The sequence below is a fragment of the Daucus carota genome, chromosome 6 (assembly GCF_001625215.2).
Source record: "Daucus carota subsp. sativus chromosome 6, DH1 v3.0, whole genome shotgun sequence".
NCBI lineage: Eukaryota > Viridiplantae > Streptophyta > Magnoliopsida > Apiales > Apiaceae > Daucus > Daucus carota.
In genome coordinates, this window is record NC_030386.2 from 17360618 (window position 1) to 17504796 (window position 144179).

A 144179-nucleotide genomic window follows, 5' to 3' on the forward strand; every position below is an offset into this window, starting at 1 on the left:
ACATACATATTGCCCTCAATCATGAGTATCGGTGTGTTTTCTTGCTTAGCAATACGGCCATGAGTATACTCTTCTAAACTAAGCAAAATGGATCTCTTCAATATCATGCTAATTGTTCTTCTCATTGGACGATTCTGAAATGACAAGGCTTTCGCTTTTACAGAATGGGAAAGATATTTCTTAATATATTTCATAAAATGTAAGTTCAAATAATCTTAAATATATTTCTGCAACTGATCTTATTGTTTAACGATAATCCGTTTTACAAGTAATTTCCGCATCCTAACCTTTCCAATAAATCAAAGATAAATTGTACACCGATAAATGACTATACTTGATGTTCCTGTCCATTTTTTTTGTTATCCAGTTTTAACTTTTAATGATCAAATTTATCATAAGTGATGGAAAGATATTATTTTTTGGTATGCCGATAATTAAATATAGTATAAAAAGTGTAGTGAAAGTAGAATTAAGGAATGGGAAAGCGTGCTTACTTTGCTATGATTTCATGGCAATGTAAAAGAAAGTCTAATTCGGTGTAAAGCAGAAAAAGCACCAGCAATTGGTCTGCTAATTAAGTTCACTCGATCAATGCCCAAACAAAACACCTCCTAATCTTTAGGCCTTGAAACTATTTCTGTCAGAGAGTTGCCCTGGCCTGTGTGCCCAGGCACACATTATGCTAATAATTTTCAAAAATTGTCAGGAATAATTTTGAATTTTAAATACTGTAGAAATAATTGATTTTCATCATGTAAAGTTATCAAAATTCTTGTTTCATGATTTTCCGATGCACCTTGCAACTAAAAAATATGCACATATACCTGACAAGAAAAACAAAAAGTCTAAACATATGTATATTGATTGATACATGCATAAGGTCGAATTCATGTTTCGACAAATTTTGATTGAAATTTATATATATTAGATGACCGACAAATATTATAAAAAGGTACATTTTCAGTTTTCTAACGACACCATATAAAAATAATTATTAATTTTCTAATTTCACCGATTTGCCCGCAAAAGGTCTTATGACGGAGTAGTGTATTATATTTGTGTCATACGCACTGTACATATAATCTAACGTCTATTTTCTGTCATTATAAATCTCTTCCATCACAAAGCCCTCATATGTACATTCTCTTTGCTCCAAAACAAACAAACTGATGATCCATGGCGAATCACAAGACCACTGAGTCGGAAGAAGAGTCACTATTCCGATCCTACCCTTACGCCGTCTACTTCGTGCAAAGCCCTTCCACACTCTCTAACGCCAACAGCTCCCATGACCTCCCCAACCCTAATCTCGAAACCGCGAGAGCCACTCTCTCCCACTACTCTTCATCCAGAGGCTCCAACAACTCCTTTCTGCACGACAAAAAAAGTGTCCTAGTTCCTTATGATGATAAAATTCATGTCAAAAATCTTCGGGTTTGCGATGTCCTTGGAAACGACAAGGAGGTTGTGGATGAAGAGGAGGACGAGGAGTATTATGGGAGTAGTCATGGAAGGGAAATGGGGTGGTGGAGATATTTTACCTTTCGGCATTCTTCTTCGTGTGCGTGGATATGTTTGCAGATTGTTTTGCGGCTTTTGGTCAGCTTGGGATTGGCTTTGCTTGTTTTTTACTTTGCAACCAAGCCTCCTACTCCTAAGCTGTCAATTAAGGTACGTGTATTTTATTAAGTAACCAATTCATCTAAAACAAATGTCGGAGAAGTGTCCAACAGGATCTTATATGATATTATTCGACGGATTTTAATCTAGCCCGATATTACTCACGATTAATATTTATATGTTTAATTTTGTTGTAGATCGCAGGAATTCGAGAATTCGGACTCGGGGAGGGAGTGGATGCGTCGGGTGTGACAACTAAATTACTGACCAGTAACTTTTCGATTCAACTTGTGATCGATAACAAGTCGAAGCTGTTCGGTCTTCACATTCGACCTCCCATCCTGTCAATCTCCTATACCAATCTCCCCCCATTCGCAATCTCAGTGGTAAGGCCAATGCGTTTGATTATTTAACATAAATTTCATTCAAATATAAGGATGAAACAACAAATAAGATAAAAATCTCACTAATTTTTCCGACTCAGCCAGAACTCGTAGCGGGTCGTCGTTACGACCTTTTTAACGGTTTTCGATTCTGTTTCAGGGACAAGAACTATATGCATATAGTGATGGAAAAACACGATTCCAACTGAGCATCGGAACGAAGAACAAGCCGATGTACGGGGCAGGAAGAAGCATGCAGGATATGCTCGAATCTGGAAAAGGGTTGCCTCTAGATATTCGCATGAGCATAACGTCTAGTTTTCATGTGATTTCCAGCTTCGTGAAGCCTACATTTCATCAACAAGCCCGGTGTTTATTAGTGCTCAACAGTTCGTACGACAAGAAACGTCGAACAACCAAGTATAAAAGCAGCTGTGTTGTTCATTAGTAGTATTGTGAATCATCATAATTCTTTCGTAAAATGTTCTTTGTGACTTGGCTCGGCTGAAGTCGCCTGAGTTTTCTCGTATATATTTTATATACGTTATGTAGAGTTGTGTTTCATGAAAATAATCTATATATTGTATTATAAGAATCTGAAGAGGAGAAAATGGAAGAAAATATAACAGATTCTGATAATAGAATTTTAATTTCTTTTTCAAATATACTCGGAAGTATGCGAGAGATTATCTTTTAAATTTATTCTTATCTTCTTTCCCTTCTCACGGAAATATGGGAAAATATGTATCAACACTTTCAAGGTAATATATTCGATATCATTCAGCACATTGATGATATTTTATCGTACATATAACAAAAAGATATTATGAAAATGAATTAAAGATGAGCATAAATAGCTGGGTGAACATTATTCAACAAGAAAAAATGATATAAATCATTATTAAAAATATTTTATGCTCACAAGTAGGGGTGAGCAAATTGAACTAAATGTAAAACCGAACCGAACTGTATAATTTCGGTTTGGTTTGGTTTCATCTTTTTCAAAATTTTGATTAATTCGATTTTTTGGTTTGAACCGGAAATTTTTTTGATTTGGTTCGGTTTTTAATACTCTCTTCATCCCATAATTTTTGGTTTGTTTGACTTTTTATGGTCAAATTGACCGAACTTTGACTACAAATTACATGTAATTCTCTTATAATTTTAAAAATATAAAATATGCATAATAAAGTACGTAAAGTATATTTTTTAATGATATAATTTTTATGATTGTTCTTAATCATATTATATATGTAATTTGTGGTCAAAATTTGATCAATTTGATCATCAAAAGTTAAACAAGCCAAACATTATGGGACAAAGGGAGTATAATATTTCGGTTTAAACCAAAATAACCGAACATTTTATTATATATAAAATAAATATATTATATATACATTCTTTGTTGATAAGCCTAGAATCAAATGTCCAAAATCCTAACCTTACCTGACTAACAAAGCGACAAGTGCGGCTCACCTCTGAGCTCTCCGATTCGGTTTCCAGCAACTTCAATTTGTATTCAAATTCATCACTTCATCAAGCTGAAGTCTCTAATTCTAACACAAATCTGTTCATACTCTAGTCTCTAGGTTTTTATTCCTCGATCTTTTAATCTGAGGCTATACTCAGCTTCTATTATAATTTAAAAACAATACAAGGTATTTCGATTTTTTTAAACCGGAACCGACCGAAATAATTCGGTTGGTTCGGTTCGGTTCAGAATAATAATTCGGTCCGGTTCAATTTCGGGGAAAAAATCTAATTCGATTTTTTATTTTTTCAGTTCAATCGGTTCGGTTTTAAATTGAAACGGCCGAATGCTCAGTCCTATTCACAAGATATATAAGAAAATGAGTATATAAGTTAGATATATACTTTTGTAACATTATATGAGCTAAATATGTACTACAACAGAATCTCATGTTTTATAATATTGAATATATTACAGCAGAATCTCGTGTTTTGTAATATTACATTATCAAAATTGATTGAGAATCACATAATGTTGTAAGTTTGGTTTGCATAACAAAGTATATATATATAGCCATATAGGGCATTGCTCAAAACAGAACACCCTTAGAAGAAGAACAAAGAACAACACTTTAGAATCGAATATAGAATCTCATCTAAAACTTGAATTAAATTCTAATTTTAGGCTAATAAACCTTTTATTATGAATAACAATAGTATCTAACATGTTTGACAATAAATATAGATTAAAAATAACATGATTCTATGTAATATTAATCGTCTAAAAAATATATATATGATTCTATTCTGGATTCTTTTATGGATTCTATAATATTTCATATTAATAATTTAGATGATTTTGGATGTTTGATTTCATATATCAAGTTTAATTGGTGTTTAACTATGTGATTATGATCTTGACAAATTATTTTTTATGAAAAATAAAGTGTTATGATAGTGTTCTGTGTTGTTCTTTTTTTAAAGTGTTCTGTGTGGAGTGCAACTCATATATATATATATATATATATATATATATATATATATATATATATATATATATATATATATATATATATAGGAAAGTTATATGGAGTCCCTTAATTGTTGAAGTCCTTGGAGTCCCAATCTGGTCCCTCCATTCCATTTAGATCCAACGGCTATTGTTTTCATTAATTTATTTTATAATAAATGTATTTTCTTTTTTCCAAAGATGTCATGTGGTGTTTGAACATATCTTTACGTGAATAACTCACATCGTGCGGCAGTTACAAGCATATAAGTGTTCTCAGGAGTTTAATTTCCACTTTTGTTCTGCACCATTTGCTTAATTTTCTTCTTTGGATTTCTTTCATAGATAAACACCATATCTTCTTGATGATGTACGTGTCTCTTTATTCTTGTCCTGCACTATTCTTGTCTTGCACTATTCGACAAATGTATCTTTTTTTTTAGTTTATTCTTGTCCTGCACTATTCACAAACAATTCTCTTTATTCTTTCGATTTTTTTCCATAGATTAACACCATCGGTAGTATCTCTTGATGATGAAAGTGTCTCACTATTCTTGTCCTGCACTATTCGACAGTTCTCTTCTTTTTTAGTTTATTCTTGTCCTGCACAATTCTCAAACAATTCTTTTTATTTTTCGATTTCTTCCATTGATCAACACCATCGGTAGTATCTTCTTGATGATGTACGTAGATGGAATCATGCAGGACAAAACAATCCCCTTTTCTGCAAAACAATATTGTCTAAATTTCCATCTACGAAACAAAAAGCAAGATATCAGGAATTCTGTTTTTTGAAATTGTAATTAATGTTTTCTTGGGTGCGAGATAATAGAGTTGTAGTAGGAAACAGAACATATGTCTTTGACTTTTTATTAATTTAACAATTTAATATATTTTTTTGACAACTGCAGGATTAGATTGATCCAACGGTAGATAGATAGGACTCCAAAAAAAATGGGGTTTCCAAGGAGCCCAACTCTCTCTCTCTCTCTCTCTCTCTCTCTCTCTCTCTATATATATATATATATATATATATATATATATATATATATATATATATAGAGAGAGAGAGAGAGAGAGAGAGAGAGAGAGTTGGGTTCAATGGAGACCAAAAGCTTTACAGTCCTTAGAAACTACAATATCTACCGTTAAAATAATTTGGCAATTAATGGACATGATTAAATATTTTTTGTCCTGCATTTCTAGTAATGTAATATTAATAATTTACACTATTATTGTCCTGCATTTCTAGTATTGTATTATTAATATTCTTGTTCTACATTTCTTGTTTTAGTTTTAATTCAAAACTATCTTTATAATTTACACTATTCTTGTCCTGCATGTCTAGTACTGTAATATTAATAATTTGTCCCGTATATTTGTGATATATCTAAGTGTTATTTTGTCTTGCAACAAATACAATTCGTTGCAGGACAATGACAATGAGTTCAGTGTCAATCATTGCAATGTCCAACTACATCTTTGTTTTATATGTAATTATTATTTTTATTGTTAGGATTTCGGTGATTGAACACCAATATTATAGAATTATTATTTTATGTTATGCAGGATTTAAAAGTTCTGCTTGTTGTTCACCGATTTAAAAGTGCAGGACGGGATAGAGAGAGAAAACGAATGCGCAGGACAAATATCTGCAGCCCTTAGATGGGTAAGAAATGAATGGCTGTGATTAAGTCTCTAAAGTCTCCACAAAAATCAGTCTCCATAGAACTTCTCTCTCTCTCTCTCTATGTATATATATATATATATATATATATATATATATATATATATATATATATATATATGTGAGTAAGGTTCGAGGGAGAACTTTATTATCAAGAGAACTGAGAGATCTAATAGTAACCGTAGATATATTGTAATTGTATTCAGAATTAAAACTGATATATTTAATGGCATTGATGTAATAATCTTCAGTACATTGGGCATGTTGCTTAGTAATTTAAATGTGATCATCAAAGAATCTACTAAACATGGAAGTTTTTGATTACATCTGATTTCATACAAATCAATCAGAATAAACTTTAAAATGGAAAGATTAATCAAATTTCTGATTATCAATATATATACAAACACATACAAGAGATACTCTTCTTTTTCATAATCACATAAGTAGGGCTGTAAATGAGTTGATACGCTCGATAACCGCTCGGTGTTTGGTTCGAAAAAAGCTCGGTTCGAGCTCCGTTCGATTCATATATGAGTCGATCTTGAGCACAATTTTAAGGCTCGTTTTATAAACGAGCTGAACTTGAGCACAGTAAAGTTCGACTCGATAGTTCGCGAACAAGTTCGAATTATGAGTTCGTGAACATGGTTCGTGAACTTGGCTCGTGAGCGTAGTTCGTGAACTCGGCCCGTGAACATGTCTCGTGGATGTGGGAGTTTTATTAATGGATGATTAATTTTGAATTTATGATTCCTTAGAGCATAACTTATAATATTGTTAGAATTTTAATTTATTTTTTTAATTAAATTAAATAACAAACAAGCTCGTAAATAAATTTATGAGCATAAACTAGCTCGTTAGCAAAGTTTATTAAACATGCTCGTGAACAAAATTAATGAGCGGTTGGTGAGCAAAAATTCGTGAGACATGTTTGTGAGCGTAAGTTAATGAGCAGTTCGTGAGCAAAAGCTCGTGAGACATGTTCATGAGCGGTTCGCGAGCCGTTTGTGAACAGGGTTATTCCTTAATGAGTCGATCCTCAAACAATATTTTTGGCTCGATCCAAGCTCGAGTTCGAGTTCGCTAATTTTTTAATAAACGATACACGAGCACTCTAGAGTTCGGCTCGGCTCGGCTCATTTACACCCCTACACATAAGCAAAATAAAAGAGATACAGAAGTTGACAATGGAGAACAGGGAGAAAATTACAAGGTTTGAGGTCTTTCCTATCATTGTTCAAGGATGTTTTAAACGATTCTTGTAACTAATCCTTTAGCTAACAACACCTATAATACTAAATCCGATTTTTTGTTTTATTCTGCAGAGTAGTTGTTAACCTTTTTTAAGGAGTTCTTCAGAGTATTCTTGAACAAGTCTTACACAGAGTTATGGAATCCAAGAGAGGAAGGAATATGTTGCACTTTTAGTTGGTTTTTAGTATTTGCGTCTTTGATTGTAAGAATTTTTATCGTAGTAGTTAAATTAAATTGATATTGTTGCTTTTAGAACGGTGCTTCTTGATGTTGATTATTATGATCAGTAAAGAAAAAGAATTCTTATTATATTTTTAGTGACGACAGAGTTCTAACTCAAGAGGCATCCAAGATGCTTGAGAGTATCTTGTGGAATATTTCTATCTCTCTGGTAATACAATATTCAATGTGGAAGAACACAACTTTCCAGGTGTCTACGCTAATAACGTTCTTGGTGAAGCAGCAGGAATCCAATTACTAACAAATTATTCATTACTAAAATGAAATATAATAAATTAAGATTTTCATTTGTTTAAAACACTTAAGAGAATCTTCTGACAAATAATATTTCCTAAATCAATATTTGTGTATTAGATTTCTTTTAAAAACACTCTTGAAATAATATAATAATAATGTATGTAAAAGATTCTACTAAGCATTTGTCATTGAAATATACTGATTACTTAATAATTCTTTTATAATAATAGAAATTGAGATTCTAAATAGAATAATGTATAATAAGATACATCCCAATATTTGGTAGAATTATTACATATTATAATATGTTGAGATTCTAATATATGTACATTTAAAGATTCTTGTAAGAGTTCCGTAGAAGAGATACTCATTTGCAAGGCTATAAGGCATATTTGTCAAAAAAGATTCTTGTAAAAATTTTATATTTTATTATTTATATTTTTCTTTTAATCATAGAAATAAATTTAAAAATAGATTCTAGTATATATTATAAAATATAATCGGGTTATCAGTTTGCTAAGGATATATTTTGATGTGGATTTTATCGATATGACATTGAGATTCTTTAAAATGTTCGCTCAAATATCGTAGAATGATATATAGCAAATTTTTTAAATCTTTTTTATAAAATTGACATAAAATATCTATTATAAGTAATATAAAAAAATATTAATATAATGAACTATATTTAAGTAATTATTTTTAAGATTCTCACAATTCTATTATTGAAGTAGAATACTAACTTAATTTATATTCAAAGAGCACTTTATAAAACTCCTAATAAGAAAAACATATGATTGAATATATTAAACAATCTCCATTTTGATAGAGTGCTACAATAGATTTTGCAAGTTAGTCTTGTAACTAAATATCTATACAACATTTTAAAAAATCTTTATTAGAAAACTAAATATTTATACAATTTTTAAAATAATCTTTAATAAAAAATAAAGTATAGATTTAGCAAACATGACATTGTTGTATTTTTTTAAATTTAAATCATGTTATAATCTTATCTTAAATTAAATTTTTTTATTTAAAAATGTATTGTAATAGTTTTTAAAGAATCTCAATTTCAATTATTATAATAAAATTCTCAAATAATTTGATATTTCAAAAATATTATGTAGAATCGTAAAATAGAAATTTATTTAAATGAATATTTAAAAAAAATTCAATTTTCATTTCAAATTTTATAGTAAATTTCTCATGCTAATTATGTGAATAAAAATTTTCATAATATTTTAAAGAATATCTGATAATTAAATATTTTCATCATGGTGAATCTTTTGAAAATTTGAAATTTGAAATTCAAAGTTTAATATACATTAAATGCTCTAGTTGATTGATTCAGATATGGAGAATATAAAAAAGGAAAATTCCCCAAATCATGTGTATATATGATCATAAATGAATATTCCCCAAAAGATTTTTTATCATCCGTGTCCGATTATGCCCTTTGTTGAATTACTAATAAATATTTACTAAATCTCTTAATTATAGTAGCCATTGGATTAGAATGGCTGATCTACGGTAGATAAGCTAGTTCTCTCGATAAAAAAATTCTCTTAGGATCTTACTCCTATATATATATATATATATATATATATATATATATATATATATATATATATATATATATATATATATATATATATATATATATTAATTGTTTATTATTGTAAGTAAGTAGTAGTTAATGAATATTATGAATTTTAATAATAATTTAGGTTTGAGGTAAGGTATCTTAAATGGCATTTAGTTTAATTTATATTTAAATAGCTAGTCAGGTTTCATTAAATTCATATTTATTTAATGGATGTGTGTGATCCTAAATTTTAATTTTAATGTCGTTTCTAATTTATAACTCATCCGTCCAAAATGCCATTTAAAATGAAAAGTAAAAGGTTTCCAACTGATGACAGTTAATAAGTTGGGAAATAAAGAGTTGTTCAATTTTAACCACAAGCAAAAATTTGTAATACATGAAAAGGCTAAAAGATTAGAGAAATTAGATGAAGAGCCTAGATAGATGTCACGTTAGAGAAACTTCAACCATCAAATTTCTTTAATTAAAAATTGAATTGACATATCAAAAATAAAAAATATAGATAATTTGTTAAAAATATCACACTCCAATCATACTTTCCTTTTGTCTATAATTATAATCAAGCTCTTATGAATAACTATATATGTCGAACCTCTACATGCTTGTAAGAAATTTGTAGGAAGATTACACATCATTTATTATCATATTAAAGTGATATATATTCTATTTACAACACTCTAAAATATTAATAACATACTCTTTTTAATTTATAATCAAAATCATCGGAGTACAATGTCTTATTAGTTCAGCAAATTTTATATAATATTTTATAAATCCAATTCAGCTAACTATTATAACCAAACCTATTAGAGATACTCTTGCACTCCTAATATCCCATATATATAGATTAGTTTAATCAAGAAATGAAGCTTCCAAAAAAAATTTAAACTAAGCGCCTGTTGTTTAGAGGAAGCTGAAGATGCTTCTGGTTTATGCTTTTCTTGACCTGTTTGTGTAAATAAGTGGAAGCATCTTAAAAAAAAGTAGAAAATGTTAGTTTCTCTCTCAGAACTTCTACTTCTTTTTCAAACACTTTATTAACTTATTTATTTCTCATTTCTAATCCATCTCATTATTTTAAACAAGAAGACACTTTTTTTTAAAACTTGCCCACACGGCCTCTTAACAATATATTCATTTTGTGGGTCCCATAATCACAAAGATATCATAAAATAGCATATAAGGCTAATTAATATTAATAATAATAACATACAACTGTTAGCCTCCCTTTTAAAATCTGTAACTCTCTTATCTCCAGGAGTGCACATCTCTATCTCATTTGTCTAGGAGACTATTAGTGTACACAACATATTTTGCTGCCACCCCGGTAATATCAGCGGCTGCATTACATGGCAAAATTACCAGCTCTCTGTCTCTGCCTTCTCATTTTCTCCTCTGTCACAGGTACATGTTCATTCGGTTCGCTTCTATTGACACCTACTATAAACAAACTAAAAATCTGGTTTCAGCTCAAGATTATTCCATTAAAATATAATATATGATCCCGGAAATGATATAAAATTCTTTTTTTTAGTTTTTTCCATAAGAATATAATATATGATCTTAAAATAATAAAATGGGTCCCGAAAAGAATATTAGTCTCATGACGTTATTTTATGGATTATTACTTAATTGAGTTTCAATGGGAGTTGGTGGTGACGAAACGTATTACTTGATTTTATTTTTTTTTACTTTGTGGCTTACTTTGATTTTCTTGCTACGCAGTTGCAACTTCTGTATTGGCTGATGAAGAGTTAAACTCTGTGGTAATTTCGAAAAAATAATGAAAATTTACAGCATGTATTTAATTGAAGTGATGTTCATTTTATTTAATTGATTATACTAAGGTGATCTGCATTTTTGTGTACAGAAAACATGGTGCATTGCAAAACCATCGACAGATGAAACAGCTCTACAAAATAACATTGAATACGCATGTCCTCTTGTAGACTGCAGCAAATTTCTGCAGCCGGGGTGCCCTTGTTTCGAGCCCGATAATCGCATGAATCATGCTTCAGTCGCAATGAATGTTTTTTACCAGCGCAATGGAAGAAACAAATGGAACTGCGATTTTAATAACTCTGGTCTCATTACCTTAACTGATCCCAGTAAGTCTATTTCTCCTTTGTTTATTTCAATATATGTTCAGTGAATTAATACGAGCAGGATATACGGGGTATGTTTGCTTTGGTTATGTACATTGAGGTAATAATCGAAGTTTAATTTTGTGTGAAAATTGCAGGTTATGGTGGCTGTGTTTTCGAGTAAATGAAGCAGATGGCATGACATTTCTGCTCAACTGATTTCTGATTTAAATGCAGTTTTAGTTAGATCGGTGTTAAGCTCGTAATACTTTACCATATGTCACATTTTGTGGACTTGATCCGTCAATGTATTGCAGCTTATCTATAATCTAGTACAGTTGATGCCATAATGTCAAGAATTACTTTGCAATCAAAATTGATCAGTTCTTTGCATCACATTTTATGAATTTGGCCGAAAGAAAAAAAATTGACAGTCCGGTTTGCTAGTAAGTGAGCTGTAATAATAAAACGACGATTATTACTCTGTCCAAAGGCGTCGATAGAATTCAACTCTACATTTTCAAATGTTATGACTACATCTCTCAGATTTTATGATCAAAGCTTCTCATTAGCTATTCTCAGTTTTTCTTTAACTTTAACTCTTCTACATGAATTCAATCCTAATTTTCAATGGATTTGAATACTGAAGTTGATTGTGAATGTAACTATCATTTCTCTAGTTTGAAGCTTCACGTTATGCCAAATATCAATCCTAAAATTTTAAATTCACTAGAACTTAAACAATTAACCGGTTCTTAAAACATGTGCTCGAGATTAATTAGTTTCGATTCATTAAGGTTTGCTTTATTCTATAATGGTCAAATTCTATGGACTTCTGTTTAATTACTAGTTAAGTCACATTTGTTTTAGTATATCCTGCAATTGCTTAGATTACTGGTAAATGTGGGTTTAAGGTTTGCTTTATTGTATAAAGGTTAAATTCTATGGACTTGTTTTTAGCTACAAGTTGAGGAAAACAACTTGACTTCACATCCATAAGTTACAAGTCTAGTCAAGTCTTTTGCCAACATGAGCTGTGATACCATATTAAATTACTGGTTCTCCTAAAACCTCAAAATATTAAGAATACAATCGTATCATATTCTACCCCGGAAGGTGTCTTCTTCCCCTCGTATATTTCAATTATTTTAATATAATATCGAGGTCCACACTCCACAGTATTAGGCTTTAACTGGGGAACAGATATGCAAATGATAAAAATATAAACAAGAAGGTGTATATCATATGGTACAGAAGTTTATATTATTATATGGAAAGTAGTATGATTTTTAAACTTTCTTTCTTCACCTGTTATGGTCTGATGTTATCAGGTTTTTGTTTAACTGAGGAAGGTCCTTGTAAAGACTTAATCCTTAAGTAATGTAGCTTTCTAGAGATTGTATACAGTAGTTTCATTAATGTTAATGTTTGGTTTATTCACGGATTGTTTAACACTCTTAAATATCCAAGGTATAAGAAGACGGATCCTGATCGCAGCAAGGAGGGCCAACTGAGCTCCTAAATATTTTTAATTATACATATTCGTGGATTATATATATTAATATTGACCCGTCTTAAGTTCGGATCAGGATCCACCACTGTATTAAACAAGAGTATTGGCTTATTTGAAAAAAAGCCTTGCTCTTTGGAATGATGAAGTTAAGTTATGCTCTCATCATCATATGCTTTCTGTGCCTAGTCATTTGAAGTCCCACTAAAACATCCTCATCTCAAATATCAACAGAAGGTCAGCTTCTTATTTTTGGTATAGTACTTCATTTGATTTTAATCTTTTCCTTGTCTAATGCACTTAATGAGATTTCATGTCTGTGAACATCGCATAAACTGCGCAAACTTTCTTGATCATATGACAAGGGAAAGTTCATACTCCAACTACATGTACCGGTATATGGGCCTTGATATTATGGATTTTTACTATATGTTGTCGATCAAAAGTATAGTTGCACAAGTATTAAGCCTTGATGATCTAGCATTTGTACATATATTGCAGAAGAATTTTGGCCGAGGATGATGTCATGCATTACCCTGCAACAAACTGGAACATGCCTCTTTTTATCTTCTTTAAAGATGTGAGGTATATTCTGAAAATGCAGTGGTTATAATTGTGTTCAAAGAGAACAAAATTAGAGGGAAAGAAGTCCTGTTCGGTGTTCAGCTAGTTTTATTGATGATTATGATATTATTTTTTTTATAGTCTTTTATTTAAGATGGATGCACTTGGCTCAGAGATACTAAGCATTGCAGTCCCAGCAGCCTTGGCATTAGCTGCTGATCCTGTTGCTTCCCTAATCGACACTGCCTTTATTGGCCGTTTAGGTATGTGAATGATTTCCTCGCTTATCAGTTTGTCTATTGGCCTGTTTAGTCATTTAGTAGCATTAGATGCACAATCTTAAAAATTGATGATCTTCTTAGTACACGGAATATGTGAATTCTTTTAATTTGTAGAGTACTTTTTTGTTTAGGCGCGGTGGAGATTGCTGCTGTTGGAGTATCTATTGCAATTTTCAATCAAGCATCAAAAGTTACTATATTTCCTCTTGTTAGTATAACAACTTCTTATGTAGCAGAGGAAGATACTGCTGGAAGATTAGGGAAGGAAGTGCAGAAGGACGAAGAAATGTTGGAAGTGAAGTCAGAAAATGTCATCCTTGACAGCTTGGAAAAGGGTGCTGTAGCTTTGAAGGGTGAAATTAAAGAGGATGAGGCAGACAATGAAACTCATTCAGTTTCAACATCATCAGCATTTGAAACAATTGCAACTAAGTCCACGAGTGTGGACTGTAGTCATTCAGACAAAGCTCAAACTAAAACTAGACAGGAAACCATAAATTTAACAACCAATGCAGTGGTAACGCGAGCTATTACAAGAGAAAAGAGACATATTCCTTCAGCATCCACAGCATTGATTATGGGAGCTGTACTTGGCATCCTCCAAAGCATATTTCTTATATTTCTAGCTAAACCATTACTGCGAATAATGGGGGTCAGATCAGTAAGCACCTTTCTTCTTTTCTGTGCACTTGAGATTTCTTTACCTGTTTGAAGACAACTAGTGATTTCAATATTTCATTGATATTTCTTTTAAATAGGATTCACCTATGATAGAGCTGGCTGAAAGTTATTTGAAACTTAGATCGCTGGGGGCTCCAGCAGTTCTTCTCTCTTTAGCCATGCAAGGAATCTTTCGAGGCTTTAAAGATACTACAACTCCCCTTTATGCAACAGGTATGATTTATTTCTTCAATCTAGTTTAGCAAATAAGCGGAAAAAATGTTATATGCAAAAGCTTTAGGCAGACTTCACAACAATGCAGTTGCAGGAGATCTAGCAAATGTGGTTTTGGACCCCATACTTATCTTTGGTTGCCATATGGGAGTTCGTGGTGCAGCAATTGCTCATGTGCTGTCCCAGTAAGTTTTAAAACAAGGCGCCTGATTCCAATATATCGCGTTGCATATTCAGTCCCTTAATTCAGTTGTTTTTTAAAGTCCTAATGTCGTCCAAATTTGGCACATCAGGCACATTTGTTGTTTTCTTACACGGGGTACCATTTCATAGGTACTTAATCTTAGTTATTCTTTTCTGTAAATTGGTGAAACAAGTTCACCTCTTACCCTCAAGCATTAAGAGTTTGCAGTTCAGTCGGTTTCTTAAAAATGGTAGGATGCTGCTCATCTTATAGTAACATCAAACGTTACTAGGTTGGCTACATTGTTAAATCAACTTCTAGTTCTCCCTATTAAGTTTACCTGTGTATGATTTCACATGCAAAATGCAGGATTTTATTTATTGGGAAGGGTGATTGCTGCAACATCTTGTGTCACTTTAGCAGCATCATTAGCTTCAAGATTAGGTTCAACTCCTATGGCAGCTTTCCAAATCTGCTTACAGGTTTGGATGACATCCTCCCTTCTTGCTGATGGCTTGGCTGTTGCAGGACAGGTACTTTACCTCACTCCTTTTCGCAAAATCAGTTCATGAATTTATGAAGTTAAAGGAATAATGAGTAACACAGAAGAATTACGTTATTCATTACTACAGGCTATCATTGCTTGTGCATTTACTGAGAAGGACTATAAGAAGGCAGCCTCTGCTGCATCTCGAGTACTACAGGTTTTCTTTTTTAAAACGAGGAGGTACTATCAGTTCATTGTATTGGCGGGGTTTAATTTCTAGAAAGAATTATACTGCAGATGGCATTTGTACTCGGTCTGGGTCTGTCTCTCGTCGTAGGAATTGGGTTGCAATATGGAGCACTAGTCTTTACTGGTGACAAACATGTTCTTCATCTCATAACTATAGGCATCCCAGTACGTATTTTTCTTAATAAAATCTACAGAAACACATTTACTTATTTATTTACTTCCCATGATACATTTTATTGAAAAGAAATGTTGTCTTTTATTACATAATCAGTTTGTTGCAGCAACACAGCCAATTAATTCTTTAGCATTTGTTTTTGATGGTGTTAACTATGGAGTATCTGATTTTGCTTATTCTGCATACTCTATGGTAATATATCAGATCTCTAGCGCAACTGTTTAATCTTTAGACGCGCATATATAAATTTGATCACTGACCACAATTTCTTTATTGTTTCAGGTTCTAGTAGCTATAGTAAGTATTGCTTCTCTGTTCCTCCTGTCTAAAAGCAATGGCTTTGCTGGAATTTGGCTTGCCTTGACTATTTTCATGAGTCTACGGGCTTTAGCCGGTGTCTGGAGGTAAATACTGTCAAATATGATAATGAAATTTTAGAATCTTTGGCGATTGTTTTATATGTATTTTAAAAAAGAACTATAGAAGTTAATAATGATGATACTTGTATTATATGCAGAATGGGGTCTGGAACTGGACCCTGGCGCTTTCTCAGGGACCTCTGCTAATTTTAAGATTGTAAAAGTCTCAATTTCTGATAAATTTCCAGGAAATTCTCTTTGCTTTCTCCACTACTGATTTTGTTTTGGAAGTCTGAGATGTAATACTGAATTTATTTCATCTATAGACCTCCTGCATTAGTAGAGTCTGCAGTAGATCGCGATATTTGCATATTGCTCTAATCTTTGTACATCTGAACAGACAGTATATTACAGTGATCTGCCAGTTTGATCTTTTACTTGTTCTCGCCTGAGCTATACCAACCATACTCTGATAATTTACGACCAACAAAAAGGACTCGTATAAAAATTACTATACTGTAAAATACATTACTGACCACTCAAATGACAACATATGCAGATATGGCAAAAACTTTTTCGGTCACCAACATTCCTTTTAAATTACGTCAAACCAGCTCTGGATACAAAGTGGTGTCTCCGCCACTGAAGGCGTTGGAAATCCTACATGTCCCACTGATGTATTTGCAAAAGAATACAGATATTGATACCAACACTAACCTAAAGCATGCACTACTGATTAATTGTGCTAAGAACCTAACAATATAGCTGACGTGCAGATTCAAAGTTCACCTTAAAAGGATTCTTCCATGCAGGCCTATGTAATTGTCCTAAATTCTTCAAGTTATTTAGGTCCTCTCGTCCCTGGAAGCAGGAGGGTATTCGAACTTGGTACCAAAAGTCGAATCGTGCTTGAGCTGTGTTCCAGTTTTTCTGTGTGAGCATAATTTAATCTCTCCCTCTCCCTCTCCCTCTCTCTCTCTCTCCATAATATAATCTCTCCCTCCCTCCCTCTCTCTCTGTCCATAATATAATCCCTCCCTCCCTCCCTCTCTCTCTCTCTCTCTCTCTCCCTCCCACTCCCTCCTTGATTTGTGACTGTGTATAAAAACAAAGACTGCAAAAACAACTACACAAACTAATAAATCAATACCTTCCTAAAAAAGTACCAACCACCATAAATAACTTCCATTATTATTCTCCAGCAGACATCATTTTCCATATACTAGAAGAGATATTTTCTCTGATCAAATCCCAGTTACCAAATTATAAAGCATTTCTAACCGTCCGATCAAACATCATCTATCAGTCGATATAGGCCTACTAGCTAGTAGTTTCTCTATCTTCATAAACCTCCTTATAAATCTCTCTCCCTCACTGCAATCACAGCCTTGTTGTCTGCTATGCCTCCTGTGTTCTATCTGTTAATACATCTTTAGATGACTTATCAGAATATATTTTAGTTAAGTTTGGTTTGCATGAGTAGTTAGGCCTTAATAATCAAGCATTAGAACCTGGATCAGTAGCATTATTATGGCAGAGGATGGTGTCATCCATGTCCCAGAAACAAAAGAGAAGATGCATTTTCTGGTGTTCTTTCGAGATCTGAGGTATACATCGAAAATGCAGTGACCTGTTCATGCATGTCCTGCTCTGCTAACTTTATTCATGAATCTAATGGAATATTACGTATAGGCTTTTGTTCAAGATGGATGCACTTGGATCAGAGATACTACGCATTGCATTTCCAGCAACACTGGCATTAGTTGCTGATCCTGTTGCTTCTCTGATCGACACCACGTTTATTGGCCATTTAGGTATTTGATTATAATCTCCTCTCTTAAGTTTGTTAAATTTGCCTGACCTTAAGTCTTTCGTGTCAAATCCTAACTCGTCATGCTGATTTCCATTAATCTCAGTACACAAAGCTCTGCACATTCATTTTATTTTTGTTTAGGTACGGTGGAGATTGCTGCTGTAGGAGTTTCCATTGCAATTCTGAATCAAGCATTAAGAATCACCGTGTCACCTCTTGTTAGTATGACAACTTCTTTTGTCGCTGAGGAAGATGCTATAGCAAGATTAGCAAAAGAAGTGCAGAAGAAGAACAACGAAATTCCAAAAGTAAAGGCAGAAGATGTTATTGCTGCTGACACCATGGAAAAGGGCAGTCCAGCTACAGAGAGTGAATACAAAGAAGTTAAGGAAGACAATGCAATCCAAACTAATTCTAAGGTGCAAAACGTCGATTCAACAACTAAACCAATGGTAAACCAAGCTATTACAAGAGAAAAGAGACATATTCCCTCAGCATCTACTTCACTAGTTATGGGACTTGTAGTTGGCATCCTCCAAACCATATTTCTCATATCTCTAGCTAAACCATTACTCAAAATAATGGGGGTCAGATCTGTAAGTACTGCTTCAAATCCCATTCACCTGCGTTTATCTCTTCAATGCATCGACCTGTGTCCTCACAGATCACTATTTTTTTAGGAGTCGCCTATGCTAGAGCCAGCAATAAGTTATTTGAGAATAAGATCATTGGGGATTCCAGCTATGCTTCTCTATTTAGCTATGCAAGGAGTTTTTCGAGGCTTTAAAGATACTACCACTCCCCTATACGCCATAGGTATCATTTATACTTCAATGATAAATTTTCATGCACAACTCTTAACACCAAACTTTCTCCAAAACAGTTGCAGGAGACCTAGCCAATGTGATTTTAGATCCCATACTTATCTTTGTTTGCCGTATGGGAGTTAGTGGTGCAGCAGTTGCTCATGTGCTGTCTCAGTAAGTTCTAACAATGCGACTAAATCATCTAGTGAACTCCAGATTCCCCAGCACATTTTGCACTTTTGCTGTTATCTTACATGATACCATTCATTTTAGGTACTTAATCTTGGTGATCCTCCTCTGTAAATTGATGCAACAAGTTTACATCATACCCCCGAGCTATAAAAGTATGCAGTTCAGTCGGTTTCTTAAGAATGGTAGGACGTCCTCTGCCTCATCTGTATAAAATCACTAATAATATACTCTAGTAACATCAAATCATTATTACCTCAGCCACATTGTTCCCAACTATGGTTTCATTCTTTCGTATAAGCTTCCAACCCTGCATCAATGTTTGCAAAAGTGCAGGATTTTATCTACTGGGAAGGGTCATCGTAGCAACTTCTTGTGCCACTCTAGCTACGTCGTTAGCTGCAAGGTTGGGCTCAACGCCTATGGCAGCTTTTCAAATCTGCTTACAGGTGTGGATGACATCCTCCCTTCTTGCTTTTGGTTTGGCCGGTGGAGGGCAGGTACTTTCTCCTTCAGGCCTTCACCTATTTCATGTTATAATCGCTGTTCTTGAAATCGACCCACTTATTTAAATAGTTACTCATTGCTGCAGGCTATCATTGCTTGTGCACTTGCTGAGAAGGATTATCAGAAGGCAGCCTCTGCTGCATCTCGAGTACTTCAGGTAATCTGAAAACTCTATACATGCTCCGATAGGTGATCACTACAGTTTTATGTCTCAACGACTAAATTGCAGATGGCATTTGTACTGAGTCTGGGGCTGGCTCTAGTCGTCGGACTAGGGTTGCAGTATGGATCTGTAGTCTTCACCCGTGACAAACATGTTCTTCGAATAATAACTATAGCTATCCCGGTATGAACTTCTCCTAACAAAATCACTGCAAATCCTTCAAAATCCGATCACTTGTTATGATCAATCTCTACTGAAAACAAGTGCTATCTTCCATTTTATCATCAGTTTGTTGCAGCCACTCAACCGATAAACAATTTAGCCTTCGCTTTTGATGGTCTATACTACGGAGCATCAGACTTCCTTTATTCGACATACTCCATGGTAAGTTATCATATCCCTTCTCTACTGTCAAAATCGCGAAAATGTCCATAATTTTGGTTATTAATCCGCATCTCTTCAGGTTATAGCAGTTATATTAAGCATAGCTTCTCTGCTGCTCCTGGCGAAAAGTAATGGTTTTGCCGGAATTTGGCTTGCTTTAAGCATTTTTATGAGTCTCAGAGTTTTTGCCGGTGTCTTGAGGTAAATATGTTCTCTGCACATATTTGCGTACATCTTACCCTTCTGTGCCTCGCAAAACGCAAGATATATGTTTATATTGTTGCATTTTGTTATTAACTGCAGAATAGGGACTGGAACTGGACCCTGGCGCTTTCTCAGGAGCCTCTAGATAACAAGACAGTAGAGTTCGATATTCCCGTTAAAACTTCTGGATCTTCTCTGTTCACTCTTGATTTTATTTCAGAGATCGAAACTCGTGCACAAAACTCCCGCACTAACAAGCGAATTACGCAATGCTTGCGTCTTGCTCTTATTTTTGCATCATTCAAAACATGTAATTGAGTGAAAGAATTAAAATGGATGCTTTTATTTATTTTGAATGTTTTCGACCAACAAAAATTAGTAAATTTCTAATAAAATATGAAGTTATACGATAAGACATGAATAATTGTTTCAAGTTCAAATGATTTGATATTGATTTTGATGTCTACTACCGAAAGTTCAGAGTCGACATCGACTATTTTTTTATCTGAGGTCGACATCGATGTCTAGCTGTTTCATGAAATTGATTTTGACGTCTACTACCGAAAGCTCGACTATTTTATCTGACGTCGACATTGATGTCTAGGTGAATTCTGACCTGACGATTTCAACCTTTTGCCTACCCTTGTCAATCATCAATCATGAAAACAAATACTTGATTCAACCACCACTCACTAATCGCCACTTAAAGCATGAGGCTCTTCACTCACAAATCTTGGCTACCAGCCACCCCGAAAATTACAATAAACATAGCCCTCAGCCACCAAATCAAATCTAACCGGCTACCACTGCCAAACTCCGAGTAGCAAACAACAATATTCAGATCATTTTCTGGTGCAAGTTTTGTGTGTGCACGGGGAAGAGGGCTCATACTGATAAATAAATGATATAATAACTGTTTTCTGTCTCCAACGAGCACTGTATGGAAAATAGTACATAGTTCAAGGCAAAGAAGTATTGCAGAAAATTAAGACAAAATATGATTCTCTGAAGAAAATATCATACTGAAATATTCTTTCATAGAAAATCCTAGAGTTAAGAAGACATCAGAAGAGATTACCTAACATGGGCTGTGTACCTTCCTTACAGCCCGAAAAAAAGTTCACTCTGCCTCCTTTGAAGAAACAATTAATGATATTTAACAAAACAAATATCTTGCATATGCTTATCAGACTTCCTCTTCTTTTTACTGATTCCTACCTTCACCATCTGTTACCTTTATCGCATCATATCAATCCTCACCAGCCCAAAAATAGCATATAATTGCCTACATTGTTCTTTACTAAATTAAAATAAAACTGATCATTTACTAGACTGGGAGCTGATCAAGTTGCATCTGATCCAGGCACCTAGAACTGAATGATCAACAAATTCAACTTGGGAATTAGATTTCAAATCGTCACCGGATGGAGCAGCACTAGCAATTAAAGCTGGCAGTTTTATCTTTCATCTCAGGTGGCGATTCTTTGACAAGTGACTGAATCCATGAAATGTCTGGCTCCTCTGTGTTATTATTGAGGTCATTTGAAGAGGACCTTGGCAACCAGGAATTTTCATCCCCATTAACCGACCAATCGACTTTTCCGCTCGGAGAGCTCCATTTGGACCAAGAATTCACCGGGGACCCAACAATGGAAACATTATTAGAGCCGAGATCGCGGGAGCTCAGACTACGCATTTGCTGCGGCTGCTGGAACTCTCGTTGAGAGAAAGCAGTGTGCCGAGAACCCATAGGAGAAATTGGATCCACACTCCTCGGTGACATTCTTCCCGGAGACGAGACACCATATGAAGCCTGCAACAAAGGATGATCAGCACTTTTTGGAGAGAATACATTAGTATTGATAGGTGAAAGCATGTTTTGCTGCTGCTGGAACTGATTGAAAACAGCTGATCTATGAGATGGAGAGAAACCACTAGCTGAAGCAGCCTGATCAGAATAACGAGGAGAAGAAGCGAGCTCAGCTGAAAATAACTCCTCAAGATTTGAAGGAGTCAACGTTTTGGGGCGACCAGAACGGTTCAGAGACACAGGGCTGGGGCGGGACTGCGAGAGGCAGGCCAAGTCATTCAATAAAAGTTGGTGGGCATCCATATCCTCCAATAAATGCAAATCCTCTGGAGGAACATCTCGGGCACTAAGGGAAGATCTCAAGCGACTTGATTGGATGTTGCTTCCAGGGAGATGAAGCGTGGGAACATTTGGTTGGGGCCAAGCCAAAGATGAGTGAGCACCATTACCAGATGGAGACATGGGCTGATTAAATCCAGAAGGAGACATCAAAGAAGCGGATGGAGAGCCAGGCAAAAGGTTCATGGCAACAGCCATGTCCATGACACTAGCAGCGGATGCGCTGGAACGAGGAGATGGTACAGCCGACCCAGTAGATACATACAAGGGACGAAGCTCATCCGGGGTGTGAGCAAAAAAACAAACCCTCCTATCACAACTAGTCCCATCCTTACAGAGCCGTGTTCGGTATTGAGCTGGGTGTAGCCAGCATTCAAACACTCCATGGGCATATTCACACATATCACCACGCCTACAAGCACCTTTACGAAAATCAGGGCATGGTACACAACTATAATGAAACTTCCTTGGATCCCTTCTTCGAGCATTCTCTCCTGGATGAACAAAAGGACACTCAGTCCAATCATGAGAGTAAGCCCTTGAACAAGGCCTGACCTTGAAAGAGAACATGCGGAATTCATCTGTAGAATATATGCTATTCTTGATATCTGGAAGAGAGGGGTCAATTGGGTATTCTTTCTTCTCGGAAATAGCACCACCAGGAACATCAGTGAACTTCGATGGCATTGGAGAGGTTACTATATCTGAAGGGGAACAAGGGGAACCGTTATCTGGTGAAGAAGACAGGCTTGGTGAGTTACTCTGAGAAGAAATGGATACTTGTAGCTTGCAGTCACCCATTAAGCCGTCCAAAACATTACTCAGCAACAACTCCTCAAGAGACGCTTTAACATAAAGGACTTTTGGAGGGGCCACTATCACATCAACAGCACGCTGACCATTTGCATCCTTAATATCTGGATCAGCACCCACAGCCAGAAGCAGTTTAACAATGTCAACAACATTAACAGCACCTCCAGAAGCAGCACAATGGAGAGCAGTACACTTGTCCAGGCCACAAGCAATATTTACATCAACAGAAGGCTGAGAGATGATAAACTTAACAACATCAAGACTGCCGTATGTAGCAGCAACCATCAAAGGAGTTCGGTGCTCAAGAACTATATGCTTTGACCCCTTCTTCCGAACATACCAAAGTCCAACTTCATCAACTGCCAAAGAGTTCTCCTCAAGTAATGCTTTAAAAGCTTCACAGTCATTGTTAGCAGCGAATTCAAGTAAACTAGAAAAATTATCTTCAGTCTCAACAGACAATAGACCCATATTTTGCTTGTCAGATTTACTTTCTTCGGCAGATTGGGTGGACGAAGTTGATGTCGACTTTAAAACAGCGCACATGCTATTCAATCAGCTGCAAAGCCACGACACAACATTCAATAAGAACAAAAAAATTCCATAAACACAACACTTTTTAATAAACATTCGTTAGAGTGAACAGGTCACGCACAGGTAATTAATTACACATAATTCTCTTATCAAACAAGATCAAAAATTATCCGCCGCAAAGCATGAACCAACAAAGCAACGACAGTCCAACCAAATACAAATCCGACATACTTTCGTAATCAAACACCAACCTCTCAGGAATCATGATGACGGAACCAAATTGCTAATATAAGCAAACATTTAGAACCCATGACATCCAGCAAATTAAGCTCCAACATAACAATCAAAAACATATCCAATTTAGACATCTACCAATCAACCAAGCACACCATCACGCCCCAACAACTTATCCCCTATTCTCAGTTCAAATAACCCAGCAAAAGTATTTACAAGTTCTATCACCAATACTTTAACATAACCCAAAAATGAAATAGTTCACATCTTTAATTTGAATCATTTAAAAAACATTAAAAATTGCAACTTTTTAACAAATCATAGACTAATATAGATACATCAAACATAATAAATAAGCAATCTCTCTATCTCTCCAATATAGATCAAACATAATAAATAAGCACTCTCCCTCCTCTCTCTCTGTCTCTCTCTCTCTCTCTCTCTCTCTCTCTCTCTCTCTCTCTCTCTCTATCTATCTATCTACTCCCCCCTCCCCTGCCCCCTCCCTCTCTCTTTCTCTCTCACTTACACACACACAATGAATCATAGCATTGAGTACACAAGTCATCATAAGCACAAACAAGATTCAAAACAAGAAAAAGAAACTGACCCTCGATTTGAACAAGAAAGTGCAGCACAAAAGCAAGCTTGTTTACAGATCCGATGAGAAGAGGGAGTGACTTAAGACAGCAACATAGTAAGACCCCACTTATGTTTACTTGAAGATCATTCGCACAAACATGAACATGTGTGTGTTTCTCTGTGTGTGTTGTGTAATAAGTTAAGTTTGATCGATAGAGTCAAGAGAGAAAAGGGGGTTGTGTTTGTCTGTGAATATAAAAAAGAAAATTAAATTGAATTTGAGTTGAATTTGGACATTTTATTGGAATTAACGTGAGAGATAATTCTAGTGGAGATTGTGACCGGTTAGAAGTGGACAGCGGTTTATTTAAAGTCAATAATAGGAATCGGGATATAAATTTTTCTATTTGATGGATTGATTAAAAATAGGTATGCCATCTCCTCAGGTCGGTTCGGTGATCCTGGACACGACTTTCTTTTGCTTTTGAATTTTTATTAAGTTGATTGTAATTTGTAATCCTTAAAATGAGTATCCGTAAATTAACATATGACGGTTAACACTTCAAAGTTCGTAATATTTGTAGTTTGTAATTTTTCTCTTAAAAGTTTCCGTTAAAATTAAATATGAGTTGTTGGTTCAGAGATATTCTTTTCGTACTTGCATAATATAACTTTTGATTTTTATCAAAACACATATATAATAATTCGATTTTATTTTTAAAAAAATATTATTTCTTTTTCTAATAAAATGTAATTTTATAATTAAATATGATTTAATTGTATTTTTTAAAATCATACTATGCAAACGAAATATGAAGTTAGATTTTTTACAATTTTAGAAATTTTTATTCGAGAAAAAAATATATTTTAGATAATTTTATTGAGATTAAAATTGCTATATTTAATTTCTTCTAAGTAATGATGGTTAAGAGTATTAGTAATAAAGTAAAAAAAATATTTTAGGCAATATATATTAGATAAAAAAATTTCAAAGTAATTTACATATTTATTTATTTATCAAATATAAAATTTCATTTCTCAAAACTAAATTAATACAAACATTATATATTAGTAGAGTGCGTTCGGATTAGATTTAACTATATTGATGTATAAATTAATTTAATTATATTATATTCAGATTGAAATCCAATCTGATCAAAATAAATTAATATTAATAATCACTAAAATCACGTGGCAAAAAAAAAACCACTAGAATCATATTTGGGGAGATCGAAACCGTCCACAAAACTTCGGCATCAACATTAGTCTTCTTTTATTTTCGCATCACTTAAAACATGTAATTCAATAAATTGAGATGGATGTTGATTATGCATCAAAATTAACATTATTAAATATTTGTAATTATGGTCGATAGCTTAAACATGATTAATTTCATCTGATAAATTGAGATGGATGTTGATTATGCACCAAAGTTGACATTATTAAATATTTGTAATTATGATCGATAGCCTAAACATGATTAATTTCAACCAGATGTGAAGAAGAAGGTACTTGTAACTATCTCATCTTCAACAAATCGTGTGATTCCATGAAGAATGAATTAGTCAAAGTTTCTGTTTTATGTTTGTTCGGCGTGATTTTTTTTAGATAATCGTATGACTTTTCATTATCGAATTGATTTTGTATTTAAAAAAAAAGAAGAAAAACTTGAATTTCTTCAACAAACTAAAGGGTGAATGTCCTTTATAACACAATTCCATTTCACAATACCCAAAATGACAACACACGCAAATAGTGCCTGATATACCGACTTGTAAATGCATTCGTAGAATGCGCAGGTTATACACGCAGATCTTGTATGAGTTACAATTTCATCATCTATTTTGTATCATTAGCTTGCAAAATGCGCCACACGCATACTTGAAATACGTAGTTCTTGATACACGCATACAGGAAATCCGTAGTGTAACGACCCAACTTTTTTAATCAAATTATCAATACTCAAATGCTAAATCTCAAATCTCAAATGTCATTTAACATAATAAAATCCAAATGCAGCGACATTACAATTAAAATCAAGGAAGTCATAGTCTGACATAATCTCGAATAAAATGACACAACTCTATACTAGAAATATGCAAATTCAAATCTTTGGAGCAAACTTAGCCAATTCCCTCTCGATTCCAAAAGCTAGGCACCTGAAAATTTGTAAGTAATGAGCTATACAAGCCCAGCAAGATAACCAATCACACAAGCTAATGGATCAAGTATTTTACATAATTTCATAAGTTTCATAAATCCAGAATCATTATATAAGATAATTCCACAGCTCGCTAAGGTCACAAATACCCGGTGACTCGGTATCATAAGTTCATAATTTTGTCAGTAATGCGCCCCTTACTAAGGTATCATAAAGTGTGCAACCCCGAAGGTATCATAAAAGGCACTCCATAGTAAGGTATCATAGGCTAGTTCCGGAACTATACGCAAACACTAACGGTTTCATAGGTCAGAGCTAACTGGGAATTCTTATATCTAAAATATTAAACTTGATCCAAATATTTAAAATAAAAACAAAGTTCCAAATAAACAAAATAGCAGGACTGATAAGTTAACTTACTTTAGCTGCACAAGTGGTGATCCAAAATATTGCCAAACAAATCCTACGTTAAATTAATCAAACCAATTAAAATTACTAAATGATCCATATATAATGCTACGGCGTAAACAGTATCACTTCGATGTTCATATAGCATGTACAGTACAGAGTCATACTAGTTAACAGGAAACACACACCATTTTGATATTTCTGAACAAGTCAAGGTAGACAAAAAAGAAAGTACATCATACATTTTAGTACAAAATCATATTTTAGTAACATAAAATTTACACAATCATATAATAGTTTGAGATAAAATATATCGATTCAACTAAAACGTAAAACCGCGCATCATTGTTCCAAAATAATTAAATAATGTATGGCATTTCATGTATAAATCATTTTAAAATGAATAACTAAATAAATAAATTATTTTCTTATGCATCAAAATCTTAAGACTTTTGATATATATAAAAAAAATTAATCCATTAAAATCATGCTATATTTACTATCTAATATACAAAAACATTAATGCTTAAGCATGCCCATTCAATATAAATATAACTTTGGGAGCGCATGATAATTTGTACGGACCAATGCCAAATATATAAAAGCAATAAATATGTAACACCCTTATACCATATGATCATTATCATGCACTTCTAGCAAAATCATGTAATTTAATAATATTATGAAATATCTTTTCCTGTATAAGTGGATAATATAACCATCAGCTATTGCTTGGCTATATCTTGATCTTCACCAGAACATAAAATCACAACTACTTCAACAACATTTACCAAGCAACATAAAATTTCAATACAGTTCCATCATCCATATTCACTACACATATTCAGAATTTAAACATAAATTTATCTTCGTGATTTCTGGCACACTTGATAAGTCTAGAGTACATAAACACAATCTCTCAAACTACATATATATGCATCGGCTGATGGAGGAGTCTGGAGCATCCTGCTGGACCACCGTCTCTTAGGCACTATCTACAATCTCCACTGAGCACTCATACAAAAACACTCTACTAACTATTCATATCCTGGAAAAATGAGCGATTTCCATGAGTCGCAACTCAATGAATATACATCAACTTTAGTTTGTAAAAGATACTGAGATTGTCTGAAAATAACTTGTAGCGTCTTTGGTAAAATCTTCCAGAAAATAAAAGAAAGTAAGGTTCTCGAAACAATTGTAAGAAAATATTCATTTTAATATATATTTCCTGTTCGTATTTATGAGAGCAATTAATATCTTTCATTCATAATATTATCATCATCCCAAATTACACCAAGATATAACATCATCACATATATGTTTTACTTAATCATAAATCACTGACATATGTTAATCATATATGCCATGAAAGTATGAACTTGTATCTATGCATGCATGCATCTCTGTTTCTCTTTCTTTTGCTATTGTGAACAGTTCACTGTATAATGCCCGTGTTTCCACATGTCCTCAAAGGATCCATGTGTGTCTGGCCAGCTCCGTCTATGTCCGACTATGGAAATCGGCTCCGTCTATGTCCGACAAAAGTCGGCTCCGTCTATGGCTGACATATAGTCTGCTCCGTAATTACCCGTAGGTTCCATATATAAAGGTGGCCATTACACAAGTGACTGTCACTTTGACTTTTTAAGTTATCACTGTCAAATGAATGTAGGATGTGCATATGATCTGTTCTATATGCAGACTCTATGCCAATGCACCATTTGTGAAATCACAGGTCAATACACATTCCATATATATACCTGTACTTCGATATATCATGACATTACATTGACATCAAGGAACTTCAGTCATGTATAGAATCACTTAGTCACATTAGTATTCTAATATATCACCTTCAGCATATAGGAGCACGTAATCACATATCACACAGATATAAGTAGTGTTGATGTATACTCACCTTACTTCAGCAACTCAGTTACAACTTCCTGGTCCTTAAAGTTCTTCTGCACCTTTCTGTGCACCTATAAGGGACATAATTAATCATTAAAATCATTTATAACTCTATATCATAGTGTGTGTACGTGTTACCTACCCTTAAAATCCCTTCTAATTACTCTTATTGTTAATCCTTTCATTTAAAAGAGATTTGGTACTAACTGTTTCTCGCCTCACGTATTGTTACTATTTATACCTTTGGGTTACAACATTTTTCACTTACAAATCATTCGAGTTTTTCTTACGAAACCAACTCATATACCTCCCAATTTGTCCCGGGTATTTACTCAAATTATTCCATGATTTATATCATCTTTGAACTCGTCAAATTGTAACCTCAAAGTTCATTTCTTACGGGAACTAGGATTCTGCGTGTCCTGTACTAAAATGGCCATAACTTCTAAACCGTAAATCCGTTTTGCATGATTCAAGCGCTCACGCGATCTACTAACCAAACTCTATCCAGCCATATAAAGAACCCTCTTAAATTCGAAACTAAACTGTTCCGATGAACAGTAACAGCGGCTGTTATATTAACCCGGGCATGGTAACAGCTATAATCTTAACATTTCCATGATTAAACTCATATTAATCATCAACCCAAACAATTATATAACCTTCAAATCATCATATCATACTCATATCAGATCATCCTTTCAAACCCAATCAAGAACAACAACTTTACAAGCTTAAACAATAATCCAAACATGTAAACATGCTTATTATAACACCATAACCTCCTAGTAATTATCTTAAGATTTATTGAAATTCTTCCACCAAGAACATCACTATTCATAGCTATAATCAACCCTCTTTTTGAACACGTTAATGATTACGAATTTAAGAAACATACCTCTTGAATTAAAGGTCTTGAAGAGATCTTTCCAACAAGCTATAGAACACGAAAAACCGAGCTAGAAATCTTTTTCTATGAATTTTTCTTGATTTTTTTCTTATTTTCTTTCTTCCTTCACTTCGGCAGCAGATGAAACTGAAGTCTGTATACTTTGCTTTCATTTTGATTTCCTATTAACTTGATCAACCAATCAGAGTGTGCCACCCTGCAAGAATATTCCTTTGAATATGCTTTTTGGATAATTATCTATTCCATGTCCTTAAATTCTTGAAATCTTAAATTAAATCTCACTATTCTTGATCTCGTTGACGAATTCCGACGATATAATAATTCCTAGTATATTATTTGGGAATTTTTGACTGTAAAATGAGCTCATTTGGAGTCCGAAAATATTTCACTTTTTCTTAGGGATGTATCGGTCTGATATTTTTCCACTGATCCCTGTCCACTCTTAATCTCGAGATTTTTCTTCAAACTCAATATAGGAATGTTCTAGAGACTCCAAATATCATAAACGTACTAACCTTCTCTTCAGTATCCCTTCTGAAATTCCGCTGGTTTAGTTTAAAGGTCATTTTGCAGTCCGGAAATCTTGGGTATCTGGCTCCTTTATTCCTTTTTATTTTAACTTCCTTGAGCTTCGTAAAATTTCCGAAAATTCATAAATGAGTTCCACAATTTATTTAGATACTCTAGGAAAATTCTTGGCTCATTTTGTGTCTATTCTATTTTCACTTATTTTCTAATAACTGGATTTTATAATCACAGTTCGGTGCAAAATCATACAATTCTGACCGTACTTTTGTTCACTATTTCTCCGCTCTGGTAATTTATAAAATATCTAAAAATTATTCTGAGACTTTTATTTTTACCCCTTCATGTCCTTTCTCCTTTATAGGGTCACTTTACTATTCGCAAATTCCTTATAAATCCTAAAACAAAATATTTTTGTTAAATCTAAAAATCCCGAAAACTATTTTAATACATTCAAAAGTATTATATAAGCATTTGTTTGGGACCAGGGTGTGACAACTCTTCCCCCCTTAAAGAATTTTGTCCTCAAAATTCAAAAATATACCTGGATTGTCGAATAGGTGAGGGTACTTGCTTCTCATATGCTCCTCTGTCTCCCATGTGGCTTCTTCCACCGCGTGGTTTCTCCATAGTACTTTGACTAGCGGTATTTCTCTATTCCTCAGTTGTTTGGTCTTGTGCCCTATTATCTTGACAGGTTCTTCAATGTAACTCAAATTGTCATTGATTTCTATCCCGGGGTCCTTCAAAACGTGTGTAGGATCTGACCTATATCTTCGTAACATGCTTACATGAAATACATCATGGATTTGAGAAAGTTCTGGGGGCAATGCTAATCTATAGGCAAGTGGTCCTATCTTCTCAATTATTTCATATGGTCCAATATACCTAGGACTCAACTTCCCTTTATTGCTGAATCTCATCACCCCTTTCCATGGCGATACTTTCAGAAATACTTTATCACCTACTTGATATTCCATCTCTCTTCTATTTTGATCCTCATAACTTTTCTGTCGATCTTGGGTAGCCTTCAGCTTTGCTTTTACAATGTTTACCTTATCTACTGCATTCTGGACAAGTTCTGGCCCTTCTAAAATGATAGTACCTTCTTTATCCCAATACAAGGGACTTCTGCACTTCCGTCCATACAAGGCTTCATAAGGTGCCATTCCAATACTGCTATGAAAATGATTGTTGTAGGCGAATTCCATCAAAGCAATATATTCATCCCATGAACCTTTAAACTCAATCACACACGCTCTTAACATTTCCTCTAACGTTTGAATGGTTCTTTCAGATTGCCCATCAGTCTGAGGATGAAAGGCTGTACTAAAATTCAATCTTGTACCCATTGCTTCTTGTAAACTTTTCCAAAATCTAGAAGTAAATCTTGGATCTCTATCTGAAACAATGGATATTGGTACTCCATGTAATCGTACAATCTCATTCACATACCTTTGAGCTAAATGATCTAGTGTGCAACCCCAACGTATTGGTAGAAAATGAGCTGATTTGGTAAGTCGATCAACAATGATCCATATTGCATCATTTCCCTTCCTTGTCTTGGGTAAATTTGTTACAAAATCCATAGTGATCTTTTCCCACTTCCACTCAGGAATCGACAACGGATGTAACTTCCCAGCTGGAGCTTGATGTTCCACTTTCACTTGTTGACACGTTAAACATTTGGCTGTAAACTCTGCCACATCTCTTTTCATTCCAGACCACCAATAATGAGATTTCATCGTATTATACATTTTTGTTGCTCCGGGATGCATGGCATATGGAGCATTATGAGCTTCATCTAGAATTTCTCGTCTTAAGTCTTCATCATTTGGAACACAAATTCTGTTTCCTAACATTAAAGTATCCTCATATAACGTGAACTGAGTTTCTTGACCTTGTCTTACTCTCTCGACTGCGTCTCTTAATTTAGGATCATTTATTTGTGCCTTCTGGATCCTTTCCTTCAACACCGGTCGGATATTTAGTGTAGCCAATAAAACTCCACAGGTGTCAACCTCTAGCCCAATATTCATCTTTCTTAATTCAACTAAAGATGGGAACGTCGATCCTTGAAGATTTGCTACGCTACTACATTTCCGACTTAAAGCGTCTGCCACTATATTGGCCTTTCCTGGGTGATATTCTAACGTACAATCATAATCCTTTAAAAGTTCCACCCATCTTCTCTGTCTCATATTCAACTCTTTCTGACTCATTAAATACTTTAGACTCTTATGGTCTGTAAAAATCTGAAATGTCTCCCCGTATAAGTAATGCCTCCAAATTTTCAATGCAAAAACAATTGCTGCCAATTCTAGATCATGTACAGGATATGACTTTTCATGCGGTCTGAGCTGTCTTGAAGCATAAGCTATAACTTTTCCATATTGCATAAGGACACATCCTAAGCCTTGTTGTGACGCATCACTATATACTACAAAACCACCTTGTCCTGAGGGTGTAGTCAACACTGGAGCTGATGTCAATCTTCGCTTTAATTCATCAAAACTTTGTTGAGCTTCTTCAGTCCATTGAAAAGGAACATTCTTTCTGAGTAATTTGGTCATTGGTCCGGCAATCTTGGAAAATCCTTCAACAAAACGTCTGTAATAACCAGCCATTCCTAGGAAACTCCTCACTTCTGTAACATTCTTGGGTACTTCCCAATTCCATATAGCCTCTATTTTCTTTGGGTCCACTTCAATTCCTTTACTAGAAATAACATGTCCTAGGAATACGACATGGTCCAACCAAAACTCACATTTACTCAACTTAGCATATAATTGGTTTTCTCTTAAGATTTGTAACGCTGTTCTTAAATGCTCTTCGTGCTCCGATTTACTCTTTGAATATACCAATATATCATCGATGAATACTATAACAAATTTATCCAGAAAAGGTTGAAACACTTTGTTCATAAGCGCCATAAACACAGCTGGAGCATTTGTTAACCCAAACGGCATAACTAGAAATTCAAAGTGACCATATCTAGTTCGGAAAGCAGTCTTTGGGATATCTTCCTTAGCAATCTTCAATTGATGATATCCTGATCTCAAATCAATCTTTGAAAACACTTGAGCCCCTTGTAATTGATCAAATAAGTCATCTATTCTTGGTAATGGATATTTGTTCTTAACCGTGACTTGATTTAATTTTCGATAATCGATACATAGCCTCATAGTTCCATCCTTCTTTTTGACAAATAATACTGGTGCTCCCCATGGTGAAACACTTGGGCGGATAAAACCTTTTTCCAATAATTCTATCAACTGCTTCTTTAACTCTTTTAACTCTACGGGTGCCATTCGGTAAGGAGGAATAGAAATAGGGGTACTACCAGGAACTGTCTCAATACTAAACTCTATGTCTCTATCCGGCGGCATTCCTGGCAAATCATCTGGAAACACATCTGGGAATTCTCGAACTATTGGAATATTCTCAAGTTTAGTTGAGGTAATGTTCGGGTCTACCACGTGCGCTAAATACGCTTCACAGCCCTTTCTAATCATCTTAAAAGCACTCATAGCCGAAATTAAACAACTAAGTATCATCCTACATTCTCCTTGAAATACGACTATCCCTTGTCCTGGTGACTCGATCGTAACTTCTTTAGCGTAACAATCAACTTTAGCATGATGTCTTGTCAACCAATCCATGCCTAGTATGATATCAAACTCTTGAAAAGGCAATACTATCAAGTCTGCTTTTAATTCCGTATTTCCTATTTCGATAGGACAGTCTCTATATATTTGATCTACTACTTCCACTTCTCCTAGTGGTGTATGAACATTTACTTTGAGATCTAGTATTTCATGACTTCTATGCAAGTGAGATGTCATTTTAGATGATATGAATGAATGTGTTGAACCAGGGTCGATAAGAACATACGCATCTAATTGATATAAAAGAACTTTACCCGTTATAACCTCGGGTGCAGCTTCAGCCTCTCCTCTCGTTAATGCAAAAACTCGTGCCTGGGTTGGTGGATTTGAACTTTGAGCCTGTGATCTTCCAATGCCTCCACCAGTGCTACCTGTACCCTTCTTGCCTCTACCTCTTCCAAAAGATGTACCAACTCCTTTCACTTCTACATTCTGAACACTTGGTTCAGATACAGCATGTACATTTTCCCTTTTGTTGGGACAGTCTCTAATGAAATGGCCTTGTTCCCCACACAAATAACATCCTCCCGTTTGAGCTCTACATTGCCCAAAATGTTGCCTTCCACAAGTTTGACATGTAGGCTTCACCTGTACATTTGAACCTCGGCTAAGAGTTGGATTTGATCGAGGGTTATTCAATCTCCCACCTTGAGCACCAGAAAAACCTCCTCTTGTAATAGATTTAATGGGTGCACTAACATTTGGACGCTTCTTAGGCCTTCCACCAGCCTCTCCAGCAAATCTTGTTTCTTCTCTCTTTGACTTTGAGAAGAAAGCAGGCTTCTCTTTAATCAAGCGTTCAGCTCGAATCGCTGCAGCCCTCAAATCTGTATAACTCCTAAGTTCTCCAATAGTAATTTTACTCCTGATCTCATACTTGAGACCTTCCTCAAAACGTCTACATTTGTCCCTCTCAGTTGCCACCATTGATGAGGCATATTGGGACAATTGGGTGAACTTGACTTCGTACTCAGCTACCGTCATATTTCCTTGCTTCAAATTCAAGAACTCTCTTTGTTTCTCATCCCTATAGATCTCTGGCATATACTTATCTTTAAACTCTCGCTGAAAATCATCCCAAGTAAGTTTTGGTGGTTGAGCATCTGAGTTAGGAACAGTCTCCCACCAGTCATAAGCATCATCTTGGAGTAAGGATACTGCATAATCAAACTTCTCTTCGTCTCCACAATGCATCATATTAAACACTCTCTTTGTCCTTTTTAACCATGACTCAGCTTCAGTTGGATCTATGGTACCATAGAAATCAGTCGCCCCTAGCTTCCTAAGTTCTTTATAATTCCGTTTAACTGGTGCATTCCTACGAACAACTTGGGGTTCTGACATAGCTTGCTGCTCAGGTACTTGTCTTTCTACTTCTACAGTGGCCTCATGCCTAGATTCTTGTGGAATAGGTATAGACTCCTCGTGTCTAGACTCATGTGGAGTATGTGATCCACTACCAGATGGTTGGTGGTCAGCTGGACTCCTTTGTGCAGCCTGTTCATTGGATGCTCCTTCCATCGCCTTCTGCACATATAAACATATCTTAGATACTATATCACTCAAACATCCTAACCGTACTTCTATGCCCTAGAGGTCATATCCCTGCTCTGATACCAACTAAATGTAACACCCTTATACCATATGATCATTATCATGCACTTCTAGCAAAATCATGTAATTTAATAATATTATGAAATATCTTTTCCTGTATAAGTGGATAATATAACCATCAGCTATTGCTTGGCTATATCTTGATCTTCACCAGAACATAAAATCACAACTACTTCAACAACATTTACCAAGCAACATAAAATTTCAATACAGTTCCATCATCCATATTCACTACACATATTCAGAATTTAAACATAAATTTATCTTCGTGATTTCTGGCACACTTGATAAGTCTAGAGTACATAAACACAATCTCTCAAACTACATATATATGCATCGGCTGATGGAGGAGTCTGGAGCATCCTGCTGGACCACCGTCTCTTAGGCACTATCTACAATCTCCACTGAGCACTCATACAAAAACACTCTACTAACTATTCATATCCTGGAAAAATGAGCGATTTCCATGAGTCGCAACTCAATGAATATACATCAACTTTAGTTTGTAAAAGATACTGAGATTGTCTGAAAATAACTTGTAGCGTCTTTGGTAAAATCTTCCAGAAAATAAAAGAAAGTAAGGTTCTCGAAACAATTGTAAGAAAATATTCATTTTAATATATATTTCCTGTTCGTATTTATGAGAGCAATTAATATCTTTCATTCATAATATTATCATCATCCCAAATTACACCAAGATATAACATCATCACATATATGTTTTACTTAATCATAAATCACTGACATATGTTAATCATATATGCCATGAAAGTATGAACTTGTATCTATGCATGCATGCATCTCTGTTTCTCTTTCTTTTGCTATTGTGAACAGTTCACTGTATAATGCCCGTGTTTCCACATGTCCTCAAAGGATCCATGTGTGTCTGGCCAGCTCCGTCTATGTCCGACTATGGAAATCGGCTCCGTCTATGTCCGACAAAAGTCGGCTCCGTCTATGGCTGACATATAGTCTGCTCCGTAATTACCCGTAGGTTCCATATATAAAGGTGGCCATTACACAAGTGACTGTCACTTTGACTTTTTAAGTTATCACTGTCAAATGAATGTAGGATGTGCATATGATCTGTTCTATATGCAGACTCTATGCCAATGCACCATTTGTGAAATCACAGGTCAATACACATTCCATATATATACCTGTACTTCGATATATCATGACATTACATTGACATCAAGGAACTTCAGTCATGTATAGAATCACTTAGTCACATTAGTATTCTAATATATCACCTTCAGCATATAGGAGCACGTAATCACATATCACACAGATATAAGTAGTGTTGATGTATACTCACCTTACTTCAGCAACTCAGTTACAACTTCCTGGTCCTTAAAGTTCTTCTGCACCTTTCTGTGCACCTATAAGGGACATAATTAATCATTAAAATCCTTTATAACTCTATATCATAGTGTGTGTACGTGTTACCTACCCTTAAAATCCCTTCTAATTACTCTTATTGTTAATCCTTTCATTTAAAAGAGATTTGGTACTAACTGTTTCTCGCCTCACGTATTGTTACTATTTATACCTTTGGGTTACAACATTTTTCACTTACAAATCATTCGAGTTTTTCTTACGAAACCAACTCATATACCTCCCAATTTGTCCCGGGTATTTACTCAAATTATTCCATGATTTATATCATCTTTGAACTCGTCAAATTGTAACCTCAAAGTTCATTTCTTACGGGAACTAGGATTCTGCGTGTCCTGTACTAAAATGGCCATAACTTCTAAACCGTAAATCCGTTTTGCATGATTCAAGCGCTCACGCGATCTACTAACCAAACTCTATCCAGCCATATAAAGAACCCTCTTAAATTCGAAACTAAACTGTTCCGATGAACAGTAACAGCGGCTGTTATATTAACCCGGGCATGGTAACAGCTATAATCTTAACATTTCCATGATTAAACTCATATTAATCATCAACCCAAACAATTATATAACCTTCAAATCATCATATCATACTCATATCAGATCATCCTTTCAAACCCAATCAAGAACAACAACTTTACAAGCTTAAACAATAATCCAAACATGTAAACATGCTTATTATAACACCATAACCTCCTAGTAATTATCTTAAGATTTATTGAAATTCTTCCACCAAGAACATCACTATTCATAGCTATAATCAACCCTCTTTTTGAACATGTTAATGATTACGAATTTAAGAAACATACCTCTTGAATTAAAGGTCTTGAAGAGATCTTTCCAACAAGCTATAGAACACGAAAAACCGAGCTAGAAATCTTTTTCTATGAATTTTTCTTGATTTTTTTCTTATTTTCTTTCTTCCTTCACTTCGGCAGCAGATGAAACTGAAGTCTGTATACTTTGCTTTCATTTTGATTTCCTATTAACTTGATCAACCAATCAGAGTGTGCCACCCTGCAAGAATATTCCTTTGAATATGCTTTTTGGATAATTATCTATTCCATGTCCTTAAATTCTTGAAATCTTAAATTAAATCTCACTATTCTTGATCTCGTTGACGAATTCCGACGATATAATAATTCCTAGTATATTATTTGGGAATTTTTGACTGTAAAATGAGCTCATTTGGAGTCCGAAAATATTTCACTTTTTCTTAGGGATGTATCGGTCTGATATTTTTCCACTGATCCCTGTCCACTCTTAATCTCGAGATTTTTCTTCAAACTCAATATAGGAATGTTCTAGAGACTCCAAATATCATAAACGTACTAACCTTCTCTTCAGTATCCCTTCTGAAATTCCGCTGGTTTAGTTTAAAGGTCATTTTGCAGTCCGGAAATCTTGGGTATCTGGCTCCTTTATTCCTTTTTATTTTAACTTCCTTGAGCTTCGTAAAATTTCCGAAAATTCATAAATGAGTTCCACAATTTATTTAGATACTCTAGGAAAATTCTTGGCTCATTTTGTGTCTATTCTATTTTCACTTATTTTCTAATAACTGGATTTTATAATCACAGTTCGGTGCAAAATCATACAATTCTGACCGTACTTTTGTTCACTATTTCTCCGCTCTGGTAATTTATAAAATATCTAAAAATTATTCTGAGACTTTTATTTTTACCCCTTCATGTCCTTTCTCCTTTATAGGGTCACTTTACTATTCGCAAATTCCTTATAAATCCTAAAACAAAATATTTTTGTTAAATCTAAAAATCCCGAAAACTATTTTAATACATTCAAAAGTATTATATAAGCATTTGTTTGGGACCAGGGTGTGACAAAATACCCTTTAGGGAAGAATATTTTTAATAATTATTTGAAAGTAATAGCATCGACATATTTGTAAAAATGCACACAATAACATGCTTTGCAAAACAAGGAGGATGATTTAACCAAGCTAAAAGTAAATATTACATGAGCAGTAGCGGTTCAAGTGCATAGTAAAACCATAGAATACTATATTAAACAAGTATGCCTACAAAAGAAGAAGTACAGTAAAATATACCTCGATAGAAGAGTACTGTGCAAATGAAAATGAACCGGGTACATGTATATTTATTTACAGATTAGATAAGGTCCACTCCTAGGTTTGTGGGTAGTTATCACTCCACTACCTTTCAAATCACGTACACATTATCTATTCATAGCAGTAGTCTTTTTGACTAAGTAAAACATCCAAAGAATAAAAAATAAAGTACACTTAATCATATAGATATTTATAACCAAATACATCATCTCGTAACGTATTAAATAAAATCTACATACACAACATGCGAAACATACTATTTTGCAACTATAATATTCGAAAATATCATTTACTTTTTTTTAAATCAAAATAATACTTATAAAGTTCCAAAGACATATATATATATATATATATATATATATATATATATATATATATATATATATATATATATATATTTATAACAAAATCTTGGGTATTACATTCTACCCTCCTTAAAAAAATTTGGTCCCCAAATTTAAACATACAAAAAAATGTTCACGTGTCAAAAATAATAGAAAAATAAAAAAAAATTAGTTAATTAATAATTCTGATAACTTTTACGCATAAAAAAAAAACACATAATCATAGAAGTAGTTGTGTACCTTAATCTGTGTTTGGCCCGGTAGGAAGTTTAAACACTCGTCCATAGTTTGGTCCAAGGGCGGCTAGAGTGCCCTTGTTCTTATTGTCCTTGTCCCTTGAAGTATCGCGTTTTGGACACTCTGCAACCTTATGCCCAGTCTCACCACAGCTAAAACAAGCTCCTGTGTTCCAGCGACAGTCCTTGTCTAAGTGATTTCTTCCGCATCTCGAACAAGAAAGCCTAGCTCCTGAATCGCGTCGATTAAAATTCCCTCGGTTATTGAACTTCTTTGCTGGTCCATTCTCATTAAATCCGCTGGTAGGCTCGGCCCTCTTCTTAGGCTCAGAATCTTTCTTTTCATCTTCTACCGTCAATCCTCTTTCCACTACTAAAGCCTTGTTTAACACCATCTTGTAACTGTTCAGCTCAAAAGCAGCCACATGCCTCTTAATCTCACTTCTCAGTCCCTCCTCAAACCTACGTGCCCTACTAACTTCGTCCACAACTAGAGCTGGCGCATACTTAGCTAGACGAGCAAATTCGGCTTCATACTCCGACACGGTTTGTTTCTCTCCTTGTTCTAACCTAATAAAGTCTCTCTCCAACTTAGCTCTAATTGTCCTAGGAAAATATTTATCCTTAAAAGATTCAGTGAAAGTTTCCCAAGTGTAAGGTTGGGCTGCCTCTTCCTCGTTGCCATCCACTCGTCTCTTTTCCATAAGCCACCAATCATAAGCACTCCCCTGAAGTTGGTAACTTGCCAAACTAACCTTCTGCTCATCATTACTTCCTAACAACTCAAAAATCTTCTCCATCTCCTGTAACCACTTATCCACCTCTGAAGGATTTGTGGATCCCTCAAAAACTGGAGGACTCAATCTCTTAAACTCAGCTATTAGGCTTCTAGGTCTATTTTGTTGATTTCCAACCAATGTTGCTAAAGTTTCTGCTAGTTGATTCATCACATTTGCACCTCCATTATTGTTGTTGTTGGCATTTCCATTGTTAGTTCTTCGTTGGCGATTCATGATTCCTACATAATTTACATAAAACTCAATCCTAATGCGAAATGTAAAGCAAAAGAAATATATATGCCAAAATATTAGTTGATAACAATTTTATTCATAATCAGTCTGAAAACAATACAATTTTTTTTTCCTACTCAATAATAATAAAAAGTACATCCAAAAGAAATGCATTGCGTCCTAAACATAACGTCTACTACAAAGAAAACTCTCCACCAAAATCCTAATCTGAAGAATAGTTGTCTGAAGGGGAAACACTCGCAGAGGAAGGGTAATCATAATGACCACCTCCTCTTAAAGCATCCCCTACAAGTGCGACACTTCGCAAGACCTCAACTCGCGTTTCCTTCGCAAAACTCTTAATGTATTTCTTGGCTCTTTTGTTCACACATCTACCCCTTAACGAGGTACTGTAAAATCTATCACAGCCCTCAAGTAAGTGCTCTCTCAACCTCACTAGTCGGTGCTCAGCTGTATCCAGCTTCAGGTTTGTCTCTTCTAGCTCAGCTCGAAGACTTTCAACTTCTATCTCGAGCTCAGACTTCTTAGCGGGCCTATTAACAATCTCTCCTGGATTATCTTCAATTGGTCCATCACTATCATTATCAGATTCAGGGTCAAGGTTATTAATTGAATCATCACTGTCAGAGCTAGGGTCATAGTCTGATGGTGGTGGTGAACTATCGGTCGGATCCTCAATGTCGGACATCTCAACCTCAGGGTACTCATCTGCCATCTACAAAAGTCACAAAGATATATTAATATTTTAAAACTCAACTCACAGGTCACGCCTAAATGGCAGTCTACAGGAAGTAAACCCTGGCTCTGAATACCAACTGTAACGACCCAACTTTTTTAATCAAATTATCAATACTCAAATGCTAAATCTCAAATCTCAAATGTCATTTAACATAATAAAATCCAAATGCAACGACATTACAATTAAAATCAAGGAAGTCATAGTCTGACATAATCTCGAATAAAATGACACAACTCTATACTAGAAATATGCAAATTCAAATCTTTGGAGCAAACTTAGCCAATTCCCTCTCGATTCCAAAAGCTAGGCACCTGAAAATTTGTAAGTAATGAGCTATACAAGCCCAGCAAGATAACCAATCACACAAGCTAATGGATCAAGTATTTTACATAATTTCATAAGTTTCATAAATCCAGAATCATTATATAAGATAATTCCACAGCTCGCTAAGGTCACAAATACCCGGTGACTCGGTATCATAAGTTCATAATTTTGTCAGTAATGCGCCCCTTACTAAGGTATCATAAAGTGTGCAACCCCGAAGGTATCATAAAAGGCACTCCATAGTAAGGTATCATAGGCTAGTTCCGGAACTATACGCAAATACTAACGGTTTCATAGGTCAGAGCTAACTGGGAATTCTTATATCTAAAATATTAAACTTGATCCAAATATTTAAAATAAAAACAAAGTTCCAAATAAACAAAATAGCAGGACTGATAAGTTAACTTACTTTAGCTGCACAAGTGGTGATCCAAAATATTGCCAAACAAATCCTACGTTAAATTAATCAAACCAATTAAAATTACTAAATGATCCATATATAATGCTACGGCGTAAACAGTATCACTTCGATGTTCATATAGCATGTACAGTACAGAGTCATACTAGTTAACAGGAAACACACACCATTTTGATATTTCTGAACAAGTCAAGGTAGACAAAAAAGAAAGTACATCATACATTTTAGTACAAAATCATATTTTAGTAACATAAAATTTACACAATCATATAATAGTTTGAGATAAAATATATCGATTCAACTAAAACGTAAAACCGCGCATCATTGTTCCAAAATAATTAAATAATGTATGGCATTTCATGTATAAATCATTTTAAAATGAATAACTAAATAAATAAATTATTTTCTTATGCATCAAAATCTTAAGACTTTCGATATATATAAAAAAAATTAATCCATTAAAATCATGCTATATTTACTATCTAATATACAAAAACATTAATGCTTAAGCATGCCCATTCAATATAAATATAACTTTGGGAGCGCATGATAATTTGTACGGACCAATGCCAAATATATAAAAGCAATAAATACCCTTTAGGGAAGAATATTTTTAATAATTATTTGAAAGTAATAGCATCGACATATTTGTAAAAATGCACACAATAACATGCTTTGCAAAACAAGGAGGATGATTTAACCAAGCTAAAAGTAAATATTACATGAGCAGTAGCGGTTCAAGTGCATAGTAAAACCATAGAATACTATATTAAACAAGTATGCCTACAAAAGAAGAAGTACAGTAAAATATACCTCGATAGAAGAGTACTGTGCAAATGAAAATGAACCGGGTACATGTATATTTATTTACAGATTAGATAAGGTCCACTCCTAGGTTTGTGGGTAGTTATCACTCCACTACCTTTCAAATCACGTACACATTATCTATTCATAGCAGTAGTCTTTTTGACTAAGTAAAACATCCAAAGAATAAAAAATAAAGTACACTTAATCATATAGATATTTATAACCAAATACATCATCTCGTAACGTATTAAATAAAATCTACATACACAACATGCGAAACATACTATTTTGCAACTATAATATTCGAAAATATCATTTACTTTTTTTTTAAATCAAAATAATACTTATAAAGTTCCAAAGACATATATATATATATATATATATATATATATATATATATATTTATAACAAAATCTTGGGTATTACATTAGTCCTTGATAACGATGCCAAAAAGTATGTGCATTAGATCACCTATGTTTACTACCAAAACCCCGGTGTGTGGCTGGATTGTGAGCCAGCCAGTTCCTTCCTTGAATATCTGCAAGCCTCTTGTGTTGTTCTGATAGAGGATGGTTAAAATGCTGGAATCAGTGTGCACTGCTAGTCCCATGGCATGGTCTGGATCGGGACAAACAGGTAGGAGTTTTACTGTATGGCAGCTCCTCCTAGGCTAGCCCAACTAATGTCTTCCTCTGTTAGGCCACACGAGCCTCAATTCAAACCCAGATCATTTAAAGGATGCGTAGGTGATCGGGTAAAATGAACACTTATATCGAACTCTGATATTTTGGGCACATGGTTCTTGAATATCAGTTAATATGAGCATTTTCTCCAAACTAAACTACGTTATTAAATACATCTCACATTTCCTCGTAAACTTTCTTATGGACATATTTGGTTTAATTTCAAATAGATCTACCAGACCCGTCTCTCAAAAACGACATGAAAAACTGTTTCTCGTTTAAAATGAATTGATATCGATGGCTACTACTTCTGAGTAGGACATCGATTAATTTTTCTCTGATGTTGCTTTCAATGCCTAGGTGAAATCTGACCTACCGATTTCAACTATTTGTCTACCTGTGTCGATCGTAAAAACAAAAACTTAATCGGCTACCACTCACTAATCACTACTAGAAGCATGATGTTCTTAACTCACCAATCTCGACAACCAGCAACCCCGGAAACCATAATGGACATAGGCCTCAGGTACCGAATGAAATCTAATTACCCTTGCCAAACTCCAGAAGTTTAAACTTCGATTAGTTAACAATAGAAATTCAGAGCATTTTCCGGTGCAAGTTTTGTGTGCATGAGGAAGAGGGGTTATACTGATAATAAAATGATGAAATAACTTTGGTTATGTTTTCAGTCATCAAAGAAACGGAATGTTGCACCTCTACAAAATAACTATTCCCACAAAAATACACTCTCCAGTCTCCAAGTCTCCTGCTAGAAGACCAGAACCAACTGCAGTATAATAGTTACAGCAATTGCTTTTTCCGTCTCCAAAGAGCTCTCTTTGGAAAATAGTACATAGAAATTAAGACAAAATATGCTTTTTCAACTTCAATGGGGTAAAGTTTTTAGAGAAAATATCATTCTGTAATATTCTTTCTCAGAAAAAATCCTAGAGTTAAGAAGACATCAGAAGAGATTACCTAGCATGAACCGTTCTGGTACAGCCCAAAAAACAGTTCACTCTGCCGCACTGTGCCTCCTTTGCAGAAACAAATAATAATATTAAAAAAAACGAATATCCTTGCATATGGTTCTCAGACTTCGTCCCCTTCTTTTTACTGATCCCTACCGTCACCATCAATTACCTTTATCGCATCATATCAATCCTTGCCAGCCAAAAGAACATATAATTTCCTACATTGTTTATTTCTAATTGAAATAAAATTTGGTCATTTACTAGACAGGGAGCTGATCAAGTTGCATCTGCTCAATCCAGGCACCAAGAACTGAATGATCAACGGACTCCACTTGGGAATTAGATTTGAAACCCTCACCGGATGGACCAGCACTAACAAATGGAGCTGGCAGATTATCTTTCATCTCGAGTGGTGATTCTTTCACAAGTGACTGAACCCATGAAATGTCAGGCTCCTCTGTGTTATTATTGAGGTCATTTGAAGAGGACCTTGGCAACCAGGAATGTTCATCCCCATTAACTGACCAATCGACTTTTCCACTCGGAGAGCTCCATTTGGACCAAGAATTCACCGGAGACCCGACAATGGAAACATTATTAGAGCCGAGATCACGGGAGCTCAGACTACGCATCTGCTGCGGCTGCTGGAACTCTCGTTGAGAGAAAGCAGTGTGCCGAGAACCCATAGGAGAAATTGGATCCACACTCCTCGGTGACATTCTTCCTGGAGAAGAGACACCATATGAAGCCTGCAACAAAGGATGATCAGCACTTTTTGGAGAGAAAACATTAGTATTGATAGGTGAAAGCATGTTTTGCTGCTGCTGGAACTGATTGAAAACAGCTGATCTATGAGATGGAGAGAAACCACCAGCTGAAGCAGCCTGATCAGAATAACGAGGCGAAGAAGCGAGTTCAGCTGAAAATAAATCCTCAAGATTTGAAGGAGTCAATGTTTTGGGCCGACCAGAACGGTTCAGAGACACAGGGCTGGGGCGGGACTGCGAGAGGCAGGCCAAGTCATTCAACAAAAGTTGGTGGGCATCCATATCCTGCAATAAATGTAAATGCTCGGGAGGAACATCTCGGGCACTAAGGGATGATCTCAAGCGACTTGATTGCATGTTGCTTCCCGGGAGATGAAGGGTGGGAACATTTGGCTGGGGCCAAGCCAAAGATGAGTGAGCACCATTACCTGATGGAGACATGGGTTGATTAAATCCAGAAGGAGACATCATGGAGGCAGATGGAGAACCAGGCAAAAGGTTCATGGCAACAGCCATGTCCATGACACTTGCAGCTGATGCGCTGGAACGAGGAGATGGTACAGCCGACCCAGTAGATACATACAAGGGACGAAGCTCATCCGGAGTGTGGGCGAAAAAACAAACCCTCCTATCACAACTAGTCCCATCCTTACAGAGCCGTGTTCTGTATTGAGCCGGGTGTAGCCAGCATTCAAACACTCCATGGGCATATTCACACATATCACCACGCCTACAAGCACCTTTACGAAAATCAGGGCACGGTACACAACTATAATGAAACTTCCTTGGATCCCTTCTACGAGCATTCTCCCCTGGATGAACAAAAGGACACTCAGTCCAATCATGAGAGTAAGCTCTAGAACAAGGCCTGACCTTGAAAGAGAACATGCGGAATTCATCTGTAGAATATATGCTATTCTTTATGTCTGGAAGAGAGGGGTCAATCGGATATTCTTTCTTCTCAGAAATAGCACCACCAGGAACATCAGTAGACTTCGACAGCATTGGAGAGGATACTAAATCTGAAGGAGAATAAGGGGAACCATTATCTGGTGAGGAAGACAGGCTTGGCGAGTAACTGGGAGGCGAAAGGGATACTCGTAGCTTGCAGTCGCCCATTGAGCCATCGAAAACATTACTCAGCAACAACTCCTCAAGAGACGCTTTAACATCAAGGAGTTTTGGAGGGACCACAATCACATCAACAGCACGCTGATCATTTGCATCCTTAATATTTGGATCAGCACCCACAGCCAGAAGCAGCTTAACAATGTCAACCGCATTAACAGCACCTCCAGAAGCAGCACAATGGAGAGCAGTACACTTGTCCAGGCCACAAGCAATATTTACATCAACAGCAGGCTGAGAGATGATAAACTTAACAACATCAAGACTACCGTATGTAGCAGCAACCATTAAAGGAGTTCGGTGCTCAAGAACTATCTGCTTTGAACCCTTCTTCCGAACATACCAAAGTCCAATTTCATCAACTGCCAAAGAGTTTTCCTTAATTAATGCCTTGAAAGCTTCACAGTCATTGTTAGCAGCGAATTCCAGTAAACTTGAAAAATTATCTTCAGTATCAACAAACAATGGACCCATATCTTGCTTGTTAGATTTACTTTCTTCGGGTAGATTATGTAGATGAAGTTAATGTCAACGTTGACACACTACACATGCTTTATTCAGCTGCAAAGCCACAACACAACTTTGTCAGAACAAAATATCATCTATTAAAAACGCACGTCGCTAACAAAACACACAGATAATTTATTACACTTGATTCTCTTCATCAAACAAGAGCAAAAATTTGTTACATTCACTTCAACTTTCAAAGCACAATCATATTTCCAAAGTCAATTCTACTTCACATATCTCTTATTTATATTTCCTAGATCAACCTCATTCCACATATTATGGTTATTTAATGCAATTAATTTGTGAACATTCACTTTTCTTAAACTATGTGAATTTTTTGAAAGTGGACATCTAATTTGAAACGGAGGGAGTACTTCGCAAAACATTTGTTAGTGCGCAGGTCAGGCACAGATAATTTATTACACTTGATTCTCTTATCAAACAAGAGCAAAAATTACACAGATCCGCCGCAAAGAACTAATCAGAAAGGCAACAACAGACCAACCAAATACAAATCCGACAAACTTTCGTAATCAAACACCAACCTCTTAAAAATCATAGTGATGGAACCAAATTTGCTAAAATCACCAAACATTCTGAACCCATGACATTCAGTAAATTATGCTCCGACAAAACAATCAACACAATCCAATACTTATCCCCCATCCTCAGTTCAAATAACCCAAAAAATTAGTTAGTTCAGATTTCTTGATTCACATTCCACAAGCCAATATTTCTGCATACCCAAAACTAAATAATTCACATTTCTTAATTTAAATCACTTCACATTAAAAATTGCAACTTTTTCACAAATCATAGCTTAATATAGTTACATCAGATAGTAATAATAAGCACTCTCTCTCTCTCTCTCATAGATACATCAAACATAATGAATAAACTCTCTCTCTCACACACACACACTCTCTCTCTCTCTCACACACAATGAATCATAGCATTGAGTAAACAAGTAATCATAAGCATAAACAAGATTGAAAAAAGAAACTGACCCTCGATTTGAACAAGAAAGTGCAGCACAACAGTGAGCAAAGCAAGCTTGTTTACAGATCTGATGAGGAGATAGAATGACTTGAGACAGCAACCTAGTAACACCCAACTTGTGTTCACTTCAAGATCATGCGCACAGAGATAAACATGTGTGTGTGTCTGTGTTTGTTGTAACTTGTAATAAGTTAAGTTTGATCGATAGAGTCGAGAGAAAAAGATACTTTGTATGTGTAAACGTCTGTAAAAATTAAAAACCGAAAAGGAAATTAAATGAAATTTGGGGCGAATTTGGGGTGAATTTGCACATTTTTTTGGAATTAACTTGAGAGATATTTAAAGGGAAGATTGTGACCGGTTTGGCCGGTCAGAGCGGATGGGGTTTATCCTTTCTTACAAAGCATGTGTATATCAGTAAAGTTAACCGATTAATAATTTATAATAAGTTTTTTTAATTAATTCTATTTATTTTCCAACTTTAAATTTTTTAACAAATTTAATCAAATTTCGAACAAGAAAGTGAAAAAACATATCAACGGGAGGGGGTGGGGGTTATATATTAGAGATATTATGTCCTTGGAAGTGGGTGGAGATAAAAAATTTCTATTTAAACAACTCGTGATTAACCAATAATATCATAAAAAATGTATATGAAACAAAATAAAATAACTTAAATCTTCACATAACGAGTTAAAATATAAAATTTTACACTATAGATCATAAGAAATGTATATAAAATAAAATAAAATAACTTAATTTGACCAAGTCAAACCAAATCAAGAGCATTATTTTGAGATTGAAGGACTGTTGACTATGTTACTCTATTAACTACAAGAATTTTGTGTTAACTTTTTAAATACACGAAAAATTGATTCACTATGTTAACTATAAGAATTTTGTCTATAATAATGGAGATATAAACCTACAAATTTAAATATAAAAAATTTGGTTCTGAAGTTCAACATGTCACAAGAAAAATATTAGTTAATAACGCATCTAAAAAATATTAATTTTATCATATTAAAGTTATTTTTTATAAAAATTAAATTTAAAATTGCAGTTAGGATGCAATTCATCACAATAATAATACTACAGGATGTGCTATGTCAAAACTTAAACTTTGAAAATGTCTTTCCAAGTTAACCCTCATACATACAAATTAAGGCTAACAAATATTTTGGATGGAATTTGAACAAAAATTGCAATACGAAACAATAATGGGTTGCATTATGCCAACGCTATAAATTTAAGACCATATCAAAAAAAATACCCTAAAATAAGGGATGAAATGCGTCATTTACTCTTATTTTAAGTCACGAACAGTTCGCTAATCTTTTATCAAATAAGTAATTATTTTAACATAACACATAAGCCACTATTTTAAGTTATATAATTCATTATTTTAACTTATTAGATAAGTTATCTATACTGTAATATATTATATTAAGCAAATATTGGTATAACTTGTATTATTAAATTTTGGTCATATTTTTTTTTCGGTTTGGTCTTCTTCTTTTTTTGGGAGTTTACCAAAATTACCACATTCTATAATTTTTTTTTTGTGATTTTATTATTTTTTAAAAATATTTGCAAAATACTAATTTTTTGAAATATATTTAAAAAACAAGATGCAAGTAGATGCAACTTCAGTTAATTGGCTCCGTGGAGGTTGCAAATATGATTGCATATGGTTGCAAGTGTAGTTGCATGTGATTGCAATGGGTTGCATACAGTATTTTTGCAAATATTTTCAAAATTTTGATATTTTACAAAATATTTGAAAAAAGTGTAATATTTTTGCAAAAAAATATTTTGGACTTGGATATTTATGAAAACCCCCCTATTATTTTCATCCTTTAATTATCCTTATTTAAAAAGAAACTGTGTTGGTAGATTTCAAGATCCACAAGCGATGTTGTGTAGAGTAAAAGAAAATGTCGGTCATAAAATTTTTACAAAAGCTTGGAGGCATCTTTACAGTGGACAGTTGCCTAGGATAAAGTTCTAGGAGCACCTGTGCGGAAGTCATAAATCCTACTACATTGAAAGAAAAAATTGCAGTTAAAAGAAGCTTTGAGCTCGGCTAAAAAATGAAATGGTCTACAACCACTATCGAATGTGATTATCGGTACTATTCACCGGCCTAAATCTTTTTAATAATATAATAATAACTTTTTATCTTTTTTATATTTAGTTAATTAAATGATTTTATGTTAATATAATTATTAAATATTTGTAAATTATATTTAATATATGTTACATAAATAATCATATATATTATTATGAAATATAATAAAATTAAATAATCTTAAAATAATTCAAATCAACAACACATTAAAATGCTCGATTTCAACAATTTCTTGGATGATATCAAAAAATAAAAAATAAAAAAGCTCATATTACACTTCGAGATGCATTAATTGAGTATTTGTGGGAATATATATTAATTCGGAGTAGTGTTGAATCTTTGTAAATTTTATTTTAGTTAATTAAATAAAATGTTAAATTTTCTTTGTTTTTCTAATTTAATGAATTTATTGAGTTTAATATTAATATGAAATCTTATATTATTGTTAAAAAGATTAGAATAATAATATAAAAATATTTAGAAGAATATAATATTGATATATGAATTTGGACCAAATTTTAGGCCAAATTGTTGGAATAGAAATATGATTCGGTCTAAATTTGGACCAAGATTTAAGCCAAAAACTGGTTCCACTGTTGGAGATGCCTTAGCAATAGTCGAGTTGATTAGGAGCGCAGCTCCTATACTGAGGAATGCAGATGTATAGGGTATCACTATAAAAATATTAAGTTGTATTTGATTAAGCGATCCGCGAATATGTCGACACACGAATTCGTTCATTTGTCTCATATATCCTGATCGTATATTTAACTGGTGGAGGTCTTTCCCATGTAATGTTAAGAAGTAAGAACTGTATCCGACACGATTTAATGGATCAATGAATTTGTATTTTATTAAGAAAAATTCAACATTAAAAAACTTTCGCTTTGTAACCACAAGTCTAGTAACAATTTAAGCTCTCTTATTCTTACATCATTAAATTATGGATAATAGATTTCAAACTATGTACTCGCCATGCCTCCGAGGCTAGTTATTTTAAGTCAGATCCAAAATCTCAATGCATGCCGGTTAATATTTAGTTTAAGAGATATCTCCAATAGACTCTTAGAATCACTCTTAAATATAATATAAATTATTACTCCCTCCGTCTCCTTTTACATGTCCATTTTGCTTTTCGAGAAGTCAAATTGACCAATTTTTGACTAAACATTACGAGTTATCTACTCAATATTTCTAAAATCTGAAAGTTGCATATTAAAATAGACTCAATATACTTTCTAATGATATAATTTTTATTATTTTTCTTAATTATCTGATATATGTAAAATCTAGTCAAAATATAGTCAATTTGACTGGTCAAAAGTCAAAATTGACATGTAAAAGAGGATGGAGGGAGTAGCTCTTAGCAATTTAGTGTACATGTACTCCAACAATGTTCTTTATATCCACTCTTTATTTATTTTTATATTATTAAAAATAAATTGAACTCATAAAAAGACAAAAAGAAAGTGGAAAGAAAGAGAGTAAGAGCATCTCCAATAGTCTCTTAAGTCATTCCTCAAATATAATATAAAATATTCACTCTTAACAATTTAATGTATATTCATCTCCAACAACACTCTTTACATCCACTCTTAAACAATATTTTATTATTAAATGAATAGGACTACAATACTAGAGTGGAAAGAGAAAGTGGATGCTTGTATTACTTTATAATAAAATATAACTTAAGAGTGAGTGAGAGACTCTTAAAAGATAGGAGAGAGAATAGACTCTTAAGGTTTTGAAGAGCCTTTAAGAGTCTATTGGAGCTTCCATTTTGTTAATGCTCTCTATTTTTTCATTTAAGAGCTTGTTTAAAGAGTTTATTGGAGATGCTCTAAGTGGAACAAACTTATAATAAAATATTAGTTCAGAGCTATCTATTGGCTCCTACAATTGAGGAGAGAGAATAGACTCTTAAGCTTTTAAAGATCCTCTAAAAATCTCTTGAAGCTCAAAATTTGACATAGCTCTTTATTTTTTAATTTAAGAGCTCAAATAAAGAACTTATTGAAGATGCTCTTAGTTCAGATTAATCTCAGATACCACTTCTCCTAAAGAAGACGCGAATAATTTAACTTTATTTGAGATGGTGACAGCCAAAAATCCCGATTTTGACGTTTATATGAAACCTCACCTACCGATTTTAACTTTGCCTATATTCCGTTGTCAATTAAAAAAAACAAAAAAAAAATGGTCAGCAGTCACTACTCACCGCTTGCAAGCTCCATGATTACAACAGGCAAAGGCCTCCGATAACAGGTTAGAATCCCGGCCAAACGCAAGAAATATAATAAACTTTAATCAGCCGGGGAAATATTCTGATGAAATTTCAGCACAAGTGTTGTGTGTCTACCGGGGGAAGGGGGGGACAGTAATAAAAATGAAATAATATAATAACTTTAATTCAGGTTTACATCATCAAAGAAACAGATTGTTGCAACTCTACATAATAACTATTCCCACAAAAATACCCTCTCCGGACTCTGAAGACAAGAACCGAATGCATTATGAACAATTACAGCAATAACCTTTTTCCGTCTCCAAAGAGCTCACTTTAGAGTTTGGAGAATAGTACATTGGTAACAAGACAACAATTTAATGGCTTAAAGTTTTGTAAGGAAAATATGGTACTGTAATACTTTTAAAAAATAATAAATTCTAAAGTTATGAGACATCATAAGAGACTTACCTAACACGGACTGTGTACCTTCCGTAACAGCCAGAGAAAGTTCAGTCCACCATATTCTGCCTCCTTTGCAGAAACAATTAATGATATTAGAACAAAATGAAAATCTTGCATCTGTTACCTTCTTACTTCTTTTCACCCTCCACCAAAAGTTACCTTTACGGATCATATCCTTCTTCCCAGCCAAAAAAAATTATAAAAAGTTGCCTACTTTGTTTATTGGTAAATGAAAATAAAATTGATCATTTACTAGACTGAGAGCCGATCAAGCTGCATCTGCTCAATCCAGGCAGCTAGAACTGTATGATCAACGGACTCAGCCTGGGGATTAGATTTCAAACCCTCACCGGATGGAGCAGCACTAGCAACTGAAGCTGGCAATTTATCTTTCATCTCGGGTGGTGATTCTTTCACAAGAGACTGAACCCATGAAATGTCAGGTTCCTCTGTGTTCTTGTTGAGGTCATTCGAAGACGACCTTGGCAACCAGGAATGTTCATCCCCTTTAACTGACCAATCGACTATTCCACTTGGAGAGCTCCATTTAGACCAAGAATTTACCTGAGACCCGACCATGGAAACATTATTAGTGCTGAGATCACGGGAGCTCAGACAACGCATTTGCTGCGGTTGCTGGAACTCTCGTTGGGCAAAAGCAGTTTGACGAGAACCCATAGGAGAGATTGGATCTACAGTCCTGGGAGACATTCTTCCTGGAGAAGAGACACTATAAGAAGCCTGCAACAATGGATGATCAGCATTTTTAGGAGAGAACACATTGGTATTGATAGGTGAAAGCATGTTTTGCTGCTGCTGGAACTGATTGAAAACAGCTGATCTGTGTGATGGAGAGAAAGCACTAGCTGAAGCCATCTGATCAGAATAGCGAGGAGAAGAAGCCAGCTCAGCTGAAAATAAATCCTCAAGATTAGATGGAGTCAATGTCTTGGGTCGACCAGAACGGCTAAGAGACACAGGGCTGGGGCGAGACTGTGAGAGGCAGGCCAAATCATTCAATAGAAGTTGGTGGGCATCCATATCTTGCAATAATTGCAGGTCCTCCGGAGGGATATCACGGGCACTAAGGGAAGATCTCAAGCGACTTGATTGCATGTTGCTTCCAGGTAGATGAAGGGTGGGAACATTTGGTTGAGGCCAAGCCAAAGATGAGTGAGCACCATTACCCGATGGAGACATGGGTTGATTAAATGCAGAAGGAGACATCATAGAAGCAGATGATGGAGAACCAGGCAGAAGATTCATAGCAACAGCCATGTCCATTACACTAGCAGCCGATGCACTGGAACGAGGAGATGGCACTGCAGACCCAGTAGATACATACAAGGGACGAAGCTCTTCCGGGGTATGGGCAAAAAAACAAACCCTTCTATCACAACTAGTCACATCCTTACAGAGCCGTGTTCGGTATTGAGCAGGGTGTAGCCAGCATTCAAACACTCCATGGGCATATTCACACATATCACCACGCCTACAAGTACCTTTGCGAAAATCGGGGCATGGTACACAGCTATAATGAAACTTCCTGGGATCCCTTCTTCGAGCATTCTCCCCTGGATGAACAAAAGGACACTCAGTCCAATCATGAGAATAAGCCCTTGAACAAGGCCTGACCTTGAAAGAGAACATGCGGAATTCATCAGTAGAATATATGCTATTCTTAATGTCTGGAAGAGACGGGTCAACTGGATATTCTTTCTTCTCAGATATAGCACCATTAGGAACATCTGTAAACTTCGAAAGCATTGGAGAGGATACCAAATCTGAAGGGGAACAAGGGGACCCATTATCTGGTGAAGAAGACAGGCTTGGGGAGTAACTGGAAGAGGAAATGGATACTCGTAATTTGCACTCTTCAACTGAGCCATCCGAAACACTACCCAGCAACATCTCCTCCAGAGATGCTTTAACATTAAGAACTTTCGGAGGGGCCACAATCACATCAACAGCACGCTGACCATTTGCATCCTTGATATGTGGATCCGCACCCACTCCCAAAAGCAGCTTAACAACGTCAACAGCATTAACAGAGCCTCCAGAAGCAGAACAGTGAAGAGCAGTGCACTTGTCCGGGCCACAGGCAAGATTAACATCAACTGAAGGCTGAGAGATGATAAACTTAATAACATCAAGACTACCATATGTAGCGGCAACCATCAAAGGAGTTCGGTGCTCAAGAACTATTTGCTTTGAACCCTTCTTTCGAACATACCAAAGTCCAACCTCATCGATTGCCAAAGAGTTCTCCTCAACTGAAGCCTTAAAGGCTTCAAAGTCATTGTTAGCAGCGAATTCAAGTAAATTAGAAAAAGTTTCTTCAGTCTCAACAGTCAATGGACCCATATTTTGCTTGTCAGATTTACTTTCTCCGTTAGACTGTGTAGATGAAGTTGATGTCGACTTTGTCACACCGCACATGCTTTACTCAGCTGCAAAGCCAAAAACACAAATTTCAATCAGAACAATATATCATTTATACACACATAACACAACTTCATTCAAAAGAAAAACTGTTATAGTGAACAGGTCACGAGTCACGAAACAAATGTTTTTACATGTAATTCCTTATACAGCAAGATCAAAAATATACACACATACGCCGCAAAGTGATATCTGACAACAAAGTAACCAAATACGGATCCAACAAACTTCCGTAATCAAACACAAGATTCACAAGAACTACAACCGTATTGCTAAAAACAGCAACTTTTCGGGATTCATGACATGTGGTAAATGAATCTCCGACAATACGAGCCACCACATATCCAATTTAAACATCATTCAATCATCTACCAAAATCAGACACCCAACTGCCCAATGACAATTCATCCCCAATTCTTCATTCACATAGACCACACAAAAAAAGTATTCCCAATTTTCATCACCAATTATTATACAAAACAGACAATCAACAAAGCTAATATTTTTACAATTAAACTCCAAAAATAAAAATCACTCACCACATCATCATTCATTTAATCAAACTCCCATTAACTTAAACAATACAAAGACTCAAGATTCTTCAATCTGACACTTGAAAACGCATCAAAAATTGCAACTTTAAAACAAATCATAACCTAAAGACTAAAAAAGATACATCAAACAAGACAAATAAGCAAACACTCATAAATTCACACACACAGAATCAGTCGGAGCTTTAAGTAGAGCAAACAACTATTCAAATCATCAAATCAATTAACAAAAAATAATAATGAATGATCAGATTAAGTAATGAAAAGCACGAGGGTGATTAAAAGAACTGACCGTTGATCTGGAGAAGAATGTGTGGAGTAATTAATACAACTTTGTTTGTAGATCTCAGAGAGAGAGGGAGGGAGAGGGGGAGAGAGGGAGAGATTTAAGACAGCAACATAGTAACACCCTTTACTTGTGTTTACTTCTAGATGATAGGGACGAACATATACATGTGTGTGTTTTGTGTGTGTTAAGTTTGATCGAGAGAGGAGAGAGAGAGAGAGAGAGAGAGAATTTGGGGTGAATTTGGAGAATGTAATTGAAATTAAGATGAAATGTAAAAAGATATTTTTAAGGGGAAATGGTGACCGGTTTATCCGGTCAGAGGGAACAGGACCTTAAGAAGGTTGAATCGACTCATGTCAATTTTCGCGTAATTCGGTAATTGTAATCCGGAGACTTAAAATCTTGAATAATTAATATTTGGCTTACAGATTTTTGGTATCTGTATAATAATTTTACACATTGATGAATTAATAATAATCTTTATAATTCTTCAAAAAGATAATAATAATCTTTATAAATTAATAAAATTTAGTTTGACATTGTTAGCTTATAAAATCTTCTACTATATATAATTCAATTGAATTTCAAAATTTTAGAATTTATAATTTAAACAGTATGTGGTTATATAGTCTTTTTATTTTCTAAAGAGAAGAAGATAATTCAATAAATAATAGTCATACGACATCTTAAAAAATTATCGAGTCGAACAAACATAGAACAGATTAAAACGCATGTCTTCATATCCAAGATGTGACAAATAAGCGACTTTGAAATTGACAATGGTAAATTTATAGATCCTTGCTCTATGTTCATCATCTTTTACAATTCCCGAAAGACTTTTATCGATAAATCCAAACCAACTCTCACAAAAGGAGAGAAAAATCACACTTTCATCAGGGAGAGAAATCAAACTATAAATATAAAACACGAGAGAATATCCAATTGCAAACCAAAACGATTAGATTTATAGCACGAACCTACACTAGAAGATAATCGATCCACTCACAAATTCAAAAGGCTCTCTAAAAGCAAATAGGGACAAAAATCAAAAGTTTCAGTGATGTACATTTAAGAAACTTTGCCTAAAAGGGAAGACTTATTAAGAAAATCAATGAAACATGTAAGAACAACCAAAGAACAAGCAACTAAACTGAAGGATTTGGGCTTCAACCGGTTGTCAGAATAAGAAAAGAGAGAGACGACTAGAGATATATTAGGAGAAAATAGTTTCCCGTGTTTTTAATTTTGGACACCTTTTCAATATATGAATTAAAGTAAATTAAAGGAAATAAATGTTTTATTCTCTTATTTTCTCTCCCACAAAAATCTAGATTACAGTTTAAGAAGAAAAAATACTACTAGATTTTTTTTCATTTATTCTAAAAAATAATAAAAGACGGGTTACCGGAAGAACAGGTGAGGACTAGGTCAGTGGAAATTTTAAAAGTGGATTGAAATACATGCTTCGCGTCCGCCTATGGACGAGGACTCGAGGAGTACGGTATTAGCAATTGTTTTGATTAATACTTTTATTAACATAAGCTACTTTATTAATTCATTAACTAATCAATCTGTAATGAAGGGACAAATCGGAAGAAGGCATGAAGAGTGCCCACATATTCTTTTTGTTGTCCGTGACTTGGTCCTAAAATCTTTAATATAATAGATCTTAAATATAAATTATAATAAAAATATTTTCAAATTTGGTTGATAATTTCTTAAAGAAATAAAAATTCATTGATAATGTATGATGGATCTTATTCGTATTGATAATTAATAATAATAGTGACTTATGTATATATAAATCACGAAATTAAAATTAGTAAAAATATCTATCACGTTTTTTGATAAAAAAAATTTAAAAACATCGTTTAGAGATATGTAACATCCCTTGGTTAAGATTTAGACAATATCTGGTTAGTATTAAAAAGCTTGACAGGCGGAAAGAGGTGTTTTAATATACTATATTAGGGTATAAGTTAAAAGTTGGTTTTAATTTTATTATGACTTAGAGAATATTTATAAGATTTAAAAACTAAAATTTTAATCTGATTGATGACATGTTTAAAATTTTATCATAAGAAATGCTAAAGGTTCTACCAATCGTTTAACAGCATGATAGTATTGCAAAAATAAGTAAAAGTTATTGAATGTTGTCAGTTGCCGAAAAATTTACGGTTTATATGATATATAACTTTAAATTATAATAGATACGGTTGGAAATGAATCCGAGTAATTCAGATTCAATCCGAATTCGACGGTTAAAAACGAATATAATTTATATTTGTATAAAAGATTAGCGGATTTCAATTCAGTTTTATAAATCAAACCAATATCGAATCAGATTCTAACATTGTGACACGCGGACATATATATCTAGAGTACTTCAGCTAAATTAGGATTGCTCGATTTATATATTTAATAATTTGTAAATCATGGATATTATTATGTACTATAGTATATATCATATAAATATTATTTATATTAATATAGTACTCCACAAATGATTTTATTTTAGTTATAATAAATAATTATTCAAGTATTCATGATTTTTTTAAGAGTAAATGACAAAATGGTGGCTGAGATTTGGTGAATTTTACAAAACGGTGGGCTGGACTTCAAAAATTCCGATATAATGGCCGGAGTTTACTTCCGCCTTTTAAAAAGGCGGCGGCCGTCCATTGCCATTAGTTTTGCTTCGTTAAGTCTAAAAAGTCAAATAAATGAAGGGTATATTTGGGAATTAACCCAATATTTACATTATCAAATAAAGTTTGGGTCTTTAAACTATGCACACCAACTGTTTGATGAAATGATTGTGTACACCAACTGTTTTGCTCCCTCTGAAACGTTGCCGGCGGTGACTCGCGGAGGAAAAAGAAGAGGACGGTGATAGTTGTGGAAAAGCACTGGTGTGTGTATTTGTAGGTGTATGGGTGGAGCAAGGTTGGTGTTGCAGCGGTGGAGCAAGGATTGGGATCGATTATTGAGGGTGAAAAAGATTGAGAGTAGGTCAATCGGAAGGGGAAAGAGGCCGAAAAGCTCGGCCATGACAAGTCACCGCGATGGCGTTTGGCCTCGACGACGCAAAGAAGCGCATGGATGGAGCAAGGATTAAACATGATTAAAAATGCTAAGTATTGTGTGTGATTAATAAGCTGTAAGAAGGAAAAAAGCAATGTTTGCGATGTAATTGGACTAAGAATGCTTGTACAATTGATGTGTAAGTTTCAAGGGAATATGAGATGAAGCTTATGATGGCAGTGTATGACTATTTGTTTTCTTTCTTGTGTGATTGAATTAAGGTTCGTGCTGCAAGAGCGACTTTAAGTAAAGGATTTAACCGTGCACTAGGAAAGTAGGGCGGTGGAAGAGAATTGGGTAGTTTGTTGTGGTTGTATAAATGTTGATAATCGGAAGGTATGTATAGTTGTGGTCGTATAACTGTTGATGGTGGTGGTTTGTTGGCTGGGGAGGCTGAACAGCGGTGGAGGAAAGTAGGGCGGTGGAAGAGAATTAGGAAGAAGGGTGCCGCCACGAGGTCGAAGTGACGGGGCTGAGCCTAGTCGTGGTGGTCCCGAGCAAAGAAGAGGGATGAGACAATAGGGAGGCAAAAGGAGGTTGATGGGTAGTCAATCTGCTTTTAACCTTCTTATTTTTTATTTTTTTTTAGAATTAACGGTCAAATTTAACGGACCTTGACGGCAGCCACCTTATTAAAAGGCGGAGGTACAGTCCAGCCACCGATCTGTAATTTTTGAACTTCAGCCAATATTTTGTAAAATTTGGGAAACTACAGCCACCACTTTGTCATTTACTCATTTTTTTAATTATCTTCTACGGATCTGAATATGAATATATAAAATTGAGTAATTTAGTATCCATTCGATCCGAGCCGAATCGTATATGAATGTTCATATACGAACTCGAGGCAAATCTAAACAAACTTAAATAATTTTAGTTCGAATACGGACTGAATCTGAACAATTAATTATAAATTCAAGCCCAATCTGATCATATTGTTATTCACCCCTAGTAATAAAATGTAAAACCTAGATTATTAAAAAAACGCGCACACACACATATAATACTCCCGTCTCACTCGAACAAAATAGTTTGACTTTTTTTATAGCTAAAGTGACCAAATTTCAAATAATTTTTAAAAGTCATTAACTCATAATAATTGTAAAATTATAAATCTATACAATAATAAATTATATGTGTATATATTTTTTATAATATTTTTTTGATAAGCGAATATTATATTAATAATCGAACAAAATACAACGACCTTTACATGCCAAAGGCCCTAGCAGAAAAAGACTTATCATACAGTCTTAAATTAGGACATACCCGTGGGTATGAACTGGATAAACAATCCACAAAACAACACGAACCAAAACAAACCCTAATAATACTTAATAAAATATTGATTAAAAGCAAAAGACAGCTACGACGAACCCTTGCCTGCCTATCGCCTGACTGCCCCTTTGGCTTCCATCTTCTTCAACGGCGACCCATTTCCGGACCACCAGCACTAGCAACCAGCTCACTCGCATCTTCCGTATCATCATCTGAGATTCAGCGACCTCTACATTAGCATCCTCGTCAAGCTCTTCCCCTTCCCACAGTCAGTCCTCATACTCATCCTCTGAGATGAGTTCAAACTCGCCCTGACTTGTCCCCAGTCCCATGTCCAGCATCCAGAGCTCCTTTACCTCCCCAAATAGCCTTCTAACAACCATCAACGCGAGACGCTGCATTGAACTTATCTCAGCCAAATAGCGAGCCAAAGCGTTTTGACTGCTATTGATTGGCCTAACCACCAGATTCAGGTTAGGGTCACTCTTCTGAGGGTCACTCTTCTACTGGTTCAACTGCTGAATCACATTGGCGTGGTTAGGATCCGAGTATCACATCCATTCATCCTATTCTTTGAGTGCCTCCGGATTGTCTCATTTTAGCTCCACATTGGCTTATATATTTTATAGTATATTTTATAAACTATATAGACTATATATCATGTGTAATCTAATTTACATAATAAAATAAAAATATCTTGGATGGAATTAAGAGAGTTTTAAAGAAGTGTCATTAAAATAATAAAATCGAAACTCGATCCAAATCAGTGCACCTGTCAAACTGTCCGTACTTGAAATAATCGAAAGCGCTAAAAGTCGAAATCAAAAGTTTTGATGATTTAATTTATATATTTAGTACTATATATATATTAAATTCTTACCTGATAAATTATAATTAATTTTATTTGATAAATGTTAAATTATGAATTCATCGATTCGAATAGAAAACAGAGAAAATTGCTGAAAATATAATTGTGGATGTGTTCATGAACCGATGTCATTTTCACCTAGGAAGATCTAACCAAAACACACACATGGTCCATAGAGAAAATAATAAAGGGATACTCACAAAAAAGAGATACAGGATAAGGTGTAGTACATGACCAGGTGGTGCAAAAGCCAAACAATAGCAATCAAAGTCAATGGCCATGGGTCATGCTCTACTGATCAACCACCATTTCTGTGCCAACCAAGTGGGATCATCTTGGCCGTTGATTAGTCAAATTTGAATTGTTTTTCCAGTTTTTCTAAATAATTCAAGCAATGCTTCCTTTTAACTGACATGAGGACCCACAAATATCTCATGTACGGCTATTGTTTTGATTTTTTTAAATTGAGTTGACAAATCATTAAATATTAGTACGATAATCTAGGATTTCGCTTTATTATTATGATTTTCGTGCCTAATTAAATTTTTTTTGTCAGATTGGTTTGTAGATGATCAAATTTATTAAAATTTGCAGTAATATACATCAATAATTAGAAAATAAAAAGTTTATATGCGCATAAAATATATTTAATATATTTAAAGTAGTAGCCCCTCCGTCCTATTGATTAGTATACATATGAGGAGTGACACGGAAGTTAAGAAAAAGTGTAATTTAGTACTCCCTCTGTCCCTCTCATTTATGTACGGTTTTTTTACACTGCTCGACACGCATTTTAAGGTTAAGGCGCATGTAAAACATAGTTGTATAACTTATTTTTAAAATTTTTTTTTTATATAAAAATATAAACATCAAACTTTTATTCAGAAGAAAAAAAAGTTCAAAATAGTTTATCAAACTACGTTTTACGAAAGCATTCGAATGCGTGCCGAGCCTCCGTCCCCCAATGTAAACAAATGAGAGGGGACGGAGAGAGTAAAGAAAAGTAAGAAAAGTTGTGGGACCCATTAATATTTAATGTGAAAATTAGTATAGTGTGAGTAAAGTGGTGGGACCTACTAATATTTAATGTATAAAGTACGTGTAGTGGAAAAAAGTAGTGGGTGTAGTTAAGTTTTTATAATATAAACACTTACTCCCTCTGTTTTGAAATATAGGTCACTTAACTTTTTTGCACGTATTTCTAAATTCTTTGACCGCATGATAAAAATCATTATTTTTGAAATTTCTTTTTTTGAATAAAAATATATATCACATATTTTTATTCAAAAAAAAGAAAATCTTAAAAATAATGATTTTTAGAATGCGGTCAAAGCACTTAAAATTGCGTGTAAAAAAATCAAGCGACCTATAGGTATGCATACAATTGATGGGACGTCCCAAAAAATAAACTGTATACAATTCAGTGAGACGAAGAGAGTAGTTACCTTTTAAAAGTAATAAATAATACTCCCTCCATCCCAATGAATTGTATACGGTTTCCTTTTTGGACGTTCCACCAATTATATACATTCCAAAAGTAGTAAATTTTTATAATATAAAATATCATTACACCAACTACATTCTTCCACTATCTCCATTCTATAATAAGAGCAAGTCCAACAATATCCTAGCAATTGCCCTATATATATAATAAAAAATTATGTCCTAATGATTTAGGACATCATTTCAATATAACAACTCCAACAACATGCCTTATTATTGTGCCTTATTATTTAAATAATAGTATATGGTGAATTATTGTTGGAGGGAAGTGAAAAAAGAGAGAGAAGAGAGGTGTGTTGGAATATGAGTAAACTAATATTTTATTGATAGAAATGGTTTAGGGTATGCATGATTGTGCCTCAAAAATAAGGCATTTGTTAGATGTCCTGGTGTTTTAAGGCACCACTAGGACATTGTTGGAGCACCATTTTACTTCAAATGCCTTAAATTTTGAGTTAGGACATGATTTTAGGGCACTCTTCGACTTGCTCTAATATAAACACTATTACACCCACTACTTTCCTCCACTATCTCAAATATATTATTAAATATAAATAGGTCCCACCACTATACCCATTTTTCAACTAACTATACTCCTTTCTTACACATTTTTTTGGTCTCCGTATCCCAACCATTTGTATACAAATGGCTGGGACGGAGGGAGTAGCCAATATTAGCATGTTGGCCAAATAACAACATCAATGAATTGATTATATTTTAAACACGAATAATATGTGGTTGAAATGAACAAATTTTACATATTATCAGTAATTTTTGATAATGATTATAATTTATTGAAATTAAACATTTGGAGTGTTGTAGATGCTCGCTCTGAGATTATTTCCAACAGTATTGACCAAAAATAATTGGCTAAATTCTGCGTAAAATTTGCTACAGACATTTTGTTTCGATGATGGTGATTATATTTAAAAAAATTATATGTAAGAGATCTATAAAAAATGATATGACAATGATTTAAGGATTTCGATAGTTGCGCAAGAGATCTTTAAGGGGCCGTTTGGTTAGGGGTATTCAGGAAAGGGAAAGGTAATCAGCCTGATTGATTCCCTTTGTACGTGTTTGTTTTATAAAAATCATCATTCTCTTTCCCTTTTTTTAGTAGTGGGTTTACCCAATATTGCTCATTGCTCATTCCCCACCCCCAACTAGGTATTTGGATTCCCTTTCCTCACTTTTTTTTTTCTATTTTGAGTTATAATTCATATTTTAAAGAATTAAAATAATAGATTATCATATAAAGTATTTTTAAGAATTAAAAATAATTTTTAATTTAGTTTTTTTAATTAAATATAATTGTGACATAATTCACATGTTAATTTATTTTAAAAAATTTATAGTATGGTTAAATAAATTGTATTAATTTCTTAGAATGTAAATAAATCATCTTGATATAGATATGAATACATTTAACTTTTTTGAAATTATATAATATTAAAAATATCAAATATAAAATTAATCACACAAATTTTCATTCCGTTTCTGCAACAAAACCAAACTGGTAAAACAATTCAGGATCATTCCATTACTTTCTCCGCGTTTCCCTTTCTGAATTCCATTCCGTTTCCCCGAAACGAACCAAACAGCCACTAATTATGATTTAAAGATTTCGGGGTTGAAGATTCTGCTAAGAGATTTTTAACTATGATTTAAAGGATTCGGAGGGTTGGAGATGCCACAACCCACAGGAGACCAATATTGCAAGCTAACTTTGCAAAACATTTCTTTAATTTCACAAACACATTTTCTTTCGTATGATTTGATTTTTACTACGTACGTGTTATTTTCAGTATATACACGCATTTTCAAACATTAATTTTACACCTTTTCTAACTTTAGCTGCTAAAACTTTGCAATTTTTTGAGGTAAAAATTGACATGCAATCTATCATTATTTCGCCTTTTCGAAAAATTAGTCACTCGTGAACATTTTACCCCTCTAAATAGGAATAGGATGTGCGGTGCACTCCGAAAATTAAAATAAAATAAAGTCTATATATCTCACCCTCCCGGTTATGATATCACAGGCAACATGTATAGAACAAGGATGGTTACAGAGCTACCTGGAAACAACAATACTCAGCTGAGCAAAATTGGATATCCGGTCCAGTTATTGATAGTCAAACCGGATATCTGGTTTTTCCGGATCATCAAAAATCAATTCCGATTTTGGTTTAATCGGATATCCGGAATTCGAAAAAACGGATTACCCTAATCTGAATTTATCAAAAAAATCAGGATCGGATATCCAGTCCGGCTTTTGGATAAAATATCTGAATTTTCAGATTTTTTTAAACCGAATACCGGACCAGAAAATCAGATAATCCGGTTTTCGGATTTTCATGCTCACCCCTAGCTTCAAGGGTTCTTTTAACACACTGAATAAGTTTAAGATATATACACTCATCTCTTCGGACAATTTAGTATAAAACAAACTGTTTACTTAATTTACAAAACTGATATCGAAGAACAAAATAAGCCGATGTTTCACTTTTCTAGTGAAAGTGCGAGTTTTTAAGTTGAAAAGAGTTGCCAGCCAGAGGAGCAATGTACAGTGACCATAAAACGCATCCAACCAAAAGATTAAGGCTCCTAGTGCATGTAAGGATTCTGAACCTTAACAGTTAATTCCACACAACTGAGTATCTGGGCCAGTAACTCTAGTAGTAAAAGGATCAATACGTACCCATAACAACGAAAAGATGGAAGCAAGAAGGAGAGACCAGACGACAACGATAGTCGGCGTCCGATTTTGGCCTCCCATCAGACCCTTAAGGAATGGATAAAGATGAACAATGACCCAGAAGGCAAAGAACAGTTTGCCAAAGAGTGGACCCCATGATTGGTAACCGCTGTTAATTGCGTATGATATTCCTGCAACTGAACCAACTAGGTTGATTATCAGGAGAGTTGTGGGTACAACAAGTAGAGTTGTCCATTTGAACATATAGAGTTCAGCAAAATCTCCATCTTCATCTGATGCCTTGGAGGTGACCGTAAAATTTGTGTCAATTCCAGCAAGCACTTTGAGCAAACCTTGGAAAACAGCAAATAGATGGGCAGAAACACCTCCGATAACCCAAAACTGTTCGTTTCTCCACCATTCATCTATTCCTACCCCACTCCACCGCATCTCCAGTATACCAGTAGCAAAGATGGAAATAAAAAGGGATATAAACCAGATACTTGCAAGGTTACTGATCTGCAGCAGCAAAAGACAATGATAAGGTAAGCTCAATTTAAGGGGAACATAGTAGCTTTACGACTTACTGCTGTGCATTAAAAAAGTGAACATAACAAGAAATTTAGCCTACCCAAATTAGGCTTTTAACATCTATCTCAGTCTTCAGATAAAAGAGAACCATGTAATGACTGAACTGATAAATATATAAGCAGTTAAATGTTAAGAAAAATGTGCATTTGTTGGCACATAAGGACTAAATAAATCACGAGTTATAAACATGTTCATCAATATAACTCTTATCAATGCAAGGAAAAAGATGTGCTTGGAATGATGACCGAGTGATAAAACAAACCTTTGGTATGATGAACCTTCCGGTGAATAAACAGACGGCGGGTAATGTACAGTAGATAACTAGAGGAAGCGAAGTGACTGGATATATAGTTGTATTGATATACGCAAATCTCTCGAGCCATTTTAGCCTTCCACCATAACCATACCATATAGGACAATGCCGGCTAAAAAGAATTTCTACAGATCCTAAAGCCCATCGAAGAACTTGATTTAGCCGATCTGAAAGATTAATAGGAGCAGAACCTTTGAAGGCTGGGCGATGTGGCATACAGTATATTGATCGCCAACCACGAGCATGCATCTTAAATCCAGTAAGAATATCTTCTGTGACAGAACCATATATCCATCCAATCTGCAGATCATGAATAAAAATAAGTGAAGAGAGTTGCCTCTATACTGTGATGCATATTGTTTGGATTTTGAGAAGAAATCCTGACATGAACAATCTTCATCGAAAAACTTGATTCCTGTTTGTCTATGTAAACTTATTTTCAACTAAAAAGTAAGTTTTTTTTTTTCTGCCGCATTCATCCTAGATCCTTAAAAAGTATTAAGTACTAGGCAATACACTGCAATTAGCAGTCTTACACCAGACCACGGTCTTTAAAATTAAAAACCATGTTATCTTCTACTTCTCTTGAAGGTCTTTTGTGTTCAGGTGTATGGTTTGAATTGTAAGATGTAATCTTTATAATACTGAAAGAAAGAAGCTAAACCAAAACCAAGAAGGCAAGGAAAGTACAACAAGCATACCTCCTGTCCCCAGTCTGACTTATCCTCGTATCCACAACTGATGACATGAATAGCTTCTTTAAGAAGAGTGTCTGGTGTTGCAGACTCGGGAATACCTCCATTCTCCATGAGTGTAGATGCTACAAAAACAGCAGATTGACCAAATCTTTTCTCTAGGCTCACTTGTGACATGAGCAATGACTTCTCATCATCAAATCCAGTACCTGAATGTAAATTAATATAAATAAAGGTAGAAAAACAAGTAAATTATATTGATAGGCAGTTCAATATTGGCGATATTGATAAATACAAGTAACAAGGATTTTTGCATAGGCAAGGATTTTTATGTCATAATTTTTGTTATCTTCTATTGCATAGCGATAGCTTACTGGGCACAAGTGACACTGTACTTGGAACAAGAACATGAAAATGACACTGTACTTGAAACAAGAACATGAACAGCACACAGACAACATTGAGAAGGTATTGGGCAGACTAAACCAACCCAATATAAAGTTTGATTATTGAAATAGTTCTCTATTTGACGACCTTCCACTACCTATCCGCTTTCAGTTCAAGAAATTATCTTACATGTTACAAATTACAACTAATAAAGAACACCCCTTTGAGTGGTGTATGTTATGGACATCTTCAAAAATTTCTTAAGAAGTAGGAGATGTAAGAGGAAGTCACTTAAATGAATCATATTCATCTTATATAGCACTAACTAGTACAAAGTCAGTCATCTGACCTAATTGATATATGTATTAATCACATTGATCAACTATGTCTGTGTCTAAATAGCGAACAAAGGCTACAAAGCAGCAATCTGCAATCCAAAGCCTATATTTATTAATAATGATCATTACACAGAGATTATGGTTAGACATAGTATAAACATCGGAACCGCTACCACTTCATGCAAACAAAGCTCTCAGATAGATTTTAATCCATTGCATCCACATTTATCAAGTTCTGTTAACCACTACATTTAAAATTTGTGACAAATAAATTTAAAGGAACTAACAATTCAGAAAAACTAGAAGGCAAGACCAGCTACCACTTTATGTGCTGCAAAGAGAATATCAATAATTATGTCTACAAAACTGAATCAGAAAGCAGATCAGCTGTTATTATTCATAATACCTTCCATCCCTTCCTCAATGTCTTCTAAGCTGAATATAGGCACGGTGGGATCAGCATGCTTGTTTGATTTCTTTTTGTCTGAACCTTTCTTACTTGATTTAGACTTTCTCTCTCTGGATCCACCACAAAAGGAAGAGAGAAACCCAGACTTTTTATTCTTAGGTTTAAAAGGCGGTTCGTAGCCGTATAATGCTGTCCTATTAAACACGCATCCAGTACCCACATATACTGGTCCTTGTATGCCATCCAAGCCTCTCAAGTTAATCTGGTTTAACAGAGAATTTGGCAGGTCAAAGAAGTATGTTGATCAGATGTATCGTTAGCTGAACAGCAAGTGGCCAGCACACACACACACACACACACACACACATATAGGACATGGGGGATAGATAGGAGAGCTTACATCAAAGAAAACAGTATTTCTATTGGCATATCTATCGTTGCGATCAATACCATCAAATCTCTGAGGGAACTGAACATAGCATACATATTTTCCAAGATTGGGATCCATCATAAAGCACATTGCTTCTCTAATGGCCTTGCTGTTGTTTATGTAGTGATCGCAATCAAGATTCAACAAGAAGGGCCCATTAGTGAGGACTGCTGATACACGGACCTGCAAGGATAGTCACATTGAACTTGATAGGTTATGTATGCAAAATAAAGCTGATATGATCTTATATTTCTGATTACTCACAAGTGCATTCATAGCACCAGCTTTCTTGTGATGCTGAAAGCCTGGACGCTTCTCACGGGAAACATAAACCAGACGAGGAAGCTCATTGCCCTCACTGTCAAGACCTCCATTTTGGCCTAAGAAAACCTGTAATTAGTGATGGGGATCAGTTTCTTTCTTATTTTAAACAACAATACCAGGGTGCACACAAAGAAGGAATACACAAACTACTGCCCAGAAAATCAATTTACTTTTGGTGTACATAATATAATTACAAAAGTTGGCCTGGTGCATATAGCAAATGAGAGATAATATAGAAATATATATTGCAGAACAGATTAAGTAAATATTAACTATGGTAATGGAAGTAGCTATTGAGTAGAATAGAGTGCGAACTTGAAGTTAGCATGTCAGCAAGGAGCATAGCAATCCAAGTAATTTGTAGCAAAAAATTATCCAACCATACATATTTGAAATAAAGTGGAAACGCATGGAGGTTCACTTCAAAAAGATTTTACTAGCTGTACTGACTATATTACCTGAATCATTCCAGGATGATCCCTAGTATTGTTTCCAGGCCATGGTGTACCATCTTGCATTATCCAACCTTCTTCAGGGACTTTCTGGGCTTTGGCAACAAGGCCATTTATACGGACTTTAAACTCCTCATATTCTCTCTGCAGAACAAGTAAATTGAATAAGAGATTACAAGCATGTACAGCAAGACGACAAATTTTTTGTACATAATCAACCTATCTACCTTCATTGCTCTGCGCTCTTTGACAAAAGATGTCTGAATTTTATCCTTTAAGTAATCGATTTTCTGAGAAAAATACCATTCTGGAGCACGGGGTTCAATGTTATACTTCTTGGAGAAAGGTACCCACTTCCTCGCAAATTCTGATGTTTCAGATAAAGCTTCAAATGTCAACATTGCAGCTCCATCATCAGAGACGTAGCATGAAACCTTGTCGACTGGATAATCAACTGCAAGAATTGATAGGACTGTATTGGCTGTAACAAGAGGAGGCTCCTTTAGGGGGTCAACCGTACTGACAAAAATATCAACAGCAGCTAACTGGGATGGCTCGCCTTCTCGGTCATATCTATATACAAATACTGACATCGTTCAAGTAGCAAGTAAAAGTGATAAAACAAGACATGGCATGATTTAGTTAGAGCTAAAGGGTAGTATTAGAAGAACCTCAGTGCAAGCCTGTCAAGATATGTTTCACGGTTGACTGGGAGCCATTTAGGGAACTGATCCAGTATCCAAGATACTGCAAACCAGATCTCGCATATCACAGATAACAGCCACAATGGATAGGCATTTTTCACAGGATTTGTTAACCGGTAATGCAAGAATTTGCAGAGCACAAGCAGTCGAATGACTATAACCATTCTGTAAGGGTTTATCCTAGAAGATGGTATGGAAACCTTTCTGGAAAGAGGTTGTCTGGCTTCGTCATTCCTGCACCATAATCACAACAATTAAATACCAAGGAATACAAGTCAAAGAACTAAACAGCAATAGTATAAGATCAGTCAGCTACAAGAAGTAAACCCGGTGTTTCTTACGTATCATAGATTATACTTTAATCATTGTACATATAAACCCTTAGAGTCTCAACTAAAATAACAATGGATTACTGAAGAGTTGCTTTAGTTGAAGATGTTGCATAACATATCAAGAGAAAAACTTGTAAAGAGCAGTAAAAAATTTAATGCTCTTATCAGACAGAAAAAAGTAATAGGCTATAGAATTTTCAAACTAACAATAAGGATTCGTCAACTAGCACATCTGTGCTGGCATCAATATCAACCCCTCTTTCAGAGGCAGCACGACTAGTAGTCATTGGAGCTACATGCTTATCCTGCTTCATTTTCCAGCCATCAACTCTTTCTTTCCAAGCTACATTGCCTAAACCTGGAGACCCAAACTCCCTTACTGGATCTACGATCCTGATATTTGCTGCAGAGAAGTACCTTGTAAGTGGAAGTATAGAATAATCATAACAAAAAAGTTAAAAATGAAAATAAAAACAAACATCTAGCAAAGGAAAGAGAAGAGACTTACGGGACTGATTCACATCTGATGCATAACGGTGGTGATGAACTCTTTTTCCGCCACTTGGTCCAGGAGACGCCATCGATAGCTGTTCTGTTGATGCTACAGAAAACTCTCCAGAAACCTAAGACATGGGTAACCAGGAAAATTTATTTAGCCACCATGTACATATCTGAAATTGAGACCTGGCTCTAGATTTGATTATCATACCTCAGTCCCATTTGTAAGCAAAGGAATGTGATTGTGAGAGATCTCTTTATCATAAATTGGAGCCCTACCATCTTCCCCTCGCCCATATGTTGTATGCCAGCTCAGCATGCGCTCTGCAATCTTCTGCTTTCCGATTCCATCTTCTGGAGGGTAATGGAGGTCACTAGCAGGGTCATCAGCATTGCCATCATTTTCTCCATCCCCTTTAATAGCAGGACTTCCTAGAAAGAAAAAGATAATAATAAAGTGCATAGAGGCACAGGAATTTTCGGTCTGAAGCCAAGTTGGATGATCAAGAAATTATGCCGACAGAAGCGTGATTTAAAAACACTCTTAAGCGCTTTTTTTTTACCGACCTTTATGTCTCTTATATCTTGTTTTGCATTGGGGACAGGACTGAGTCCCTTCCTTGCGCTCATACTCATAGCACGGCCTGCAGACTGGAAATGCACATACATTGCAAGCAACAAAGGTTTCACCATCCACAGTCAGACCGACATTATCACTGCAAATTTGGCAGGTCTGACTACTAGAGCTCTTCAAGGACTTGCCCTAACATTGAAAATAAGAAAGTCAGAATTTTAGACACTTGCACATCCATAAAGATCAATGAAAACCATAGAAAATAATTCCCTCAAAAATTACACTTCAACTAACTACATTACTAAAAGCCATGGTGGTGTACACCATATAGCTCCATTCATTCTTCAGTTTAGATTTAGACTGTCTAAGTCACGAAAGTTAGTACCCTAAATGCACACCATATAGCTCCATTCGGTGGTGTACCCCAAATGCAAGATCCATGTGGTATTTCGGGTCAATATCTCGAATTAAAGTATTCTTAAGGAATAAAATTCAAATTACAGTATTTTAGCAAACACACTAAAACTTACCACTTCAGATCACACTGAAAAATTTACCATATAAAAACCAATACATACATTAAAAATCGAAACTTCGTAGATTCCCATAATCCCATCTATATTTCTACACAAACCCTTAAATTCCAAGCCCACAATTTAAACGCAAACAAACTATATTCACACAAAAACATAACTACACATATAACTGGCAAATTTCGAATACTAACCTTAGATTCTCCTTCTGATTCCATAGCTGCAAAATATCAAAAAACAAAAAGTATCAACCTCAGCTGTAAAAACTGCCACCACAAATCATTCTACTCCAAAGGTCCTATTTTTTACAACCCTTCACGTAAAAATCAAATCTTTACATGAAATTCTCTCAATTACAACCAAGATCAAAGCAAATAAGCAACAATCAAGCCTTCACCTTGATAAAAATATATAAACACCCACAATCCATAACAAACTGTATAAAAAATATTAATTTGCATTGTATGCATAAACTATGACTGTAAAGTTAACAAGAAAGACAAAGGGTACCTGTGGATCCGACCCGAACGTTGTGATCACCGTCCTAGAGTGGCACAATACACTTAACTTGAAGTGGGTTTAGCCAAACACGGCCTTATATTTTAAGGAAGAACAAAGAAGCTAGCTTGACAGACTGAAGTGGAGAATAAGTGTGCGAGACCCGTGCAAATGTTTTGCTGTCTTGCTCACCAATTTTTAATTAAATTTTTGCATACAGTCACCTGTCATTTTAAATTTCTATATATCGAATGAAAATATAAACATATCAATTCATATAAATTTTGAAAATAATAGATAAAAATATCTTTTCTAATCACTTTAAATTACGTATGCTTCTCCACCATGTTTTAGTTCTATTTATACAACTAGGACTTTTTATCCGCGCTTCGCGTGCTCTAAGAATTTTTTTTTGAAATTTTCTTAAAGTATTGTTTGTCCAATATTTTTATACCGTTTTTCCACTGCAGTGTTCTGGTTTTAAATTTGTTGTTTTTTCTAGTCTGAAATTGTATATATACCGTATAAATAGTCATAGGTAATTTAAAGATTACCATCATCGAAACTATAATTATTTCTTTGTAAATTTATCATAGATCCTTATGTTCAATTAATAAAATTTATATTAAATTCCGATAATAGTGTAAAATATAGTAAGGTATCTGTATTATATAATAATACAGTAAAATGTATAAAAACTTGTGCATCAAGAATCATCTATACTTCTACAATCGGCAAATGAACCTTAACTATTCGACAAACCTGTGAAAATCAGAAAAGGTTGTGATCGATACTTTGGCATTCATATATCTAAACCAAAAAAGAATTTACATATTATAATATGTTTTAAATTTTTTAATTCATAACATAAATAAATTTGTGAAATCAATAATCAATATCTATAATAATAATAGTAATAATAATAATACTAATAATAACATACATTGGAACAATACAATATTCGATAATTTGTTAAGATCATTTTTATAATTATGAATGTATACAAAATTAATAATACACAAAGGAGAGGCCGAAAATAAAATAAATTTCAGCATTCGACAACATACATGTCATATGCACCTAAAAATCAATATATTATAACATGTTTATATTTTTGTGCCTGATGATATGTTATATGTTAAATTTTTTGATTCGCTCTAATATCGATAAAAAATAAAATATTCTTATTAGTGTTTTTTATCTTATATTATCAAATATCAAATAATATATGTTTAAACATTGTAAATTGATAAAATGGAAACAATTATTAAGGGGAAACAATTTAATTTACAGGCACTGACAACAGGTAAGAGTAATAAAAAGCTTATTAAACTACTTTGTCCTAAAAGGCTACCGTACCTATTTCTACGCTCTAAACCCTGGTTGCATGCGACGGTGCTTAGAAGCTCAATCGTGTTCTCCACAGTGCAGCATTCTCTTGTTCTTGTTATACAATTGCTCCAGACTTCTCGATCATCAAGATGAAGGTACACCTACTCATTGCTGCTTCATCGTTTTGAATTGATCGCTTTCAATTGAACTATATACAATTGGTTACATTACTTCACATTGTTCTCGTTCTTTCGCTTTTTCTAATTTCTTGGATTGAATTTGTATATAACAGCTGTATTAACTCTGATTACGAATCATTCTAAGTTCTGCTGTTTACCTAAATTAGTTGTTGTGTGAATCCTTGGCAGCAGTGCTGTGTCAAATTAGAACACATGCACTCCAGTATCTTGTAGATTATATATCTGTGTGTTTCCCTTTTTGATTAAGTTTATAATATTCGAATCCAGGATGAAAATAGCCTTGATTCAAGATGGACAAAGTTGTTTAATAAGGGTATGTTTTGATCCCTGCTGTGTTGATGATAATTCCGTGCTGATCATGTCCTGATGTGTACCAGTTTTCAATGTCTATGTAATTTAGGGAAATTGGATAAGAAATGTAGCTTTCTCGCCGCAAACATAGAATGCGACATCTTTGGGGCAGTGGTAATGGTCAAGTTATCATTATAACATCTTTCCTTTACTGTGATACCCATATCTATAAAATTCATTTTGTCTTTATGCATTGAATACAGAGGGTTCCAGCAGCATTCCACGATAGATATGGTGATTTTCTTCCTAGTCAGCTAGGAATAAGATGTAAAAAATATCTGTGGCCTGCAAAATATGACAAAGCAGTCAGGAAGATTTACGATATTGGTAAATTCATGAGATATTATGGTCTGACGGTGTACAATGTTGCCTTGTTTGAGTACTACGGGGATGGTTTGTTTGAGGTTCAGATTTTCAGGGACACTGCTGTCGAATGTCTCTATCCTAAAATGCATCCAACTGAGTTCTTTAAAACCACTGGCAAGTATTATGACGAAGAGGACTATATTTTGGACACGAAATCTTTGGAATTGGAAAAACAATTATCTCTTCTCTGTTTTAATGCTTGCGCTAACAAAACTGATTTTGTTGAGATGTGCCTTTCAGAACAAAATCTTAATCCGCACCTTCAGAATCTGGTGAGTTAATTTCTGCGGAACGTGTACATATTAAAACTCTGCTAAGCTTATGTAATTATGTCTGCTTATTGCTATTTGGTGTGTAAATATATTCTCCCGCTTGCTTCTGGCACACATGTTTATGGAATGTACTCCATTATATTCCTGGTTCTTTAGTATTTAAAAGTTATAATTATCTACACGTGGACACTGAATAACAGGAATTAGATCCTTCCTGGGAGAAGTTTTATAACAAATGGGATGATGGCAGCAAAGTTGTCCTGAGGTTAGAAAGGACATACTGGGAAGTCTTCGTCAGTTGGCAGAACAATAGGTGCTCGTTTGGTAGAGGCTGGGTAGATTTTGCAAGGGAATCCGGGCTTCAAGCAGGAGATAATCTGCTGCTTTTCAAACACAACACAGACGAAGAAAATATCTTAAATTTCTGCATCTTCAAAGCCGAGGCCTGGTCTGATGCGTGTGTTGAGGGTATATAACATAACCCTTCTCTTTTTTAGTTTAAAGCTTCAATTCCATAGCCTTGGTATCTGACTATGTGTTTATTATATGTAATGATCAGGGACATCCAATGCTGAGCATTCATTCTATAAAATGGTGTATCCTCATGCTGCGAAGGAAGGACACTTTGTGAGTTCATCTGCATAATAAAGTTTGTTAATTTCGCACTTATAATATATACCTCATTATCCTTATTTTTGATCAAATTCATAGGTTCTTCCAAGACTGTTTAGCAAGAAATATTGTAGTAGGTTGTGTAGAATTAGGCAAGTTGATGTTGATGATAGAAGCTGGTACATTTTCTATAATGTGCCAAATGGTTATATCTACAACCTTGAGGATATGCTAAAGCATTTCAAGGTCATCGAAAAGGAGGCGATTGTTTTTTCCATGAACAGCAGTAATGTCATGACTGCTAGAATCTTTCAGAAAGATGGCATGGAGATAGCCTACAAAAGAAGAATCCGAAGCGCCAAGTACCTTGGAGATGAACACTGGTTTATAAAGCCTGATCTGAGAAGTGATTATGGTACAATCCTAAAATCTTAATACTATAACATTTATCTATACAGCACTATTTGAATTTGCTATTAAAAGACTGTAATTCCAACTGTTTTTCCTCTTAAGATTTAGAAGAGGACAGCGAACACGGCTCGGAATCCTCTGGCGGAAATGCTGGTGTTGGCAATGATATGGCAGAGAATGATCTGCAGTTCACCATCACAGTCTCTACTCTGCTCATTGATAAGAAAACACATGGCCCGGTATCAAAATAATTTCTTGATAATATCTAGAGTAGCATATTTTTATTGTTCGTACAATTTAAAAGGACTCCTTATATCTCCTGTTATTTGTTTCACTCTAGTTTATTCCAGTTGTTATCCATCCTCCAAACCGTGCATGGAAGAAAGGCGATGAAGTTGAGATCCGAACAGAGAAAGGTTCCTGGAGATTAGGCATGGTGTTGCACGGGAATCGCGCACGAATGTCTGCTGGCTGGAACAAATTTGCAAGGGATAATGAATACCAAGTTGATGATGTTCTAAGCTGGCAGCTGATTGAAGAAAACGGGACTGATGTGTTTATCGTGACCAAAGTAGCTCCAGTCTAGATTTAAGAAAACTTGCAGCAACAGTATAAATTCTATCAGACTTGTATTTTTTGTCATGGTTTGGTCGTATGACTTGAATTTTGTTTGTTTGAAGATCTGGACAATGTGCAAGAGTCTGGACAATGTGCACTCTTGCACATTTGATAAACTTGACAGTGTTGGTTGCAATGCTATTTTCTGATTTAAATTATTTTGTGGTGAAGTATATATATATGAAAAAGTCATTATCTCGTTATTTAACTGTATCATATATCCATTTTTTATCATTAATAAATCTTAACAGATAAGTTAGTCATGAAAATCATGCTTCCCAAAAAGGATCAGACCCTTTTATCTATATTAAGGCAAATAAAGATTTTAATAGAAATCTGCATTTCTATGATCAAAATTTAATTATAATTAGAACTTAATCCTTTATAATCCTCAAAGTTATTTATTTTCAATCCTTAGAGTTATTTATTTTCAATTTCGATCAAGTGAAAAAACTTGAATCAAACAACCAAATAATTAACCAATTAACTATTAACTATAGATATCTAATCTAATAAGTATAAGAATCAAACTAACAATTCTTAAGTAATTAATTCATTATATACCGATAACGAATCTCCATTTCCAAATCAAGTATTAGGTATAGATTAGTTTAATTCATTATATACCGATAAAGATTTTCGATTTGTAAATCAAGCAATAGGTAGTAATTAGATAATTAGGTAGACAAACGTAATATGATCACTAATCATCATGGAGGCTGATAATAGATAAAGATGTAACGAACAACCACAAATATTAACAATCCAACCTCAAATATTATATGAAACTCAATAACCAATACCAATTTTTCAAAAGAGTACATATCTTAAAACAAAAGTCGCGATTTCAATATGTCCAAGCTTATTAATATTATTTCTCAGAAGGAAATAAAATAGCAGAACATCTTCGTGGTCAAGGAACGGCAAATGTCCTCTGAGGCCTCAACAAATCAAGGTTCCTGCATATTCAAAGAAGGAACACCATCATTGTAAATATAATTTCTATCTGCTCAACAATCATATGCATTAGAATGATACAAAAGCACTTCACCATTTTTATCTTCTTAGAAACAGAATCTGATGAAGTAGGAGTTTCCAAGCAAACAACATAATCATCAGTCTGAAAATAAAGGGTCATTAAGATTGTAAACTTTTATTGATCGACGAATTCAGTATACTGAAACCATTCTAATTAAGCTGTTGTATTGACTTTGGAAAGCTACCTGTGATTGCTCAAATGATGGGAATTTAGTAATCGGTGAATACTCGGCAACTTTCTTGCCGGAAACAGAACCTTCACACAAATCCACAACTTTGTATATGTTACTATCTCCAGCAACATTAGATTTTGAGAGTGATATCTTCACTGTAACAGTCTTTCCAACAATGTTTCTCAGCACTGGTGGCATCTCACTGTTAGGAGCCTATAAACGAAAATCATGACATCAGTAGGACTCAGATCCTGACTGATAAAATTGAATAGCTAGCATTGATCATCCATCTGAATAAACTTGAAACACAGCTGCATTATTATACAAAAAAATACCTCTTTAGAAGAGTTCATGAGATTGGTGACTGTGGTTTTTGCTAAGCGTTTAACCACACGATCCGTAAGAACAACTGTTGATGCAAAGGAGTTGTCATCAGCTAATACCAGTAGTTGAAATCTACAAACAAAACATTAGTCATTGTTAACACTGGTCACACAAATTATAACTGTAAGAAGTTATTAGTGACCATCTCCTCGGTACTTAATTATGTAATAGTTTTACCTCTTCTCCCCATATGAGAAGCTTCGGGGACAAACAGTACACTTGTACTTTCTATCAACCTTTTCAAGTTCTTCGTGGCATGACTGACATGCATAGTACCACCAGTTTTCCTTGTCTTCAATATCAGATATCTTAAAAGTGACCATAACAGTATTCTGCTTATGAAATACGTCATGGTCAGAAATTCTGTCAATGATAATGATCTATCAGTTTAATAAACATAGTTAGGCCATTGATGCTACCTTTTCTGAAAAAGAAGTGAGATTTTCTGTCAAATGCTTCAACGAAAACATTAACAGAGGAGAAGCAGGAGGAGGGGTTATAGTTGGTCTGATTGGAGCAGCCGGTGATTTGTACCCTTCTTCTTCCAATCTAGATCACATTAAGGGCATTATCAATCTATTAAATACTCTACACCGGTCTTCATACGGTTGAAATTTGTAACACGTTATGCACCATATAAATTCAATGCTAATATGATTCACCTTTTACGGAATACTTCAACCGCCTCGATGTTAAGATTTAAATAAATCCTTGTGGATGGCAATGCACCTATTTGTAACTCTTCTGCATATGTAATTACATAACATTTAAAACAATTGTATGTCTATAACATGATGAAAAGAAAAGACCATATATGTATAAAAATTTAGACACAACACGTCGAAACGTCGTCAACTTTGAGCTTGCAATAATTGCGACAACAGGCTTCTTCTTTTCACTTTCATATTCATTGCTTACAGTAACAGCCAGCTCACCCCATAAGCAAACACCAAGCACTACCCTATGAATTATAACCAATAAGTTAGTATTGAAAATGAGTACAAAATAATCAACTGGCAAAGCTAATTTTGAAATTTATACCTTCCATCAGATAACTTGAATCGTAGTGTCTCCCTTTCCCCGTACCTGGTTGGGACACGGGACGCCGGCTCCCACTCTTCGATCATACCCATAACATCTACAGTACACATGGAACATAATTTATGTCTTTGAGTGATAAGGTTAAATTGCTAATTTGTTATATTCATTATTACGTAGAGCATACTCAGCATTCTCATCAGTCTCAGACTGACCACCTTGTTCGAAAAATCTCCGACCTCCATGATTTCAAATTTGTGCTTTGGGATCATGATATCTTCCTCAACAGCCTGAATCTTAGTTGAATTCAGGAAACGGAGATCAATATTTGTGGACACTGGTCTTAGACGACCATACGTGTCTCGGACCTGGAAACCTTCAAATATGTAAACACCACCCTCTTTGACATCTTTCCCAATAGCTTTCCATGTGTCGGGATACACATAAGCATGAAGGTGATAGTTCTGCATATGGATTTCAAAACAATGACAACTTTTAGGCAGCTCTTAATCGCTAATATTAGGCATGACATAATGATGAACCAAAAACACAGTGTTGCATACTTCTATGCTTAATGAGAAATAGTTTCAAGTTCAGTGAACATATAATCAAAACTGCAGTCTTTAACTTACATCATTGTCTAACAGAATGAGGTTGAATCCCTTAACGACGCCAGATTCAGCATTGTTTGTAGGCCATAATCTAGTCACCCAAGCCTTTATCTTCCAATCAGTCCTGGACTTTTCAAGATCCGCTAGATGATCAAACATAGCATTGACTTCCGAGCTGTTAAGAAGAATGAAATCATGATACCATTGATATCATGCTCCAACAATATAACACCCTAGAAATACTAAAATATGTTGAAACCATTTCATGAACCAAGTGACATAGATCTTTATACGTATCATCAATAAAACCTTTCATGCACAATACAACATACCTTTCCGCCATGGAGATTCTATCAAGGATGGAGTTGTATTCTAGTAATGAATTTCTTCTTCTTATGTTCTGTATCTTATATTTTATTTATATAGAGCAACTAACTTTAAGCAAAACTTAAATCATTCCCTAATTTTGTGTATTCCATAGTCTATTGATGATATTATTGCTATGATCTTTGTTTTGTATTTGCAATTTTCCTGATTTTTAAATTTTAATTTTTTTAATTTATTTAGAAATATTCTTAACACCAGAGAATCCGCCTATGAGATCATGATTTATTATTAGGTAATATAGATAATATAGATATTGAATGTTTACGTTTTAATTTTAAAATATAATTGTTTCTATTTTTAGATGTAGTATCTATAATTCTTTATTAGAGATTTTACTATCAATTCCAATATTATAAGTAGACATTTATAGTAATGATATTTTAAGTCTAGTTAAATCGTTTTCTACGCAATGATTGACATTTTTTTCTCAATTGATTCAAGTGTACAATCAGCTATGATTGATGTTTATATTTTCCATGAAAGCTAGTCATGATTTCGGGATGAATAGTTTTAATTCTATATATGCTTTATTAATAATAGAAATATCTCTATCAAAAAAACATTTATGATATAGTGTATATTTGACTTTTTCATGGAGAATTTACAACTCGTCCCAATATTATAATTGGCAGTTTATAATCATCTACATGTATACAATTTTTTTGGTGACTAATATATTTGTCTGCATTAATTGAAAAATATTATGAATCAGCTACAATCACAGTATATATTCCATACTTAGGACGAATTAATTGATTTCATAGTGTCGTACGTGCTTCCGAGAATAAATACTTTACTTATATTCCTTTGGCTAGATTATTCAGTATCTTGTGCAAAAAATGATTTTTGAAAGTTTCCCTTTTAGCCGTCAATTTAAAATCTAGTAGCATAGAAATGAAGTATATAAAATTTTATAATAATTTAAGTTATATCAACTTTAGAATAGTATGTATTGTATCCCAAAGAAAGTAAAAAAATTTAAAAATATAATATCCGAACTTTTTTAATATATATTTTTCATCTAAAAATAATTCATCATTAGAGAACGCTTAACACGGCCAAAAGATCATTTGTCTTTCTTTTAGATACCGCCAAAAATATTTAATACTTATTTTAGTTTAAAAAGATTAATCTTTTTACGCATTAAACTAAGATATATATCATCCATGCATGGTCCTAACTGAAAAAAAGTCTCAAAACTACTTTATAGTGACAAATTAATTCTACTAATGAGTGAATCTAGACATATGTTCTACACAAATATACTCCAGAAAACTTATAAAATTTCTTATTCAAACATCCAAGCATAATAGATGCAAATCATTTCATAGTTCAATTTTAACAAACCAAAAAGGCCAAAATAGCTACTGCAAAGTTTGTACTGCGCAAGCGCAGATTTATTACAATAATAGATAATTAATTAAGAATCGAATTGGATAACACAACGGGAAAACATTGTTCTCATTGGCGAAGCAGCATTCGTTGAATGTAGTGTCATATTCCAAGAAAATTGCGCCAGTACCTATTAAATTCAATTTAAATGATAAGCACATGAACTCTAATCATAGATTATGACAACTTTAACAATCTTAATGAGCGATGGCAACTAACTCGTTTCTCATGTCAGTTGCAGCATCGGTTTCCATGTTTATAAAAATCTGAGTCCAAGGGCATGCTGTCAAATGGTAGTTATCCAGACCTACCTCAACTGCACAATATAAGGCATGGTGTTAGTTAGGATTAGCATCTATTATTCATTACTTATGAATGAATGTAATAAAAACAACTCCAAAAATAACCTGGAATCCTCTTAATTTTCACACCAGCCAACACGATAACAACAGGAGCCTGCAAATTGGCAGTAAACAGCATGTTGCTGCTGTCCAGAATTCTTCCCAACAGGGTTACTCGAACAAACACATGGCCATCAGTGACTTGAAACTTATGGACACGACGATCACCATGCCTAGTGCGGATCGTTGACACCTGGCCAGGATGCTCGACAACACCAATCACATCTGCAGCCAAACAAAAAACCAAAAACCAATAAGACAATAAGAATTTTATAGTTGGTACGTATAACAAGTTGATTGCGTAACATGCCTATGGTATGGACTGGTAATTGATCATCATTGTTTGGTTCTGCAAGACGCTGTACTTCATCGACTTGAACAAATTCAAAACCATATTGTGGAAATCTAAGGCTGGTATCCAGGTATGGCTGAACAGTGGTGACATTCAAGAAACGAATGAACCTTGTAGAAGAGAGGGGGCGTTCAGACGCAGAACAGTTCAAGATGGCAAAAGTTGTTATTTCGTACAAACCTCCTTCGACTATCAAACCATCAAGAGATTGCCAGAAATCATTGTTAACCCGTGCATGAATGCGATGGTTCTGTGTTTCACAGCACCAGAAAAAATATATCAATAATATGCTCGACATAGAAAGTATTTGATATGAAAGAAGTGCTGATAAGCAATTAACGATCTCAGGACACATCAAAAGTGAGAGGCAATTGTAACATGTTTACAGCAATAATGAGAACATCTTACATGGCGATCAAGGAGAATAAGGTTGTATCCTCTCACAGAGTTGGTAAAGCTTGAAATAGTTGGCCAAACCCTTGTAACGCGAGCTCTGATTGTCCATTCAAGGGTTGAGTTGTTGAGCATATGTATGCAAGTCTCCATAGTGTTGTTCTTTGTGATAACTATAGGTGTATTGAAGAACTATATTTATAGAGTAATATTTTGTTGTAATCGCTGATTATGATATTCTGATTCCCTAAAATCAAATAAAATATTCTCACCAAGTTTTTTAAGATCTGGTAATGATATTAACTGAAAATATATATAGATATGTAGATATGCTTTTGTAAATTTAAGTTAAGAAATTCTCCGTCTCTTATTACAGGTATATGTTGGAAAAATATATATATGCAGATGCTCTTATGTTTTGCTTACCACAATCAATTAAGATAATTGGCAACCATATTTAAAAAAGACGTAATTTGTGACTTATATCATTATACTCATAAGATCTTTCTTGATATTTAAGGAAAGGGATATTTCATAAAAAATAATGTGTTAATAATATTCGATTGCCTATCTTCTATTTTTTTAAAAAAATCTCGCTGAAAAGTATTTTGAATTTTTACATTATAAATTTAAATGACACTGGATAATTTTATTACATAGAATTTAGTTGTTGTAAACCGAACCCGAGTAGGAATTTCTTAAGCCAGAAACAGACTCTTGCCTTTTATTATTTTCTTACTACATTCCCATAAAAAATAATTTTTTTTTATGTTAAGAGTCGAAATTCCTATTGAACTTTGTTAAAGTACGGTTATACCGTAGTACTTAAATTATAAAGATCAATCCATTTATGAATTTTTTTAATTGTAAACAAAACCCGAGTAGGAATTTCTTAAGACATAAACAGACTCTAGCCTTTTATTATTTCCTTATTACATTCCCATAAAGATCAATCCATTTATAAATTTTGTTCACCTAAAATATAAAAAAATGGTGAGCAATCAACAAAATAAAATGTCGTCTTTTTAATTAATTTTAGATATGTCAAATGGGAATAAAGAGTTTTTTTTTACCTTTTTATATATGCTCCATATATTGTTACTCATAAATCTAGGCCGAATATATGAAATTCTTACAAAAATACCGCCAATTAAAAAATTACACTGTCCTGTTTTCTTTTAATATTCCTGAAATATAGTGCTATAATTTATATTCCAAGATCTAGATATTGACCGGAGACGGTCAAAATATGAAAGAAAAAAATTATAATATGATATCACAATTAATATAAATAATTATTTTATTTTTTTTACAGTGTGTATTCACGTTAACATATTCTCAATAAAAAATCAACATGTGAAAATAGTTCAACGTAATTCAAATTACAGGAACAATTTTTTTTTTTTAATAACAGCTTAGGCACAATTTGATATATAGATCAAATTTTTTGGAAAGGAAAAAAAAAATTCTCAATTAGTGTTCCTAGGACAAATAATGTAAGTTGACAAATGTGTGGTCACTACTGTACTTAACCGATTTCTAATTTAGTAAATACAATCTTCCATAAATATTAATGATATTATAGAGGCCACTCTTACATTCTTTAATTGACAACATGTATTTAAATTTTTGGGATATAGAAATTTTTTATAAAAAAATTACTCAAAAAAAACATACTTCTGTGTACAAAAAAAATGGTAATAATATTTTCAAAAACTAAGTTTTGGAAGACTTATAATTTTTTAATGTAGTCCATACAATGTTGGACTTAAATATTAAATATATTATAGCGGCCACTCATTTTTTTTAATTCACAACATATTTTCAAATTGTTGGCATATAGAGATTTTAGAAAAAAAAATCCCCTCAGATTAAGTCAAAATACAATTTTTAGCCTTATTTTCAAACTTTACAACTCATTCTTTCCTATCGCTATCGTATAAATTTTGGCAAAAAATACCATAATTGTGTGCACAAAAGAACTGGTAATAACAACACTATTAAAAATTTAGTCAATTAAGACTTTTATATTTAGTTTTTACAATAATCAGTATCAAATAGCGACCAACATTATAGACACGTCCTTCTATCTTTTTCAAAACTGCCAATCAGTTTTAAAACTGCCAATCAGTTTTAAAACTGCCAATCAGTTTTAAAACTGCCAATCAGTTTTTTAGACATGTCCTTCCACAGTTTTAGTGATAAGGCTATAAACATATTGCACTCTATAAATAAAAAAGTTCTTAGACTGCACTTTGTCCCGTAAAAGTATTGTGTTGAGTTTGCGTTCAAGATTCTACGGTAATGTCATCAAGGCGTGCAAAGCGAAAGCGGTACTTGGAGTTACAGGACGTGCTTGTGAGCAAAGTGCAGTCTCTGAATTTAAGTTCCTCTGATCTGGACAATGATGTTATAACGGCCAATGAAGATTTTGGTTTGATGTACAAAAGCATGGAAGATAGGCAGTCAGAACTATACTCTCGTATGCTCGGCATTGCTGAAAAATCTGGGTAAGTAACTTTCTTAACCATGGCATTTTTTGCGCATACTTTGTCTATCATAGTTCTGTTATACGCAGAGAATTACATTCAATACTCAAATATGGAAAGCAAGCAGATGGCGACAGTTCGTCAACAGAAGAAACCTTTGCTATGCCTGAAGAATACAAAGGAAATGTTGGTAGGTTCATAGAAGATTCAAGAGCATCCGTGAATGGACACGCAAAACTGCTAAAGGCTCAGATAACCGAGATGTATGCAGCATTCGAGGCTTTTGTAGAAGAATGGACCAAAAAATTAAAGGATCTTAAAGAGGCTGCAAACGAAGTAGGTGCAGAACATGAAAAACTAAGTGCTCTACTCACCGATTTCATCCTTAATCTCTAGTTTATGTTGCAGTCTGTGTGTCCTGATGTTTTTATGATTTCTCCAGTATGATTGGTTGTATTATGTTGGTTCTTCTTTAGTATGAAGTATGTCGAACGATCTTAGAAAAATGGCGAGGTTCGATTTGTGATTGTATGTTAATGGTTGATGGTTATTTGTCAATAACAACTCCCAGGTGACTCCAAAAAACTTAGTCATTGAAATCCTCTGGTCAGAAATTACACACACTTTGTATTGAAGCTGATATGAACATTAATTCAAATCATTGCACTACAGTTGAGAAACTTGTGAGTTTTCTTTTAAAAATAATGTGACAACTTACAATAACAATGAACATGCAGTCTCTATTTCATTAAAAACTCTGCACTCTCAAAGTACATCAGTTAGGAATTTTTCTGGAATTCATATATGAGATCAACCTAGAACAGTTTTGTGGTACTATTTATCAATCATTTAAGCTGGGAAGATTGTAAAAAACCTCCTCGAAGACAACATTGGCTGTAACATTGGTGCTGGATCCATTGTCATCATCAATCAATATGTGAAGTCCACTCGGGGATGTGACCCGCGAAATTGCAACATACAACTGGCCGTGTGAAAACACCGACCGTGGCAAGTATATGCCTACCATATCCAGTGATTGACCTTGACTCTTATTAATCGTCATGGCATAGCATACCTGTAGTGGAAACTGAGTCCTCGTAAAATCAAATGGAAGATTAGTGTCACTTGGAATCATATCAATTCTTGGTATAAGGTGCCTGGTTCCCATCTGTGAACCACATAGAATCTCACACTCAATACTATTTTTCTTGCAGTCTGTAACTATCATCCTAGTTCCATTGCATAACCCTAAGATTTGATTCAAGTTGCGCATCAGCATAACAACCGCACCAACCTTGACTTTCAGTTCATGCTTGGGAAGACATGGCATATCTAATGAATTTAGATATTCAATTGGGAAGGAAGCATCAAAATCACTATGCGGAGAAACAGAATCTTCCATTGAATCCTGGCTAAGATAAGTGTGACAGGTACCCGGAATCTTTTCAAGAACTCTCACATTGATATCGTCAACCCAAACATTTGTAGGAGTTAGGATTGCTCTCGAACTCAGATATGCCTTTGAGCTCATACTACTTTCAAAATCCTTATAAACAATATCAAACAGCGTCTCAATTGGATGCCTACCTTCATTACGGACAACAAACTGATCAGGTATCTCGACTTTTGATTCATGATTAGCTTCAGCAGGAGAGATGGTAGGTAATCTCCCATCTCCAACAGCAAGTTGCCAGTCACTGAACTCTTTTATTCTTTTGTTCTCTTCAGCAGTATTGCCATCCCGTAAACGCATGTTTTGGCGAAGTAGAAAAACATCACAACTGTACCACAATTTAGAGCGATTGAAAGCAGCACCGACTACCTGAGCCCTCGTGGCCTTGCGAATCACAGGTAAAATCTGTCGATAGTCACCACCAAATACAATAGTGATACCACCAAATGGTTTTCTAGCTCTGTTGGAATCTACAGAAGACATAATGTCGCGCAAAGATCTGTCAACACACTCAAAGGCATGACGATGCTGCATTGGAGCCTCGTCCCAGATTATAAGGCTTGTCTGACGTATTAATTCAGCAAGATCTGACCCGTGATTTATTCCTGCAGTGGAACAATTATCAAGTTTGAGTGGAATGTGGAATCTCGAATGTGCAGTCCTACCTCCGGGAAGCAGCACCGCAGCAATGCCAGACGAAGCCACGGGGAGCACAATTTTACGTTGCGATCGAAGCTTTGCACAAATTGTCTGCCACAAAAAAGTCTTTCCACAACCTCCACTACCGTACACAAAAAAGGCACCGCCTATATTATTTTCAGCCTTGCCAATCACAGAATCGTAAATCTCTCTTTGTTCTACATTCAACTTTGCAAAATTAGAGTCATGTAACGCAGACATCTCCTCTACATCATAATTTGTTTCTTCAGCAATGAGTCGATTAACATCAGACTGGAAGTATTTTTCACCAGGAAAAGGAATGGTTGGGAAATCCCTTAAGCTCTTTCCAACGTCGTTCAAAAGCATCTCAATTTCTGCACGGAAGGAAATACAATAAGACCAAAGTATAATGAATAAGCTAATATTATCAAAAAACCACAATAAGCAGGCTCATAAAGTTATACTTTATAACTTTGATACAAAATTTATTATTACCAGCAAGGGTGTAATTTTGAATGTCTGATTCAGATAGTTGCAAAGAATTGTCATCACTCTCCTTCCGCTTCTTATGTATAATATCATCTGCCATAGACTGCCAGTGTAACTGCCAAAGGTTTCCAGGATTTGTAACAGAGCAGTAACATAAAATATTCACAAACATTTCACGCAGCTGATGAGCCAAAGATGAGTATGCATTCTCTTTCATGGCATCATGCCATTGTTTATCATTGTGCAGCAGACTTAGAGCACCACAGGCCTCTTTAAAAGTAGGATACGTGACGCCATCAATGGTTCTTATGTCTTCAAAAGACAACACTCCCTTCCTCCTCATTAACAGCATGCGAAGAAACAACAAATCACCTGCAGTTGCATGGACTTCTGAAACTCTGCCAACCACTTCTCCCCTTTGGCGCGGCTTCCACCTGCATTCCCGCGGCAACCACGTGAAATGACTTGGAAATTCCTGGTACGTGTACTGCCTGGCTTCAGGATACGTTTTATTTGCTACAAACCAAGCTTCAAGCTTAGAATTTCTTGAATCCGCCCTATCACATACCCCTTGGAGACTCTCTCCAGTTCTGAAGCTAACATATTTATTATTTGGTAAATGAATTGGAAGACGATCAACAGACGACCATCGAGAATGAATATCAAATCCAAAAATTCTCTTAGACGCTTCAGAAGCACAAATATAGCGACCATCTAGATAATTCTTGACCTCATTCATCTGTCGAGATTTATTATCTGCACTTACCACATTACCATTTCCTTTCGACTTTCGGAGCATCATCGTCGCGGTGTCATGTCCTTTTAAACAATGTTTGAATAGATACTTCAACGACCGAGAGTTATTACAAATCTCAATATTGATATGACACTGGAATCGCAACAACAGGTCTCGATTATATGGAACAACAAAACGATTGTCAAGGTCATGTCCTTTACGCTTCACCTTGGCTCCGGTATTCCGTCGTTTATAAACTGGAAAACCACAATCGTCAAAATAAGTGTTGCTGTTGTACCTACCAAAAATTAAATATAGCGAATAACTTTTTTTAAAACGATAGACTTCATCACACAAAGACACTATTAATATTAAACCATATTTTAAAATTATACCTTTTGGGGAAATGACGGGTACATTTTCCATTGGCCATACACGCTGAATAAGAGAAGTCCTTTCCGCAAGGGCCATGAATCATATAATTCCCAACAGCCTCATAACACTCCTGAAAGGCATATGTTAAGCCTATTTGTATTTAAGAGTATCAACTCAACTCTGATAAGAAAGAAAGTAAATTAGCAAGCACTATTGAAGGAATCCGTACGAAGAACGTCAAGTGATTTATTAAAATCATATGTCTGAAGAATTTCAGGATGCTGCTGCACACCACTGAAAGAAGTTCATTAATATGTTCAAGCCTCAGTGTACAAATAATATTTTGTAGCACGTCCAGAAGTCCAGAAGGTATAAAGTTTTAATACTTTATTTATTCAGAAGATTCCAAACTATTTCTACTTATGAAGAAGAACTACGAAGACAAAGACTCGATGAACAAGCCACTTCACAAATGTTTAACTGATAAAGAATATTTGATTCAGCTAGATACAGATGAACCAGACAGTACATTTGTGTGTCAGCTACTCAGATTAAATATTCTGCATCAACAATAGGTGGTCGTTCAATCAAGACAAAGGATCAGATCTTTTAAAAGGAAGTCAGAAGACCTGCTGCTGAAGAAGTGCTCAATATAATTATTCTTTTAATTAATTCACATCTCAAAATAATTATATAAGTTGTGTAATTTATTTATTAAATTAATTCACACTCGAATTAATTTAATTTATGAATTTATATAATTAATATAATTAAGTGGATAATTATTGGATTAATTATATAAGAAAAATCATTGTTTATATGCTTTTTGGGCACGGTATGACAATCCAAAGGATTGTCATACCGCACCATGACATCTGCCTTAGTCAGGAGGCATGACAAACCAAAGGTTTGTCATACCGAATGACTTAGGCATGACAATTGATCATTGTCATACCGAAGTCACAAGGTATGACAATCCCTTGGATTGTCATACCGTTTGTCATACCACTTCAAGCCTTAGCCTCCAAGTTTTGATTGTCATACCTTCCCACTGATTGTCATACCGTTTGTCATACGGATGTCATACCTATTCGAAATCAGCATGACAATGCTTGTAATTGTCATACCTTCCCACTGATTGTCATTCTGATTGTCATACCTTCCCTTAGATTGTCATACCTTCTCATTTGTGCCATGACAATGCTTGTAATTGTCATACCTTTTGTCATAGCACTTGTGTAATTGTCATAGAGCTTCCTAAGGGTTGTCATGCCTAGCTTTGTCATACAAGTTCAATGGTTTGCCTATATATATGGCTTCACCACTTCATTTGTTCAATGTTCATTGCATTGTAAAGCTTTCAAGTTGTGCTAAACTTGCTATTGTTTAATCCACAGTTTTCTGTGCTTTGATCACTCGGTTGTTTTAATCACTAAACTAGAATACATCCTGTCGAATTTATTCTACGAACTAGTGGACATTAAAACGAACCATATTAATTATATAACGACTTAAAAATTGTTATATTAATTAATTTAAATCTGATTAACAAGTTAAACTCCAATCAGATTATTCCGCCGCGATTATTTTGTGACGATTGTATTCAACCCCCCCTTCTACAATCGTATCTGGACCTAACAATTGGCATCAGAGCAGTTGATACCATTTTCCGTATCAGATCCTATACACACTCTGTAACGTCCAAATATTTTTTATTCGAATTAATTTTATTCCAAAAATTAATTTTGATTTAAAATATTTTTCTTTCAAAAATCCAAATCTCATCCAAACACTATTCACTTCAAATTCAAATATTTTTAATTCGAATTATTTTTTTTTAAAAAAAATAATTTTGATTTAAAATATTTTTCTTTCAAAAATCCATTTCTCTTCCAAACACTATTCATTTTAAATCCTTAAAAAATGAGTACACAAAAGATCAGTAGCATTAAAATCCCACCGTTCAGCAAAGAACACTTTGGCCTATGGAAGAGGCACATGTTCCTATTCCTCCGCACCGCGAACCGAAAATACATCGGGATTTTGGACAAAGGTGTTACTACACCGATGAATGTCATATTAGCACACGAAGAGGATGGTGTGTTAATACCTCATCAGATCATTCCAAAAGAACTTTCTGAGTACACAGATGAAGAGAGTGAACAGATGAACTTAGATGATGCTCTTCAACTAATATTGGTGGAATCTCTAGATCCAGTAATGTACAATGCTGTTGTAAATTGTAAGAACGCCAAGCAAATCTGGGATACGTTAGAGATTATCAATGAAGGCTCAGAGGAAGTTAGGGAAAACAAGAAAGAGATACTGATGGCTCAGTATGAACAGTTTGGTTCCCATCCCGGTGAAGGGATTTCAGAAGTATTTATCAGACTTAATAATTTGATAAATAATTTAAATCTGAATGGGAAATTCTACGACAGGAAAGAGGTCAACATGAAGTTTCTCCTAACCCTTCCGGAACATCTGGAACACAGAATCACTGCCATCAGGGAAAGCAGAGATCTGAATGAGGTGTCTCTGGAAAAACTCTACGGAGTTTTGAAAACTTATGAACTCGAGCAAGTTCAAAGCAAGCAGAGATATGGATGGGGTAAAACACAGAACCAGTCGAGAGCTCTAGTTGTTGAGTCACCTGTACTGGAAGAAAAGAAGAAGGATGTTGTTGTTCCTTCTAAGACTACTCAGGAATTTGTTGTACCTGAGATTGGTCAAACTGTTTCTTCCAGTGGTGATGAAGAGTTCTATACAATGGAAGAGCTTGAACAGTTAGAAGATCAATCTCTATCACTGTTTGCCAAGAAGTTTGGAAACATGAGATTCCGGAAGAACCCTTCCTATAAATATAAACCTACTGTTAGTAAGTTTCAGAAGGGAGGCTATTCATCTTCTACAAGCAAAGGAGGATACAAGACTGGGATGGTGGACAGAAGCAAGTTCAAATGCTTCAATTGTGGTGAACCTGGACACTTTGCAACTGAATGCAAACAGCCCAAGGTTCAAGGAAAGAGAAAAGATTCGTATGATGAGCTGAAGCAGAAGTATGATGCACTGGTTAGAAAGCATCATGGTACTTCTGGAAGTCAAAGCTTCAAGAGCAAATCATATCTAGCAGAAGGGAAAAGCTGGGATGATACAGATAGTGATGAAGAAGAGCAGATTGGGAATGTTGCTCTCATGGCTAATGCTGGATCATCTTCACCTCCTCCTGCTGGAAGCTTTCAGGTAGATCCTACATGCCCTAAACTGTTTATGCAATTAGGACTCGAAAGAGATGATGCTATTAAAAGGTTGAAAGCTGCCAATCTTAAAATTGATACTTTAGTCTTAGATATTCATGCTTATAAAATGAATGAGATGAAAGTATTAAAACCTAAAATAGAACAATTGACTATGGATTTAGGATTACAATGTGCTAAAGTCAAAGTTCTAGAGAAAGGTGAGATTGCTTTAAGACTTCAGCTAGACGAAGAGAAAGTGAAATGTAAAGCCTTTAAGGATGCCTCCATGATAGTCAAAGAACTTAATGATAAACAAGAGATCAAGAGAACTGTTGGAATAGGTTTTGACTATAACAAATCTGTAGGTAAGGCTAGTAACATTACTCCCTTTAAGAAGAGTGCTGAGGAAAGAGGAATTCCTTTTGTTTTGAAAGATTCCCTTAAACCTTTGTTTAAAACCTCAGAAGCTGAACCTCTTTTAGAGACTCCTGTTGTCATTAGATATGAACTCAAACAGGAAGACCTTAAATTGAAAGAGAGTAATGAGAAGAGAGATGAGATCCTGACATCACTGAAACCAATCAAAGTGAAAGGCAATGTTAGGTTGCCTAAAGCTGGTTTAGGTGTCAACTCTGAGAGAACTAAATTCAACAAGCCTAATAGTTTTGTGAATAGTAAAAACAAGAACAATAGATGTCATTCTACTGAGAACTTTAAATCTGATAACAAGGTTAGAGTAGAATCTATTGATGTTCCTACTACTATGACTTATACTCCTGTTGTTCCTACTTTTGATGCATGTCATAAATCTTGTAGTGTTGATAATTGTATGACTTGTGCTTTCAATTTGATGTCTGCTTATTTTAAAAATTTGCATGCTAAAAATGAAAACACATCACCTAGACAACACACAAACAACAAGCATGCTAGATCAAAGACTGCTAGTCCTACTCGTGTTAGGAAGGAGACTTATGTTCCAAAGCCTAAAACTAAGGTTTATAAGGCTGTTGTTAAGGAAGTAAGTTCAGTCAAGAGTGAGCCAAGTATCAGTCCAAGAGGCTCTGTTGTTACACCTGATAGAAATCAGTTCTTTAAGTTTGCTGGACCCAATCAAGTGTGGGTCCCAAAGGATGTTTAATCAAGTTGTCTTTTGCAGGGTGCCAGTGGAATTGTTCGTGTTACCTGGGTGCTTGACAGTGGAGCGTCAATGCACATGACTGGCAATAGATCCCTGCTGGAAGACATAAGAGAAGGAGCTGGCCCAACAGTGAGCTTTGCTGATAATAGCAAAGGTCGTACTGTGGGATATGGCAAGTACAAAATTGGAAAGATCATCATAGAAGAAATTGCTATAGTTGAAGGACTTCAACATAATCTCCTGAGTGTCAGTCAGTTTTGTGACAAGGGATATTATGTTCATTTTGAAAAAGAGATATGTATCATTAAACACATCAAGGATAAACGTCCTTCACTATGTGGCATAAGGAAAGGCAATATATTCGTAGCTGATTTGTCTTCAGGACCTGGAAACGAAGTTCACTGTTTCTACGCCAAAGCGTCTGCTGAAGATAGTTGGTTATGGCATAAGAAACTCTCACACCTCAACTTCAAAACCATGAACTCTCTAGTCAAGAGAGATCTTGTGAGAGGTTTGCCTTCCCTGGAATTCTCATCTGATGATCTCTGTGAAGCTTGTCAGAAAGGAAAAGCTAAGAGAGCATCTCACAAAGGCAAGACCATCAATACCATTACAAATCCACTCCATTTATTGCATATGGATTTGTTTGGTCCCGTGAATGTTGCATCAATTGATGGAGGAAGATATGCCTTGGTCATTGTGGATGACTTCTCGAAATTTACTTGGGTTTACTTTCTGGCTTCTAAGGATGAAACCCCTATGACAGTGATTGATCATATAAAGTTAGTTGAATTGGATAAAGGTGTGCCAGTCAAAGCTGTAAGGTCAGACAATGGCACAGAATTCAAGAATCAAACTCTAATCAACTTTTACTCTGAAAAGGGAATTAGAAGGCAGTATTCAGCACCAAGGACTCCACAACAGAATGGAGTCGTCGAAAGAAAGAATCGTACATTGATTGAAGCTGCAAGGACTATGATTGCTGAATCAAAGCTTCCACTGTACTTTTGGGCTGAAGCTGTGTCTACTGCCTGCTATACCCAGAACAGAACTTTGATCAACAAGGATCATATGAAAACTCCATTTCATTTGTATAACGACAAGAAACCATATGTCAAACATCTTCATGTTTTTGGAGCCAAGTGTTTTGTTCTCAAAGATGGTGAAGAGAACTTGAACAAGTTTGAGCCAAAGGCATCTGAAGCAATTTTTGTTGGTTATACAATAAGTGCTTATAGAGTTTTTGTAATTGATACTCTGTCAATGAAAGTTAGTGTCAATGTTACATTTGATGACACTAAACTACCAAGTTTACAATCTGCTGATCCATCTGAATCTCTGAAGTTTGACAACTATCCAGATTCTGATTCAGATGATGATGTGCCACCTGAGGTTGCAACAGGTGATGTCATCAATAATGATAATGATCCAGGCAATGGTGGAGGAAATGGCAATAATGCTGGAGATTCCACTGATGCCAGTGGTGGATCATCAAGTCAACCTGGCAACAACTCAGGGGGAGCTGATGGATCAACTAGTCATACACATCAGCCTAATGATAATACAGCTGAATCATCAAGGACACAACTTCCAAGGGAAAGGATTTGGAGCAGAGATCATCCCTTTGATCTGATTATTGGTGATCCTGATGTTGGTGTAAGGACTAGAAGTGCTACGACAAATGAATGTCTATTCTCTGGTTTTCTTTCACAATTAGAACCAAAGAAAATAGATGAAGCACTTGCTGATCCTGATTGGGTTCTTGCCATGCAAGAAGAACTCAATCAATTTGAGAGACAAGAAGTCTGGGCCCTGGTTCCAAGACCTAAAGGAAAGTTTACAATTGGATCTAGATGGGTCTTCCGTAACAAGTTAGATGGTGATGGCATGGTTGTAAGAAACAAAGCCAGACTGGTTGCAAAAGGTTATTCTCAGGAAGAAGGAATTGACTACGATGAAACCTATGCTCCAGTTGCTCGTCTTGAAGCCATCAGAATATTTCTCGCATTTGCTGCACACTCCAACTTCAAAGTTTATCAGATGGATGTGAAAAGTGCATTTCTGAATGGAAAGCTAGAAGAAGAAGTATATCTGGAACAGCCCCCTGGCTTTGAAAATCCAGAATTTGCTGATTTTGTGTACTTCCTATTCAAAGCTGTCTATGGGCTTAAGCAGTCACCAAGAACATGGTATGACACCCTCTCTGAATTTTTAATTGAAAATAAATTTACTAGAGGTGTCATAGACAAAACTCTCTTTTACAAATTGCATGATAATGATATGATATTTGTTCAAATATATGTTGATGATATTATATTTGGTTCTACTAACGATAACTTGTGCAAGAGGTTTGCTAAGTTAATGCAGAGTAATTATGAGATGAGTATGATGGGTGAACTATCCTACTTCCTTGGTCTTCAAGTAAGCCAAAAGGAAGATGGAATATTCATTTGCCAGTCAAAGTATGTCAGAGATCTTCTAAGAAAGTACAATCTAGAAGACTCTTCTCCGGCAAAGACACCCATGGCCACTGCCACAAAGCTTGACCAGGATAAATCTGGTAAGAAAGTTTATATTACAAGCTATCGAGGTATGATTGGCTCATTACTTTATCTTACTGCAAGTAGACCAGATATCATGTTTGCAACATGTTTATGTGCTAGGTTTCAGGCTGATCCCAAGGAATCACATCTTATAGCCGTCAAAAGAATCTTTAGATATCTTAAGGGTACACCTGGTTTAGGTATTTGGTACCCTAAGAATACTGGTTTTGACTTAACCGGCTATACAGATTCTGATTATGCAGGTTGCAGGATTGATAGAAAGAGTACGTCTGGAAGCTGTCAATTTCTAGGACGTCGGTTGGTTTCCTGGTACAGCAAGAAGCAACACTCAGTGTCCACTTCTACTGCTGAAGCTGAGTACATAGCTGCTGGCAGTTGCTGTGCTCAGATTCTCTGGATCAGAAACCAATTAAATGATTATGGTATTTCTGTCGACAAAATTCCAATATTTTGTGACAATACCAGTGCCATAGCCATTTCAAACAATCCAGTGCAACACTCCCGGACCAAGCACATAGATATCAGGTATCATTTTATTCGAGAACATGTCATGAATGGAACTGTGGTGTTACATTTTGTACCCACGGCTGATCAAATTGCTGACATCTTCACTAAACCACTTGATGAATCCACTTTCTCTAAGTTGGTTTGTGAGCTAGGGATGTTAAATATGCCATGATTCTCTTTGTATATATTATATATTTGTTTTATATATTATTATATATTTGTGTGAATTTTCTGTGTAATTATATGTATTTTATTAGATTTTATATAATTGTTTGTAAATTATCTGATAATTTTCTGTGTAATTATGCATGTTCATATAAGTCTCTGTTAATTTTCTAAGTGCTGCATACTCCCCTGTATTATTTTTCAAGCATTTAGATAATTATTAGTGTCTATTTTGTATTTTTCAAAATTAATTAAGCATAAATATTAGTTTTTAAGTTAATTCATTTTAATGAATTAAAGTTAAATTCATAAATATTTATATTTAATTAAAGTTGAATTTTACAAAATATTTGTGTAATATTTTAGATATTATTTATATTAGGTTTTTGATTTTATGTGTAAAAAGGTTTTATTTCAAAAGAAAATCAAAAATCATAATATTTGTATTTCTTTTTCTGTTTTTATTCATTTTAAACTCGGTATGACATTTTTCACAATGTCATACCGTGTGCTTTTTTCTTTTAATTCCATCGGTATGACAATTATCGATTGTCATACAAGTGTTGTGTAACATCGGTATGACAAATCTTTAGTTTGTCATATTAATGTCTCTGTGGTGTGTCATACACGCTTTAAAACCTCGGCATGACAATCCAAAAGATTGTCATACCGAGTTCTTTCACCAACCACTCGCCTCTGTTAAAACTCGGTATGACAATACAAGTGATTGTCATACCGAAATTTCAAAACCCCCTATGACATTCAACTGCGTTGTCATACTGCCATTCTCATATACATACAACCGTACACACACACGACTTCATCGTTTCCACTTCGATTTTTCAAGTTTTTTCGATTAAAACTTGCTGGTTACTTGTTTCAAGCATCTCATTGCTTGCTGGTTACTCTTTAATCACGATTTTAAGTCGAAATTCTGCCAAATTTCGTTCAAACCGAGTTCGACTGAGTCGAACGAGTTGGGTTGTTTTTGACCGAGTTCACACAAGTCAGTGCCGAGTTCGTGATTACTGGACCTTGGATTGTCTGTGTTGATCGTTTGTTAGTTGATTTGGGGCAAAAAAATTTTCGAAACCCTCTTTTGGTATTTCGAATTTTTAGGGTTTTTAAGTGATTTAGGGACTCGTTTGGCTAAGTGAAGATTAGTGGGACTTAATTGAGTTATTGTGGATTTATATTGGCCATTTACAATTTAATTAATTTTTAATTCGAGTTTAATCAATTAATTCGAATTATTAATTAATTGGTTAATTGTTAATTAATTATTAATTGAAATTTGCGAGAAATTTGAGAATTAACATTTTATTTGAAAAATTCTCGTTTAATTCAATTTTTAATTATAAAATGGCTGGCCAATTTGTTATCGGTGAGACCAACTACAACGGATATTTGGACCCTGATTCCAGCTTAGAGAGATTCCGACCTTGGGTGAGGTTTCTGAATAGTCAAAGCTTAGTCAGCACGGCCATCACTGCTCATGCTGATTTACAGATTCGTCCACTCCAAGACTTCTACTCCTCTGCACTCAATACCACTCTCTTGGACAGCTACAGGGTTTCTGGAAATATTACTGGTGGTCGGAGCATTACCATTTCAGTAGATGATGTCAACAGAATTCTTGGGTTTCCCCGAAACAACTTTGCTGAGATTCCGACAGATGCTGAAATTACTCAATTCTTTCAGACCATTCTTTATCAGGGAGAGATACATCTACCAAGAATGCTGAAAGGGAACTTGAAACCTGAGTGGGATTTATTCTTCGATACACTGGCAAAGGTCTTTTCCCCAACCACTCGAAGTAACTTCAATATCATATCCTCCCTTCTTCAAATCATTGGATTCTGCATTGTTCACAATCGACGAATCAACTTTGGCAAGTTGATTCTTCAGTCGATTCTAAAGAAGTTGGGACCACTCAGTAGTCGATCAGTTGCACAGAATCCCAGGGTTGTCTGTTTTTACCCTCGGTTCTTAATGCTGTTTTTGAATGATAAGATGACGGACGCCGAGAAGAATTCATACTTCAACTCTCCAATTGCACCAACTCAGCGTGTCTGTACGAAGTTGATGAAAGCTCTGACAAACAAAAGAAAATATGAGAATCTTCCACTCATAGTGACTCCATACCTGATGGAGCAGATCAATGCTCAGCCACAACAACTTCATCAATTCCAAGTGGCTCAACCTCAACAGCAACAGCCTCAACAAGCTCAACAACAACAACAGCAACCACAAGAACCAGAACCACTTCAAATACAACAACCAGAACAACACCAATCACCACATCAATCCCCACACCAATCTCCATACCAATCACCACACCATTCCCCTCTGCATCAAACACATCAATCACAATCATTTGAAGACGAACCTCAGGAATACAACTTCTTCGAAGCTCAACCGTCTTCATCTGAACCACTACCACAACAACAACACACCCACTATATACCACAAACACAATCAACCTCCCAACCTTTACCTGCTGACTCAACATCAAATCCAGAGTTGCAGTCCTTTCGACAGGACCTACAGGTAGCTCAGGTACTTTCTGACTTCTCGTCTAATTTTAATATTGATGTATCAGATTTTGTTGGTGACATTGATTTTGTTTTCCAGCCTACCAGCAATGAACCTGACAACACACAGGTTCATAACCTAGCTGAAGATTCTCTTCAACAAATATTCGTTTCTCCAAACACATCAACCAACACTTCAATGCAACCTGTTCGTAAAGTTGCGAGGAAACGGAGTTCGAGTAGTTTAACGAGTCAACCCGCAGCTCTGTCTTCCATTAAGAAGCCTAGGTTGGAAGCCCTGGAGACATCTGCAGCCTCATCCTTGCCTTCCCAAAAAGGCTTGGACTTGGAACAGGCAATGAAACAGTCTCTGGACTCATTCTCTCAACAGAATGAAGCCATTGAAGTTGACCGCTCTGCCACGGTACCCTGTACAGAGTCAAGCACTGCGCTAGCACTCACGCTAGTGCAAGACCAAACAAATTCACAGGTTACTATGTTTACTGATTGCACAGATTTTCAAAACCAGTTTATCATGTATGAAAACTTTTCTGATCAAACTTTCTTTTCTGATCAGGCGGTACTTGGCAACGTGCAAGTAAACTTGCCCTCACAGGCTTCCGGAGGACAGTTTGTTCCTCCACTACCTTTGAACCCATCTCAGGGGGCATTGGTAGTTTATACAGGTACAGCTGGAAGAGTGCAAACAATGAGTGATGAAAGGCAAACACCGAGCGATACACATGCACGTGAGGCTAGTGAAACAGCTATGAGTGTACGTGAGGTGAGTGCACACACTGACCCGGCTCTGTTTGAGGAACAAATGTCTAAGCTTAGAGCTGAATTAGCCCGGATGATAGCTGAAAATGAGAGGCTAAAGGGTGCACAGTTGGTGACCCTAGAGAAGAAAGCTGATGAAAGGCCATCCAGTTCTTCCAGGGATGAGCTTAAAGGAGAAATTCAAGAGTTGACTGTTGAGATGAGATCTAATCATGCACTGTATATGTCAAAATTTGATGATATCGACAGAAAGCTGGATCAACTCCTCAGGAACTCAAAGTCAGATGCTGATACCTCCAGAGAGGATCCCTCAACTAAGGGGGAGAATAGAAGAGATAGAGGAGGAGATGGAGACAAAGGTGACAAGGGAAATAGTTCAAATCAAAGCAATAAAGGGAATACTTCTGAATCTGTCCCTGACGAAATAGTTCAAATCAAAGCAATAAAGGGAATACTTCTGAATCTGTCCCTGACACTTCTGGAAAGTCAAAAGGCAAGGAGCCGTTACATCAATCTGAGGATGTCTTCAATTCTGATAATTATGATGATTTTCCACAAGACATGGATGATGATGACGTCTTCGATGCTACTTACCGTCAAGCAGAGGAAGAAGGTAAATTTGAGGAGAGCTATTTATTCCAAGATGAAGAACCTGTTGATCCTGAACACGAAGAAAATGTCCGGAAGTTTAAAGCTGAGAATGAAGCTAGGAAGCGTAAGCTTCGAGATTACCAGAAACTTCTAGAGGACAAGTTAATAACAGAAGAGCAAATCAAGAAAGAAAAGCAGAAAATCTATGATGCTGCGTGCAAGCAGAAGAATCTTGATATAAAAAGGAAAGTTGGAAAAAGCTGGGACATAGCAAAGAGGATTTTCAATGGACCTCAAAGGGAGCCTTTCAATGACAGAAAGTTCTTATCTCTGATCTACGATCTTCGAGAGGTAAACCCTGACGAGGATATCTTTATGCATGCCCTTGCTTTAGAAATTGATTACTTGACTGTTGGAGTCAATAACTTGCTAGAACAGTGGGAGCTGATTGTATATACACGGAGAAATGGTTCATTCAGATTATCTGTTGAATTTCTTAAATCATTCTCTGTGTCTGAGCTCTGGGTACTTCGCAATAAGGTAAAGCGATGCTCCAACCTGAACGAACTCCTTCGTGATAAGCTGTTGGATTGTGTTGTCTTCAACAGTCCACAGGTTGTCAAGAATCCATATTGTGTAAAGTTCGTTCACAAGGAGCTCTTAAGCACTGTCTATCTGAATGAAGAGGCTTTATCAAAGTATCCTGCTAAGCAACTGGCTCTAGCATCCACTCTACTTCGAACCAAGGGCTTCGCTTCTAAAGCCAAGTCTGATGCTGATGATGTGATTCTAGCTTACTGCACCCGAAGGAATATTTCTCAATATTTCCGGAGGATGAAGAATGTTACAAAGGCTCAGCCATCGGACTTCCAGGAAGACCCTGTAGAGATGGAAGTGTTACATCAACTGGCTCTGGCACGAGAACGTAAGAAGCGTGGTGAGTCCACTACATCAGAAGTGCCATCCAGAGAAGAACCGTCAACTCCTGTCCTTCACAGTTCAGATATCGAAGAAGGAGAAGTTGATCTTTAGATTTGATAAGGAATTTGTAATATATGTTCAGTAAGAACATCCTTATGTAATCTAATGTACTTGTTTGAATTCTGGTGAATGTTTAATGAAAAACCAGAAACTTTTTGCTATTTACAATTCATGTTTAATCCTTTGTCTTATCTGTTAGTTGAGTTATCCTCTCGATAATTTGCATGTTATGTTAACAAACAAATAGGGGGAGATTGAAAGGCATATGTTAAGCCTATTTGTATTTAAGAGTATCAACTCAACTCTGATAAGAAAGAAAGTAAATTAGCAAGCACTATTGAAGGAATCCGTACGAAGAACGTCAAGTGATTTATTAAAATCATATGTCTGAAGAATTTCAGGATGCTGCTGCACACCACTGAAAGAAGTTCATTAATATGTTCAAGCCTCAGTGTACAAATAATATTTTGTAGCACGTCCAGAAGTCCAGAAGGTATAAAGTTTTAATACTTTATTTATTCAGAAGATTCCAAACTATTTCTACTTATGAAGAAGAACTACGAAGACAAAGACTCGATGAACAAGCCACTTCACAAATGTTTAACTGATAAAGAATATTTGATTCAGCTAGATACAGATGAACCAGACAGTACATTTGTGTGTCAGCTACTCAGATTAAATATTCTGCATCAACAATAGGTGGTCGTTCAATCAAGACAAAGGATCAGATCTTTTAAAAGGAAGTCAGAAGACCTGCTGCTGAAGAAGTGCTCAATATAATTATTCTTTTAATTAATTCACATCTCAAAATAATTATATAAGTTGTGTAATTTATTTATTAAATTAATTCACACTCGAATTAATTTAATTTATGAATTTATATAATTAATATAATTAAGTGGATAATTATTGGATTAATTATATAAGAAAAATCATTGTTTATATGCTTTTTGGGCACGGTATGACAATCCAAAGGATTGTCATACCGCACCATGACATCTGCCTTAGTCAGGAGGCATGACAAACCAAAGGTTTGTCATACCGAATGACTTAGGCATGACAATTGATCATTGTCATACCGAAGTCACAAGGTATGACAATCCCTTGGATTGTCATACCGTTTGTCATACCACTTCAAGCCTTAGCCTCCAAGTTTTGATTGTCATACCTTCCCACTGATTGTCATACCGTTTGTCATACGGATGTCATACCTATTCGAAATCAGCATGACAATGCTTGTAATTGTCATACCTTCCCACTGATTGTCATTCTGATTGTCATACCTTCCCTTAGATTGTCATACCTTCTCATTTGTGCCATGACAATGCTTGTAATTGTCATACCTTTTGTCATAGCACTTGTGTAATTGTCATAGAGCTTCCTAAGGGTTGTCATGCCTAGCTTTGTCATACAAGTTCAATGGTTTGCCTATATATATGGCTTCACCACTTCATTTGTTCAATGTTCATTGCATTGTAAAGCTTTCAAGTTGTGCTAAACTTGCTATTGTTTAATCCACAGTTTTCTGTGCTTTGATCACTCGGTTGTTTTAATCACTAAACTAGAATACATCCTGTCGAATTTATTCTACGAACTAGTGGACATTAAAACGAACCATATTAATTATATAACGACTTAAAAATTGTTATATTAATTAATTTAAATCTGATTAACAAGTTAAACTCCAATCAGATTATTCCGCCGCGATTATTTTGTGACGATTGTATTCAACCCCCCCTTCTACAATCGTATCTGGACCTAACAACTCCGGGTCTGTGTCCTTATCCGGGATTTCAGCCGTTACCAACTGATCAATCTGGCCAGGACTCTTTGGCTTGTCATTTGGGTGTAACCACACCAACATGTGTGCGTGTGGCAAACCACGCTTTTGGAATTCAATTACGTGCATCACTGTGGAGACAAAGCGCAATAATTAATATCACATGATTCGTCGCAAGAATCATTTGCAAACGCACAATTTAAAACTATTACCACTAATAAAGGATAACAATCTTATCAAAAGTATATAATAACATTTGAGCAAAACTTACAGCCGATACACCGACCAAAATAATTCTTCTTTTTAATAAGTTCTATGAGCTGATCAAGCTTAAGTTTGCAGACACGAGCAATAACATCAGGTGCATCAGAAGCCTTTACACCTGGTAAGTGCTTCATCATTTCAGTTATCTCAGGCCATTTGGTATTACACGTCATTGTGAGAAACAACGAAGGATGTCCAATTGAACGACACAAATCCAATGCATCTTTGAAGTACTGCGACATATATCGCTGTGATCCTGTAAATGATGCCGGGAGTATAACACGCTTGCCAACCTGACTCGGATCATTATCACCTTTCCTGAATGCATCGCGTACAGAGTTGTATAGATCAGACCGAATAGTTGTTTGATTGCCGCTTATCCAGTCCAACCTATACTGCTCAACAGCTGTGAAGGCATCGACCACGTATTGCTGCCACAATCGACCACCCATATGAGGTGTCAAGCCTTGAAATAACATAGAAAGATAAGAACGAATTAGCGTAAATAGGTGCACTGGTATGAAACAACAAAACTGAATTTAAACAGGTTTTAAAAACACATGTTACAATGCTTAATAATCAGAGTAGTAACCTTCGTCCGGCCTTATCATCAGCTTGTAGGAATAATACTCCATCATCGACACATGGTCACGATGCTTCGATCCAGACTCTATATCCCCATCATTGTGATATTGTTCATTGTCGGTTCTTTTATTCTGCTTCTTACTTTTTCTAAGAGGGATTTTAGTATGGAAACCGTCTTCTCCCAACGGAAAAAGCAATGGATATTGGAGCTGCATAAAATAAACATCTGTTTCCTACACTCTTTTCAACTCCTTCTGTCGTGTCTCAACCACGGTGTCCCTAAATCCAGAAGTGTCCTCGTTTTGATTAACAATCAAACCACCAACCTCATCAGAGGGACCAACTTGGTTTGGCCTCCCATTAGCCGCCTGCGAGGAGACCAAAACCAACCTGAACTCATCTTGCTCATTACGTTTGAATCGCTCTCTAGCTGTATGGAATTGCCTAACCAAGTTATTGTGTGTGTGCAGCATTCCCTGTATGTCCTCCACAATACTGGGATCAATATCCTCACTGACATTATCCCCAAAATAATTTAACCTATTGTTCAATTCATTCTCTGTGTCGTAGATGTATAACTGTGTTAGGAATCAATAATTTTTGATGATAACATAAACATTTTGTAACATGTCTTACTTAGAATCTTTATCAAATTTCAGTTGTAATTGTTACATTTCTTGTCTTTGGGAATTATCAACGGATGGGTAGAATAGGATGGCTAATTGTAAATATCCAATGCCATGTAATTTTATCTAAGTGAAGGATATTCAACTGATGAGATGTAACTGTTCAACTGATGAAGACTGGATGATGTTTCAACTGATGAAAATCAAGCATTCAACTGAAGACAAAGTGTTCGACGGATGATGCTGAGGAATTCAACTGATGAGACTGGAACAGCATTCAACTGATGGAGTTTGTAATTCATTCAACTGATGAGCCAGGCATTCAACTGATAAAGTCAAGAGCAGTTGAAAGCAACCAGAACTTTCAACTGATGAAGCAAAGAGCAGTTGAAAGCAACCAGAACTTTCAACTGATGAAGCAAAGAGCAGTTGAAAGTGACTAGAGCTTAAGTCTGACAAATCACATGGATCGAATTACACTAAAATAGACATGGAAGCCTAATTAGGAAAATAAAGAAGAAGCAGAAACATACTTATCTCATGCAGTGCAATCTGGATCAAATCAAGGTGATGGTCAAAGATGAAGACATCTCAGAAAGCATGCATAAGACAAAGTTGTGCAGCATTGTTTTTAGATTAGAGTGCATTTTGTAATCTAGCTAAAAGCTTTGTAAAACTTGGAGTATATAACCAAGTTAGTAGCATCAGTTGAACTTGTTCAAATTACTTGAGAGAAAAATCTGAGAGTTAGAACTTGTTTGAGTGATGAACCAGCAGCTGTGCGAATTGTAAAACAATCCACAGATTCTTCTATATAAAATCTCACGGGTGGATCATTCAATCCACCCGTATTTTTAATACTTGGTGTTTTTCTGTTTATTGTGTTCTTAGTGTATTGTTCTTGAATCTTTTAAATTTGTAAAAGATTGTATTCAACCCCCCCCCTTTTACAATCTTTCTCATAGTTGGTGTAAAATAACAATTGGTATCAGAGCGAGGTTCCCAACAAACAGGGAAAAAGATCAACACTGCTAGAGAAAGATGGGAAAGAAGGATGCTGGAGTGAAGATTCCTGTCCTTGACAAAGACAACTATTTTCACTGGAAAGTGAGAATGCATCTGCATCTGTTGTCCATTGATGAAAGCTATGTGAACTGTATTGAAAAAGGACCTCATGTCCCCATGAAGGTCTGCACAAGTATTGGAGCTGATGGTGAAGACATGGTAGGTAAGATGATTCCAAAACCTATCCATGAATATTCTCAAGAAGATACTGAAGAAGTGCACAAGGACAAGAAAACCATGAATCTTCTGTTCAATGGTTTGGATCAAGAAATGATTGATAGTGTTATTAGCTGCACAAGTGCCAAAGAAGTTTGGGACACCATCAGGACCATCTGTGAAGGGAATGAGCAAGTGAGAGAGAACAAGATGCAGCTTCTGATTCAACAATATGAGTCATTCCATTTCAAGGCTGGTGAAAGTTTGAGTGATACATTTAACAGATTTCAAAAACTGTTAAATGGTCTAAAGCTCTTTGGTAGAGTATATCAAGTTAAGGATTCAAACTTGAAATTCTTAAGAGCTCTTCCTAAAGAATGGAAGCCCATGACAGTCTCTCTCAGAAATACACAAGAGTTTAAAGACTATACTCTAGAGAGACTGTATGGAACCTTAAAAACTTATGAGCTTGAAATGGAGCAAGATGAAGAGATTGAGAAAAGCCAAAAGAAAGGGCATTCATCTTTGGCTCTAGTTGCATCTCTGGAGGATACTGTCAAGGACAAGGGAAAGTCTCAAGTTGAAGAAACTGAGAAGTTGGTCAAAGAGGAGAGCTCAGAGTCAAGCAAAGGAAGAAGAAAGGAGAAAGAAGTAGCTGATTCTGGTGAAGAAAGTGATGGAATTGATGAACATCTAGCCTTCCTGTCAAGAAGATTCTCCAAACTAAAATTCAAAAAGAATTTTAATTCTGCAAAATCTTTTAAAGGCAATCCCAAGTCTGATAGAAGCATGGTAGACAGATCAAAATTCAAGTGCTTCAATTGTGGGAATGCAGGTCACTTTGCAAATGAGTGCAGAAAGCCTAAAGTTGAGAAGAAGTCAAGTGAAAACATTGACTACAAAAAGAAATATTATGAACTTCTCAAACAAAAGGAAAGAGCATTCATCACAAAGGATGATTGGGCAGCTGGAGATGATTCTGATGAAGAGGAGGAGTTTGTCAATCTAGCTCTAATGGCCAACTCCACAGATCAAGAAGAGAACACTGGAAGCAGTAGTCAGGTATTCACTACAAACTTAGTTGAGTTAACTAAGGATGAATGCAATGCTACTATTAATGAAATGTCTACAGAATTATATCATTTGCATGTTTCTTTAAAATCTCTTACTAAGGAAAATAGTAGAATTAAGGAAGCTAACACCTTTCTTAGTGATAGAAACAGTGCCTTGGAAGCTCAATTTATTGAGTTTGAGAAGCTGAAAATTGAGTGTCAGACAGCCAAGGATGATCTCTTGGTTGTTCTGAAAAGAGAAGAGATCATAAGAAAGCAGCTTGATAAGGAACAAGAGATTATTGCCAAATGGAAATCTGGTAGGGATGTTTCCACCAATATCATCAACATGCAAGGTAGAGAGACCTTTGTAGAGAATGAGTGGAAGAGGAATAAGAAAGTGCTTGAGAAATCTGGGAGCAGTTCAGGTGATGAGAATACTGATGATGATCATCAGTTGAAGAACAAAGTCTCAACTGATGAGAGTCATCAGTTGAACAAAAACTCATCAGTTGACAAGAGTGTTCTCAAGAAGCTTAACAAGAAATATGGTCCTGTTAAAAAGAATTTTGTTAAAGGTGAGAATAGTTCTTCTGAGACCAGTGATAGTGTTAATAACACTCTTCATTCCAGTAACAAGAACAAGAAGAAGTTGGATACTAGTGAGCATAAATCTGAGGAGACTAAAAAGAAGAAAGGAAATAGAAATGGCAAAATAGGAGTTAACAAGCACACCAATTACACTCCCAATGCTAGTGCTCTTAGGAAAACCTGCAGTAAGTGTGGTAGTGTAAATCATTTATCTGCTAATTGTAAAACTGTGGTTGCTCCTAATTTATCCTTGCCTATTCCTATGACATATGTTCCTCACATGAATTTATCTGCTATGAATATGATGCCTGGTTTATTGCCTCACAATCCTTACTCTCAGCCTAACATGCCATATATGTTCAATCCTTACTTCAATGCCTTTAACATGCCTCAATTTCATTCAAATTTGCATGGAATGAACAATTTATGCATGTCTCAAAGGCCTGCGTTTGAAAACAGAGTTGATGTTCCAATTTCTCAACCAAAACCAAAGATTGAACCAATTCAATCCAAGGAAAAAGTTGAGAAAGTGGAAAAGGCTGCTAAGACTAACAAATCTGGACCCAAAGCAATTTGGGTACCAAAATCAACTTGATCTGTTTGTGAAATGTGTGCAGGGAAACCACAAGAAGAATTTGTGGTACTTGGATAGTGGATGCTCCAGGCACATGACTGGTGATTCCTCCCTGCTCACAAAGTTTGTGGAGAAAGCTGGCCCTAGCATTACCTTTGGAGATGACAGCAAAGGATATACTATGGGATATGGCTTGATTGCAAAAGAGAATGTCATCATTGATGAAGTTGCATTGGTGTCTGGTCTTAAGCACAACTTGCTTAGCATCAGTCAGCTCTGTGACAAAGGTTACAAAGTTAATTTCACTCCTGCAGCCTGTGTTGTCACCAAAGAAGATGACAACAGTGTGGTTCTGATTGGACAAAGGAAAGGAAATGTGTATGTAGCTGACTTCAATTCTGTAAAGTCTGAATCTATCACTTGCCTTCTCAGCAAAGCAAGCTCAGATGACAGTTGGCTATGGCATAAGAGATTGTCTCATCTAAATTTCAAAACCCTGAATGAGTTAGTAAAGAAGGACTTGGTAAGAGGTCTACCCAAGCTGGAATTCTCCAAAGATGGATTATGTGGAGCCTGTCAGCTAGGAAAGCAAAAGAGAAGCTCTTTCAAAAGCAAAACTCTTTCATCAATTGTGAAGCCCCTTCAGCTCTTGCATATGGATTTGTTTGGACCAGTCAACATCATGTCTATTTCAAAGAAGAAATATTGCCTAGTGATTGTTGATGATTTTTCAAAATTCACTTGGACTTTCTTCCTGCATTCTAAGGATGAAGCTGGGAAAATCATCATCAATCATATCAAGGCATTAAACAACAATCCAGATGTCAAAGTTGGAAGGATAAGAAGTGACAATGGAACAGAATTCAAGAACTCTGTGATGAAAGAATTTTGTGAAGAAGAGGGAATTATTCATGAGTTCTCTGCACCAAGAACTCCACAACAAAATGGTGTTGTTGAAAGGAAGAATAGAACTCTTATTGAGGCTGCAAGAACCATGATTAATGAAGCTCAACTTCCAACCTATTTTTGGGCTGAAGCTGTGAACACTGCTTGTTTCACTCAAAACATTTCACTAATTACCAAACCTCATAATCTAACTCCCTTTCAACTCTTCAAAGGAAAGAAGCCAACAATTAGCTTTCTTCATGTATTTGGATGCAAGTGTTATGTTCTAAGAAATCAAGGTGAAAATCTTGGAAAATTTGAGGCCAAGGCAGATGAAGCTATTTTTGTTGGATACTCTGATGGAAAATCATTTAGAGTATATAATCTGAGAACCAACATTGTTATGGAATCAATCCATGTGGTTTTTGATGATAAGAAGATTCAAGGATTCTCAGATGAAGGATTTCATGATAATCTCAGATTTGAAAATGAAGGTGAAGGTGATCTGTATGACAGTGATGATGATGATGACATTATTCAAAATGTTGGAATTAATCCTGGAATTAATATTCCAACTGATGACCCTCTGGTGCAAGAAACAACTGCAATTGGAAATTCAACTGAAGCATCAGTTGAAACTACATTGGAGGGATCAGTTGAAACACCTCAAGGATCATCAGTTGAAAGAATGTCTCAAAGTTTCAATCAGTCTAGAAATAATGAGATGTCAAATTTAGGGGGAGCTTTCCAACATGGAAACCTGAACTTCAATAATGAAGCCACATCATCAAGACAATCACTTCCACCACAAAGAAAGTGGACAAGGGATCACCCTTTTGAGCTAATTATTGGAGATGCAAATGCATCTGTACAAACAAGAAGAGCAACTCAAGATGAGTGTTTGTACAGTGCATTCCTTTCACAGGATGAACCTAAAGTCATAGAAGATGCTCTCAAAGATGCTGATTGGGTTCTTGCTATGCAAGAAGAATTAAATCAATTTGAGAGAAACAATGTATGGAAGCTGGTACCCAAACCTAAAAATAGAACTATTGTAGGAACAAGGTGGGTATTCAGAAACAAGGTGGATGAGAATGGAGTTGTCACCAGAAACAAGGCAAGGCTTGTTGCTAAAGGATACTCTCAATCTGAAGGAATTGATTTTGATGAGACCTTTGCACCAGTTGCAAGACTAGAAGCAATAAGAATCTTCCTGGCCTATGCTGCTCATGCAAACTTTAAAGTTTATCAAATGGATGTCAAGAGTGCTTTTCTAAATGGTGAACTGGAAGAGGAGGTATATGTCTGTCAGCCTCCTGGTTTTGAAGATCCAGAATTTCCAGAGTATGTTTACTTTTTATTAAAAGCACTCTATGGACTAAAGCAAGCACCAAGGGCATGGTATGACACTCTGTCTCAATTCTTGTTAGACAATCATTTTTCCAGAGGAACTGTGGATAAAACACTATTTTACAGAAATGTAAATGGTGCCTTTATTCTGGTTCAAATTTATGTAGATGATATAATCTTTGGTTCTACAGATGAGAAACTTTGCAAGAAGTTTGCTAATCTAATGAAAAGTCAGTATGAAATGAGCATGAGGGGAGAGCTCACCTACTTTCTTGGTTTACAAGTTAAACAAGTAAAGGAAGGTATATTCATAAATCAAACTAAGTACATTTATGATCTACTTAAAAAGTTTGATTTATTGGATTGCAAAGAAGCTAAGACTCCCATGCCAACAGCCACCAAATTAGAGTTAAGTCCTAATGAGAAATCTGTGGACATCTCTAATTATAGAGGCATGGTTGGTTCTCTTTTATATTTGACAGCTAGTAGACCAGATATTATGTTTTCTACATGCCTCTGTGCTAGATTTCAATCTGATCCTAAAGAATCACATCTTATTGCTATAAAAAGAATATTCAGATATCTTAAGGGAACACCAAATCTTGGTATTTGGTACCCTAAAGACTCTGGATTTGATCTTATTGGATATTCAGATGCTGATTTTGCAGGATGCAAAATTGATAGAAAAAGTACAACAGGCACCTGTCAATTTCTTGGTGACAGATTGATTTCTTGGTTTAGCAAAAAGCAAAACTCTGTATCAACCTCTACAGCTGAGGCTGAGTACATTGCAGCTGGAAGCTGTTGTGCACAATTATTGTGGATGAGAAATCAATTACTTGATTATGGATTAAATCTCTCAAAAATCCCAATATTTTGTGACAACACCAGTGCTATTGCTATAACTGAAAATCCAGTACAACACTCAAGAACCAAGCACATTGACATCAAATACCACTTCATAAGAGAACATGTGATGGCTGGTACTGTTGAAATGCATTTTGTTCCAAGTGAAGAACAGATTGCAGATATTTTCACAAAGCCTCTTGATGAATCCACATTCACAAGGTTGGTAAGTAAATTAGGTATGTTAAATTTCTCCTAATTTAGAGTGAATTTTTCTGTAATTTGGCAGCCAGAATTTGATTAATTTTGATTTATCAAAATTGAATTAGTTATAATTCTGGATAAAGTCTATAATATTTCAACTGATGAACTAGTGAAATTGTTTCAACTGATGTTTGAAACAATATCCTCTTGTTTTGTTTTTCATTCAACTGATGACACCAGTTGAAGACGCTTTCAACTGATCTTCATCAGTTGACTAGGAAGTTTAAAGAGGCGCTTATTTCATCCGTTGAAAGTATTATCAGATCTGAGCCGTTGAAATTTCTTTTGTCTCTCTCTTACTTTATACACACGATCGTGTGTGTAATTTTTGTAGAGATAAATAAGAGTAATTTCTTCTCAACGATAATTTCTCAGCCAATCACAGCAATTTTCTGAGAAAGTATTTAAGTGTTTTAATCTATTTTCATTTCTTTTCATCTCACTCTTTCGAATTCTCAAAGCTCTCTTCTCTCTCTGTGCAAAAACAAGTTCTAATTTCTCTTCAAGCTTTCTCTGTAACTGCAATGGCACCAATGAAGAAGTATACTGCACCAAGTGGGTTTATTTATGAGAAGAACAACTTTGCGTCATTTGTGGATACCAAGGCTGTGGAGGAGAAGGAGTATCACAGGATGATGGAGTTCATCAAGTCAAGCCAGCTCTCTTATGCTATGACTGAAGCTCCTACCATCTACCATGAAATAGTGGAGGAGATGTGGACCTCTGCAGAGTTTAATAGTGAGAATGAAACTCTAACTTTCTCTATTAAAAATGAAACTCATTCTGTTAATGCTGATATTATGAAAGCATGCTTTAAGATTCCTGAAGATACTGTTTTATCTTTGCCTAGTGATGTTCAGTTGGTTAATTTACTTTATGCCATGAATTATGTTTTACCAACTGATGCCTTAGGTAAAATAGAAAGAAGGGGTCTTAGGAGAGAATGGAGTTATTTATGTGATGCATTTATTAAAGCATTTTCTGGTAAAATTAGTAATTTCAATGCTCTTACTTCCCAGATTTTACAAATGCTTTACATGTACCTGACTAATGAATATTTCAACTTTGGTGGTTTGATGATCCAAGAAATTGGGGAGAAACTAGGTGATAAAACTGATAGACCTAGGAATATTTATTATGTCAGATTTCTTATGATGCTAGCTAATCATCTCAATGATAAGCTAGTTATTACTAACAAGGAAGCCAAGCTTCCCAGTTTTGTGCAGGAAAAGAGAGTCTTTAAAGACCTCTTTAGGATGAATTTATACCCCTCCTTGGAGGTGGTGTACCTGCCAACAATGGAGGCTGGAAAGCACAAAGAGGTACATGGCTTTCCTACTACTCTTTCTCAACCCTCACCTTCTTTGCTTTCTGCCATCAGGGCTGTTGAAGAGGCCCATCAACAGTCCACACAAGTGGCAAAACCTTCTAAAAACAAGTCTTCTAAACCAACCTCAGATGCCTCCCAAAAGACATCTGTTGTAAAATCCAAGAAACACAAACCTGAGGGGAGTGTGATTGGAGGTTGTGAGGGGGAGGGAAAAGGTGAACATAAAAGAAGCCCTAAGAATAAGGATGGAGAGATGTGTGTTGACCAGCCTGACCACTCTGCAGTCTCCCAAAAGACTGTAGATGTTAATATGGAATTAAACTCATCCCTAGCAGCATCCTCCCAAAAGGATGTTGCTATTGAAAATAGTCCTCAACCAGGGACACAGTCAAAAAGGGGGAGGGACACCACTTCTTCACCAATAAAAGCTTATGGGAGAAAGAAGCTGAGAAGTGAAAAACTGAAGCACTCTGCACACACACAGGCATCCATTCTGGATTTTATGCCTTTAACTTCTCAAAGTCAGATTGATGTGACTCCAATAAATGTGGAGTCACAGCCCCCTTCTTCATCTCAACCAATCACTCATATTTATGATCTTACCATCTCTACTCCTCAAACACAATCCCCAACCTCTTCTGTGGATGTGGAATTAATTCACACCACACTTGTAAATTCTCCATCTTTGGATTTCATGGAGAAGCCCCCATCTGAGATTGATCATCATCATTTTGATGATTTGTTGGATCTTTCTCTTCCATTTCCTTCTTCTGTGACAGTGTGTTCTGTGGATTTTCCTTTAAAATCAATCACCACAGACTCAACTATCACAGCCTCTAAACCTATTTCTTCATTTTCTTCAACTGATCTCCCTCATCAGTTGACAAGTGTTTGTCCTTCAACTGATCTGCTTAACAGCTCTCATCAGTTGAATGCCTCCTCTACTAATGTTTCAACTGATGTCTCTCATCAGTTGACAGCTGCTGCTACTTCAATTACTTTACCTCTTTCTACAGCAGTTGATCACATGGTAGCACAAACACTTTTAGGATTGAGTGGAGTGAGCTATGGAGTGGAGAGGCAGCCTAGTGAGCTGGCAAAAGGAGAGGGTGTGGAGAGTCTGGCATTTTCTTCTAGCCAGGAAAAAGGAGAGGATAAGAGTGACCCTTTAGTAAGGGTAAGTGAGGGAGAGGTGAGTTGTGTGGTGAGCCAAGGGGAGCCCTTGATGCAAGAAAAGAGAGAAATTGAGAGAAATGCAGGTGTCAATGAAGGGTTTAGTGAACAAGAGTTTCAAGCTGAATACAGATCCATATTGGATAGTGTTTCACTAGACCCTGAGACTTTTACTCATGGGATGTCCTCTATTCAAGAATTTGCCAAATTGGACAATCAAGCAGCTGAGAGGCACCTCAATCTGATTCACACTACATCTTCTATGCTTAGAGCAAAGGAGGCATTTACAGCTCTGCCTGCCAATGCTGGAGATGATTTTCATTATGATGATAGTGATGAAGACCTCAATGATGCTCTTGAGGAATCCCTTGTTGCACAACCTTCAACTTCTCTTCCTTCATGGCTCTCCATGCAGTCTGCCAATGCAACTGTTGTTAGCATGGAGCTGGAAAGGCAAGTCTCCACCATTCTTCAATCACAACCTGGAAGCTCATCCTCCTCTCCAGCCATCTCTGCCACCATTGCCAGTCAAGCTCTGGACAATTTCAAGCTTCACAAATATCAATCTCTCCATTTTCAGCATGAGATAGAGCATCTCAATTCTCTTATTGCCTCTGTCAAGACTGATCTGACCAAGCAAATTGATGAAAAGCTTCCAGCTAAGGTCAAATCAGCTCTTTCTGCATCTGAGCAAAAACAACTCCAATTGGAAAAGCAAGTGGAAGCTCTGGAAGGCAATGTCTATATATTAAATTCTAGAATGGATGAGATGTTGCAGCATCAAAGAATTCAGACTGGACTTCTTCAACATCTTCTACTTGCCTCTGGTGTTTCACTTCCCAGTCCAACCCCTACACTTGCTGCTAACAAAAAGGGGGAGAAAGAATTAATAACTCCTGCAGAATTGATCAGTCAAATTCCTCCTCCTTTCCACACTGAAAGGGAAAAGCAGAAGATTGCAAGGATGAAAGAATTGGACTCTATTGCAAAGAGAGTGGCTCAACTGGGCAAGAAATCATCTACATCTTCTACAGCCACCACAGCTCAAATTTCTTTTCCAACCACAACCACAATTCTCAGGGTGATTACACCTGAGATTGTCATCCCTTCCAAGACAGAAAAGGGTGAGCCATCATTTTATAATGAGTTCAAGCCCATTTTGTTTCCAAACAATTGTGGTTACTCCAAGCCTGGAAAAGACTCAAGCTCAATCTACTTTCCACTAGCCAGGCCTGACAAAAATGAGTACAAGCTTTTGGGCCAAGAGATCAAAAGTTACAAAGACTGTGCAGATGTGGCTTTAAAAGCTCATTTTGCCATCATCTACAGAGAAGGCCAGAAGCTGTTTATTGGAACTGGCCATCCTCACTACTCATTTGCAAAAGCTGAAGAGGTGGCCAGAGAATGTGAAAAAGAGGAGTTTGAATCCCAACTCTCTTTGAATCAAATAGAGGTTGATGAAAGGTATGCTATTGAGCTGGAAGAGGAGTTGGCAGCTGAGCTTCTAAATGAGAAAAGATTGCCTCTTGAATCTTCTCCAAAGAAAAAGAGAGTCAAATCTAAAACTAAGATGCCTAAGGCAGCCAAGAGAAGAGAAGAAGTGCCAGAAAAGCCTATCTCAAAGCCTTCTTCTCCAATCAAGGATACCACAGTAGTACATCCAGATGTCAACTTCCATGATGAGCCAATAATGCCAAAGGAGGAGCCAATTGACTTGGAAGATATCACAATTCCAGCTTTTCTTGTTCAAGAATCTTCTAAGCCAAAGAAGAAAGTCAAGTCTGTGGCTAAGAGGATGGCTAACCCTCCTAAACCTCCAAAAGAACCTGAAAATCCTGATGACTATCTCATCATTGCTAACATTGAAGAAATTTCTGAGTTGGATCTGGAGCTGGATGGTCTTCAAGAAGTAAGAGGAATAGAAGCAACTTCAAAGTTACCTGAAAGATTGGTATTCTCTTACAAAAACAAGGGTGATGTCATCTGGCCTCTTCACAGAGTTCTGAATTCTGAGGGATTCAGTTCTCTAACAAAAATATATGGATCTATGAAGAGGACTGGAGGATTTACACCACCTGCAAAGCAAATGGTACTAAAGAGAATCCTTGAGATCAGGAAGGAATGGAACTCAGATGCTAGTCTACAAAGAAGGCTGAAAATTCCCTACATTGGAAAGAAAATTCATCATGAACCTACTCCAGTCATGGAATTTAGGGACAATCTAGGTGTTAGGAGATTTTTCAGACCTAAAGATCAACTCAAGGTTGCTAGCTTGAATACTCTGAAGACTCTCCAATCCAAGCTCAACAGACAAGATAGTGATGAAGAATGGTTCTACAGGATCTTTCAGAAGCAGATTAATATTCTTGAAGAAAAACTTAAGTCCAGAAGAAGAAGATCTTCTAGGAACAAGTAACTGCTCAGTCTAGAGGAGCATAATCATCTGTAATCTTTTCTAACTCTTGTATTTAAATTCTGCATTTTATTTTATTAATGTTTTGTTATCATCAAGTGTAGAATTTATGTCTGCATCTTCTCCAGTCATAAATTGGGGGAGATTGTTAGGAATCAATAATTTTTGATGATAACATAAACATTTTGTAACATGTCTTACTTAGAATCTTTATCAAATTTCAGTTGTAATTGTTACATTTCTTGTCTTTGGGAATTATCAACGGATGGGTAGAATAGGATGGCTAATTGTAAATATCCAATGCCATGTAATTTTATCTAAGTGAAGGATATTCAACTGATGAGATGTAACTGTTCAACTGATGAAGACTGGATGATGTTTCAACTGATGAAAATCAAGCATTCAACTGAAGACAAAGTGTTCGACGGATGATGCTGAGGAATTCAACTGATGAGACTGGAACAGCATTCAACTGATGGAGTTTGTAATTCATTCAACTGATGAGCCAGGCATTCAACTGATAAAGTCAAGAGCAGTTGAAAGCAACCAGAACTTTCAACTGATGAAGCAAAGAGCAGTTGAAAGCAACCAGAACTTTCAACTGATGAAGCAAAGAGCAGTTGAAAGTGACTAGAGCTTAAGTCTGACAAATCACATGGATCGAATTACACTAAAATAGACATGGAAGCCTAATTAGGAAAATAAAGAAGAAGCATAAACATACTTATCTCATGCAGTGCAATCTGGATCAAATCAAGGTGATGGTCAAAGATGAAGACATCTCAGAAAGCATGCATAAGACAAAGTTGTGCAGCATTGTTTTTAGATTAGAGTGCATTTTGTAATCTAGCTAAAAGCTTTGTAAAACTTGGAGTATATAACCAAGTTAGTAGCATCAGTTGAACTTGTTCAAATTACTTGAGAGAAAAATCTGAGAGTTAGAACTTGTTTGAGTGATGAACCAGCAGCTGTGCGAATTGTAAAACAATCCACAGATTCTTCTATATAAAATCTCACGGGTGGATCATTCAATCCACCCGTATTTTTAATACTTGGTGTTTTTCTGTTTATTGTGTTCTTAGTGTATTGTTCTTGAATCTTTTAAATTTGTAAAAGATTGTATTCAACCCCCCCCCTTTTACAATCTTTCTCATAGTTGGTGTAAAATAACAAACTGGCAGAACTTTGGTGCTTGACCCTCCAACGGCAGCAGACTGCCTACAAAGTGAAGGTTCATGCCTCTGATTTTAAAACAATAAGGAGCACCACCACGATTTATTTTGTGGTCAACTTTACCACCACTGGAGCTCATTGCGAACATTGCATTGTAGACTCTTATGTTTTTTTTGAAATTTTTGGATCTGCGATCAGATGTGAGCAATGACTGAAGAGGCTCGGGAGGTTTCTTCTCCTTAGGCAGCATGACTTGTCCATTTCGACAACACAGCGAAAAAGTGGGAGGAGCAGTCTTAACAGACTTATTATTTCTTTCCATATTCCACATAAGTGAACCACAATTTGCACAGGTGACATTAGGCGGTCCAAGATTCATGTAATCTTTCCACGTGCGTAAATCAGCAGCATTTCCTTCATCTTCCTCTGGAAATTAGTAGCGTAGATTAATAATAGAATATTCACACTGACAATGTGCTCATGTGATAAATTTCAGGAGAGGACATTTCATACCTTCGTCAAGCTCTTCATCGTCAGATGTCTGGTAATCATCAACAGCATTCTCAAATTGTGAATATAAATTCTTGACAGATTCTGCATTGTCTGTGTCCTTATGTTTGCGACTTTGTTTCCTCTCAAGTAAAGTAGCAATACCTGGACCGCGACGCCTTGGAATGTATACACCTGCAAAATAATAAGCACGTGCATCTCAGAGGCCAGTTGACAGTGTCAAGGACTTGCAATAATGTTTATATCAGTTGAAAAGAACACGTCAACCTGAAACGTCACTGGCTGCATGAGTTGCACTGTTTGAAGTTCCTTGCACCTGAGAACTCGATGTTTGGTTTAAATCAATTTCTTTCAGTGGAACCCTGCGACCTGCTGGAATTAGTGCACTTTGTTATTGCGCTGAAATTTGGAAGAATGAGTTCTCACGTGAATGGATTACCTGTGCCAAGAGTGTTCATGAAAGGCATATGTTCAGCCTATTTGTATTTAAAGAGGTACAACTCAATTCAGATAAGAAAGCTCAGTAAATAGCAAGTCAACGGAATCCGTACGAAGAAAGTCAAATGATTTATGGGAATTATATGTCAGATAAATTCCAGGATGCTGCTGCACACCACTGAAAGAAGTTCATTAATATGTTCAAGCCTCAGTGCACAAATAATCTTTTGTGGCACGTCCAGGAGTTCAGAAGATATAAAGTTTCTATACTTTATTTTATCAGAAGATTCCAGTTAATGAAGAAGTACTTACAAGACGAAGACTCGACGAACAAATCAATCTCTTAATGTTTATTTGACAAAGAGTATTTGATTTAACTAGATACAGATGAACCAGACAGTACATCTGTGTATCAGTTATTCAAATTGAATATTTGAAGTCAAGCAGAGTTGGTGATTCGTTCGTTCGACTGATCAAGACGGAGTTATTAATGTTTAAAGAAGACGAGAAGCAATTCTACTGAAGAAGGGGTGATTTAATATTTAATAGATTATTATTTCACTTCTCAAATAATTAAATTAATTATGTAATTTATTTGTTAAATTAATTCACTCTCGAATTAATTTAATTTATGAATTTATATGATTAAATTAATTAAGTGGATAATTTTCTATTTAAATATAATCTACAATTACATTTCAATCACCTACACTTTGGCATCCAGACAATCTGTTTTGTCTTGTTAAAATTCGGCAAGACAATCTCAATAGAATTGTCTTACCGAAATGTTCCTGGATCAACTGCCAAGACAATACAAGTTGTCTTACCGAAGCTAAGCTTACAAGACAATTCTCAATTGTCTGACCGATTGGTTATCAGCAAGACAATCTTTGATTGTCTGCCCGAGAATGCTCTGCCAAGACAATAAGATTGTCTGACCGACTGGTTGCTTACAAGACAATCTTAAATTGTCTGGCCGAATGCATTCTGTCAAGACAATCCTTGATTGTCTGACCGAATGAAGTTCAGCAAGACAATCCTTGATTGTCTGACCGAATTGAGATTGTCTGACCGAGCTCTCAATTGTCTTGCTAGGCTTAAAATTGTCTTTCTGCTATGTCTTGTGCTTGCAAGGCAATCTGAAATTGTCTTGCCCTTGCTACTTTGTCTTTGCTACTTACAATTGTCTTGTCTTTCAATTGTCTTACAAGTACAAATGCTTTGCCTATAAATATGGCATTGCATCCTTCATTTTCTAGTGTTCATTCACTTTGTAAATCAAAGCATTTGTAAAGCTTTCAAGTTGTTCGTAACTTGCTTGATCGTTATATCCACAGTTTTCTGTGCTTTGATAACCCGGTTGTTTTAATCACTAAATCTAGAATATACCCTGTCAAATTTATTCTACGAACTTTAGTGGACATTAAAACTGAACCATTTTAATTATATAACGACGTCAAACATTGTTATATTAATTAATTATAATCTGATTAACAAATCATATTCAATCAGATTCACTTCCGCGACGATTTGGTACTGATTGTATTCAACCCCCCCCCTTCTACAATCATATCTGGACCTAACAATTGGCATCAGAGCGGTTGATACCATTTTTCCGTATCAGATCCTATACACACTCTGTAACGTCCAAATATTTTTTATTCGAATTAATTTTATTCCAAAAATTAATTTTGATTAAAAATATTTTTCTTTCAAAAATCTAAATCTCTCCAAACACTATTCATTTCAAATCCTTAAACATGAGTACACAAAAGATCAGTAGCATCAAAATCCCACCGTTCAGCCAGGAACACTTTGGCCTATGGAAGAGGCACATGTTCCTATTCCTCCGCACTGCGAACAGAAAATACATCGGGATTTTGGACAAAGGTGTTACTACTCCGATGAAGGTCATATTAGCACACGAAGAGGATGGTGTGTTGATACCTCATCAGGTCATTCCGAAAGAACTTTCTGAGTACACAGACGAAGAGAGTGATCAGATGAACTTAGATGATGCTCTTCAACTAATCTTGGTTGAATCTCTAAATCCAGTGATGTACAATGCTGTTGTAAATTGTACGAACGCCAAGCAAATCTGGGATACATTAGAGATTATCAATGAAGGCTCAGAGGAAGTTAGGGAAAACAAGAAAGAGATACTGATGGCTCAGTATGAACAGTTTGGTTCCCATCCTGGTGAAGGGATTTCAGAAGTATTTATCAGACTTAATAATTTGATAAATAATTTAAATCTGAATGGGAAATTCTACGACAAGAAAGAGGTCAACATGAAGTTTCTCTTAACCCTTCCTGAACATCTGGAACACAGAATCACTGCCATCAGGGAAAGCAGAGACCTGAATGAGATTTCTCTGGAAAGACTCTACGGAGTTTTGAAAACTTATGAACTGGAGCAAGTTCAGAGTAAACAGAGATATGGCTGGGGTAAAACACAGAACCATTCGAGATCTCTAGTTGTTGAGTCACCTGTACTGGAAGAAAAGAAGAAGGATGTTGTTGTTCCTTCTGAGACTACTCAGGAATTTGTTGTACCTGAGATGGGTCAGACTGCTTCTACCAGTGGTGACGAAGAGTTCTATACAATGGAAGAGCTTGAACAGTTAGAAGATCAATCTCTATCACTGTTTGCCAAGAAGTTTGGAAACATGAGATTCCGGAAGAACCCTTCCTATAAATACAAACCTACTGTTAGTAAGTTTCAGAAGGGAGGCTATTCATCTTCTACAAGCAAAGGAGGATATAAGACTGGGATGGTGGACAGAAGCAAGTTCAAATGCTTCAATTGTGGTGAACCTGGACACTTTGCAACTGAATGCAAACAGCCCAAGGTTCAAGGAAAAAGAAAAGATTCGTATGATGAGCTGAAGCAGAAGTATGATGCACTGGTTAGAAAGCATCATGGTACTTCTGGAAGTCAAAGTTTCAAAAGCAAGTCTTATCTGGCAGAAGGCAAAAGCTGGGATGATACAGATAGTGATGAAGAGGAGCAGCTAGGGAATGTTGCTTTCATGGCTACTACTGGATCATCTTCACCTCCTCCTGCTGGAAGCTTTCAGGTAGATCCTACATGCCCTAAACTGTTTATGCAATTAGGACTTGAAAGAGATGATGCTATTAAAAGGATGAAAGCTGCTAATCTTAAAATTGATACTTTAGTCTTAGAAATTCATGCTTTTAAAATGAATGAGATGAAAGTATTAAAACCTAAAATAGAACAATTGACTATGGACTTAGGATTACAATGTGCTAAAGTCAAAGTTCTAGAGAAAGGTGAGATTGCCTTAAGACTTCAGCTAGACGAAGAGAAAGTGAAATGTAAAGCCTTTAAGGATGCCTCCTTGATAGTCAAAGAACTTAATGATAAACAAGAGATCAAGAGAACTGTTGGAATAGGCTTTGACTATAACAAATCTGTAGGTAAGGCTAGCAACATTACTCCTTTTAAGAAGAGTGCTGAAGAGAGAGGGATTCCTTTTGTTTTGAAAGATTCCCTTAAACCTTTGTTTAAAACCTCAGAAGCTGAACCTCTTTTAGAGACTCCTGTTGTCATTAGATATGAACTAAAACAGGAAGACCTTAAAATGAAAGAGAGTAATGAGATGAGAGATGAGATTCTGACAAACCTGAAACCAATTAAAGTGAAAGGCAATGTTAGGTTGCCTAAAGCTGGTTTGGGTGTCAACTCTGAGAGAACTAAATTCAACAAGCCCAATAATTTTGTTAATAGTAAGAACAAGAACAATAGGTGTCATTCTACTGAGAACTTTAAATCTGATAACAAGGTTAGAGTAGAATCTATTGATGTTCCTACTACTATGACTGATACTTCTGATGTTCCTGCTTTTGATGCATGTCATAAATCTTGTAGTGTTGATAATTGTATGACTTGTGCTTTCAATTTGATGTCTGCTTATTTTAAAAATTTGCATGCCAAAAATGAAAACACATCACCTAGACAACACACAAACAACAAGCATGCTAGATCAAAGACTGCTAGTCCTACTCATGTTAGGAAGGAGACTTATGTTCCAAAGTCTAAAACTAAGGTTTATAAGGCTGTTGTTAAGGAAGTAAGTTCAGTCAAGTCTGAACCAAGTATCAGTCCAAGAGGCTCTGTTGTATTACCTAATAGAAATCAGTTCTTTAAGACTGCCGGACCCAATCAAGTGTGGGTCCTAAAGACTGTCTAATCAAGTTGTCTTTTGCAGGGTGCCAGTGGAGTTGTTCGTGTTACCTGGGTGCTTGACAGTGGAGCGTCAATGCACATGACTGGCAATAAATCCCTGCTAGAGGACATAAGAGAAGGAGCTGGCCCTACAGTCAGTTTTGCTGATAATAGCAAAGGTCGTACTGTGGGATATGGCAAGTACAAAATTGGAAGGATCATCATAGAAGATATTGCAATAGTGGAAGGACTTCAACATAATCTCCTGAGTGTCAGTCAATTCTGTGACAAAGGTTATTATGTTCATTTTGAAAAAGAGATATGTATCATTAAACATATCAAGGATAAGCGTCCTTCACTATGTGGCATAAGGAAAGGCAATATATTCGTAGCTGATTTGTCTTCAGGCCCAGGAAACGAAGTTCACTGTTTCTACGCCAAAGCGTCAGCTGAAGATAGTTGGTTATGGCATAAGAAGCTCTCACACCTCAACTTCAAAACCATGAACACTCTTGTCAAGAGAGATCTAGTGAGAGGTTTGCCTTCCCTGGAATTCTCAACTGATGATCTTTGTGAAGCTTGTCAGAAAGGAAAAGCGAAGAGAGCATCTCACAAAGGCAAAACCATCAATACCATTACAGATCCACTTCATTTGTTGCATATGGATTTGTTTGGCCCCGTGAATGTTGCATCTATTGATGGAGGAAGATATGCCTTAGTCATTGTGGATGACTTCTCGAAATTTACTTGGGTTTACTTCCTGTCTTCCAAGGATGAAACTCCCCTGACAGTAATTGATCATATCAAGTTGGTTGAGTTGGAAAAAGGTGTTCCTGTAAAAGCTGTAAGATCAGACAATGGAACTGAGTTCAAAAATCAAACTCTAATCAACTTTTACTCTGAAAAGGGAATTAGAAGGCAGTATTCAGCACCAAGGACTCCTCAGCAGAATGGAGTCGTCGAAAGAAAGAATCGTACACTGATTGAAGCTGCAAGGACAATGATTGCTGAAGCAAAGCTTCCTCTGTACTTTTGGGCTGAAGCTGTGTCTACTGCCTGCTATACCCAGAATAGAACTTTGATCAACAAGGATCATATGAAAACTCCATTTCATCTGTATAACAACAAGAAACCTTATGTCAAACATCTTCATGTCTTTGGAGCCAAGTGTTATGTTCTCAAGGATGGTGAAGAGAACTTGAACAAGTTTGAGCCAAAGGCTTCTGAAGCAATTTTTGTTGGTTATACAAATAATGCTTATAGAGTTTTTATAATTGATACTCTGTCAGTAAAAGTTAGTGTCAATGTTACATTTGATGACACTAAACTTCCAAGTATACAATCTACTGATCCATCTGAATCTCTGAAGTTTGACAACTATTCAGATTCTGATTCAGATGATGATGTTCCACCTGAGGTTGCAACAGGAGATGACAACAATGATGATGATCCAGGCAATGGTGGAGGAAATGGCAATAATGCTGGAGATTCCACTAATGCCAGTGGTGGATCATCAAGTCAACCTGGCAACAACTCAGGGGGAGCTGATGGATCAACTAGTCACACATTTCAGCTTAATGATAATACTGCTGAATCATCAAGGACACAACTTCCAAGGGAAAGGATTTGGAGCAGAGATCATCCCTTTGATTTGATTATTGGTGATCCTGATGTTGGTGTAAGGACTAGAAGTGCTACGACAAATGAATGTCTATTCTCTGGGTTTCTATCTCAACTAGAACCAAAGAAAATAGAAGAAGCACTTGCTGATCCTGATTGGGTTCTTGCCATGCAAGAAGAACTCAATCAATTTGAGAGACAAGAAGTCTGGGCCCTGGTTCCAAGACCAAAAGGAAAATCTACAATTGGAGCTAGATGGGTCTTCCGTAACAAGTTAGATGGTGATGGCATTGTTGTAAGAAACAAAGCCAGACTGGTTGCAAAAGGTTATTCTCAGGAAGAAGGAATTGATTACGATGAAACCTATGCTCCAGTTGCTCGTCTTGAAGCCATCAGAATATTTCTTGCATTTGCTGCACACTCCAACTTCAAAGTATATCAAATGGATGTGAAAAGTGCATTTCTGAATGGAAAGCTAGAAGAAGAAGTATATCTGGAACAGCCCCTGGCTTTGAAAATCCAGAGTTTGCTGATTTTGTATACTTTCTATTCAAAGCTGTCTATGGACTCAAGCAGTCACCAAGGACATGGTATGACACTCTCTCTGAGTTTTTAATAGAAAACAACTTTACCAGAGGTGTCATAGACAAAACTCTATTTTACAAATTGCATGATAAGGATATGATATTTGTACAAATTTATGTTGATGATATTATATTTGGTTCTACTAACGATAACTTGTGCAAAAGATTTGCTAAGTTAATGCAGAGTAATTATGAGATGAGTATGATGGGTGAGCTGTCCTACTTCCTTGGTCTTCAAGTAAGCCAAAAGGAAGATGGAATATTCATTTGCCAATCCAAGTATGTCAGAGATCTCCTTCGAAAGTTCAATCTAGAAGACTCTTCACCGGCAAAGACACCCATGGCCACTGCCACAAAGCTTGACCAGGATAAATCTGGTAAGAAAGTTGATATCACAAGCTATCGAGGTATGATTGGCTCTCTACTTTATCTTACTGCAAGTAGACCAGATATCATGTTTGCAACATGTTTGTGTGCTAGGTTCCAAGCTGATCCTAAGGAATCACATCTTATAGCCGTCAAAAGAATCTTTAGATATCTTAAGGGTACACCTGGTTTAGGTATTTGGTACCCTAAGAATACTGGTTTTGACTTAACCGGCTATACAGATTCTGATTATGCAGGATGCAGGATTGATAGGAAGAGTACGTCTGGAAGCTGTCAATTTCTAGGACGTCGGTTGGTTTCCTGGTATAGCAAGAAGCAGCACTCCGTGTCTACTTCTACTGCTGAAGCTGAGTATATAGCTGCTGGTAGCTGCTGTGCTCAGATCTTGTGGATCAAGAACCAACTGAATGATTATGGTGTTGTAGTAAACAAAATTCCCATATTTTGTGATAATACAAGTGCCATAGCCATTTCCAACAATCCGGTTCAACATTCAAGAACCAAGCACATTGATATCAGGTATCATTTCATACGAGAACATGTCATGAATGGTACAGTGGTGTTACATTTTGTACCCACGACTGAGCAAATTGCTGACATCTTCACTAAACCACTGGATGAATCCACTTTCTCTAAGCTGGTTTGTGAGTTAGGGATGTTAAATATGACATAGTTCTCTGGTATATAATTTTCATATGCATTATATGTTTTTATATATTTTTGTGAATTTTCTGTATAATTATATCTATTTTATTAGATTTTATATGATTTTCTGTATGTTATCTGATAATATTCTTAATAATTATGCATGTTTGTATATTAGTCTGTAATTTTCTAAGTGCTCATACACTCCCCTGTAATATTCCCCAAGCATTTAGATAATTATTTGTAATTATTTTGTATTTTTCAAAATTAATTAAGCATAAATGTTTGATTTTAAGTTAATTCATTTTATTGAATTAAAGTTAAAGTCATAAGTATTTATATTTAATTAAAGTTGAAATTTACAAAATATATGTGTAATATATAGTATTATTTTTATTATAAATTTTTGATTTTAATTGCAAAATGTTTTATCTTTTAAATTAATCAAAAATCATATTATTTTGATTATTATTTGTTTTTCTGTTAGACAATTGCATTGTCTACTGATTGGCTCGGCAAGACAATTAGATTGTCTTGCTGAACCGTGTTTTTCAGTGAGTTTCAAACAACTCGGCAAGACAATTTGATTGTCTTACCGAGCACGTTTTATAACAGCCGTTTGTATCAATAAGACAATTATGATTGTCTTACTGACACTCGTCTTGCCTGCGTCGATTAAAATCTCGGCAAGACAATCTTAAATTGTCTTACCGAGACTTAAACCAGCGTTTGTCTTGCTGCTTGTATATAATTGTCTCAAGACAATTCGAGCAAGACAATCTCGTTTTGTCTTGCCTCCACTTCATCTTCTCCATCACGCATATACACACACTGTTACACACACGATCGGTCTCCGTTTTTCAAGTTTAATCGATAAAAACTTGCTTTGATCACGTTTTCAAGCTTAAACGCTTGCTGTGTTACTCCTAATCACTCGATTTCAGCCGGAACTCTGCCGGTTTTTGATCGGAATTTCGAACCTCGACTGTTCTTGCTTGGAATCTCTCAAACTCTGTTTGGTGTGGCTGTTTGTGAATCGATTCCTCTGTTTTGCTTGTGTGATTTTTGGACCGAGTTGATTAGCTTGGATTTTGGGTTTGAAATCAAGTTAGGGTTCTTGGAGTTTTGATTTAAGGCTGCGTTTGGTTTGGAATTAGTGAAAATTGGGGTTTTCGTTTTTAAGGGGTTGTTTGGTGTGTTGCTGAGTTTTTGAGACTTAAAGGATTGATTAAGTGCCATTTAAATTAATTAACTTTTAATTCGATTTTATTCTAATATTTCGAATTATTAATTAATTAATTAAGCTTTAATTAATAGTTGAAATTTGCGAGACATTTGAGAATTCACATTTAATTTGAAAAATTCTCGCTTAATTCAATTTTTAATTATTAAAAATGGCCGGAGAGTTTGTGATTGCTGAGACTAACTACTGTGCCAGCCTCAACCCTGATGATTGCTCTGATAGATTCCGGACTTGGGTCAGATTCCTTTCAAGACAGAGTTTAGTCAGTACAGCAATGACTGCAGATATTCCGATTAAGCTGCAACCTCTTTTTGACTTCTACTCAAATGCTGTCAACTCTACAACCCTGGAAAACTACAAGATAATAGGGGATCTACCTAACCGGAAGAGGATTGTAATCACTGTAGATGATGTGAACCGGATCTTAGGACTTCCAAGGGACAATTTTGAGCCAGATCCCTCTGAGGATGAATTGAGACAGTTCTTTCAGGATATTCACTATCAAGGTCAGATTTTTCTTCCGAAGATGTCAAAGGGAAATCTGAAAGCTGAATGGGATGTGTTCTTCGACACCCTTGCCAAAGTGTTTGCTCCCACTAATCGAAAGAACTTTGGCAATATATCTTCAATGCTGCAGATCTTTGGATTCAGCATAGCTTACAACCGTCGAATCAACTTTGGGAAGATATTGCTGAGGGAGATCATAAGGAAGATGGGGTCTGTTTCACAGAGATCAATTCAGAGGAATGACAAAGTTGAATGCTTCTACCCCAGATTCCTGATGTTGTTTATGGATGATAAGATGAATGCTGATGATAGGCACATGTACGTCGATTCTCCTGTTGTTCCTATTCAGAGGACATGTGCCAAGATCCAAACTAGGCTGGTCAACAAGAAAAAGCATGATAATGTACCACTAGTGGTGACTCCATTCATGCTCGAGCAATTCAGCGTTCCTTTTCAGCCTGTACAAGTTCCAGAACCACTACAACAGCAACAGTATCAACCACAACAACAACAAGCTCAACAACAAGAACAACCACAACAACAATCACCTCCACGTATCAATCAACCACTTCAACTCCTCCAAGACTACCAATCATCCAGCCAATCCTCACATTACTCTCCCTACAACCCTCCTTACAATTCACCACAACAATCACCTCATCCATCTGATTACAATTCTCCTCACCAATCTCAACACCAATCCCCTCCACAATACAACTTCTTCCCAGACCAACAAGCCTCCATTCTTCCCTCTCAATCTGAACCAACACCTTCACCTACACATACACATACCATACCTCAACCTCAATCAACCTCTCAGCCACTGCCTGCTGATTCTGCTATCAATCCTGCCCTACAGGACTTCAGGGCTGATTTACAGGTAGCTCAGGTACTTTCTAATCTCACTGATACCTTTAATATTGATATTGCAGATTTTGATTGTGATATTGGATTTGATTTCCAGACTCCCAGCATTGAACCTGTCAACACCCAGGTTCATATCCAAGCTGATGTTTCCACTTCAACTACTGATTCTTCTTCAAACACTTCAAACAACACTACTTCTACACCAGTTGTTCGAAAGGTAGCCCGGAAACGGAGTGGGAGTGCAATTCTGAGAGAACCCGCAGCTCTGTCTCATAAGAAGCAAAGGGTGGCAGAACCGGAGACAACTGCAGCCACATCCATTTCCTCCCAAAAGGATTTGGACACTGACATGGTAAATATACTGTCTCTAGATTCATTCTCTCCACAGAATGCATTTATTGAAATTGGCCGTCCGACCGCGGTATCCTGTAAAGAGTCAAGCACACAACTAGCACTCACGCTAGTAAACACTGAACCTGTGTCTTTTGATTCTTCACTTAGAGAGAGCACAGAATTTCAAAACATGTTATATGAAAATCTTTCTGATCACTCTTTCTTTTTGGATCAGGATCTACTTGGCAACCTGCAAGTACATCCGCCTTCACAGGCATTCGGAGGACAATTTGTTTCTTCACCTCCTACAGTTCCATCTCAGGGAACTATGGTTGTATATACAGGTGCTGGTGACGGTGTGAAAACTACGAGTGAAATCAGGCAAACACCGAGCGAAACACATGCACGAGAGGATAGTGAAAAATCTTTGAGTGTTCGTGAGGTGAGTGCACACACCAACACAGATCTGTTACAGGAACAAATGGCTGCTCTGAGGGCTGAGATAGAAAGGTTGAATGCTGAGAACGCAAGATTCAGAAGTGGAGAGTTGGTGACTCTACAAGAAAAGGTTGTTGATCCTTCATTCTCTTCCCTCAAACAGGACCTAGATGCTCATGTCAAGGGTATTCACTCTAGGATGGACAAATTTGATACAACTCAGGAGCTCTGTCTGACGAAGCTTGACAACTTGGAGCAAACTTTGGCTCAAGTTGTTCAACACTTAAAGATCAATCCGTCAACATCTCAGTCTACTCCAGAGGATCGCTCAACTAAGGGGGAGAAGGATAAGGATGACAAAGATAAGGATGACAGCAATGCTGGTGGTGGTGGCAATGGTGGTGACAAGGGTGGAGATACTGATAGGAGTGATAAGGGTGGAGAAGGAGCAAGTGAAAAGGACTCTTCTGAAGCCAGCAAGTCTAAAGGCAAAATGCCTGAAACTGAGAACATCTTCACTAATCAGGATTATGACAACATTCCTGAGGATGTTGATGATGATGATGCATTTGACTCTGCTTATTTTGAAGCTGAGGAAGAAGGTCGTTTCGAGGAAGGCTTTCTTTTCAATGAAGATCAGTCTGTAGATCCTGAGCACATGGAAAAGGTCAAGATGTTCAAAGCTCAACATGAAGCTAGCAAAGCAAAGCTTCAGGAACTGCAGAAACTGGTAGATGAAAAGAGGACAACTGATGAGTTGGTTAAGCTGGAGAAACAGAAACTGTGGGATGCTAAGTGCAAGGAAAAGAGAGAGGATATCTCCAGGAAAGTTGGTGAAAGCTGGGATATTGCAAGGCAAATCCTCTCTGGACCTCAAAGGGAACCTTTCAATGATGGTAAATTCAAATCCTTCATTTATGACCTGAGAGAGGCTAACCCTAATGAAGATATGTTTATGCGTGCTCTTGCTCTAGAGTTAGAATATATAACTATTGGTGTCAAGAATCTTCTCAATGAATGGGAGATCATTATTTCTACTCAGAGAAACGGAACATTCAGGGTTTCAATTGATTTATTCAAGTTTCTATCTCTAACTGAAATCTGGGTGATTCGTAACAAGATCCGACGCAGTTCAAATCTGAATGAACTCCTTCGTGACAAACTTATGGATTGTGCTATTCATAACAGTCCACAAGTTGTCAGAAAGCCTTACTGTGTCAAGTTCATTCACGAGAGAAAATTTGGAACCTTCTACCTGGACCACCAACATCTTCTTAAGTATGATGTGAGTCAGTTGGTTCTTGTATCTACTATTCTACGTACCAAGGGCTTCGCTACTAAGGCCAAAGCTGATGCTGATACTGAGATTGTGAACTACTGTACAAGGAGAAATATTCAGCAATACTTCAGGAAGATGAAGTATATCAACCAATCTCAGCCAGCAGATTTCATCGAAGACCCTGTGGATATTGAGGTTCAATATTATCTCTCATTGGCTCGTGAAAGAAAGAAGCGTGGAGAATCCACTGCAGCTGAAGAGCCTACTCAGAATGAGCCTTCTACTGCAATTATTCACTGTTCAGATGCTGAAGAAGGAGAAGTCACTCGTTCTGAGTGAATAGATTGATTAGGATATTTTGTTAGATATGTTCAAGGAACATCCTTTTGTAATCTATTATGAATATGGTTTAATGTTCAATGCAAGCCATAAACCTTTGCTATTTACATTCCATTGTTTAAATCTTTGTCTTATCTGTTAGTTGAGTTATCCTCTAGGAAATTTGCATGTTATGTTAACAAACAAATAGGGGGAGATTGAAAGGCATATGTTCAGCCTATTTGTATTTAAAGAGGTACAACTCAATTCAGATAAGAAAGCTCAGTAAATAGCAAGTCAACGGAATCCGTACGAAGAAAGTCAAATGATTTATGGGAATTATATGTCAGATAAATTCCAGGATGCTGCTGCACACCACTGAAAGAAGTTCATTAATATGTTCAAGCCTCAGTGCACAAATAATCTTTTGTGGCACGTCCAGGAGTTCAGAAGATATAAAGTTTCTATACTTTATTTTATCAGAAGATTCCAGTTAATGAAGAAGTACTTACAAGACGAAGACTCGACGAACAAATCAATCTCTTAATGTTTATTTGACAAAGAGTATTTGATTTAACTAGATACAGATGAACCAGACAGTACATCTGTGTATCAGTTATTCAAATTGAATATTTGAAGTCAAGCAGAGTTGGTGATTCGTTCGTTCGACTGATCAAGACGGAGTTATTAATGTTTAAAGAAGACGAGAAGCAATTCTACTGAAGAAGGGGTGATTTAATATTTAATAGATTATTATTTCACTTCTCAAATAATTAAATTAATTATGTAATTTATTTGTTAAATTAATTCACTCTCGAATTAATTTAATTTATGAATTTATATGATTAAATTAATTAAGTGGATAATTTTCTATTTAAATATAATCTACAATTACATTTCAATCACCTACACTTTGGCATCCAGACAATCTGTTTTGTCTTGTTAAAATTCGGCAAGACAATCTCAATAGAATTGTCTTACCGAAATGTTCCTGGATCAACTGCCAAGACAATACAAGTTGTCTTACCGAAGCTAAGCTTACAAGACAATTCTCAATTGTCTGACCGATTGGTTATCAGCAAGACAATCTTTGATTGTCTGCCCGAGAATGCTCTGCCAAGACAATAAGATTGTCTGACCGACTGGTTGCTTACAAGACAATCTTAAATTGTCTGGCCGAATGCATTCTGTCAAGACAATCCTTGATTGTCTGACCGAATGAAGTTCAGCAAGACAATCCTTGATTGTCTGACCGAATTGAGATTGTCTGACCGAGCTCTCAATTGTCTTGCTAGGCTTAAAATTGTCTTTCTGCTATGTCTTGTGCTTGCAAGGCAATCTGAAATTGTCTTGCCCTTGCTACTTTGTCTTTGCTACTTACAATTGTCTTGTCTTTCAATTGTCTTACAAGTACAAATGCTTTGCCTATAAATATGGCATTGCATCCTTCATTTTCTAGTGTTCATTCACTTTGTAAATCAAAGCATTTGTATGTTACATATTTGATGATGTCACAGGTATCTAACTTGTTTAGTGTGCAGAAGCAAATATCAGAGTTTAGCTGGAAATCAGAGTTTAACGACTGACAGCTGGATCAGAGTTTAAGCGATGATCAGAGTTTGCAGGCGGCTGATTTTCAGGAGCATATCTGACTAAGTAAGGAAGATAAAGATCAAGAGAGATTGTGCAGATCAGGACAGCAGAAGGATAGCTACTGATTAGATTATTTTAGGAAGCAGATAATTATAAATCAATCAGTAGATATCATGTAACTGTGTATATAAACACAGCTTAGGGTTTACTCTAGAAGAGTTATCAATTGAATATCATTCGTGTAACCTAGCAGCTCTTAGTGATAAATTATAAATCACTAAGAGATTATTTGTAAGCTACTGTGACTTGTGAATAAGAGTTTAGTTGAATTATTCTCTTATACTGGTGTTTTGTTCTTGATTGTGTTCACTATATTATCTTATATAGTGAGTTTATTCGGCCTAACAAGAGTTGCCAGATTGGAAGCAATCAGAATTTTCTTGGCTTATGCAGCACACAAGAAGTTCAAAGTGTTTCAGATGGATGTAAAGAGTGCTTTTCTCAATGGGGAGCTGGAGGAAGAGGTATATGTTGAACAACCTCCAGGGTTTGTGGACACAAAGTTTCCAGATCATGTCTACAGATTGGATAAAGCACTGTATGGACTAAAGCAAGCACCAAGAGCATGGTATGAAACTCTGGCTCAATTTCTCTTGGACAGTGGTTTCAACAGAGGTACAATTGATAAAACTCTATTTTATCTCAACCATGGTAATGATCTGCTATTAGTTCAAGTCTATGTAGATGATATCATTTTTGGGTCTACTAATCCTAAACTCTGTGAGAGATTCTCAAAGCTTATGCAGTCCAGATATCAGATGAGCATGATGGGAGAAATGAGCTATTTTTTGGGACTTCAAGTCAAACAGACTGATGAGGGTATTTTTATTAATCAGTCTAAATATACCAGGAACCTGCTAAAGAAATTTGGCATGCAGGATAGTTCAGCTGCTACCACTCCAATGGCAACTGCCACTAAGTTAGATAAAGATACTGGTTCACCAGTAGAAATTACTAACTACAGAGGTATGATAGGCTCACTTTTATATCTGACTGCTAGTAGACCTGATATCATGTTTGCAACCTGTCTTTGTGCAAGATTTCAAGCAGATCCAAGAGAACCACACCTTGTAGCAGTCAAAAGGATTTTCAAATATCTCAAAGGAACAGTTGAGATGGGACTCTGGTATCCCAGAGAATCAGACTTTACACTGATTGGTTACTCTGATGCAGATTTTGCAGGATGCAAAATAGACAGAAAAAGTACAAGTGGGAGCTGTCAATTTTTAGGAGGAAGATTAGTTTCTTGGTTCAGTAAGAAACAAAAATCTATCTCCACATCCACTGCAGAAGCAGAGTATATTGCTGCAGGAAGCTGCTGTGCTCAGATCTTATGGATGAAGAATCAACTACTGGATTATGGGTTAACTCTGACTCAAATTCCTATTTATTGTGATAACCAAAGTGCTATTGCTATGACAGGAAATCCAGTACAGCATTCCATGACCAAGCATATCAGCATAAGGTATCATTTTATCAGAGAACATGTGATGGAAGGAACAGTAGAGCTTCACTTTGTTCCAACAGATCAGCAGTTGGCAGATATCTTCACCAAACCTCTGGCTGAAGCAACATTTACAAGGCTTGTAAACGAATTAGGGATGATTTCTGGTCCTCTCTAAACTCTGATACATTGCATCATACTATATCTGTTAGTATTTGTTGTTATAAATCTGATCTACAACTACATCTGTTATTCTCTGATCTAAACTCTGGTGGTTATACTCTGATTTGATAAACTCTGATATTTAAACTCTGACCCGACAAACTCTGATGACTTGAATTTTTCATGATGAAAGATACTCCTGTGAAGAATTGTTGCACTTAACTGAATTTAGTCATAAGCCTCTCTAAAGTCTGAATTTTGTGATATTACAGCTGTGGAAATCCCTAACACACAACACATGAGTTAATTTTGTTACTTAGACTGTCTTACTTCTTAGATATTAGATATGTACTCAGAAAAGAATCTGCTTTCCTCCTCTTATGAGCTAAGAGTTAATATATCTCAGTTATGGATGCTCAAGATATTTCTTCTCAGAAAAGGAAATCAAAAGAAAAGAAAAACAAAAATTATCTCAGGTACTCCTTTGAGATCTTAGAAAATCTGTGAAAGGAAAGATCCAAGTGCACTGCTGGTATTAAGCAAATGCATCGAAAATTAAGTTAATTTTTGGGGACTTTTCACATTCTCTGATTACTGGAGAAATACTCTGAGCAAACAAAAGTCTGATAAAGGTTATGACTCACTTACCATGAGAAGTTCCCTTTCAAAAGACAAATGTTGTTCAAAAGAGAAGAAATGATATACTCTGATCCATTTGTGAGAAACTCGGCTTATGAGATGATTAAAACATTTTCTTATCATCTGATTCTTTCTAATATTATTTAAGAAATTTGACAATCTCTGTGACATTAGAATATTCATGTTAACACACACCTCACTCCACTTCTGTGATTAACAATTTTTTTTGCTTCGAGTAATTTTTGACTAGAGTTCAATAAATATGTGCAAACTCTGAGGAGCAAGTGTCGTGTAGACCTTGAATATCTATCTCTCATCATTATACGATTCTATGATCACTCCTTGATTTGTCAGATATTAAGTCATTTATTTAAACTCTGGTCAATGGTCAGCCTCTGATCGAAGTCCGAGTTAAAATAAATATTTTGGTCAAGATAATATTAGATTTAATTATCAAACGGTAGAAAAACCATTTGAATTCCTGAGTGGAGAAAAACACGGTAATTATTTGTGTTTTATTGGTAAATGGTGCATAGTTGTTCAGATTCACACGCCACTCATTATTACCTCTCCACTACCATATTTTTTTACCGTTCAGAACTTGCCACGTGCCCCACTAACGCAGAAATCAAAATTTTATATATACACTCGTATATATATCGATTTTGAATCTTTTTACTCTTCACTATTCACACACGATTTTTACTCTCTCTCTCAAACTCTTTTCTCATTTTCTCTCAAACATTTTGTCAAACACCATACCTGCATAACCTCAAACTCTAATTTTTTTTCAGAAATCATGTCAACAACTGCTTTCGAGTTCAATGGAGCAAAATTTGTCACCAACAACTACTCAGCCATTCTAGATAACGATGAAGCACCCAAGGAGTTTCATCTTATTCAAGATTTCTTGGCTCACAGTGAGCTGATGTATGCACTGACTCAGCCAGAACTAATATCTCCTTCTCAAGTTCTCACTTTCTGGAGGACAGCAAATTACGATGATGGAGGGGAAAAAGGTACTCCATCTCTGACCTGCGATTATGAGGGTCAAGAGTATGTTGTTTCACCAGCGACTATCAGGAAGGCTCTTCATCTTCCTGAAGAGAAGAAATATGATGCTTCAGTACCAACTCAGACTTTGCGTGATATGATGATCTTTCTCGGGTATTCTGCAAGCACAGACAAAATGGGGGAACTTAAGCGTCCACACCTCTGCAAGGAGTGGAGCTTCTTCTATGACTGCATAACCAGAGCTTTTGGTAACAAATGCAGCAACTTTGATGCCATTCCCATCTTCAGCCAGCAGATTGGGTATTTTCTAATCCACAATCTCAAATTTGATATTGCCACATCTATCTTGAGATTTATTGGTGATAGGAGAAAAGAAAATATGAATATTGTCTATTATTCAAGATTTTGTCAGCTCATATTTTCTTACTGCTTCCCTGATGTGCCCCTTCCTGATGATGGAAATGAACTCCCATTTAAAATCACCAAAAGAGCTTTTACTGATCTAATTAAAAAGGATAGTAAAAAGAATACTGTGCCTGTATTTGCTATTCCTGTGACTGTACAGGATAAACTGAAGATAGCTTTACCAGACAAATATGAAGCCTTATTCTCTGATGAGAATATCCCACAGCCTCCATCTCCTGCTCATGACCCAATAGCAACTTCTGATCCCAAACCACCCTCTGTTTCCTCTCAACAAGAGCCAGTTGAAAAATCTTCATCAAAGAGGATACTCAGATCCACCAAATCTCCAACTAAACCTTCTCCTCCTCCCAGAAAAAGAAGATTCCTTCAGAAAATTTCAGACTCTGAATCAGAAGAAGACATTCCTCCTCCTCACCCAGCAAAGAGGCTGAGAAAGAAAATACAGCCAACCTCTATTACTGATCTGACTGTGGAACCACCACAGTCAGAGGATCCTGAACAACCCTTGATTACATTCTCTGATCACTCTGTAGAGCCACTTTTGATTGAACCCATTTCTGCAATGCCACTTGATATTGCTGCAGCTGACCAACAAATGTCAGAGTCAACCTCTGATCACAATGATCAGACTGAAAAGACAACGTCTGTTGAAGAGAAAATTGCAGCTGATACTGAAATATCAGAAAAACCATCTGATGCACCTGGTCAATCAGAGGATGCACAAATAGAAATGGTCCTTCAGCTAATTCAAGATTCTTTAGTTCAACCTGATGATATTGTTGCAGCTCCTGCTCAGCAAATTCAAATGGCAGAAAACTCTGAGGCAGCTACTGAAGCTCTAGAGTCACATACTCTGAGTGTTTTTCTTGCAGACATTGATGATGATGAAGGCACAGAAGTCACATCAACCCCTATAATCTCTGAGCCAGTCAGAGAAACTACACCTGAAAGGGTTGATTCCCCAGTTATAATACTGTCACCAGTTAGGGAATTCACTCCCTTTATAGCTCCTGAAGTTCCAAGCTCTCCAATTCCGTTTTCTGAGCCTGCTAGAAGAACAATTTGTCACTTGTCCTATCATCACAAGATGTGCAGAACCACATCACCTTCTGTGGAAGATAGACTTATCTCTATTGAAGCTACTCAGGCTTCAATGAATCATACTCTGGCAGATTTGAGTGCTTCTGTGGCACAGCTGGTCCAGGTTCTCACCTCTGCTGATGTCAAAAAGGGGGAGAAAACATCCAAAGACAAATGCACACCTGATCAGCAATTAAAAAGGAAAAAGCCTGATGATGATGAGGAAGAAAAAGGGGAAATGAACAAACAGCAAAAGCTGAAGCTGCTGCAGAGTAAAGAAACAAAGAAGAACATTAGAGAAGTAGCAAGCTCTGAGAGACCAAGCTCTGAGAGACCAAGCTCTGAGAGACCAAGCTCTGAGAGACCACCCAGAGAATCTCAAAAACACAAATCTATGGGATTGACTGTTGTAACTCAAGCTCAAAGCATAAGCAAAGCAGTCAGAGATTCAAATGCTATATCTAAAGAGATAGATCTTGTGAACTCTGAAGTGGAGAAGAAGAAAGAAAAATTGGTTGTTGAAGCTGATAAGCTGATTGAAGCTGGAGACCCTGAGTCTCAGAAATTTTGTCAAACTCTGAAGTTCAGAGGCAAAGAAACCACTCTCTTTTATAAATCTCCTTCCTTGCAAGCAATTGATGAAGCCATGGCAAGGAAAATCTTTGAAAAAGAAAATCCAGGAGTGGATATTGAAGCCATCAGACTTGAAGAAGAAAGATTGGCTGCTGAGAAGAAGAAGATCAGCAAGACAAAGTCTGATGAGCAAAGACAGATTACTGATTCCTCTCAGAAACAGAAAATTCCAAAACAAAAGGGAATAGTAATCAGTGAAGTAAACTACACTGATATCAACAGACCAAGAACTAGATCTCAGACTCAATCTGAATCTGATATAGCAGATAAAGGAAAGAAACCTGTTGATGGAGTTCCTTCAGCTCCTCCTGTGATAAAGAAGTCAATGATCAAGATAGCATCAGAGAATCCTTCTAAGAGGATGTTAGAGCTGAGCAGAAATGCAAATATAATCACTGATGTATCTGATCAAGCTATAGAAAGAGAAGCTGGGTTGATCAGAAGAAGAAAAGGTGAAAGCAAGCCAATATCTGATATAGCTTTAACCTCTGACAATGCTCAAGTTAAAGTTTCAGTTGAAGAAGAAGAGAAAGTTGAAGACACTAAAGCCTCTTGGTTAAAGTTAAATTCTGAGAAGACTCAAGGTCAGAAGAAGAAAAAGAGTTTATATGGGAGTCTTGGTACAAATTTATACAAGGAAAGCTCAATGCTCACCAGAGTAAGAACTCATGGCACCAGAGGGAAAGAAGCTTATGACACAACTGGTCTTGGTCACAGAAAAGAAAAGATTCAAACAGGCTCAGCAACTACTTTCAGAGATCCTTATCCTCTGACTGAAAAAGTAGGAGAAGCTGTTACACAGAAGGATCTTGACAAAGTTGAGTCAGTACAGATTCTGATGGACACTCATGATGGGCCAGAAGATAAAGAAAAGATTGCTATATTTCTAGAATCTGGCAGAGTGTATAGAATATCAGAAGCTGATTTATTGCTGAAATCTCTGAGAGAGCTGGAACATTTTCACTATATGTTGGAGATCAAGAATGAAGCAACTCAGAGGTGGTCAGATCTGATGAAGAAAACAATTAGTGAAAAGAGAAGATTCTATGGAATAAAGTCTGATGATGAATATATTCCACAAATAGCTCAAGATGATGGTTCTGAAATCAGCATGGAAAAGAATAGTTCTGTGATGGAGACTATTGCAAACACCAGAATCTTGGGTTATAATAATGAAGCAGACAGGCCTAGAGTCATTCAGCTTGGAGAAGCAATGAAGAGAAGCAAAGCAAATGCTTTGAGATCAGCTATATACCAGACAGGAGATGAAGATGAAGAATTAAAGACTGTCAAAGCTCAAATGATACAAACTCTGAAACAAATTGAAGAAGATCTGATTACCAAGTTTGTTAAGGAGAGCTATGGGTATAGACTGATTGGATAGTTAGTTCTGCTATGATCTGTAAGTTGTAATTAGTTCTGCCTATTCTGTAAGTGTTGATTTATTTATGCAGATTAATTACTTCATGCATTTGTCCTTGATTGTTTTTGACATCATCAGTAAATATATAGAACTTGTTCATTCTGTCTAATGCACAAGTTGGGGGAGATTGTTACATATTTGATGATGTCACAGGTATCTAACTTGTTTAGTGTGCAGAAGCAAATATCAGAGTTTAGCTGGAAATCAGAGTTTAACGACTGACAGCTGGATCAGAGTTTAAGCGATGATCAGAGTTTGCAGGCGGCTGATTTTCAGGAGCATATCTGACTAAGTAAGGAAGATAAAGATCAAGAGAGATTGTGCAGATCAGGACAGCAGAAGGATAGCTACTGATTAGATTATTTTAGGAAGCAGATAATTATAAATCAATCAGTAGATATCATGTAACTGTGTATATAAACACAGCTTAGGGTTTACTCTAGAAGAGTTATCAATTGAATATCATTCGTGTAACCTAGCAGCTCTTAGTGATAAATTATAAATCACTAAGAGATTATTTGTAAGCTACTGTGACTTGTGAATAAGAGTTTAGTTGAATTATTCTCTTATACTGGTGTTTTGTTCTTGATTGTGTTCACTATATTATCTTATATAGTGAGTTTATTCGGCCTAACATTGTAAAGCTTTCAAGTTGTTCGTAACTTGCTTGATCGTTATATCCACAGTTTTCTGTGCTTTGATAACCCGGTTGTTTTAATCACTAAATCTAGAATATACCCTGTCAAATTTATTCTACGAACTTTAGTGGACATTAAAACTGAACCATTTTAATTATATAACGACGTCAAACATTGTTATATTAATTAATTATAATCTGATTAACAAATCATATTCAATCAGATTCACTTCCGCGACGATTTGGTACTGATTGTATTCAACCCCCCCCCCTTCTACAATCATATCTGGACCTAACAGTTCAGCTGGACAAAAGAAGGTATTCTACTATGCTTAATTGCACTGAATGTCTGTGATCTAGTACTATCTTTGTTATTCAGCACCAATGAATGCGCCGTGCTTTGTTCAACGCTACTATTCTTTTCTCTTTCGTATCCTCTTCCAATAGGAGTATTCGAGGGAATATACTCTTCATAAACTGAATGTGCATACTGATTCACAGAGTGCTGACCATCACTCGACATATTCTCGAATGTTAAATTTGAGTTGTATTTCCAAGCAACATAAGGCGTATGACAATTTTCTGAGAGTAATGTTTAAAAATCAGCGATTCAGATTACAATGCAGAAGAACTGTCAATGCTGTGCAAAATATTAGAATACATCACATTCATAATTTAAATCATGAGTATTTAACATTTGTTTGTATCACCATTCTTATTAAAACCGTGATAAGCTCCATTACCCGAAGCTAGCAAATTAGATCCTGTACGCAAAATAACTACCACATAAGACAGAACTTGGAAAATCATCAAGTTAGCAGAAGAAAAATATTCTTTTCATTAATACCAGGCATTTGTTGTGCAGTAGAGGTGCAAGTAGCATTCTGATGGCGAGAAATTCCAACGTAACCTTGTTGACCTTGTGTATTAATGCATCGGGCACGCAGAAACGCTTGGAGGCCAGATTCCTCGCCTCGCCGTCTGAGCACTGAACAATTTTAATTAGACAGACAACGATTAGAATAGAAGAGCAAGCTTGAGATAAACGACTCTATCGATGAGGAGTACGATGGAAAGCAATGTACCTACACCGGAGGTCGACGAAGATGGACTAAGAGGTCGTTTCCGCCCTTTATTATAGTGTTTTTCAAACAAATTATTCCATCATCCACAAAATCAAACATAATTCGAAATAAAATTTAAAGCATGGAAAGACATTCATACCATCGCTTACTCGTGTCTGAAGCTCCGACGCCTGGCCTGAATTCATAGCAACTTTTTAATTCAAAAACGAACCATTAATCGAGCAGTGGAAGGGTGTGATCAAGCAAACAAAGGACCTATTGCATTATTTGAATTTTGAATTTTGAATTCTGTGATTGACAATGCAACGAAGGCATGTCCATAAGTTAATCTTTAAAACATTTACAAATTATGGAACAGATTGAGCAAGGTTGATACTGCATTAACTCTCCTGCATGCACCTTTCCATTTCAGATTTATGTATATATGTATAGAGCATGAGGAGTACATTAATATGCTGACTAATTTAATATGAACATTAACATATATTCAAAATAACAATAAAATATATCAATAAATATTTAGCAGAGTACAAACAAATATACATATCTATTATTAAACCAATTAAACCAATTTAAAAATATATACAAACGGGTAAACGGGTCGGAGCAGGAAAAAAAAAGAAAATTACCGAAGTACCCTTATTTTGTATTGGAAGAGCAAACTATCCACTAGCGCTCATTAAGATAATATAGATTATAAGCAAAAGCTTGATGGAAGAACTGATGAGAGATCCATGACACATGTAAAAAATTATTAAAAAACTTATATAAAATATTGAGTAAATATATTTTTATAATATATCTCGTATATAAAATATTATGAAATATAAAAAAATAAGTGGAAAATGGAATAAATATATATTATATAATATATTTCATATATAAAATATTGTGAAATATAAGTATTTAACGAGCTGAACATTTGCTAGGACACGTGAGTATTCATTTGCCCTCTTTATCTGTATTCTGATTATTTAACATATAAATTCTACTTATATTAGGTTTACTTCGAAATTTATTGATTAATTATTAAAATATTTTTTATTGATAAAATGAAAAATATAATCACAAAACTGTAGTGATAGAGAGATGTTGTTGGCCATAGATGATTTGGGGCTCCTTCAAATTACTGACCACCCACAACACATTCTTTACAAAACTAACCATCTTTTTTTTCACTTCACAAAACTAACCACCCTAATTCGAAACATCCAGGGGCGAACACAGAAGAAATTATTTTTGCAGCATGCCCCTCCCAGGGGCGAACAACAAACATTTTTCCTTTTTTTTTTTTTTGAAAATGAGAATGAATCTCAACAATATGAAACAGCAGTTCACCGTGATAATTCTTTCATTCAAGAAAGCTTATTATCTAACCGTCGGACATGCAAGATGACCGGGGAAATTTAGACAATAAAACTTTAATGTCCGAAAAGAAAAACCCGTCTTCTTCCAAGAATCCTGAGAATAGAAGAAAGAAAACAAGAATAATATAAGTCGACATATATAACACATTATATATATTATAAAAATAAAAGATAATATATCCAATAATTAATTAATATTAAAATCACGTGTATATTGCATGAGATGATCAAAAAATTCCCACAATTATGATAACTCATAATTGAGACAATTAAGCTCTTAATTAAGGTACAATTAATAAAATATTAACGCCCTTAATTAAGACACAATTAACGTCCTCAATTAAGGCCAATTAACACCTCAAATAAGGCACATTTAACTCCATCAATTATGGAGCACAAATTACACCCTCAATAAAGAGGCACAATTAACGCCTTCATTAAGGCACAGTGAAGCGCCTTCCTTTTTGAAACCGGATCGCATGCTGATCCCGGAACTACCGTCGCCGTCGTCACCCTCGGCCACCAAAATGGTATATATATTTAAATGCATTCATTTACAAGATTCAAAATTCAAATAACCCATAAATGGTACAAATATATTTAAATGCATTCATTTATAAGATTCAAAATTTGAATCTTTTAATTAATCTTCTAATTACTACATAAAAGTTCAAATTAAAGTATGAAGAGAAAATTCAAATTTTAAAACCAAATAAATTAAAATAGTCAACTTGGCATTCTCAAAAACTAAAATTAAGACCTACATTTACTACTATTAAAATCAAATAAATTCCAAATTTTCAAATCTAAACTAAAATCATGCAACAAAATAAGTCAATCAGAATAATCTAATATCAAAACACGCGCTAATTAAGCACCATTACACCACCTCCACCGTCACCGTGCAAGAACCGGAAAAACATAAACATTCATCATGGACACTAGCGAAAACTAAAAATCGAAAATGCGAATCCAAAACTCAAAAATGTAACTAATCATATGATATAAAAATGATTACAAATACCCAATCTCCTCCGAATCAGGCAAAATAGATCAAGAAATGACAAAATATGATACAAAACAACACATACACTAATAGATTCAAGCACACCACACCATTATACTTAATCATGAAAATTATGAACCACACCATAATAATA

General features: G+C 35.6%; 13 protein-coding genes, 1 long non-coding RNA gene and 1 pseudogene across 18 annotated transcripts; 5 read left to right on the top strand and 10 right to left on the bottom strand.

Annotated features, from left to right (window-relative positions):
- The first annotated feature begins 1117 nt into the window (after positions 1 to 1117).
- Positions 1118 to 2651, top strand: LOC108226628 (uncharacterized). Its single transcript, XM_017401620.2, has 3 exons — positions 1118 to 1671; positions 1818 to 2006; positions 2164 to 2651. The coding sequence occupies exons 1-3, from the start codon at positions 1177 to 1179 to the stop codon at positions 2449 to 2451; spliced, it is 972 nt and encodes a 323-aa protein (XP_017257109.1). The 5' UTR covers positions 1118 to 1176; the 3' UTR covers positions 2452 to 2651.
- Positions 2652 to 10786: 8135 nt separating this feature from the next.
- On the top strand, positions 10787 to 12080 carry LOC135147360 (glucan endo-1,3-beta-glucosidase-like). The gene is made up of 4 exons (XM_064080539.1): positions 10787 to 10916; positions 11238 to 11278; positions 11383 to 11620; positions 11755 to 12080. The coding sequence occupies exons 1-4, from the start codon at positions 10862 to 10864 to the stop codon at positions 11778 to 11780; spliced, it is 360 nt and encodes a 119-aa protein (XP_063936609.1). The 5' UTR covers positions 10787 to 10861; the 3' UTR covers positions 11781 to 12080.
- Positions 12081 to 13007: 927 nt separating this feature from the next.
- On the top strand, positions 13008 to 16736 carry LOC108226383 (protein DETOXIFICATION 43). 5 transcript variants are annotated; one of them, XM_064079256.1, is made up of 13 exons: positions 13016 to 13501; positions 13608 to 13691; positions 13812 to 13933; positions 14188 to 14612; positions 14710 to 14845; positions 14934 to 15030; positions 15179 to 15279; positions 15399 to 15562; positions 15662 to 15733; positions 15814 to 15930; positions 16037 to 16132; positions 16223 to 16344; positions 16458 to 16736. In XM_064079256.1, the coding sequence occupies exons 1-13, from the start codon at positions 13401 to 13403 to the stop codon at positions 16504 to 16506; spliced, it is 1686 nt and encodes a 561-aa protein (XP_063935326.1). In that variant the 5' UTR covers positions 13016 to 13400; the 3' UTR covers positions 16507 to 16736. The 5 variants fall into 5 exon arrangements, 4 of the variants coding, with proteins under 4 accessions (XP_063935326.1, XP_017256815.1, XP_017256814.1 ...); XM_017401326.2 differs by having other exon boundaries at positions 13019 to 13501; positions 13611 to 13691; positions 14083 to 14612; XM_017401325.2 differs by having other exon boundaries at positions 13021 to 13501; positions 14083 to 14612.
- Positions 16737 to 16879: 143 nt separating this feature from the next.
- On the top strand, positions 16880 to 20780 carry LOC108226564 (protein DETOXIFICATION 43). Its single transcript, XM_017401537.2, has 12 exons — positions 16880 to 17906; positions 17992 to 18113; positions 18254 to 18708; positions 18793 to 18928; positions 18996 to 19092; positions 19192 to 19292; positions 19444 to 19607; positions 19700 to 19771; positions 19844 to 19960; positions 20066 to 20161; positions 20241 to 20362; positions 20465 to 20780. The coding sequence occupies exons 1-12, from the start codon at positions 17830 to 17832 to the stop codon at positions 20508 to 20510; spliced, it is 1605 nt and encodes a 534-aa protein (XP_017257026.1). The 5' UTR covers positions 16880 to 17829; the 3' UTR covers positions 20511 to 20780.
- A 487-nt stretch (positions 20781 to 21267) lies between these two features.
- LOC108228118 (zinc finger CCCH domain-containing protein 30-like) lies at positions 21268 to 24945 on the bottom strand (annotated as a pseudogene).
- Positions 24946 to 36060: 11115 nt separating this feature from the next.
- Positions 36061 to 38995, bottom strand: LOC135147017 (uncharacterized). The gene is made up of 3 exons (XR_010284297.1): positions 38087 to 38995; positions 37196 to 37259; positions 36061 to 36322 (listed from the first exon to the last, which is right to left on the bottom strand). It is a non-coding gene; the product is annotated as an uncharacterized LOC135147017 (long non-coding RNA).
- Positions 38996 to 39951: 956 nt separating this feature from the next.
- Positions 39952 to 40959, bottom strand: LOC108225968 (uncharacterized). The gene has a single exon (XM_017400920.2). It carries the CDS (start codon positions 40957 to 40959, stop codon positions 39952 to 39954), a length of 1008 nt encoding a protein of 335 aa, XP_017256409.2.
- Positions 40960 to 41052: 93 nt separating this feature from the next.
- Positions 41053 to 43610, bottom strand: LOC108226971 (uncharacterized). The gene is made up of 2 exons (XM_064079246.1): positions 42450 to 43610; positions 41053 to 42027 (listed from the first exon to the last, which is right to left on the bottom strand). The coding sequence occupies exon 2, from the start codon at positions 41690 to 41692 to the stop codon at positions 41180 to 41182; it is 513 nt and encodes a 170-aa protein (XP_063935316.1). The 5' UTR covers positions 41693 to 42027; positions 42450 to 43610; the 3' UTR covers positions 41053 to 41179.
- A 1198-nt stretch (positions 43611 to 44808) lies between these two features.
- On the bottom strand, positions 44809 to 48631 carry LOC108228144 (zinc finger CCCH domain-containing protein 30). The gene is made up of 2 exons (XM_017403638.2): positions 48335 to 48631; positions 44809 to 47378 (listed from the first exon to the last, which is right to left on the bottom strand). The coding sequence occupies exon 2, from the start codon at positions 47289 to 47291 to the stop codon at positions 45183 to 45185; it is 2109 nt and encodes a 702-aa protein (XP_017259127.1). The 5' UTR covers positions 47292 to 47378; positions 48335 to 48631; the 3' UTR covers positions 44809 to 45182.
- Positions 48632 to 52838: 4207 nt separating this feature from the next.
- LOC108227748 (zinc finger CCCH domain-containing protein 30) lies at positions 52839 to 56683 on the bottom strand. Its single transcript, XM_017403061.2, has 2 exons — positions 56432 to 56683; positions 52839 to 55596 (listed from the first exon to the last, which is right to left on the bottom strand). Exon 2 carries the CDS (start codon positions 55583 to 55585, stop codon positions 53399 to 53401), a length of 2187 nt encoding a protein of 728 aa, XP_017258550.1. The 5' UTR covers positions 55586 to 55596; positions 56432 to 56683; the 3' UTR covers positions 52839 to 53398.
- An 8848-nt stretch (positions 56684 to 65531) lies between these two features.
- LOC108227555 (cellulose synthase A catalytic subunit 3 [UDP-forming]) lies at positions 65532 to 73157 on the bottom strand. The gene is made up of 15 exons (XM_017402769.2): positions 72952 to 73157; positions 72636 to 72661; positions 71902 to 72097; positions 71546 to 71766; positions 71345 to 71459; positions 71044 to 71239; positions 70472 to 70738; positions 70028 to 70373; positions 69807 to 69944; positions 69289 to 69414; positions 68995 to 69207; positions 68592 to 68856; positions 67467 to 67669; positions 66715 to 67065; positions 65532 to 66380 (listed from the first exon to the last, which is right to left on the bottom strand). Exons 2-15 carry the CDS (start codon positions 72657 to 72659, stop codon positions 65796 to 65798), a joined length of 3246 nt encoding a protein of 1081 aa, XP_017258258.1. The 5' UTR covers positions 72660 to 72661; positions 72952 to 73157; the 3' UTR covers positions 65532 to 65795.
- Positions 73158 to 78051: 4894 nt separating this feature from the next.
- Positions 78052 to 80688, bottom strand: LOC108225970 (replication protein A 70 kDa DNA-binding subunit C). Its single transcript, XM_017400921.1, has 12 exons — positions 80678 to 80688; positions 80367 to 80520; positions 79922 to 80198; positions 79738 to 79834; positions 79536 to 79657; positions 79359 to 79440; positions 79116 to 79245; positions 78874 to 79028; positions 78648 to 78768; positions 78325 to 78525; positions 78153 to 78221; positions 78052 to 78060 (listed from the first exon to the last, which is right to left on the bottom strand). Exons 1-12 carry the CDS (start codon positions 80686 to 80688, stop codon positions 78052 to 78054), a joined length of 1428 nt encoding a protein of 475 aa, XP_017256410.1.
- A 1633-nt stretch (positions 80689 to 82321) lies between these two features.
- LOC108225971 (uncharacterized) lies at positions 82322 to 83423 on the bottom strand. The gene is made up of 4 exons (XM_017400922.1): positions 83286 to 83423; positions 82836 to 83127; positions 82532 to 82750; positions 82322 to 82440 (listed from the first exon to the last, which is right to left on the bottom strand). Exons 1-4 carry the CDS (start codon positions 83421 to 83423, stop codon positions 82322 to 82324), a joined length of 768 nt encoding a protein of 255 aa, XP_017256411.1.
- Positions 83424 to 86600: 3177 nt separating this feature from the next.
- On the bottom strand, positions 86601 to 99462 carry LOC108225973 (uncharacterized). The gene is made up of 4 exons (XM_064080105.1): positions 99343 to 99462; positions 89493 to 89602; positions 88368 to 89395; positions 86601 to 88246 (listed from the first exon to the last, which is right to left on the bottom strand). Exons 1-4 carry the CDS (start codon positions 99460 to 99462, stop codon positions 86601 to 86603), a joined length of 2904 nt encoding a protein of 967 aa, XP_063936175.1.
- A 36820-nt stretch (positions 99463 to 136282) lies between these two features.
- LOC135147230 (uncharacterized) lies at positions 136283 to 139966 on the top strand. Its single transcript, XM_064080106.1, has 4 exons — positions 136283 to 136480; positions 136934 to 137998; positions 138146 to 138464; positions 139962 to 139966. Exons 1-4 carry the CDS (start codon positions 136283 to 136285, stop codon positions 139964 to 139966), a joined length of 1587 nt encoding a protein of 528 aa, XP_063936176.1.
- The last annotated feature ends 4213 nt before the right edge of the window (positions 139967 to 144179 follow it).

Bases quoted from the DNA above. Each gene is read 5' to 3' on its own strand.
- LOC108226564 (XM_017401537.2), top strand. From the start codon at position 17,830: ATGGCAGAGGATGGTGTCATCCATGTCCCAGAAACAAAAGAGAAGATG. The intron at 19,772-19,843 runs GTAATCTGAAAA...ACTAAATTGCAG, and splicing joins CTGCATCTCGAGTACTTCAG to ATGGCATTTGTACTGAGTCT. The intron at 19,961-20,065 runs GTATGAACTTCT...TTTTATCATCAG, and splicing joins TAATAACTATAGCTATCCCG to TTTGTTGCAGCCACTCAACC.
- LOC108226971 (XM_064079246.1), bottom strand. From the start codon at position 41,692: ATGGCAGATGAGTACCCTGAGGTTGAGATGTCCGACATTGAGGATCCG.
- LOC135147230 (XM_064080106.1), top strand. From the start codon at position 136,283: ATGTATGCACTGACTCAGCCAGAACTAATATCTCCTTCTCAAGTTCTC. The intron at 136,481-136,933 runs GTACCAACTCAG...GTGACTGTACAG, and splicing joins AGAAGAAATATGATGCTTCA to GATAAACTGAAGATAGCTTT. The intron at 137,999-138,145 runs GTTCTCACCTCT...AAGCTGCTGCAG, and splicing joins CTGTGGCACAGCTGGTCCAG to AGTAAAGAAACAAAGAAGAA.
- LOC108226628 (XM_017401620.2), top strand. From the start codon at position 1,177: ATGGCGAATCACAAGACCACTGAGTCGGAAGAAGAGTCACTATTCCGA. The intron at 1,672-1,817 runs GTACGTGTATTT...ATTTTGTTGTAG, and splicing joins CTCCTAAGCTGTCAATTAAG to ATCGCAGGAATTCGAGAATT. The intron at 2,007-2,163 runs GTAAGGCCAATG...ATTCTGTTTCAG, and splicing joins CCCCATTCGCAATCTCAGTG to GGACAAGAACTATATGCATA.
- LOC108225970 (XM_017400921.1), bottom strand. The intron at 78,769-78,873 runs GTAAAACTATTA...TTTTGTTTGTAG, and splicing joins TTCTCATATGGGGAGAAGAG to ATTTCAACTACTGGTATTAG. The intron at 78,222-78,324 runs GTAGCTTTCCAA...CTTTATTTTCAG, and splicing joins CATCATTTGAGCAATCACAG to ACTGATGATTATGTTGTTTG.
- LOC108225968 (XM_017400920.2), bottom strand. From the start codon at position 40,959: ATGAATCGCCAACGAAGAACTAACAATGGAAATGCCAACAACAACAAT.
- LOC108225973 (XM_064080105.1), bottom strand. From the start codon at position 99,462: ATGATTGTGATTGATGTGTTTGATGCAGAGGGGAATGGTGTGGTGATT. The intron at 89,603-99,342 runs GTTCTTGTGGTT...TATGCCTTTCAG, and splicing joins TTGTATTTGAAGTGGTTCTG to GAGTGTTATGAGGCTGTTGG. The intron at 89,396-89,492 runs GTATAATTTTAA...AATTTTTGGTAG, and splicing joins ACCCGTCATTTCCCCAAAAG to GTACAACAGCAACACTTATT.
- LOC135147360 (XM_064080539.1), top strand. From the start codon at position 10,862: ATGGCAAAATTACCAGCTCTCTGTCTCTGCCTTCTCATTTTCTCCTCT. The intron at 10,917-11,237 runs GTACATGTTCAT...CTTGCTACGCAG, and splicing joins CATTTTCTCCTCTGTCACAG to TTGCAACTTCTGTATTGGCT. The intron at 11,621-11,754 runs GTAAGTCTATTT...TGAAAATTGCAG, and splicing joins CATTACCTTAACTGATCCCA to GTTATGGTGGCTGTGTTTTC.
- LOC108227555 (XM_017402769.2), bottom strand. From the start codon at position 72,659: ATGGAATCAGAAGGAGAATCTAAG. The intron at 72,098-72,635 runs GTTAGTATTCGA...TTTCAATGTTAG, and splicing joins AATCAGAAGGAGAATCTAAG to GGCAAGTCCTTGAAGAGCTC. The intron at 70,374-70,471 runs GTTCTTCTAATA...ATTTGTATATAG, and splicing joins CTTGACAGGCTTGCACTGAG to ATATGACCGAGAAGGCGAGC.
- LOC108226383 (XM_017401325.2), top strand. From the start codon at position 13,401: ATGCACTTAATGAGATTTCATGTCTGTGAACATCGCATAAACTGCGCA. The intron at 13,692-13,811 runs GTATATTCTGAA...TTTTTTTTATAG, and splicing joins ATCTTCTTTAAAGATGTGAG to TCTTTTATTTAAGATGGATG. The intron at 16,345-16,457 runs GTAAATACTGTC...TATTATATGCAG, and splicing joins GCTTTAGCCGGTGTCTGGAG to AATGGGGTCTGGAACTGGAC.
- LOC108227748 (XM_017403061.2), bottom strand. From the start codon at position 55,585: ATGTGCGGTGTGACAAAGTCGACATCAACTTCATCTACACAGTCTAAC.
- LOC108228144 (XM_017403638.2), bottom strand. From the start codon at position 47,291: ATGGGTCCATTGTTTGTTGATACTGAAGATAATTTTTCAAGTTTACTG.
- LOC108225971 (XM_017400922.1), bottom strand. From the start codon at position 83,423: ATGGAGACTTGCATACATATGCTCAACAACTCAACCCTTGAATGGACA. The intron at 82,751-82,835 runs GCATGTTACGCA...GTTTGGCTGCAG, and splicing joins ATTACCAGTCCATACCATAG to ATGTGATTGGTGTTGTCGAG. The intron at 82,441-82,531 runs GTTATTTTTGGA...TATATTGTGCAG, and splicing joins GAAAATTAAGAGGATTCCAG to TTGAGGTAGGTCTGGATAAC.